The following is a 144179-nucleotide window of genomic DNA, read 5'->3' as shown; positions in this document are numbered from 1 at the left end:
GCCCCTTAGGTCTCTTTTATATCTTTCCCCTCTCACCCTAAACCTATGCCATCTAGTCCTGGACTCCCCCACCCCAGGGAAAAGACTTTGCCTATTTACCCGATCCATGCCCCTCATTATTTGGTAAACCTCCATAAGGTCACTCCTCAGCTTCTGATACTCCAGGGAAAACAGTCCCAGCCTGTTCAGCCTCTCCCTGTAGCTCAAATCCTCCAACCCTGGCAACATCCTTGTAAATCTTTTCTGAACCCTTTCAAGTTTCACAACATCTCCCCGATAGGAAGGAGACCAGAATTGCACACAATATTCCAACAGTGGCCTAATCAATGTCCTGTACAGCCGCAATGTGACCTCCCAACCCCTGTACTCAATACTCTGACCAATAAAGGAAAGCATACCAAATGCCGCCTTCACTATCCTATCTACCTGCAACTCCACTTTCAAGGAGCTATGAACCTGCACTCCAAGGTCTCTTTGTTCAGCAACACTCCCTAGGACCTTACCATTAAGTGTATAAGTCCTGCTAAGATTTGCTTTCCCAAAATGCAGCAGCTCGCATTTATCTGAATTAAACTCCATCTGCCACTTCTCAGCCCATTGGCTCATCTGGTCCAGATCCTGTTGTAATGTGAACACTAAGGGCCTGAATAGGAAACAAAGACCACAGAACTGATTGTTTAGTGTTTTCTACTTTCAATAATAATCTATTTCCCCTATTTGTTTGTATCTGTGTGCGTATATTTAAGGAAATTTTTAAGGGGATTCCAATTTTCAATTGTAGCTTGTATCAATGGTTTCTATGCATTTACTTGTAACAATGGCCTAATTACTTATAATAAAGACTAATTTCTAGTCTTGTGTAGAGATCTAGAGCATGTTTTCTGTTGACCTTGATTTTGAAAGTCAGGTAAATTGGGGCTCTGTGTATGCCTTAAAAAAGAAATACTACCATTTGTTACAACTCTGAGAATAGCAGGGCTTGATTTACAGAGAACAATCCTAGTGGGCTGTAATATCAGTGCTGGATTACTCAGGGGCTAATCACAAAACAAACCACAGTAACTAGCTTTTGGAACAAATTGATCTATGAACCGATCACTTTTTTTTCCCCTCTGAACATGGGCATCGCTGGCTGGGCCAGCATTTATTACCCATCCCTAGTTGCCCCTTGAGAAGGTGGTGGTGAGCTGCCTTCTTAAACCGCTGCAGTCCATGTGCTGTATCTAGACCCATAATGCCCTTAGGGTCCAGGATTTTGACCCTGTGTCAGTGAACGAATGGTGAGTGACTTGCGGGGGGTGATGTTCCCAAGATTTTGCTGCCCTTATCTTTCTAGGTGGAAGTGATTGTGTGTTTGGAAGGTACTGTTCTAGGATTTTTGGTGACTTTTCGCAGTGCGTTGTGTAGATAGTACACAGTGCTGCTATTGAGGGTCATGGTGGATGTTTGAAGGGGTGGATGTTTAGCCAAGAATTTATAATGAGTTAAGATGGGAGGCTGCCTCAGCACCTACATCCTCCAAACTGTCTCCCATCCCCATTTCACAACCATTGAGTGAACCAAGGAGGTTACTGATGGTAGGGTTTTGGTCTGTTCCCCCTCCTCCTCCACCCCCTTTCACATCTCATCCATTCCTATTGGAGCACAGGGTATGAATGAACATAAGTTCAGTTGACCATGATCCACTTTCTTGCTGAATTCCCATCAGGAATTTCCAACTAGTTCTCAAGCTGACCCGACTCTCAGCCCCAACCAACCTATTTGTTTGGCCGCTGGGAGCCCCTGCGGTTTGCACAATGCCACCCTTGGGTCCCAACGCCCACTTCGGATTTTGGCTCCTTGGAGGAATTCAGTCCCAGGGAGAAGGTTCTGAACTCTGCCACATCCTGGAGCAGCATGTTCCCAAAGTTACGTCCAAATCTCAGTCACTGGAGCAGCTCCATTGCGGTTCACAGATTCAATTTCCGAGCCTGTACAAGATTGAATCAAACTTTTCCATCTCAATGAGACAGTTCTTTAACAAAAGAAGATGATCTTGAATGGAAGAGTGGCTCTGGTGCCCCTCCTAGTGGTCGATAGGAAAGTTGCTAAAGCAGATCAGATTAAGTCACTGATCAAAGACTCTAAAGCACAGAGGGAGTTTAGAATCGGGGGTCACAGTCTAATGATACTGGGTAGACCATTACGGACTGAGATGGGGAGGAATGTCTTCACCCAGAGAGTGGGGAACCTGTGGAATTCTCTGCCACAGGACAAAACATCGAACGTTTTTAAGAAGTTGTTAGATATAGTTCTCGAGCATAAAGGGATCAAAGGGTATGGGGACAAAGTAGGATCAGGGGGCTGAGTTTGATAATCAGTGCCTGTTCACTATCACATGCTGTGTAAAAACACTATTCCTTGTTTTACACCGCCCCCCAGTTCTTGTGCTGATGACCCTCAGGCCAATTGCAAACTGTTTCCCTTTAATTGGTCTGTGACTGAATCATTAACTGGTCACAATACAGAAGGGGGCCATTTGGCCTTTCTTGTCTGTGCTGTCTCTCTGTGAAAAACTCCTCAGCTAATTCCACACCTCTGCCCTTTCTCACAGCCTCACAAACCTTTTCCCTTTATATACGTGTCTGATTGCTTTCTGTGTGACTGAATCTCTCATCTGCAACATTCATTTCCTTGATCACTATCGCTTAGTAGCAGCAATGTGCCCCCTCTATGATAAATTCACCAAAGATCTTCAGACATAACCTTCTAAACTCATGACCACTTGCGTCTAAAAGGACAAGGGCAGCAGGTACATGGGAACACCACCCCCTGCAAGTTCCCCTCCAAGCCACTCACCATCCTGACTTGGAAGTGTATTGCAGGGTCACAATCCTGGAATTCCCTCCCTTAAGAGTACAAAGTTAAAAATCACACAACACCAGATTATAGTCCAACAGGTTTAATTGGAAGCACTAACTTTCGGAGTGACGCTCCTTCATCAGGTGATCAAAGTTGTGTGATTTTTAACTTTGCACACCCCAGTCCAACACCAGCATCTCCAAATCATGAGTACTACTGACGCCCTTAAGAGTATTGTGGGTCTACCTACAGTACATGGACCACAGTGGTTCAAGAAGGCAGCTCAGCCCCACCTTCTCAAAGGGCAATAAATATTGGATCTGCCAATGTTGCCAGCCTCTCATGACTGAATTAAAAGTAAAACTGCACCACCACACTCTCAGACAGTCCATTCCAGATTCTAATGATTTGCTACATGAAGGAGTTTTTCCTCATGTTGCCTTTGCAATCTCCTTTTTAAATCAGTGTCTTCACCCCATTGTCAACAGGAAGGGTTTTGCCCAATCTTTTCTATTATGACATCTCGTGGCTTTGACCAACTCTCTTCAATGACCTCCCAACATTCTTCTCTTTTAGGAGGCAGCTCCTTGTGTCTCTCCCAGGTGAGTGCTCACCATCTCTGGAGCTATTCAAATGGCTACCTCCTAAATATAAGGAAGACCTGATGGATCCCACAGGTAGGAAGGCGACATAAAAACATGAGAGCGCCTGAAAATGATCAGGATGTTCCCACCTGAAGACCTGAGTTGCTGAATTGTCAGAAAGGGAGAATTAAATAGTTCAGTCCCTTGGAGTGAGCAGGTGGTTTTATTTGGTGTGTTTTATTTGCAAGACAATTGTTCCGACAGTTAGTTTTTGGATTAGTGGTGCTGGAAGAGCACAATAGTTCAGGCAGCATCCAAGGAGCTGCTCCTCGGATGCTGCCTGAACTGCTGTGCTCTTCCAGCACCACTAATCCAGAATCTGGTTTCCAGCATCTGCAGTCATTGTTTTTACCCTGACAGCTAGTTGTCAGCTGTGGCTCAGTAGCGAACCTTCTGAAGGTGAATGTTGATGGTGAATGTGTATCAAACGCCACCCGGTTTTAAGCACATGTTTCCTGTTCACTGCAGGGGGCATGCTGCTTTGTCAAAGCGGTTAGCTCTCAGACTCAATGTTGAAGGCACGAAGGGCTTGGTCACCGCGGGCCACCTTTAAAGATGAAGACAAACTCTAATAGAGCTTTGAAAAGAGCTTCGTTTATATAGCGCCTTCCGTGGGACAGCAACAAACTTGACAGCAAATGAAGTAGTCACTGTGGCACTGTAGGAATTGTTGCAACCAATATGTGCACAGGAAGCTTCCAAAAATGATCATTTAAACCTGTTGGATTATAATCTGGTGTCATATGACTCCTGACTTTGTCCAACCCAATCCAACACCAGCTCCTCCACATATGACAATGAAGCAGATGACCAGGTAATCTGTTTCCATTGTTCATTGTGAGGTGAACATTGAGCAGGACACCAATGACATCTCTCCTTCTCTTTGAAATAAGCCTCGAGTGATCTCTTGCATTCACTTGAGACGAGTGGACGGGGATTCAGTTTAACATCTCCTCTGAAGGACTGCAGCTGGCCCTCAGTATTGCACTTGGGAGTGTTGGCCAAGATTATGTACAGAATTCTCCAGACTAGGGATTAAAGTCATGGCCTTCTGACTAAAAGACAAGAGAATAACCATCTAAAACTTCAGTTGGTAGGGAGAGTTAATAGGAAGCTCCCTATAAATTGTTGATTGGGACTGGAATGGAATTGTTAGGAGCATTTAGCTTGAAATGTAAAACTTCTGAGATGAAATGGAAAGTTACTGCACAACTATGCAGAATGATAGCCACCTAATCAGTCACAGAGGGAACTGTTTCAGCCCCGATATAAAACCTCTCATTTGGACGTTGCTGCCTGTAGGTTCTATCATTTTCAGTTAAAGCTTTGTAATGTCCAAAAGTCCTTGTTTGCGGCAGGATCTCCATGAAGAAAATTGTGAAGACTGGGGAAGAAATTAAGGTATCCTCCTTTCAAAGGAAATATCTGAGGGGAAACGGAAAGAAGCAATGAAGATGGGAAATCAAGAGTACATTCAGGAGTAACGTCTCGTAGAATGTGGCTGCACTAGGGACTTCACCAGCACAGGGGGCGGTTGAGATGAACAACAGAGAGACAATGAAAGGGATAACATGAACAATAAAGGAATTGAAAGGTAGGTGGATAGACTGAGGTGAAGCAGGAGAAAGTGAACCCTGCAGATGCTGGAGGTCAGAGTCGAGAGTGTGGTGCTGGAAAAACACAGCAGGTCAGGCAGCATCCGAGGAGCAGGAGAGTCAGCATTTTGGGCATAAGCCCTTCTTTCTGTCTGTCACTCTGGAAAGGGCCTGTTTATTCCAACTCTCTGCTTCCTGTCTACCAACCAGTTCTCTATCCATGTCATCCCATTACCTCTGATACTATGAGCTTTGATTTTGCTCTTGTGTGGAAACGTGTTGAAAGCCTTTTGAAAGTCCACATCTACTGAAGCCACGTCTTCCGCTGCCCTCTTGTACAGAGGCAAAAAAGTCAACGGCACCATTTGATGGATGGGAGAAATGCCATCCCCCGTGTCTCAGACTATACTTTGAAATGCAAACAATAAAATCATAGACCAACTGTCTTCCTTGCCTCACGACTGTCTCTGGGATCTTGCTTCCCTGCTTTAGAACTGGGATTGTTCCCCTAACTGCTTTGGGACATACTGGGACGCACCAGGTCCCTTTCATCCATCAGTTTCCGTGCTCTCTCTGACCCACACTGACTCCCAGACCCACAACATCCTCACTTAAACATTCTCATCCCGCGTTCAAATCATTCCACAATCTCTCCCCACCCTTATAGCTGCAACCAACTCCAGCCCTCGGGCCCTACACATTCTCTACATTCCTTCAACTCTTTTATATCCTTCATGTTTTCCACTCCACTGTTGGTGGTTGTACCTTCAGCCACTTCGGCCCTAAGCAATGGAACATCCTTCCTAAACATCCTCAGCACTCTGCTCTTATTCAAAACCCTTTGTTGAACTCACCTGTTTCTTTTTTCTCTCCGTGGTAATTTGTGTGTCAGATTGAACAAATGTACTGACCACTGGGGAAACTCAGTAGGCCTGGCAGCATCTGTGGACAGAGAAACAGAGTTAACGTTTTGAGTCCAGTATGATTGCTGTTCTGTAGAATAGTCAGAGCAGACAATAACTCTGTTTCGTTCTCCATAGACACTGCCAGACTTGCTGAGTTTCCCCAGTGTTGCCTGTGTCTGTTTCAGATTTCCATCATTTTGCCTTTCTACCTCTGAACTGCTTGGGGGTGTTTTAATAGCATAAAGATGCTTTGGAAATGCAAGATTTTTCTTTAAGTTCAATTATCCTGAGTCCTCTTCGGTAGCAGAAATTTGTCAGTTGCCTTTTTGGATTTCTTGCATATCCTGCCCATTCCCTCCACTGAATTTCCCATTTCCATGTTGCCTTAAAATGTGGAACCAACACCCTTTCACTCTTAAATTTTGGAATCTCTCAAAATCTGCATTCTCATGGTTGGTTTGCCCATCAGTGCATCTGGCACCTTCAACATGCACTCATTAAGTACTCCGGCTGGTCAGAGACTAGGAATCCTGCAGCGAGTAACTCACTGACTCCCCAAAGCCTGTCCATCATCTACAAGGCACAAGTCAGGAGTGTGATGGAATACTCCCCACTTGCCTGGATGGGTGCAGCTCCAACAACACTCAAGAAGGTTGACACCATCCAGGACAAAGGTGCCCATCCACTATCTCCAACACTCCCTCCCTCCACCACAACGTCAGCAGTGTGTGCCATCCAGAATAACTCACCAACCCCCCCCTTTAGTGGCACCTTCCAAACCTGTAGCTTCTGTCACCTCAGAGGCAGCAGTTATAAGGGAAGACCATGATAGTGTTGGTCCCCCCTGAGCCACTCCCCCTCCTTTCGTTTCTGTAATTTGTCCAGATGGCGATTAAGAACCTATCCCTGTTGGTATAGGCCAGACAAGTAAGGATGGCAGATTTCCTTCCATTGTAACAACACTCAAAAAGCTCAATTTCATCCAGGACAAGAGAATTGGAACCCCCACCTATCTCCCCTACCCATCTCCCTCACCCCCAAAACAAAGTGTTCATCTATCAGAGCACTGGGATGCAGTATCTGTAGTGACCACCAGACTCCCAGTGGCATCTCCAATTAGTCAGCAGCCCTCCAACCTGATTTGATACATGGCAGTGTAGCAGTGGCTATTCTCCTGGAGGAGCAGTCCATTGATGTTTTAACCAGGAGGGGGTGGGGTGTGTTGAACAAACCTCATCACCCTTATAATACCTAGCCCAATAGGTCCCAATTAGGCAGCACAGTGGTTAGCATTGCTGCCCCATGGCACCAGCGACTGAGGTTTGATTCCAGCCTCAGATGACTGTGTGGCATTTGCTTGTTCTCCCTGTGTCTGTGTGGGTTTCCTACTATGATGTGTAGTTTGGCTGTCACAAAAATTGCCTGTAGTTTGCAGGCTAGGTGGATTAGCCACAGTAAATGTAGGGTCACAGGGATGGGTGGGTGGGATGCTATTTGGAACGGGGAGAGGAGGCATTGTGGGCAGAATGGCCTCTTTATGCTCAGTAAGGATTCTATGCTTTGACTGTGACTCCCACACCAGCATGCATGGCTCTGGGGAAGTTCTGAGAGAAGGACACTGGATCCGAAGTGTTAACTCTTGATCTCTCTCCACAGTTGCTGTCCGACCTGCTGAGCTTTTCCAGCAATTTCTATTTTTGTCTCTTGCATGACGCCGACGTGGGCTCAAGAGCCATTGGGTTATACCAGTGTCTCTCCGGGACAACAGAGAACGAACAAGTACGACCAGTAACACCCAGAGCATGATATTAAATGTGTGAATAAAAATAAACTTGACACAGATTCAGTTCTGAATGCAACAATCCCTGGAGTGAGAAACCATTCAATCCACTAGAGGGCGATCCATACCTAACCATTTGCCATCTGTAATTCCACAACCTTGATTCAGTTGCAAGCGATCAGGATCAGACTTGCAAATTAAAGATTATGACAGGTAAAATGATTTAATGCAAAGAATAATAAAAACATGCTTTACTGTGAGGAGACACAAATCAGGCAAGTTCAGGCCAAAACAAGATGAAAATGGTTCAGTATTTCTTGGACTGAGAACGATATACTTCCACTGCTAATTGTTTTATTCAGATTTCAAATACTTCATCTTTATTCTTCGCTTAGTAAAACTGAGCATTTAATCTGAGCAAAATGCACAATGATCCCAGATACTGAGAACACTTTGACAAGCCCTGAGCTTTGGAAACAGATGATTGCTCGAGGCAAGCTGTTTTAATGCTGTTTTCAAAACATCAAAGATTAAAGGTCTCTGTTACCACAGCAGCCAAAGAACATTTCTGAGCTTCCTTTTATAACTCTTTGTTTTGTGTGGTCTTACAGTGAAACAACAAAGGCAAATGGCACGAATCAATCTTTCTCATCTGCGAATCAAACTATTCATCCATCTCACTTTATCTGGCCATGGCATTATTGCCCTGTGGGAATAATTTGTGCCGCCACTGACCAACCAGCAATCTGACCCAATATAGAATCTTCCTGATTACAATCATCTTCAGAAGGTAATCAGAAGTGGCATGGTGGCACAGTGGTTAGCACTGCTGCCTCACAGTGCCAGGGACCTGGTTTGATTCTACCCTCGGGTGACTGTCTGTTTGCACATTTTCCCCGTGTCTGTGTGGGTTTCCTCCGGGTGCTCCAGTTTCCTCCCATAGTCCAAAGATGTGCAGTTTAGATGGATTGGCCAGACTAAATTTCCCTTTGCATTCAAGGGTGTGTAGGTTAGGTGTGTTTGCCATGGGAAGTACAGGGATAGGATGGGTCAGCATGGGATGGTCAGTGTGGACGTGATGGGACAAATGGCCTGCTTCCACACTGTAGAGATTCGGTGAAACTGTAATCAAATGGATCCCACAGCTTGAGGGAGCAGCTCAATGCGCAGGGGGGTAGTTTTACAAAAATTCCTTCACCAGGGTGTGAATGCTGCTAGCAATTTATTTCCCATCCCTAATTGCCCTTGATCTGACCAGAAAAGGTGGTTGAGAATTAACCGTGTTACTGGGGGTCTGCAGGCCAGACCAGGTAGGAACACTGAATTTCTGGAAAAGCTCAGCAGATCTGGCATCATCTGTGGAGAGAAATCAGAGTTAACGTTCTGGGTCAAGTGACCCTTCCTCAGAATCGAGTTTAATGATAATTAATATCAGCTTTGTGGTCATTTTAAATAATTTTTCCATGGGTTGTGGGCATTGCCATAGGTTAGCATCTATTATTCATCCCTAATTGCCCAGAGGATAGTTAGAAATCAGCCTTGAGGGGTCTGGAGTCATATACAGGGCAGACTACGTAAGGAGGGCAGGTTTCCTTCCCTAAAGGGCATTAGTGAATTGAATGGGGTGTTTATGGCAATCGCCGATGGTTACATAGAGTCATAGAGTCATCTGGCATGGAAACAGACCCTTCGGTCCAACCAGTCCATGCCGACCATAATCCCAAACCAAACTAGTCCCACCTGCCTGCTCCTGGCCCATATCCCTCCAAACCTTTCCTATTCATGTATCCATCCAAATGTCTTTTAAACGTTGTAACTTTACCCACATCCACCACTTCCTCAGGAAGTTCATTCCACACATGAACCACTCTCTGTGTAAAAAAAATTGTCCCTATTAAATCTCTGTCGATGGAAACCATTAGGCCAGTTCTTTATTGGAGATTTTCATTGAATTCAATTTTAACCATCTGCTATGGTGGGACTTGAACCCAGTTCCCAGTGCATTATCCATTGATCTGAATCTATTAGTTTTTCCTCCCTCAGTCTATTTACTCAAACCAAAGCAGCCGACAGGAAGGATGTGATTGCACTGGAGAGGGTGCAGTGGGGATATTGCCCACGACTCAGCATTTCAGCGACAAAGAGAGACTGGATAGACGTAGGGTGTTTTCACTCGAACAGAGGAGGTTGTGGTGTGGGGCATGTTAACCTGATAGAGGGGCTATAAGATCCCGAGAGACGTGGACAGGATGGAGAGAAAGCAGCTGTTCCATTAGTAAAAGAGTCAGGAACAAGGGGGCACATTTCTTAGGTGAAAGACAGGATGTTTAGAGGGGATTTTGGAAAAAAAACCTTTCACTCAGAAGATTGGATGTCTGGAGTGCTCTGCCTCAGAGAGTAGTCAAAGTGGGAAACCTGGTAACCTTTAAAAAGTCAAGATTAGAGTGGCGCTGGAAAAGCACAGCAGGTCAGGCAGCATCTGAGGAGCAGGAAAATCGACGTTTCGTGCAAAAGCCCTTCATCAGGAACCGAAATGTTGATTTTCCTGTTCCTTGGATGCTGCCTGACCTGCCGTGCTTTTCCAGCACCACTCTAATCTTGACTCTGATCTCCAGCATCTGCAGTCCTCACTTTCGCTCGGTTGATTTTAACCTTTAAAAAGTACTGAGACGAGCACATAACATTCAAGACTATGGGCCAAGTTGAGAAAGTCAAACTACTGCAGGTGAGAGCCTCCTTTTGTTGGTATAGATTTGATGGGCCAAGAGGCCTTTGCTGTCCAGTATGATTCTATGAACCTGTCTCTCTATCCACATTTTTATAAATTCATTCACTAGATCTTGCTGACCAGACCTGTACTTATCACCCATCCCTAATTGCCCCAGAGGGCTGTTGTGACTCAACCACATTGCTGTGGGCCTGGAGTCACATGTAGGCCAGACCAGGTAAAGATGACAGATTTCCTTCCCCAAAAGACATCAGTGAACTATTTGGGTGTTTTCTCCCCAGACAATTGGCAACAGTTTCATGGTGACCATTAGACACGTAAACCCAGATTGTTATTGAATTTAAATTTGACTTCTTGCCATATTGGATTTGAACATTGGTCCCCAAGACTTTATGTGAGTCTCTGGATTAATACTCTGGTGATAATTTCACTAGGACATCACCTTATCCACTTGCTATATTTGATTGTAAACCAATTAATTACCACATTATGAGGCTCTGAATCAGAAGTTTAAGTTCCACTCCTGAGACTCAGGTCTATTTCAGCTGACATATGCAATGCTGTACTGAGGGAATGTGCCACTCGCATCGTCCAGATGCAGCATTAAATCAAGGCTTGATTCAGGAGGATGGCAAAGATCCAAAGGGATCAAGATCTGATCCAGGGGAATTTCCCCCGGTGATCTATCCAAATGTTTACCCACACCTCTTCAGCAAAGAGCATTGGGCTAGTTTGTGTTAGAGTAAAGATAATGCAAACTAAAGCAAGGTGAGGCAGATGCTGGAAATCGGAAATAAAACAGGAAGTGCTGGAGAAGCTCAGCAGGTCAGGTAGCGTCTGTGGAGAGAGAGAGAAACAGTTCATGGCATCATCGGAGAAACAGGGTTCATGCAAGGTCCTCAACTTAGGTGGGCCATCGAGAGCATTCTGTCTGGGTGTATCACTACCTGGTATGGCAACTGTACCGTTCCAGATCGGAGACGACTACAGAGAGTGGTGAACTCGGCCTGGACAATCACAAAGGCCAACCTCCCATCTATAGAATCCATCTACCAGGCCTGCTGTCAAGGAAAGGCTGCCAGCATTCTCAAAGATCCATCCCACCCTGGCAACGTTTATCTACAACCTCTACCATCGGGGAGAAGGTACAGAAGCCTGACCACACCCACCAGCCGGTTTGGAAACAGTTTCTACCCTACTGTAGTTAGAATACTGAATGGACTCACAAACTCTTAACATTCACCTGTACCTGTGTTTTTGGTTTTGCTGCTGTTTACCTATTATTTACTATCTATGCTACTTAACTCTGTGATCTGCCTGTATTACTCACAAGACAAAGCTTTTCACTGTGCCTCGGTACATGTGATAATAAATTTAATTCAATTTTTTTCCTGTCGCCTTCTTTTATTTTTATTCTTTCTTTTTTTTGCCGTTTTTGGGGTTACAGAGTTCCTCTTCCTGGAGTGGGGGTGGGGGCAGTTCCCTTCCCGGAGTGGGGGCAATGGAGAGGGGGGTGTTCCTTTACTTAAATATTCAGTTCTAGGAGGGGGCAGTGGTAGCAACATAATCCAGAACAGGGATTATGCACAGTGGGCACAGTGTTGGGTTTGAGCCCAGGGCTGTCTCATTGCGCTGATGATCTCGGTGGAGGCACCATGGTGCTGAGGAATGGTGACGCAGTTCCTGCAGAGACACAGTTCCAGCAGGGACACAGTTCCAACTGAGACAGTTCCAGCAGAGACACAGTTCCAGCAGGGACACAGTTCCATCTGAGACAGTTCCAGCAGAGACACAGTTCCAGCAGAGACACAGTTCCAGCTGAGAACATTCCAGCAGAGACACAGTTCCAGCAGAGACACACTTCCAGCAGAGACACAGTTCCAGTGGAGACAGTTCTAGCAGAGACACAGTTCCAGCAGAGATACAGTTCCAGCAGAGACACGTTTCCAGCAGAGACACACTTCCAGCAGAGACACAGTTCCAGCAGACACACAGTTCCAGCTAAGACAGTTCCAGCAGACACATAGTTCCAGCAGAGACACAGTTCCAGCAGAGACACAGTTCCAACAGAGATATAGTTCCAGCAGAGACACGTTTCCAGCAGAGACACAGTTCCAGCAGAGACACAGTTCCAGCAGACACACAGTTCCAGCTGAGACAGTTCCAGCAGACACACAGTTCCAGTGGAGACAGTTCCAGCAGAGACATAGTTCCAGTGGGGAGACAGTTCTAGCAGAGACACAGTTCCAGCAGAGACATAGTTCCACTGGGGAGACAGTTCCAGTGGAGACACAGTTCCAGCTGAGACAGTTTCAGCAGAGACACTGTTCCAATGGAGACACGGTTCCAGTAGAGACACAGGATCAGTGAAGACACAGTTCCAGTGGAGACACGTTTCCAGCAGAGACACAGTTCCAGTAGAGACACAGTTCCAGTGGATACACTGTTCCAGCAGAAACACAGTTCCAGTGGATACACAGTTCCAGCAGAGACATAGTTCCAGGGGATACACAGCTCCAGCAGAGACACAGTTCCAGACCCTGTCTGTGGCTTGGGTACCTGATGGTGGAAGTAGTAGCGTTCCAGCTGTAGCAGCGTGTGGGGTCACCTGGCACCCGGGTGTTCACGGACTGAGGGATGGAGTTTGGAGCTTGGTTTTTCTGTCTTCGAGGACCCGTGGTGGAAACTGGCGAATGATTTGGGCTTTTCCTTTGCTTTTGGCTGTTTCTTTTAGTTTCATTTCTGTTTTTAATCCTGTTATTTGTAAAGTAAGATGGCGCTGGAGAATGACGTCGTTGTAAACTTTCACTATGTCACTGTACTCGAATACTCTTGACAATAAAATCTAAACCTAAATCTAATGTTTCAATTCCAAAATGAATCTTCCTCAGGACTGAAAATTATGTTTTTTCCAAGCTTTAGGCAGAGGGGGAAAAGGGGAAAGTGGAAGAGGGTCTTGCTGGGACCAGACCAACAGAGCTCAGGACAGGTTTGGTCTCTCCCTACCTGAGAATGGCTGTACTGACTACAAAGGGAAGCTTCATTAAGTTGGATCACCCATGCTCTAGCTCCATCAGCATTCTCCCCCAGCCAAACCTTGCCCCTTCCCCTCCCCAGAGACAGGAAAAAATGGGTCGGAGGTGGGAAGGGCCATGCCGAGGATGGTGTTCGGGAATGGGCGGGGGTAAAGAGAAAGCAGTAGGAAGGCAGGAGGACGGAACAGTTCAGGGAGGGGGAAGACCGGGCTAGGAGAAGGGACTGAGGTGGGTGAAAGAGGGATGGGGAAATGTGGGGGTGGGAATGTGCCATGGAGGGGGGAGACCTGATCCATCTGTTTTGTCTACCACAGCCTCCAATCCCCATGGAACCCCAACCCTGTCCGCATTCTGTTTCCACACTATGTCTGCTGTGTGTACATGTGCCTTATGAGGACATTTTGCATTGCCCAACAACACAGAGGGTCTGGAAATGTGTGCTTGCAAGTGTGTGCATGGTTGTCCCTCAGCGACAGTATCAACAGCTGCTGGTTTCCATATTTCTGCAGTGAGTGTGCCCAGAGCAAAAACCAAAGATAATGATGATGGTGGTAAAGGGAGTGATAGAGATGTAAGAGAGGTGTTAATGTTAGCTGTGAGAAGGAGAAAATGGAATTATTCTGCTGACAGCAAAGCCAACAAAGGAGAGGATGGGCAATATAAGAAAAATGGAGGACAGAGATCATGCGCTGAAGATATATTTTGTTTTTATGTTTTAATGGATCTGTGATCCTCTGTCACTCATCAGGTTCCATTTGTGCAGCAGAACCGACATGTTAAAATATGTTAATTTCCAGCTGTTATTAATAGAAATGATTGCGAATGGATGTCTCTGCAACACCATAATGTAATGGTTTTTCCATTGGCTTTCCAGAACTGAAGGAAAGGAAATGATCTATTTATAAAGAGACATTCCAAAACAATCTGCAGCTGATTGAATGGCTGTAATGTTGGAATTACAGGAGCTGAAATGAGCAAGAGCAAAGTGCAGCAAATAGCAACATGATAATGACAGATAATCTCTTTTAGTGGTCATGGTGTAGAGATTGAGGGATACACGAAATGTAATCACTGGGGAGAACTTTTTTTTAACATGTAGTTTTCTGGGATAGGGTATGGAGTACGATGTGTTTTATCTTGGTGATTTTGGTGTTAATCAAGGGCAAAACTGGCTTGAAACAAGTTCGAAAATGCTTCCTGTTTCCAGCACTGATGAACAACAAAATATAAATCATACAAAAATAGTGGTTCTAATTTAGAGACATAGCGATGCACAGCGTGGAAACAGACCTTTCGGTCCAACTTGTCCATGTCAATCAGACATCCCAATCTGACCCAGTCCCATTTGCCAGCACTTGACCCATATCCCTCTAAACACTTCCTATTCATAGAACATAGAAGAATACAGCGCAGTACAGGCCCTTTGGCCCTTGATGTTGCGCCGATCCAAGCCCACCTAACCTACACTAGCCCACTATCCTCCATATGCCTATCCAATGCCCGTTTAAATGCCCATAAAGAGGGAGAGTCCACCACTGCTACTGGCAGGGCATTCCATGAACTCACGACTCGCTGAGTAAAGAATCTACCCCTAACATCTGTCCTATACCTACCACCTCTTAGTTTAAAGCTATGCCCCCTCGTAATAGCTGACTCCAGATGTGGAAAAAGGTTCTCATGGTCAACCCTATCTAAGCCCCTAAAGATAGGGTGACCATGAGAACCTTTTTCCACGTATGGAGTCAGCTATTACGAGGGGGCATAGCTTTAAATTAAAGGGTGGTAGGTATAGGACAGATGTTAGGGGTAGATTCTTTACTTAGCGAGTCGTGAGTTCATGGAATGCCCTGCCAGTAGCAGTGGTGGACTCTCCCTCTTTATGTACTCATGTACTCACCCAGAGGTCTTTTACATGTTGTATTTGTACCAGTCTCCATTACTTCTTCACAAACCTCTATTTACCATTTATCTTTTGTGGACTATATTAACTTAGAATCTTGGGTTTTCATAGTATTTAATTTGAATGGAGAATTTGTGTGTATTCAGATAAATATAGCATATGCATTATGGTGTGTTTGCAAAATTAACCTTATAGTCATGTATCCAAATGAGTGGATAATGCTTTTATGATTTCTTTTTTCTGAATTGATGGGACCAGGGAACAGATATCTTGCCTGCACCTACCCATAACTACCCCTTTATGTAGTTTGTAATGAGATCACTTCTCATTGTTCAAAACCCTAGAGTATATAGGAGCAGTTTGCCCAATCTCTCTTCATAGGATAAGCTCACCATCCTGGGAAGAAGTCTGGTGAACCTTTGATGTGCCCTGCCAAATGGCAAAGATATCCATACTGAGATAAACTTACTGGCAGCATGGTGCCTCACAGCACCAGGGATCCAGGTTTGATTCCAGCCTCGGGCGACTGTCTGTGTGGAGCTTGCACGTTCTCCCCGTGTCTGCATGGGTTTCCTCTGGGTGCGCCGGTTTCCTCCCACAGTCCAAACATGTGCAGGTTAGAATGGATTGGCCATGCTAAGTGGCCCATTGTGTCCAAGGATGTGTAGGCTATGTGGATAAGGCATGGGGAAGGGTGGGTTTACGAGGTAGAGTGGGGAGGTGGGTCTTGATGGATGCACTTTTGAGGGTTGGTATGGATTCGATGGGCCAAATAGCCTACTTCCACACTGTAGGAATTCTATGATTGTGTGATATGAAGACCAACACTGCATACAGTGCTCCAAATGTAGTCTAAACAAACTCCTATAATTTGAAATTAGACTTCAGTACTCCTGTTCTCAAATCTTCTTGAGATAAAGGCTACCATTCATTATCCTGAGATAAAAGCTAACAGCTTGCTGCACCTGCATCGACTTATTGACAAAGACATCTTAGTCCCTTTGTACATGTTGTACTTCCAACCTCCTACCATTTAAGAAAAACTCTCTATGTCTGTTCCTCCTAGGTAAGTGGATAACCTCACATTTTTCCACATTATATTCCATCTGCCATGTTCTTTCCCAATCACTAAGTCTGTCCAAATCCTCCTTAAACCATTTATCAACTTCCTAAAACTCACACTTGTGCTTTGCCTTGTGTCATCCTCAAATTAAGAAACACCACATTTGTTCCCAAATTCAAATAATTGATGTTTTTTGGTAAACAACTGTGACCAAAGTATTGATTCTTGCATTACCTTCCCATTTTTTCAGACTGATTTCTACTTGATTCGCCAAACCTTCATTCAACCGCTGAATTCACACATATTGCACATTTATCAATCGTCTATCACAGTCCTCCTTTCAAAAACATATGTTGAAGTTAAGGGTTGAAAATTCCTGTGCTACTTTGGGGTTCTGACCCAATATTGTAACACTTTGGTCAGATCACATTTGCAAAATCATGAACAGTTTTGGTCCCCGTATCTAAGGAAGGATGTTCTGGCTTGGAGGGGGTCCGGAGGAGGTTTACAAGAATGCTCCTGGGGATAAGGGCTTGAGCAGTGGTTGAGAACTCTGTACTTGTTGCAGTTTAGAAGGAGGAAGGGGGGATCTGATTGAAACTTACAGAATACTGAGAGGTCTGGATAGAGTGGACACGGAGAAGATGCTTCCACTCAGAGGAGGGACTAAAACGTGAGGGTGCAGCCACAGAGTGGAGGAGTGATCCCTTAGAACTGAGATGAGGAGGAATTTCTTCAGCCAGAGGTTGGTTAATCTGTGGAACTCATGGGCACAGAGGGCTGTGGAGACCAAGACATTGAGTGTACTTAAGACAGAGATAGGTAGGTTCTTGATTAGTAAGGGGTTATGAGGAGAAGGCAGGAAATTGGGTTTGAGAAACAATCAAATGGTGGAGCAGACTTGATGGGCCAAATGGTCTATTCTGCTCATTACTCTTATGATCAATATTGAGTCCCAGAGGCCAAAAAGTACTGATGTGTAAAATGCTGCATTCCAGCTGCATTGAGCTTTGTTGGAACATTGTAGGGGACTCGGGGTGGAAACCTTAGCATGGGAACCAGGGGTTTATTAAAACGGCAAGCAATTGGAAGGTCAGGTCTATTCCTATGGGCTGAGCGGTGATGCTGTATAAATACAAGTTCCTTTCTTTCTTCCTTCCTTAGAACATAGAACATAGAAGAATACAGCACAGAACAGGCCCTTTGGCCCTCGATGTTGTGCCAACCTGTGAACTAATCTAAGCTCATCCCTCTACACTATCCATGTGCTTATCCAAGGACTGTTTAGAAGTCCCTAATGTGGCTGAGTTAACTACATTGGAAGGCAGGGCATTGCACACCCTTACCACTCTCTGAGTAAAGAACCTGCCTCTGACATCTGTCTTAAATTTATCACCCCTCAATTTGCAGCTATGCCCCCTCGTATGAGCCAACATCATCATCTTAGGAAAAAAGACTCTCACTGTCCACCCTATCTAATCCTCTGGTCATCTTGTATGTCTCTATTAAATCCCCTCTTAGCATCCTTCTCTCCAATGACAACAGATCCAAGTCCCTCAGCCTTTCCTCATAAGACCTTCCCTCCAGACCTTCCTTCGTCCCTTTGTTTCTCCCTCTCTCACAACCTCCTTCCCTCCCTCTCTTCATGGGCTGGTGCTGGCAGGTGGGACTAGATTGGGTTGGGATATCTGGTCGGCATGGACGGGTTGGACTGAAGGGTCTGTTTCCATGCTGTACATCTCTATGACTCTATGACTGTATAAGCCTGACTCTCTGGAACCAGATAACACCTCTGTAGGAGTTATAAACCACAGGGAGCACTCCTTTTGTTATAAACCACAGGGAGCACTCCTTTTGTTATAAACCACAGGGAGCACTCCTTTTCCTTGCTATTTTTTGTTTTGCTCCAGCAGACTGATTTATATGTATCAAAAAGTAAATATTTTTTCCATTTATTTCAGAAGATTACAGACTGTGCAATGATTTTACAATCAGGTGGAATGTATTCCTGGATCATTTTCACCATCCATGCTCTGTAATCACATCCCAGACTAAACAAGTTGCAAGAACTTAATTGTGTCTCAAGTCTCAAAGTATCATTCAACTTTCTGTGAAAAATAGATTCTACACCGTCAAAGGTTTCTCACGTTTAATTGAAAATGTTTTCTGGCTGATGACCTTTTTACCTCTTGAATTGCTGAATGAAAATAGGAAACCAAGAGCGAATCATAGAGTAATGCAGCATGGAAACAGACCCTTCAGCCCAACTTGTCCATGCTAACCAAGTTTCTGAAACTGAACTAGTCCCATTTACCAACACTTGGCCCATATTCCTCGAACCTTTCCTATTCATATACCCATCCAGATGCCTTTTAAATGCTGTAATTGTACCAGCCTCCACCACTTCCTCTGGCAGCTCATTCCATACACATACCACCCTCTGTGTGTAAAAGTTGCCCCTCAGGTCCCTTTTAAATATTTTCTCTCTCACACTAAACCTATGCCCTCTAGTTTTAGACTCCCCTACCCTGGGGGAAAAGACCTTGTCTATTTAGCCTATCCATGCTCCTCATGATTTTATAAACCTCTATAAGGTCACCCCTCAGTCTCCGACGCTCCAGGGAAAACAGCCCCATCCAGCGCCTCCTTATAGCTCAAACCCTCCAGTCCCAGTGACATCCTGGTAAACCTTCCCAGTTTTATAATATCCTTGCATGTTAATGATCGTCTTCCAATTTGATCTGTGGCTTAAAGTTTCTCTCTCTTTTTTGGTGGGATGGGAGGATGTATTGAGAGTTTGTGGTGTGGCCAGTCCATCTCACCTGCACATCTTTGGAATGTCAGGGGAAACCCACACAGACACGGGGAGAATATGCAAATTCCACACAGACAGTCACCCAAGGGTAGAATCAAACTTGGCTCCCTGATGCTGTGAGGCAGCAGTGCTAACCACTGAGCCACCGTGCCACCCACAAAGGTGAGATCCTCTCTCATTCTTCTAAACTCAAGTAAATACACTGGCTTTTCAAAACAGCTATCTGATCAGCCCCACGGCCCTCTAAAGTTCCCCCTTTAAAAATTGGATCGATTTTTCTTTGGAATATTCTGATTGGATCTGCATCCACTGGTTCTTCAGATAACACATTCCAGATCACAATAATCTGCTCCCCTCCGGTTATCGACCCCCTGAATAACTCATGGACAAACACTTTGTGATTTTGAAATCGTTGAGCAATCACCTTTTTAAACTTCAAGTAAAAGTGCAAAAGCTGGAGACCTGAAATAAAAACGGCAAAAAGCCACGTGCAGAAGTTCCATGTCATAGAGTCATACAGCAGAGAAACAGACCCTTCTGGACAATCAGCCCATGTCAAACAAAATCTCAAACTAAACTAGTTCTGCCTGCCTGCTCCTGGCCCATATTCCTTTAAATCTTTCCTACTCATGTGCTTATCCAAATGTCTTTAAAACTGTGCATCCACCATTTCCCCTGACAGCTCATTCCACATAGGAACACTTTGTGAAGAGATGGCCCTTCGTGTCTTTTTTAAACCTTTCTCCTCTCATCTTAAAAATATGCCCCTTAGTCTAGAAATACCCCACTCTAGGGAAAAGACACCTACTATTCGCCTTATCTCCAACCCTCATGATTTTATAAATATCGATAAGGTCAGCCCTCAACCTCCCGCGCTCCAGTGAAAACAGTCCCAGTCTCTCCTTATAACTCAAACCTTCCAGTCATAGTAACGTCCTGATAAATCTTTTCTGAATCCTCTCCAATTTGATAATATAACAGGGTGACCAGAGCTGGACACAGTATTCCAGAAGAGGTCTCTCCAACATCCTGTACAACCTCAACACGACGTCTCAACTCCCATACTCAAAGGTCTGAGTAATGAAGCCAAGTGTGCTAAATGCCTTAAACCCTGACCTAGAAAGACTGTGTTCTAATTTTTAAACAGCGCCCTCTCGGTCTGGGTTTACCTCCAAGGGGAAACGTTATTTCCCACGTCCAACTTGTCAAGATTCTTCAGGATCTTGCTCAGTTGAGTCACTCCCCTCATCCTTGTCGACCCATCTTGGAAGCATCTCTCTCCACAGACGCTGCCAAACCTGCTGAGTTTTTCCAGCACTTTCTGCTGTTTTTTTATACTCCCTTGCTTCAAGATGAACAACCCTGAGTGAAACTCGAGAATTTTGCTGCACTTTTTGACAGTGATTGGAGGTTTGATTTTTTAAAATATATTTGTCCATGGAATGTGAGTGTGACTGTGTTCCCTCTAAATTTCCTACTGGATACCACAGTCTGGCAGCAAGTTCCAGACGTCAATGCCAGGATTGGAATACCAATGCTGTTCGCCGTGTGTGGATCAGCTTCAAGGGAACATTGTTGGCTAGGCCAGGATTTATTGCCAATCCCTAGGAGTCATAGAGTCAAATGGCACAGAAACAGGCCCTTCGGCCCAATTCATCCATGCTGACCAGGTTTCCCAATCTGAGCTGGTCCTACTTGTTTGCATTTGGCCCATATCCTTCTAAACCTTCCTGTCCAAATGTCTTTTAAATGTTGCAATTGTACCAGCCTCCACCACTTCCTCTGGCAGCTCATTCCGTACACGTACTACCCTCTGTGTGAAAAAGTTGCCACTCAGACCCCTTTTAAATCTTTCCCCTCTCACATTAAACCTATGCCCTCTAGCTTTGGACTCCCCCACCCCAGGAAAAAGACTTTTGCTATTTACCCTATCCATGCCCTTCATGATTTTATAAACCTCTATAAGATAACACCTTAGCTTCTGACGGCTCCAAGGAAAACAGCCCCAGCCGATTCAGCTTCTCATGATAACTCAAACCCTTCAGTCTCAGTATAATCCTTGTAAATCTTATCTGCACCCTCTCAAGTATAACAACACCCTTCCTATATATCGGTTACCAGAATGGTATGCAGTAATCTAAAAGTGGCCTCAGCAATGTCCTGTACAGCCACAACATGACCTCCCCATTCCTATACTCAATGCATTGAACAATGGATTGGAGGTGCCAGTGTTGAACTGGGGTGCACAAGGTCAAAAGTCACGTGACACCAGGTTGTAGTCCAACTTCTTCAGGTGAAGTGGTTCATCAAGTGACGAAGGGGCAGCGCTTTGAAAGCTTGCAATTTCAAATAAACCTGTTGGACTATAACCTGATGTCATCTGACTTTTGACCTTGGCCAAGGAAAGCAAAAAGCGTGTCAAACACCTTCTTCACCACACAGTCTACCTGCAACTCCACCTTCGAGAAACTTTTTCTCTCTTGTTGCTTCACTTTACTGCTAGCATTGCAGTGCTGTACTGAGGGAATGTTGCACTGTCAAAGATGCCTCTTCTTTTCACGTGAGGCATCTCCATTAGGAAATATATCACCATTAGTGGTTAGCACTGTTGCCTCACAGCGCCAGAGACCCGGGTTCAATTCCCGACTCAAGCGACTGAATGTGTGGAGGTAGCACATTCTCCCAGTGTCTGCGTGGGTTTCCTCAGGGTGCTCCGGTTTCCTCCCACAGTCCAAAAATGTGCAGGTCAGGTGAATTGGCCATACTAAATTGCCCGTAGTGTTAGGTGCAGGGATAAATGTAGGGGAATGGGTCTGGGTGGGTTGCGCTTCGGCGGGTCGGTGTGGACTTGTTGGTCCGAAGGGCCTGTTTCCACACTGTAAGTAATCTAATCTAATCTAATTAAAGCCAGGACCCAACTGCTTTTTCAGGATGGTGCAAAAGGTCCAACGTGATGACTTTGAAGAGCAGGCAAATTATGGCTGGCAGCTCGGCCATCACATATCCTTAAAATCAGATTGGCTGATCATTGCAAGATTGCTACTTGCAAGAGTTTGGTGTGCACAAATTTGCTGCTGTGGTTTCCCTGTTACAACAGCTACTACATTTCAAAATTATTTCGTTCTCTGTGAAGTGCTTTGGGATGCCCTCCGGTCATGAAAGGTGCTTTATAAATGCAAGTTGCTTCTTTTTCTTGAACTACATTCCAGTGTACATATTACAGAGAGCTTTAATTAGTTGATAATAAGTTCTGCAGAATACAACATCTGCGACTACATCATCCCTTTCAGAAGCAGAAATTTAGTATGGAATTGTACAGATTTATAATTAGCACATGCGTTTCTAGAATAACTACTTTAAGTAGTAACATTTATGTAATGAATTAAATGCAATGTGAACGCGCTTTGCAAGAGTGATATCAGTAACAATCTGTCTGAGATATTTGTCACAAAAGACACAGAGGGAGACAGCAAGTCAGATGACCAAAATCCTGTTCTTCTTCTTATCTACTGTTTAATCTCACACACTCTCATGCCTCACTTGTGTTCCATATCTCTCACACTCTCTCTCCATTTCTCCAATGTTCCAGTGAGAAAAACCCCAGCCTATCCAACCTTTCCTTAAAACTCCAGTCCTGGCAGCATCGTGGTAAATGTTTTCTGAACCCTCTCCAATTTAATAATATTATTCCTATCGCAGGGTGGACAGAACTGTACGCAGTACGCCAAAAGTGAGCTCACCAATGTCCTGAACCCCCACAACATGATGTCCCAACTGCTACACTCAGTGGTCTGAGCAATGAAGGCAAGCGTGCTAAACACCTTCTAAACCACCCTGTCTACCTGTGATGCAACTTTCAATGCAACTTGGTCTCTCTGTTCAACGACACTACCCAGGGCCATACCATTAACTGTATAAGTCCTGCCCTTGTTCATGTTACTAAAATGAAATGCCAAAATTCAACTCCATCTGCCATCCTCAGCCCATTGGCCCAATTGATCAAGATCCTGTTGTAATCTTCGATAACCTTGAGAAGAGTTCTCCAATCTATCATTCCATGCAGCCTTTTATTGAATTAATTCATGAAATGTGGACGTCACTACCTAAGCCAGCATTTATTACCCTTTCCTATTGCCCACAAGGCAATTAAGAGTCAACCATGGGTCAAGCAATGGGATATGGGTCAAGTGCTGGTAAATGGGACTGCATCAGATTAGGATGTCTGGATGGCATGGATGAGTTGGACTGAAGGGTCTGTTTCTGTGCTGTATGACTCTATGACTGTGAAAAACATGCTTGACCTCATCCTCACCAATCTGCTTATCAAAGATGCATTTGTCCATGATGATATTGATGGGATTGATCACTTCACAGTCATTGTGGAGACATCTTCACACTGACAATAGCCTACAACATCTCATCCAGCACTATCACCAAGCTAGGTGGGGTGTGGGCCACCAGTAACAGTTGTATCAAACTCCAATACAATCTGCAATCTCATACCCTGGCACATTCGCCCCACATAACCATTACCATCATGCCAGGGGATCAATGGAGAGTGTAGAAGGAAATACCAGGCGCAGCACCAGGCATACCAAAATATGAGGTATCAACCATGAGATGGTGAAGCTAAAACACAGGACTACTTTCAGCATAAGCAGCAAGGGATTTCACAACCAGAGTATCTGATCTAAGCTCTGCAGGCCTGCCACATCCAGTCATGAATGGTGGTGGACAATTAAACAACTCACTGGAGGATAGAGTTTCCATAACCTAAATGATGTGGGAGCCCACTACATCAGCGCAAAAGATAAGGTTGAAGCATTTGCAACAATCTTCAGCCAAAATAACAAATGGAAATCACCAGTATCATAGATGTCAGTCTTAAGCCAATTTAACTCCCTTGATGTGGTATCAAGGCATTGCTGAAGGTACTGGCTGCTACAAAGGCTGTGGGCCCTGACAACATTAGTATTGAAGACCGTGTTCTCTCGCACTTGCCGCTCTCCGAGCCAAGCTGTTCCAGCACAGTCACAACACTGTGGATGTTCCACCGAAAATGTGGAAAATTGTCCTATACATAAAAAGCAGGACAAATCTAACCCGGTCAATCAGTCTATTCTCAATAATCAGTAAAGTGATGGAAGGGATCATTAACAGTGCTATCAAGCAGCACCTGCTCAGCAATAACCTGGTCAGTGACGCCCAGTTTGGGTTCCCCTATGACCACTCAGCTCCTGTTACAGTCTTGGCTCAAACATGGACAAAAGAGCTGAATTCCAGAGGGAAGGGAGAGTGACAGCCCTTGACTTCAAGGCCATATTCAACCAAGAGTGGCATCAAGGAGCCCTGGCAAAACTGGAATTAATGAGTATCAAGGGCAAAGTCTCTGCTGGTTGGAGTCATACCTGGGACATAGGAAGATGGTCGTTGTTGCTGGAGGTCAGTCATCTCAGCTCCAGCACATCTCCGCAGGAGTTCCTCAGGGTAGTGTCCTCGGCCCAACCATCTTCAGCTGCTTCACCAATGACCTTCCCTCCATAATAAAGTCAGAAGTAAGGATGTTTGCTGATGATTGCACAATGTTCAGCACCACTCGTGACTCCTCAGATACTGAAGCAGTCCATGTTCAAATGCAACAAGATCTTGACACTATCTAGGCTTGGGCTGACAAGTGGCAAGTAACATTCAAGTCACACAATGCCAGGCTCTGACTATCAAAAGTGAGAAACAAGCTAACCACCAAATCCTTGAAATTTCATGATGCTACCATCACTGAATCCTCTACTATCGATATTCTGGGGATTAACATTGGCCGGGAACTTACTTGGACTTATCATATAAGTGCTGTCACTACAAGAACATGTCAGAGGCCATGATTTCTGTAGTGAGTAATTCAACTCTTGATTCCCAAATCCTGTTCATCGTCTACAAGACACAAGTCAGGAGTGTGATGGAATGCTCCCCACTTGCCTGGATTGGTGTAGCCCCAACAGTAACATTCAAGAAGCTTGACACCATCCAGGACAAAGCAGCACGCTTGATCAGCATCACATCAACTAGCACCCACTTGCTCCACCACCGACGCTCAATAGCAGCAGCATGCACTATCTACAAGGTGCACTGCAGAAATTCACCAAAGCCTCAAGACAGCATCATGCAAACCCTCAACCTCTGTCATGCCCCCGCCCCCCCCCCCCCCCCCCGACACATTAACATCACAGAGGTGGAACGAGTGGAGAATGTCAAGCTCCTGGGAGTGGTCATCCACAATAAGCTTTCTTGGACTCTTCATGTGGACGCACTGGTTACAAAGGCCCAATGATGTCCCTTCTTCCTCAGGCAGCTGAGAAAATTTGGCATGACGGCGAATACCCTTGCCAACATTTATAGGTGCGCCATCGAGAGCATTTTGTCTGGATGTATCACTACCTGGTATGGTAACTGTACCAGTCATGATCAGAGACGGTTACAGAGAGTGGTAAACTTGGCCCAGACAATCACAAAGTCCAACCTCCCATCTATAGAATCCATCTACCAGGCCCGCTGTCAAGGAAAGGCCACCAGCATTCTCAAAGATCCACCCCACCCTGAATGATTTTCTACAACATCTACCATTGGGGAGAAGGTACAGAAGCCTGAACACACGCACCAGCTGGTTTTGAAACAGTTTCTACCCTACTGTAGTTAGAATACTGAATGGACTCACAAACTCTTAACATTAGCTTGCACCTGTATTTTTGGTTTTGCTGCTGTTTACCTATTATTTACTATCTATGCTACTTAACTCTGTGATCTGCCTGTATTGCTCACAAGACAAAGCTTTTCACTGTGCCTTGGTACACGTGACAATAAAGTCAATTCAATTCAATTCATCATCTTGAAGGGTCGTTCAAAAAATGTAGGGCTTTGTGCTCAGGTCCTGGAGTGGATTTTTGAATCTAGAAGCTAATTGCTTTGAGGTGAGTCTACTACTGGCTGAACCATAGCAGCTACACCGAAATTAGGCTGACTGTTCTCTCAGTTTTAATTCCTCAGTTCACTGGCTAAAGCACCAAAATGACTTACAATTCCTTACTGTCAGACACAAGTGAAAAGCTGTTGTTATACTCCAGCAAGTCAATTGGTGAAGTATAGAATCGGAAATAGTCTTTTTCAAACTAACATTAAGTTCCAGAATGAATCATAACAGGTATACATTTTGTTCCTCAACTCCACCACAGTTTTAATGAATGTTTCTTTGTATCTGTTCAAGGAAAACTCCAATTAATGCCCTCTACCACCATATAATTAAATACAATTAACAATTCATATAACATTATCAATAACATGGTAAAAATTACGGTAGCAACATATTTCTGTCAACCCCCTACACTCTACAATGAAGCTCAATCTTATCTTTCAATTAGGTACTTTACGGTCTTTCAGCCACAGCATTGACTTCAATCAGATCATATATTTTTCAGTCACCATTCGCAGTAGTTTGTTTTTCTAATACTTGTTGAAAACAGAGACCTGTTTCTGATCTTTCATATCTTTCCACCCATCAGGGCAAATTCAAGCATGTTAAATTTCAAATGATCACAGCAATATATATCTAGTTTTTACCTAGTTGATTTTACATAGCAATATATACTCTAGTAGAAAAAGCTGCTGATTGGTTGGGAGATTGACTCTGATTGGCTGAGGTGTTTCCACGGTGGAAGCCAATGGAAACTATCCTCAAATTTATATCTAATGGCATCTGGCATGAGCATATTCCTTTTGTTTGCAAAGAATGGGTCCCTACCTGTGAATATATATCATTTCCAGCAAACGTGAATAAGGATTTTGACTGATTGTGAGTGTTCGAACTTTTGGCATTCTTGTGTTGGTCCTGATGAGGACAGAATGCAAAGCTTTGATGTCATGTTTGTCTTTTTCAGTGAGATGCACACACTTAATACTACACAGTAGCACTTGTGTGTCTGTTTGCAGAAGTGGATTCTTTGTCACACTTTCCCACAACCGCGTCAAAAGCGTATTATTGCCTTTAAGACATCCTAAGGTCAGGAAATATGCTGCATAATACAAGTTTTTCTTTCAGTACCATGTTTTTGTTGTAGTTCCCCAATAAAATCCTTCTCTTCTCACTCGTGGACTATGTTGTGAACCATTTTATCCACCAATTTTGACTTGACAAAATTCCTCTCTTACTTATTCAATACCTTTAACCTATCTAGTGCAACCCCATATGAACACCATGAACAGACTTTTACAATGAAGAAAATGGCACAGAAAAAGAGACAGCAGCCAATGTTCTGGGGTTGTCTGCCTGTTTTTCACTGTTAATCTGTACTTTCACTGTTAAACTGTTCTTTCATTATTGATTTGATTTGATTTGATTTACTATTATCACTAAGTACAATGAAAAGTTTTGTTTTGTGAACAGTCCAGGTAATCATACCACACAAGGACATGTGGGTCATAGAGTGATGGAACAGAGCAAGGAATACAAAGTTATGGCTGCACAGAAGGAGTAGAAAAGCAAGGTCAACATTAGATTTGAAAATAGAGAGACCCATTCAGCAGTTTAATAACAGCTGGTTAAGAAGCTGTTCTTGAACCTGTTGGTACGTGTGATTAAGCTTCTGTATCTTCTGCCTGATGGAAGAGGTTGGAAGAGATTATAACAAGTGGGAGGGGTCTTGGATGATATTGGCAGTGTTTTCGTGGCAGCTAGAAGTGTGTAGATGGAATCCATGGATGGAGGGTTGGTTTGTGTGATGGTCTATGCTGTGTTCACAACTTTCTGTCGTTTGTTTCGGTCCTGGGCAGAGTAGTTGACTGACCAAGCTGTGGTGCATCTGGACAGAAGATTTTCTATGGTGCATCTGTGGAAGTTAGTAAGGGTCCTTATAGACATGCTGAATTTCCTTAGCCTCCTGAGGAAGAAGAGGTGTTGTTGTGCCTCCTTGACGATCGCAACGATGTGGATGGTCCAGGACAGGTTGTTTCTACTGCTGCTGCCAAATAGAATGTTACTATCAGATATTTCAGATACGAAATGCTGACTGATCCTTTCCCTGAGTCCAGAAAGTATAGTGCAAACTTCCACAAGTAACTTCTGAAAATCTCTTACAGATTTTTGTGGGAAAGCAATGGCCTTGTGTGAGGATAGTGAACTGATAATGACTCAGTGAGGACAACGAGGCATCAGGAAGCTTGGTGAACAATGATAGGAGTGTGTTCCAAAATCATACAGTCTCTGACATTGATTTATTATTGTTGTATGCACTGAGATACAGTGAAAAGTACTGGTTTCCATGCTAACCAGATAAATCATACCTTACATAAGTACATCAGGGAAATAGAAAAGAATGCAGAATATAGTGTTACAGCTACAGAGAAGGTGCAGAAAAAGATCAACTCCATTAAATATGAGAGGTCTGTTCATAAATCTGATCACAGCAAGGAAGGAGCTGTTCTTGAATCTGTTGGTACGTGTTTTCAAACTTTTGTATCTTCTGCACGAAGGAAGAGGGTGGAAGAGAGTATAACTGGGGTGGGAGGGGTCTTTGATGATGTTGGCTGCTTTCCTGAGGCAGTGGGACCTGTAGATGGAGTCAATGGATGGAAGATTGGTTTGAATGATGTCCTGGACTGTGTTCACAGCTCTCTGTAGTTTCTTGTAGTCTTGGGCAGAGCAGTTGCCATATCAAGCTGTGATGCATCTGGATAGGATGTTTTCTATGCTGTATCTATAAAAATTGGTAAGAGTCACTGTGGACATGCTGAATTTCCTTAGCCTCCTGACGAATTAGAGGCGTTGGTGTGCTTTCTTGACTGTAGCGACGACAAGGATGTACCGGGACAGATTGTTGGTGATATTTTCGCCTCGGAACTTGAACATTGTTAGTCAAGTATATCGAGACAGAAGGTAACCAATAATGAATTACTTCAATGCCTGATCAGTCGATGTCAGCCTGTGTTGGTTTGTTTTTGATTACAAATAAATCAGATTTAGCTGAAGTGACATTCTTTTCCCAATGGTTGGAGACTTCTGTCTCTGCTTTGTAAATTAACACTGAATGATTCCTTCCTAATACTCTCCCATTATTTCTATGTGACCCGGTCCGATGATAGCTTTTCTGATCATACTTGTTGAAATAGAAGTTTATACTGAGGAGCTAACTTTGCACCAAAATCACAACTTTGAAGCATTTTTTGAGGCACTGGATGGCACAGTGGCTTGATGGTTAGCACTGCTTCCTTACAGCACCAGGGACCTGGGTTTGATTCCACCTCGGGTGATTGTCTGTGTGAAGTTTTTACATTCTCCCTTTGTCTACGTGTGTTTCCTCTGGGTGCTCTGGTTTCTTCCCACAGTCCAAAGATATGCAGGTTAAGTGAATTGGTCATACTAAATTGCCCATAGTGTTCAAGGATTAGATTCCCTACAGCGTGGAAACAGGCCCTTTGGCCCAACAAGTTTGCACCAACCCTCTGAAGAGTAACCCACCCAGTCCCATTTCCCTCTGACTAATGCAGCTAACACTACGGGCAATTTAGCTTGGCCAATTCACCTGACCTGCACATCTTTGGACTGTGGGAGGAAACCAGAGCACCTGGAGACCCATGCAAACACAGGGAGAATGTGCACACTCCACATAGACAGTCACCCTAGGCTGGAATCGAACCTGGGACCCTGGTGCTGTGAGGCAGCAGTGCTAACCACTGAGCCATTGTGCCACCCATCAAGGATGTATAGGTTAGATGCATTATACAGGGGTAAATGTAGAGTAGTAAGGGAATGGGTCTGGGTGGGATACTTTTGATTACTTACAGTGTGGAAACAGGCCCTTCAGCCCAACAAGTCCACACCAACCCGCCGAAGCGCAACCCACCCAGACCCATTCCCCTACATTTACCCCTTCAACTAACCCTATGGGCAATTTAGCATGGCCAGTCCACCCAACCGGCACATTTTTTGGATTGTGGGAGGAAACCACGCAGACACGGGGAGAATGTGCAAACTCCACACAGAGAATCGCCTGAGGCGGGAATTGAACCCAGGTCTCTGGCGCTGTGCGGCAGCAGTGCTAACCACTGTGCCACCGTGCCGCCCCAGAGGTTCGGTGTGGACTTTTTGGGCCGAATGGCCTGTTTTTACACTGTAGGGAATCTATGGGTTTTGTTTGGCTTCAGCTCTATTTCATGACCTTTTGACCTCTTGTTGAAACATTCAGCAGCCTGGAAATTGTGATCTTCCTCACAGGTCAGTGGCTTTCATTCCAGAAATGCAGTCCACAAAAGTTGGTGATGGTCCTTATGGACATGCCAAATTTCCCAGGCAGACTGAGGAAGGAAAGGCATTGTTGTGCCTTCTTGACCATTGCATCTACACAGGAAGTCTAGGACGGGTTGTCAGTTATCGTCACTTCCTGGAACTTGATGCGCTCAACCCTCTCAACCTCAGCACCTTTGGTGTAGGTGGAGGCCTGTTCTCCTCCTTTCTTTCTGAAGTCAAAAATCACAAGGCACAAATCAGCTAGCAACCTGTGGAAGGAGCAAGGGCTCTGAAAGCTTGCCATTTCAAATAAACCTGTTGGACCATGACCTGGCGTCATGTGATTTTTTGACTTTGTCCACCCCAGTCTAATACCGACACCTCCATATCATTTCCTAATGAAGATAATGATCAGTTCTTTTGTTTTTGTTGACATTGAGAGAGAGAGAGAGAGATTTTTTATCATGGTGCCACGTCATCAAGCCCTTTATCTTCTTTCTGCATTCTGAATCTTCATTATTTAATATCTGTCCTACCACGGTGGTGCCACCTGCAAACTTATCGTTGGCATTCATTCAGAATTTGGCTACACAGTCATGAGTGTACAAGGAGTACAGCAGGGGGCTGAGAGCCCACCCTTGTGGGGCTGTATTGGTGGATCATTTTTGATCAGTTGTGATGTTGTGGTTAATTGGCTGTTTTGATTATTTGGGATATTTGGATGATACTTTTTAAGTTAGGTTTGATATTTTGGTGCCTCACTTTTAATGATTGGCAAAGTTTGTGCATTGGAATGTTTGTATGACTCCTTTTTTTAAAATTAATTGGGATGTTTTTGTTAACTGGGTTTTTTTGGGTAATTGAGTGTATTTGGTTAATTGTGGTGTGTTTGGTTAATTGGGCTGTATTTGGTTAATTGGGATGTTTTTGTTAATTGGTATGTGGTCAATCAGGATGTTTTTTGTTAATTGAGATGTCTTTGGTTAATTGAGTTGTTTTGGTTAATTGAGATGTTTTGCTGTAACCGTTCATCTGTTGAATCAGAAACAAAAACAGAAGTTGCTGGACAATCTCAGCAGGTTTGGTAGCAGCCGTAAAGAGAAATCAGAGTTAACATTTTGGGTCCAGTGGCCCTTCCTCAGAACTGGACCTGAAGCGTTAACTCTGATTTCACTTCACAGATGCTAACAAACCTGCTGAGATTTTCCAGTGACTTCGGTTTTTGTTCCTGATTTACAGCATCTGCAGTTCGTTCACTTTTTACCTTTTGAATCAGGCTATTTTGGTGAAGATTGATGCTTTGGTAAACCTTTTTTTGGCATTTTGGCATGTTTTGTGAATTGGGAAGTTTTGATGCATCTGATTGGTGAATAGGACTGCTTTTGGTTTATTGAAACGGTCACTCCAGTTATTAAATGCATAGTCATTGAGATATACAGCACAGAAATAGACCCTTTGGTCCAACTCGTCCATGCCAAACAGATATTCTGAATTAAGCTCATCCCATTTGCAAGCACTTGGTCCAAATCCCTCCCTATTCATATACCCATCTAGATACCTTTTAAATGCTGTATTTGTACCAGCCTCCGCCACTTCCTCTGGCAGCTCATTCCGTACACGCACCACCCTCTGTGTGAAAAAAAGTTGCCTCTTAATCTCTTTTATATCTTTCCCCTCTCACCTTAAACTATGCCTGCTAGTGTTGGACTCCCCCACCCAAGGGAAAAGACCTTGGCTATTTACCTGCCCATGCCCCTCATGATTTTATAAACCTCTATAAGGTCACCCCTCAGCCTCCGACACTCCAGGGAAAACAGCATCAGCCTATTCAACCTCTCCCTATAGCTCAAACCCTCCATCCCTGGCAACATCCTTGTAAATCTTTTGTGCACTCTTTCATATTTCACAACTGGGTTCCTATAGCAGGGAAACCAGAATAGTGTGTCACTGTTTTTATGAGACTGTCTCTCCCTGTGTGTGTCAGGTTATGTGCATGGGAATGTCTCTACCTGTGTGTGTCACTGAGTGTATGTGAGATTGTCTTTCCCTGTGTGTGTCAGAGTGTGTGTGTGTGTGTGTGAGACACTGACTCTCCCTGTGTATGTGTCACTGTGTGTGTGTGACTGTCTCTTCCTGTATGTCAGGGTGTGTGTATGTGAGACTGTCTTTACTTGTGTGTCAGGGTGTGAGTATGTGTGAGACTCTCCCTTTGTGAATCATTGTTTGTGTGTGTGTGTGACTGTTTGTGTGTGACTGTTTCTCCCTCTCTAGGTCAGTGTGTGTGTGAGACTGTCTCCCTTTGCACGTGTGAGGGTGTGTGTGTGAGACTATCTCTCCTACTCTGTGCCATTGTGTGTGAGTCTAGAGTGAATCGACGTTTCGGGATTCTCCTGCTCCTCACGCTACCTGACCTGTTGTACTTTTCCAGCACCACTCTCCCCGACTCTGATCTCCCGCATCTGCAGTCCGTCATTGTGTGTGAGACTGTCATTCCCTTTGTGTGACTGTGTGTGTGTGAAAAAGAGAGACTGTCTGTGTGTGTGTGTGTCTATCTATGTGTGTCTGTGTCACTGTGTTTGTGAGAGACTGTCTCTCCCTGTGTGTTTCAGATCTCTCTCTTTGACCCTCTCCATTGGTCACTTTCTCTCCTCAATCTTCCTCCTGCTGTAAATTGATTTCTCTCGCCAGTGGGTAAGATCCAATAACTGTGTGTCGCTCTCCCTCTCTCTATTACTGTCTCTCCCACCGTCTGTGTGTGTGCGTGAACCTGATCGTCTGATATTGTTTGGGGCGGTTACTGCTTTGCAATTGAATGCAGTGACGTGTGGAAGTGGGCCGGTATCTCAGGACTGACTTTATTATACAGTGTGTTCCAGCTGAAGGAGACATCATAACTCATAACAGGAGTCGAGACCCAGAGAGAGGGGACTGTCAGTGGAGACTTGGTGACAGTCAGCAGTGAGTGATAGAGAGAGGACAGTGAACCCACTTGAAATTCACAGAGAACTGTGTCAAAAGAGACATTGAGAACTTGAAGGGGATATTCAGCCTGAGGAAAAGGAGGGAGAGAACTATTGCCCCCAGCCAGGAGTGAAGAGGGGGGGCTGATAGGAAATGAACTGGGCTCGGTTTGGAGGGAATTGTGTCTGAGTGTACCTGGCAGTTGGCACTGTGTTTCCCAGCCTGAGCTGCTGAAGATGTTGGCACTGTCTGTCTCTCCCTCTGCCATCGCCCTCCTCTCCTTTACCTTCTGTCTACACAGGTAAGCGGAAAATCGCACCGTCCCGGGACCTCCGAGTTCGTTAATCAACGGAGGCTTGGCCCCGTGGGAAACGCTGTGTTAGAATGCCCTGGGATGTAACCTTTAATGTAGTTCATTCAATTTCTCCTTCATTATGAGCTTTCGCTTTTCTTGGATTTCATGAGAATTAAGGGTCTCGTTTTTTTCCCAATTTACTTTTTGAATAAATACTGCAGTTAACAATAGCTCATGTCTGATGATAATTCTCCACTAACTGCAGAATATTTGTAAAATTATTTGGAAAAACTAGCTCCTCAAATTTACGCAAGGAGAAACTCAGGGGCCAGGCAGCATCGAAGTTGGCGTTCGACTCACTCAGACTTTAATTCTCTTATCATAGCGTGGATTCCCCCCAGTAATCCTATTTTGCCCCCAGTTTAGTGTCACTGCTGGGGTGGTCACATTTAATGAAGTAAAGAACTGTGGATGCTGGAAATCTGAAACATATACAGAGAATATTGTAGGAACTCAGGAGGTCTGGCAGCATCCGTGGAGAGAGAGAGAGAGAAACAGAGTTAACGCTTATTCAGTCCAGTTGGGAAGAAGGGTCACTGGACCCGAAATGTTAACTCTGTTTCTCTCTCTCTGCACAGATGCTGCCAGACTTGCTGAGTTCCTCCAGCAATTTCTTGGGTTTTCATACAGATTGGGTTTGATGAGGAAGAGGTTTTTTTTGTTGACTGACAGTTTCCGAGGCTTCAGCTGTGCAGTGAAGACTCAGGTTGGGCGGGCAGGGGTGCAATAACCCGGATCTCAGGGACCCCCAGAGCCCGAGGCTGGATGTTTACTCCACCCTCCCCTCCCCGCCTCTTGGTTTAACAGGAGCACAGACACTTGGTCACCCGGGGGCCCTTCACCAAACACGAGGAACCCCCGACAGTCTGACACTCCCTCTTTGACCATGTGACTGGGGTGTCCTCATTGACCACGTGACTGGGGTGTCCTCCTTTGACCATGTGACCAGAGTGGCCCTCTTTGACCATGTGACTGGGATCTCCCCTTTGACCATGTGACTGGGATCTCCCTCTTTGACCATGTGACCGGAGCGACCCTTTGACTATGTGACTGGGGTGCCCTCCTTTGACCATGTGACCGGAGCGACCCTTTGACCATGTGATTGGGGTGTCCTTTTTTGACCATGTGACCGGAGTGGCCCTCTGACCATGTGACTGGGGTGTCCTCCTTTGACCATGTGACCCTCTTTGACCATGTGACTGGGTTGCCCTCCTTTGACCATGTGACCGGAGTGGCCCTCTTTGACCATGTGACTGGGTTGCCCTCCTTTGACCATGTGACCGGAATGGCCCTCTTTGACCATGTGACTGAGTTGCCCTCCTTTGACCATGTGACCGGAATGGCCCTCTTTGACCATGTGACTGGGATGCCCTCCTTTGACCATGTGACCGGAGTGCCCCTCTTTGACCATGTGGTCCACGCTACGCGTGGATAAACGCAGTCCGCTCGGCCCCTAATGCCTATGCTAGCCAGCCCTTACTGACCCACGTAGAGGTACAATACCTTCAGGCACCAGCTCTGTCTCTCAGGGGTGGGGGTGAGAACCCTTCATATTGACCCTCCCACCTAACCCCCTCACTCTGGGGATACCCTGTTATAAACCTCTCCAGTCCATCCTGCTCTCTGAATTCTACATTGACCAATATCCCGGGTTCTCAGATCCTCACTAAGACATTATGTGACCCAGTTTTGGGTGTGTTAGGTGGAGGGTAAACAGCGGCGCCTCTTAAACTGTGCACCCTTTTACATTGGCTAATTAGCGCGGCTTCTTCCTCTTTCTCCATTCCGCCCGTCTCCGGGTGAACTGAGTGGATGTTTAAGGTGAAGGCATTCCTTTGGAGTTCCCCTCAATTCTTCCGCCCCGCTTTCCTGTTTTACAAACAACCAACGTTGGAAACACGTGAATGAAATCTCAAAAGCAATGTGTCCAAAAACATCTTCAGGGTAATGTTTACCCCTGATTTCCAATCCTCAGCCCAGAGTCCAGCAGAAACACCCTCACCTCCACCTGCCTGCCATATCCCACTGTCATGTAACTTTCCCCAAATTAACCTGTCATTAAAAATTGCAATCTCCCTGCAGTGGAGAATTGCTGCTGGGTTAATGGCTTTCTGAGTTAACCCCTTAGTCACCCGGTTCATCAGCTGTGGGCTGGGCATCAGAGTGATACTCATAAATTCAAAACGTTTGGCAGCATTTCTGCAGTGAAAACGAAAAAGAGTTAACATTTCGAGTCCAGTGACCCTTCTTCAGAATGCAGATGCCCCAAGACCTGCTGAGTTTCTCCAGCAACTTCTGTTTTTTGTTTCAGATTTCCAGTATTTGAAGCTCTTTAGTTTTTTTATTCTGACCTTCTGGTGATCTTTCTCAGAGCTCAGCTCACCAGCTCCCAGCTTCCCATGCTGCAGTCTATCTCCCAGTCCCCCTGCCTGCAGTCTATCCCCCAGTCCCTCTGCCTGCAGTCTCCCCCCCCAGTCCCTCTGCCTGCAGTCCATCCCCCAGTCCCCCTGCCTGCAGTCTCCCCCCCATTCCCCCTGCCTGCAGTGTATCCCCCAGTCCCCCTGCCTGCAGTCTCCCCCCCAGTCCCTCTGCCTGCAGTCTATCCCCCAGTCCTCCTGCCTGCAGTCTCCCCCCAGTCCCCCTGCCTGCAGTCTCCCCCCCAGTCCCCCTGCCTGCATTCTCCCCCCCAGTCCCCCTATCTGCAGTCTCCCCCCCAGTCCCCCTATCTGCAGTCTCCCCCCCAGTCCCCCTGCCTGCAGTCTCCCCCCCAGTCCCCCTGTCTGCAGTCTCTCCCCCCAGTCCCCCTGCCTGCAGTCTCCACCCCAGACCCCCTGCCTGCAGTCTCCCCCCCAGTCCCCCTGCCTGCAGTCTCTCCCCCAGTCCCCCTGCCTGCAGTCTATCCCCCAGTCCCCCTGCCTGCAGTGTACCCCAGTCCCTCTGCCTGCAGTCTATCCCCCAGTCCCCCTGCCTGCAGTCTCCCCCCCAGTCCCCCTGCCTGCAGTGTATCCCCCAGTCCCCCTGCCTGCAGTCTCCCCCCCGTCCCTCTGCCTGCAGTCTATCCCCCAGTCCTCCTGCCTGCAGTCTCCCCCCAGTCCCCCTGCCTGCAGTCTCCCCCCCAGTCCCCCTGCCTGCAGTCTCCCCCCCAGTCCCCCTGCCTGCAGTCTCCTGCCAGTCCTCCTGCCTGCACTCTATCCCCCAGTCCCCCTGCCTGCAGTCTCCCCCGCAGTCCCCCTGCCTGCAGTCTATCCCCCAGTCCTCCTGCCTGCAGTCTACCCTCAGTACCTCTGCCTGCAGTCTCCCCCCAGTCCCCCAGCCTGCAGTCTCCCCCCCCCCCAGTCCTCCTGCCTGCACTCTATCCCCCAGTCCCCCTGCCTGCAGTCTCCCCCCCAGTCCCCCTGCCTGCAGTCTCTCCCCCAGTCCCCCTGCCTGCAGTCTCCCCCCCCCCAGTTCCCCTGCCTGCAGTCTATTCCCTCAGCCCCCCTGTCTGCAGTCTATCCCCAGTACCTCTGCCTGCAGTCTCCCCCCCAGCCCCCCTGCCTGCAGTCTATCCCCAGTACCTCTGCCTGCAGTCTCCTCCCCAGTCCCCCTGCCTGCAGTCTCTCCCCCAGTCCCCCTGCCTGCAGTCTCTCCCCCAGTCCCCCTGCCTGTAGTCTGCCCCCCAGACCCCCTGCCTGCAGTCTCCCCCCCAGTCCCTCTGCCTGCAGTCTATCCCCCAGTCCCCCTGCCTCCAGTCTCCCCCCCAGTCCCCCTGCCTCCAGTCTCCCCCCCAGTCCCCCTGCCTGCAGTGTCTCCCCTAGTCCCCCTGCCTGCAGTCTATTCCCCCAGTCCCCCTGCCTGCAGTGTGCCCCAGTCCCCCTGCCTGCAGTCTATTCCCCCAGTCCCCCTGCCTGCAGTCTATTCCCCAGTCCCACTGCCTGCAGTCTCTCCCCCAGTCCCTCAGCCTGCAGTCTCACCCCCAGTCCCCCTGCCTGCAGTCTATCCCCCAGTCCCCCTGCCTGCAGTCTCCCCCCAGTCCCCCTGCCTGCAGTGTATCCCCCAGTCCCCCTGCCTGTAGTCTCCCCCCCAGTCCCTCTGCCTGCAGTCTATCCCCCAGCCCCCCTGCCTGCAGTCTCTCCCCCAGTCCCCCTGCCTGCAGTCTCTCCCCCAGTCCCCCTGCCTGCAGTCCCCCCCACCAGTCCTCCTGCCTGCAGTCTATTCCCCAGTACCCCTGCCTGCAGTCTATTCCCCCAGTAACCCTGCCTGCAGTCTATCCCCCAGTCCCCCTGCCTGCAGTCTCCCCCCCAGCCCCCCTGCCTGCAGTCTATCCCCAGTACCTCTGCCTGCAATCTCCTCCCCAGTCCCCCTGCCTGCAGTCTCTCCCCCAGTCCCCCTGCCTGCAGTCTCTTCCTCAGTCCCCCTGCCTGCAGTCTCCCCCCCCAGTCCCCCTGCCTGCAGTCTCCCCCCCAGTCCCTCTGCCTGCAGTCTATCCCCCAGTCCCCCTGCCTCCAGTCTCCCCCCCAGTCCCCCTGCCTGTAGTCTCCCCCCCAGTTCCCCTATCTGCAGTCTCCCCCCCAGTCCTCCTACCTGCAGTCTCCCCCCCAGTCTGCCTGCCTGCAGTCTCCCCCCCAGTCCCCCTGCCTGCAGTCTCCCCCCCAGTCCCCCTGCCTGCAATGTCTCCCCGAGTCCCCCTGCCTGCAGTCTATTCCCCCAGTCCCCCTGCCTGCAGTGTGCCCCCCCAGTACCCCTGCCTGCAGTCTATTCCCCCAGTACCGCTGCCTGCAGTCTATTCCCCAGTCCCTTAGCCTGCAGTCTCTCCTCCAGTCCCCCTGCCTGCAGTCTCCCCCCCAGTCCCTCTGCCTGCAGTCTATCCCCCAGTCCCCCTGCCTGCAGTCTCCCCCCCAGTCTCCCTGCCTGCAGTCTCCCCCCCCAGTCCCCCTGCCTGCAGTCTCCCCCCCAGTCCCTCTGCCTGCAGTCTATCCCCCAGTCCCCCTGCCTCCAGTCTCTCCCCCAGTCCACCTGCCTGCAGTCTCTCCCCCAGTCCTCCTGCCTGCAGTCTCCCCCCCAGTCCCCCTGCCTGCCGTGTGCCCCCCCAGTCCCCCTGCCTGCAGTCTATTCCCCCAGTACCGCTGCCTGCAGTCTATTCCCCAGTCCCACTGCCTGCAGTCTCTCCCCCAGTCCCTTAGCCTGCAGTCTCTCCTCCAGTCCACCTGCCTGCAGTCTATCCCCCAGTCCCCCTGCCTGCAGTCTATCCCCCAGTCCCCCTGCCTGCAGTCTCCCCCCCAGTCCCCCTGCCTGCAGTGTATCCCCCAGTCCCCCTGCCTGCAGTCTCCCCCCAGTCCCCCTGCGTGCAGTCTCCCCCCCAGTCCCCCTGCCTGCAGTCACTCCCCCAGTCCCCCTGCCTGCAGTGCATCCCCCAGTCCCCCTGCCTGCAGTCTCCCCCCAGTCCCCCTGCCTGCAGTCTCCCCCCCAGTCCCCCTGCCTGCAGTCACTCCCCTAGTCCCCCTGCCTGCAGTCTATCCCCCAGTACCCCTGCCTGCAGTCTGCCCCCCAGTACCCCTGCCTGCAGTCTCTCCCCCAGTCCCCCTGCCTGCAGTCTTTCCACCAGTTTCCCTGCCTGCAGACTATTCCCCCAGTCCCCCTGCCTGCAGTGTACCCCAGTCCCCCTGCCTGCAGTCTATTCCCCCAGTCCCCCTGCCTGCAGTCTACCCACCAGTCCCCCTGCCAGCAGTGTCTCCCCTCGTACCCCTGCCTGCAGTCTTCTCCACCCCAGTCCCCCTGCCGGCAGTCTCTCCCGCAGTCCCCCTGCCTGCAGTCTATTGCCCCAGTCCCCCTGCCTGCAGTCTTTTCCCCCAGTCCCCCTGCCTGCAGTCTCCCCCACCAGTCCCCTGCCTGCAGTCTCCCCCACCAGTCCCCCTGCCTGGAGTCTATTCCCCCAGTCCCCCTGCCTGCAGTCTATTCCCCAGACCCCCTGCCTGCAGTCTACCCCCAGTCCCCCTGCCTGCAGTCTCCCCCCACAGTCCCCCTGCCTGCATTCTCCCCCCCAGTCCCCCTACCTGCAGTCTCCCCCCCAGTCCCCCTGCCTGCAATCTATCCCCCAGTCCCCCTGCCTGCAGTCTATTCCCCCAGTTCCCCTGCCTGCAGTCTATTCCCCAGTCCCCCTGCCTGCAGTCTAATCCCCCAGTCCCCCTGCCTGCAGTCTAATCCCCCAGTCCCCCTGCCTGCAGTCTATTCCCTCAGCCCCCCTGCCTGCAGTCTATCCCCAGTACCTCTGCCTGCAGTCTCCCCCTCAGTCCCCCTGCCTGCAGTCTCACCCCAGTCCCCCTGCCTGCAGTCTCCACCCCCCAGTCCCCCTGCCTGCAGTCTATTCCCTCAGCCCCCCCTGCCTGCAGTCTATCCCCAGTACCTCTGCCTGCAGTCTCCCCCTCAGTCCCCCTGCCTGCAGTCTCCCCCCAGTCCCCCTGCCTGCAGTCTACCCCCAGTCCCCCTGCCTGCAGTCTACCCCCAGTCCCCCTGCCTGCAGTCTCCCCGCACAGTCCCCCTGCCTGCATTCTCCCCCCCAGTCCCCCTACCTGCAGTCTCCCCCCCAGTCCCCCTGCCTGCAGTCTATCCCCCAGTCCCCCTGCCTGCAGTCTATTCCCCCAGTACCCCTGCCTGCAGTCTATTCCCCAGTACCCCTGCCTGCAGTCTAATCCCCCAGTCCCCCTGCCTGCAGTCTATTCCCTCAGCCCCCCTGCCTGCAGTCTATCCCCAGTACCTCTGCCTGCAGTCTCCCCCTCAGTCCCCCTGCCTGCAGTCTCACCCCAGTCCCCCTGCCTGCAGTCTCCACCCCCCAGTCCCCCTGCCTGCAGTCTATTCCCTCAGCCCCCCTGCCTGCAGTCTATCCCCAGTACCTCTGCCTGCAGTCTCCCCCTCAGTCCCCCTGCCTGCAGTCCCCCCCCCAGTCCCCCTGCCTGCAGTCTACCCCCAGTCCCCCTGCCTGCAGTCTACCCCCAGTCCCCCTGCCTGCACTGTCTCCCCTAGTCCCCCTGCCTGCAGTCTCCCCCCCAGTCCTCCTGCCTGCAGTCACCCCCCCCCAGTCCCCCTGCATGCAGTCTTCCCCACCAGTCCCCCTGCCTGCAGTCTCCCCCCAAGTCCCCCTGCCTGCTGTGTCTACCCCAGTCCCCCTGGCTGCAGTCTATCTCCCAGTCCCCCTGCCTGCAGTCTATCCTCTAGTCCCCCTGCCTGCAGTCTAACCCAGTCCCCCTGCCTGCAGTCTCCCCCCAAGTCCCCCTGCCTGCAGTCTCCCCCCAATCCCCCTGCCTGCAGTCTCCCCCCCGTCCCCCTGCCTGCACTCTATCCCCCCAGTCCCCCCTGCTTGCAGTCTATTCCCCCTGTTCCTCTTCCACAGTCTATCCCCCCAGTCCCCCTGCCTGCAGTATCTCCCCCAGTCCCCCTGCCTGCAGTCTACCCCCCCAGTCCCCCTGCTTGCAGTCTATTCCCCCGTCCGACTTCCACAGTCTATTCCCCCCAGCCTCCCTGCCTGCAGTCTATCCCCCCAGTCTCTCCCCCAGTCCCCCTGCCTGCAGTATATTCCCCCTGTCCCCCTTCCACAGTCTATCCCCCAGGGGATAATAAGGAGGGCATCTGGAGGGTAAAGAGGTTGGTGTTGGGGAATGTAGTAATAAGAAGGGTTTCCTGGTTAGACCCCGGTAAAATGATTCCACCCACCTCGATAAGGCAATTGGACGATGTTATTTTATTTAATTCAATAGATCCAAGAACTGTAGATCCTGCAAATCTGAAACTAAAGCGGAAATTGCTGTAGAAACTCAGTAGGTCTGGCAGCATCTGAAGAAGGATCACTGGACTCAAAACTCTCTTTCGCCATAGATGCTGCGCGACCTGCTGAGTTCCTCCAGCAACTTTCGTTTGTTATTCATGCTATTTTACTTTCGTTGTGGCATTGACTGAGTGAGAGAGGACCTTGGTCTGAATTATACATGGATTTAAACTGTTGTTAGATTATTATGACAGTCAATGGCATTATGTTAAGATGGTGTATTATATCATCAATGATTACATGGTAATTTTAATGTGTTTAATCATCTGCTCCATAACCCATGTTATTAGAATTCTGGGATTAAAGATCCCAATAGTCGGATCCAAACAATTAGCAACCCTTTTCCATCTGAAGCAAGGTCACTAGGATTAGAACTGTTTTAATTCTGACGATGCTCTGATCTGTTTAACTCTCTTGTGCTTTCTCTCTCTGCCTCTGTCCGTCTCCATTTACACTTTCTCTAGTCCGTGTCTTGTGTATTGTCAGGGCTGCAGAGATATCCTGGCAGAATGTGTCAAACACTGTAATTTATTGAAGGCGAGTTTGAGGTGATTTCCCCCAATATTTGGGAGACAGAGCTCCCCGTTGCGTCTTCCTTCTACATGAAAGCTGCAAACCCAGTGGAGATGCCGAAGTGTAAGTTAGTATCTAGTTAGTAGTTTTCATCACCTCACAAAAATGACCAACAATCGGCCACCAAAAGGAAACACTATCAGGAATTCAAGGCTGCAGTCCAGAAGGGCACCCGAAACCGGAAAAACCAGTGGTGGAGGAAGCAAGCACAGGAAATTCAACAACCAGTGGATGCCAATGACCCTCGAGGCTTCTTCAATGCACTTAACACTATTTTTGGCCCATCCACTCACAGTCATGCCCCTCTCAAAAGCAAAGATGGTCCAATCATCCTGAAGAACAATGCTGACATCAATCCCAGATGGTGGGGTCACTTTGACGATCCTCGAAATGAAACCACCCCATTTGACAGGAATGTGATCAACAATGTTCCAAAAAGCCCATTGATGACTCCCTCAGCAAAGTACCAACACTTGAAGCAGTCAAGGAAGCCATCAAAACCTTGAAAAACAGCAAGGCCGCTGGACTCAATGGAATACCAACCGAGGTCATAGAGTCACAGAGCCATAGAGATGTACAGCACGGAAAGAGACCCTTCGGTCCAACCTATCCATGCTGACCAGACATCCCAACCCAATCTAGTCCCACCGCCAGCACTTGGTCCATATCCCTCTAACTCCTTCCTATTCATATACCCATCCAGATGCCTTTTAAATGTTGTAATTGTACCGGCCTCCACCACTTCCTCTGGCAGCCCATTCCACACATGCACCACCCTCTGCGTGAAAAAGTTGCCCCTCAGGTCTCTTTTATATCTCACCCTAAACCTATGTCCTCTAGTTCTGGACTTCCCCACTCCAGGGAAAAAAGACATTGTCTATTTACCCTATCCAAGCCCCTCATGATTTTATAAACCTCTATAAGGTCACCCTCAGCCTCCGACGCTCCAGGGAAAACAGCCCCAGCCTGTTCAGCCTCTCCCTACAGCTCAGATCCTCCAATCCTGACAATATTCTTGTAGATCTTTTCTGAACCCTTTCAAGTTTCACAACAGCCTTCCGATAGGAAAGAGACCACAATTGCATGCAATATTTCAAAAGTGTCCTAACCAATGTCCTGTACAGACGCAACATGACCTCCTAACTCTTACTTAATACTCTGACCAATAAAGGAAAGCATACCAAACGTCTTCACTATCCTATCTACCTGTGACTCTACTTTCAAGGAGCTATGAACCTGCACTCCAAGGTCTCTTTGTTTAACAACACTCCCTAGGACCTTACCATTAAGTGTATAATTCCTGCTATGATTTGCTTTCCCAAAATGCAGCACCTCGCATTTATCTAAATTAAACTGCATCTGCCACTTCTCAGCCCATTGGCTCATCTCATCAAGATCCTGTTGTAATCCGAGGTAACCTTCTTCGCTGTTCACTACACCTCCAATTTTAGTGTCATCTGCAAACTTACTAACTGTACCTTTTATGCTCACATCCAAATCATTTATATAAAAGATGAAAAGTAGTGGTCCCAACACTAATCCTTGTGGCACTCCACTGGTCACAGGCCTCCAGTCTGAAAAACAACCCTCCTCCACCACCCTCTGTCTTCTACCTTTGAGCCAGTTCTGTATCCAAATGGCTAGTTCTCCCTGTATTCCATGAGATCTAATCTCGCTAATCAGTCTCCCACGGGGAACCTTGTTGAATGCCTTACTGAAGTCCATATAGATCATGTCAACCACTCTGCCCTCATCAATCCTCTTTGTTACTTCTTCAGAAAGCATAATCAAGTTTGTGAGACATGATTTCCCACACACAAAGCCATGTTGAAGTCCCTAATTAGACTTTGCCTTTTCAAATACATGTACGTCCTGTTCCTCAGGATTCCCTCCAATAACTTGCCCACCACCAACACCAGGCTCACTGGTCAAAATTGGAGGTAACCTGCTTCCTTACTAACTGCATCCACTTCTCATCAAGATCTGGATAAATGGAAATGTACCAGCAGACTTTAGAGACTCAGCAATCGTTACCATCTACAAAAGGAAAGGAGATTGATCTGAATGCGGAAACTATCCTGGAATTTCCCTGTTAGGAACAGCAGGAAAGATCCTCACCCACGTCATGAACAATGGGCTCAAGCCTTTAGCCAAGAAGATCCTTCCGGAGACACAAGCCGGTGTTAGATCATCACAGGGGAACAATCAACCATGATCTTCACTATGCGACCAACTCCAAGAAAAATATCGTGAACAACTTCAACCTTTGCATATCACATTCATCGACCTCACCAAAGCCTTTGATGGGATCAAGGGAACTCCTATGGGATGTCCTATCTACCTATGGATGCCCTGAAAAGTATATTCAAATCCTGAGACTCCTCCACGGTGGCATACTTGCCACAGTTATGGTCAGCAACAGGAACTGTGAGCCTTTTCAAGTCAGATCAGGTGTAAAACAGGGATGCGTGATTGCCCCAACTTTGTTCACTGTCATTACTGGGACATTCATCCACATCATCATTGATGACCTACCCCCAGGAATCAAAATTGTCTATATAACAGATGGCAGACTTTTCAATCTTTCCCACCTTAAGTCCAAAAACAAGACATCGATGAGTTCCCTGATTGAGTTCCAATACACAGATGACAACAGTGTTGCAGTTCTCTCAGAAAACCACTTACAACAGATTCTGACTGTCTTCAACCATGCTTACACGAAACTTGGACTTACCATCACTTCCAAGGAGATTCCAATCATCTATCAACCGTCACCAACTGATACATGTCGGATAGAACCATCGATTCAACTTGGCGAAACCATTCTGAAAACATGGATCATTTTCTGTATCTTGGAAGTCACCTGTCCTCCAAAGTCGACCTTGGTGACAAGATCCAACATCATCTTAAATGCACTGGAACAGCTTTTGGACATCTCCAAACAAGAGTCTTTCATGATCGTGACATCCAGACAGCAAAATGTTAGTGTACAAAGCAATGGTGATCCCAACACTCCTGTACGCATCAGAAACTTGGACAACATACTGATGACATCTGAAGGCACTTGAAAAGCTCCATTCATTGTCTTTGAAATATCTTGAATATTAGCTGGGAAGATAAAAGAACCAACGTCAGCGTGCTGAATGAAGCAAAAACAACAAACATTGAAGCCTACGTCATCAAAAACCAACTAAGATGGAGTCGTCATGTTGTTCAGACGAAAGACAAACATCTGCCGAAACAAATCTTTTACTCCCAGCTTAAAGAAGGCAAACGTAAAAGAGAAGGGATTCAAAGATATTTTAAAAGTCAACATAAAGAAATATAACATCAGCATCAACAATTGGGAAACCAATGCCAAGGACAGGAAACTCTGGCAAACCATCAACTGAGAAGGAACAGCATCTTTCGAAGCCAACAGATGGGCAGAACCAGAAGAGAAGAAAACGGAAAGCGAGACAGCAACAACCAAAGCCTGATCTGCCATCTAGAATTGTTTGTCCTGAATGTGGACGAACTTTCAAAGCCAAGATTCGACTCATAAGCCACCTGAGAGCCCATAAATAGATCAACAGAATGAGAACCGTCATCCTCAACCTCGAGGGATGGCTACAACGATGACGAATAGCTATCTGATTTCTCTGAGTCAGTGTTTGCTTGTATGTGTGTGTGCGCGCATATGTGTACATCTGTGTGCATGCATGAGTGTGCATGTGTGCGTGTGTATTTGCACGTATGTGTACATCTGTGTGCATGTGCACATGTATATGTGTGTTTATGTATGTGTGTGTTTGTGCGCATGCATAGGTATGTGCACATCTGTGTGCATGTACATGTTTATGTGAATGTGTTTGCATGTGTGTATATGTGTATGTTTGTGCGTGTTTGTGTGAATGGGTGTGCACGCATGTATACATGTGTATTTGTGTGTGCATTTGTATGTGCACATGTGCATTTACATAGATGTATATGTGTGTTTGTGCGTGCTTGTGTATATGTGTGTGTTTGTGTGCAAGTGTGTGTATATATGTGAGTAGGTGTGTGTTCATGTATATGCGTGTGTTTAAGTATGTGTGTACATGGTGGGTGGAGGCCATAGCATTGCTTCTAAGAATGGGGGTGGGGGATGGTCTCACTCATGCTCAGGATGGTATTTAATCCCTAATCAACATCACGAAAACTGGTGATCTGGTCATTATCACATTGCTGTTTGTGGGATCTTCCTGTGAACAGCCTGTGTATAGTGATTGCACTTTGAAACTACATCACTGGCTGGACAGCACTTTGAGACATTCACTGGTTGTGAACAATGCAAGCCCTGTCTTTCTGTGGTTCATTCCACATTTGTGGGATCTTGCTCTGTACCAATCAGTTGCTTTTTGACTCTACCTTACAGCAGTGGTGTCTGTTAGCTGGGTGGCTGGTTGCAGTGCAGACTAAGGCTAAAAACGTGGGGTTCAATTCTTGCACCAGCTGAGGTTACTGTGAAGAACTCTCCTTCTCAATCTCTCCCCTTGCCTGAGACATGGTGATGCTCAGGATAAACCAGTACCAGCCGTCTCTCTCTCTCTCTAATGAGAGAGCGGCCGTATGGCATGGTACAACAATGGCAATTTAACCTTTACTCTTCTGCCAAGTACAAAATACTTTATTATAAAGCATTTCAGGGTTATTCTAGGGTGCTGTATAAAGGCCAGTTTTATTTTAAAAACTAATTCCTTATACTCCATTTCTGTCTTTTCTTTAAGGATTACAATATGCAGTGAGATAATGTAATGATTTGAAAGTGTTGGAATCCTCTCAACTTGAGTCCTGAATGCTCCTGGGCTCGATGTTCACTTGGACGGTGAAATGATCAGGTCAACAATACTAACTGTGATTCGCCACTCTACCAACAGGGTTTGGTCCAATGAGATCCTCGGCCTGAAGATCCCAGTAGATCCCGTCCTGACTGCGAACACCGTGTGCCTCACGCTCTCGAGCCTGACCCGCCGTCAGCTGGAAGTCTGCATGAGGAATCCCGATGTGACAGCTTCCGCCATCCAGGGAATCCAAATTGCCATCCATGAGTGCCAGCACCAGTTTCAGGATCACAGGTGGAACTGCTCCAGCTTGGAGACCAAGAACAAGATCCCTTATGACAGTGTGATCTTCAGCCGAGGTACACAGTCATACGGCCGCGTTCGAGTCTTCACGGATCCCGTCTCCCGTTTATGAGAATCCTTTCATGGGTGTGGGGATGAGCTGCATTTAGTGCCCATCCCTAATTGCCCTCGAACTGAATGTGTTTCCTCCGCTGTTTCCTAAGGGTTAAGAGTTAACCACTTTGCTCAGGGTCCGGTGAATGCATGGGAGTGGAGAGGTCAGTTAGCTCACTTGTTTGGATGGCAGCGTGGGTTCAGTTCCTGGCTGAGGTTGCTATGAAAGATTCTCCTTATTGACTCTCCCTTGCCTGGGGTGTGGTGACCCTCAGGTTAAACCACCACCAGTCAGCTCTCTCTCTAATGACAGAGCTGCCCTTTGTTGTGGTAAGATGCTGGTAATTTATCTGAATGAATTGATCTAGTGTCAACTGCTGGTTAGCCCACGTGAATGTTACTGCAATGATCTCAATTGAATAATACAGCACTGACAGAGGCCATTTGGCCCATCAAGTTTAACCTAGCTCTTTCAAGGCCATTTTGACCCAAAACCTCACTTTTCATTATCATCTTTTCTCCCTGTGAAAGTTACCACTGTATCTGTGTCCACCACAGTCTCAAGTATTGCATTCTAGATCCTAATCACTCTTTGAGAAAGAAGGATTTTTGCTTGTGCTATGATCCAACCTAATGAAATGCTAGATTCCAGAATGAAACTTGTCTTTCTAGATCATATTGAGTTTTTAAGAGATAGAAAACCTTCAGATGCTTTTCCACAGCTGTGGCACAGTGACTCAGTGGTTAGCACTGCTGCCTCACAGTGCCAGGGACCCAGATTCGATTCCACCCTCTGGCAACTGTCTGCGTGGAGTTTGCACATTCTCCCCGTGTATGCGTGGGTTTCTTTGGGTGCTCTGGTTTCATCCCACAGTCCAAAGGTGGGGTTTAGGTGAATTGGCTGTGCTAAATTGCCCATAGTGTTCAGGCATGTGTAGGTTAGGTGCATTAGTCAGGGGTAAATGTAGACTAATGGGTTTGGGTGGATTACTTTTCGGAGGGTTGGTGTGGACTTGTTAGGCTGAAGGGCTTGTTCCCACACCGTAGGGATTCTATATATTCAAAAGAATGCTGGAATCCAAAGCAGATAAAAGGAGGCTGGAAGAATACAGCAAGCCAGGCAGTGTCAGGAGGTGGAGAAGTCAATATTTCAGGTATTAAAGCTGAAAATGTGTTGCTGGAAAAGCGCAACAGGTCAGGCAGCATCCAAGGAGCAGGAGAATCGACGTTTCGGGCATGAGCCCTTCTTCAGGATTAGATGTGGAGGTAGGGGGAGCTACGGAGGAGTTTTGTATTGGTTTAGCTACGTAATGTGGTCGTTAGTCAGTGAGACATATTCAATCGAGACTGTGGATTTTCTTTTGACACAAAAGAATTAAGAATACAAATAAACCAAACCTGTCTAAACACTGAAGATAGTTAACAGGATCCAAAACATACAACAAAACAAAGTGTCAACTTGTTTTCTGACCGCATTTATCATTGAGAAGTTGAACCCTATATTGCGACTCTTAAGGGGTTTAATTGACTCCTGACAATGCCTAACTGTGGACCCAATTCAATTAATCTTCACTAGATCTACAGTTGTGAGCTTATTCACAAAACTAACAGCCTAAACTTTATCAGTTTTAATAATCTAATTTCTAAGTAAAACCTCCTGGTTTGGAAGTTTCATAATTTAAATCCTTCTTCTGAGATAACTTATTCTCTGAACAGAAATGAATCGCTCTTCTAAGGGAGAAGTTAAACTGACATCCAAACTCTACACCACTGTCTTCTGAACTGGACTGAAAGACTTGCTTCTGAACTGAATTAAAATAAAAATCTTGGCCATCTCAGACCTTTCTAAACTGAAAACAAATCGATTGGCCTTACATGTTTACTCTACCTGTTGCAAACCCAACAGTATAAATGTCCATTCATTAACGTCATAGAAATTTGCAGTCGCTTAGTCTCTGACAATCACATTCCAAAAGGTTTCTCTGACCTACTTTGTTAAAAAGAAAACTTTCACAAAAGTAGCCAATGTCCACATGCCACCGTTTTGAAATTCAAATTCCGAAAGTGAAATTCCATGAATGTTGCTGAGAAACGACACATTGTATAGAAACTTTTCATCTTGTACTCTGTACAGCTTCAACAGAATGTGTTGTTTTTTTTTAGCTCAAGTTCTGTATTGCTAAATGATGTTAAATATGAAGTATTCATCTTTCACCTGAGTATCACAACCAATCACTTTAACTCTATACCCTCTGCATGACCATACAAATTAGGAGTAAGATCAGGCTATTTGGCCCTCAAGCCTGCTTGTCATTCAGGAAAGTAGTACCAATCAACTCCATATTCCCACCTACTCCAAATAACCTTTTGACTCAAGAATGTATCTACTTTTGCCTTTAATCTATTCAGTGACCCTACCTCCACTGCTGCCTGGGGAAGTTAATCAGTCAGTCTGTTTAGTACAGGCTTAAACATTGACTCAAATAGCAGGAGAATTCCCCAACATGGAATGTTTGGGTCCATCTGAAACAGCAGTCAGGGCCCTGCTTTTCTGTCTGATAAATGGCTCCCTCCGTACAACAATGCAATGGCAGTCTCGACTCCCAGTGTGTGGGGAGCTCAAATCCTGGAGTGGGACTTGAACACAGATACAGAGCTGAGAGCACACTGACAGCTACAGCAACCGTTCTGTTCTTAAACTGTGTGCTGCTGCACAGACAAGTTATGCCTTGACTTGAAAATCTTTAGTTCCTGATCACAAGGTCCTATCAGAGCAGGCATATCAGCATTCACAAATTAATTAGGATTAAGGTCTGACAGTGATTTCAAAGGCCTGAGAGCAAGAAGGCGGAGGATTAGTTATTAGGCAAGCTTGAATTTAGTTTATCTTGTTGGAATGCCAATTTTCTCTCTCTCCCTCCTGGCATTGAGTTTGTACAGGGCAAGAATTCCACACTAACCTGGCACCAATTGGCAAGTCTACTCAGCAAAGTCTACCCTTTGAGTTAGCATTTTTTTTAAAGACCGATGCTTCCTTAGCAACATATAAGTGCCACGGGCAAAACCAGCATTCATTTCCCTTCCCTAATTACCCTTCGAGACATGTGTTGGAATTGATCTCATTGCTGTGGGTCTGGAGTCACCAGTAAGACAGTAGATGTTCTTCCTGTGGACTCCCCAACCCCACTCCCAAAATGGGAGTCGCAAACCGAACCACACCAGTTAAAAACTAAAAAAAAAACCATAAAAACTCGGAGCTGGAGTAGCTCATTCTGCCCCTCGAGCCTGCTCCAGTTTACTATCATGGCTGATCTTATCTCGGCCTCAACTCCACTTTCCTGCTCGCTCCCCATAACCCTTCAACCTGTTACTAATTACAAAGCTGTCTATTTCCTCTTTAAACTTATTCAGTGTCCCAGCATCTACCCCACTCTGGATCGTGAATTCCACAGATTCACAAGCCTCTGAGAGAAATCACTCTTTTTCATTTCTGTTTTAAATCTGCTACGTTTTATCCTAAGGCTGTGACCTTTCAAAGATTGTCCCACAAGGAGAAACATCTACTCCATGCCTCCATGCCCTTTTAGCTTCCTGTATACCTCCATTAGACCTCCTCTCATTGTTCTAAATCTCGTGTGTATAGACCGAAACTGCTCAAACTCTCTTCGTAAGAGGAACTGCTCAACTTTTGAATTGGTAACTGTATAGTCACCATTAAAGAAATGAGCTTTGTAAGCCAAAATTACAGCAGACAGAATGGAATCTATATCCCCAGACTGTGAGCCTTGGCTAGCAGATTACTGTGCGCTCCAAGCAGAGAGGGAGACAACTACTGTCTTCAAGACCAGAGAATAGATGCTCACTTTAAATGGCACTTTACTCTGCAGTGAGCTGACAAGAAAACCAGCTTTCCTTTCTGGAACCACCGCTGCTCGCCCTAATGAGCATGAAATATTAATCAGAAAATGTGTTGAATGAAAGAGTAAGTGTGTGCAGTGGAAGAGAAGATCTACAAGCACTTCAGGTGCATTTGCCCACGACGCGTTCAGTGAGCATATTTTATCAACACAGTGTCATGGATAAGTAGCAGAAACTAAACAAGATAATGATGAAAGGCAGTGGCTGAAGTAGTTTACACACTCACCTATACCACTGGATTGTGAGATTACTGCTGCCGTCTGTGCTGGCTTGATACGTTATCTTATAGCAACTGGCCTGTGATATTAGTCTACATTTGAATTGCATTTACAAATACTCTATTTCCATTTTACCCACAACAGGGGAAACATTTTTTTTCCAATTTAGAATGAATAACAAAGTTATGGAATAAGTTAATCCCCTTTACTTACACTTTCAGGGTAAATCACAGGCAAGGCCAACCTCTATGGACTGTCCCTAATTGCCCTTGAGCAGAGTGGCTTGTAGGGCCATTTCAGAGGGCACCTACCTATGTTGCTGTGGCTCTGGAGTCACATGTAGAACAGAGCAAGTAAGGACATAAACTTTCTTCCTCAAAGACACTCATGAACCAAAGACAAAAGCTGAAATTGCTGGAAAAGCTCAGCAGGTCTGGCAGCATTTGTGGAGAGAAATCAGAGCTAACCTTTCAGGTCCAGTGACCCTTCATTCAGACATAGAATCATAGAGATGTACAGCACGGAAACAGACCATTTGGTCCAACTCATTCATGCCGATCAGATATCCTAAATTAATCTAATCCCATTTGCCAGCATTTGGCCCATATCCCTCTAAACCCTTCCTATTCATATACCCACCCAGATGCCTTTTAAATGTTGTAATTGTACCAGCCTCCACCACTTCCTCTGGCAGCTCATTCCATACATGCACCACCCTCTGTGTGAAAAAGTTGCCCCTTAGGTCTCCTTTAAATCTTTCCCCTCTCACCTTAAACCTATGCCTTCAAGTGCTTGCCTTTCCTCAGAATTCAATGAACCATGTGGATTTGGATGATAGTTTTAGGGTCTCCATTATTCAAGCTGTCAGTATCTGATTTTGTCTTCGATGAATTGACTATAAACCCCAGCAGCTGCCAATAGTCAGATTTAGGCCCTAATCCCCATGACAATAACCTGGATCTCTAGATTATGGGTTGAGCAATATTACATTAAATTAACACTTTCAGAGATGTTACGACACCACCTCTGAAGCAGGGGGACCTGAATCCAAACCTCCTTACCCAGAGGCTGGGATACTATCACTGCACCATAGTAGCTAAAACGGGATTAAGACTTTGTGCTATATTCAAATGATTGCAAACAGGGGCAGGCGCAGTTCATTTGGTCTCTTGCTTCTGCTCTGCTATTTAGCATGATCATGGCTCATTTGATAGCTGCTGTATACAACTTTATTGATAGTCCCCCATAACCCCCCACCTCTAAGGTGAATGGCAGGTGTCTTTTCCCCACAGTGTGGGGGTTAAAATCTAGGGGCATATTTTTAAGGGGAGAGGAGAAAGATTTAAAAAATGAAGGACAACCTTTTTACCCAGAGAGTGGTTCGTGTGGAAGGAACGTCCAGAGGACATGGGAGTGCAGGTGCAGTAAGGGGACGTGATTGCCTAGTGGTATTATCACTGGGCTGTTAATCCAGAGACCCAGGTAAGGTTTTAGGGACCTGGCTTCAGACCATGCCATGGCAGATAGTGGCATCTGAATATAATAAAAATCTGGAATTAAGAATCTAATCATGACCATGAACCCATTGTTGATTGTCAGAAAAACCCATCGAATTCACTAATGTCCTTTAGGGAAGGAAACTGCCATCCTTACTTGGTCTAGCCTACATGTGACTCCAGACCCGCAGCAATGTGTTTGACTCTTAACTGCCTTCTGGGTAATTAGGGATGGGCAGTAAATGCTGGCCTGGCCAGCGATGCCCACATCCCATGAATGAATTAAGAAAAGGCTACAGCATTTAAAATACATTTGGATAAAGCATGTGAATAGGAAAGGTTTGGAGGGATATGGGCCAGGAGCAGGCAGCTGGGACGAGTTTAATTTGGGAATATGTTTAGCATGTACTGGTCAGAACGAAGGGTCTGTTTCCGTGCAATGTAACTGTATTATAACTCTTGAACAATGATCCAACCTACAGTGCTCACTGGTGTCTTTCCCCTCCAGTCTGTCTTAAATGGGAGTCCCCTTATCTTTCAATTGTAAGGCAGCTGAAAGTGAATTAGCAGCTTGTTACACCTTTCTCTCCAATTTCATTTCTGTTGAAATGCCTTCGGACGTTTTACTGTGTTAATGGACCGACAGAACACCAGCTTGTTAGCTGGTGAAGAGCTCCCCCTGCACCTCTCTGAATGGGGCCAGGGCATTGTTTACATCTGTCTGAGAGAGAGAGAGAGGACAAGGTCTCGGGTTAACTGCTCCATTTGAAAGCTCCTAGCTCCAATGGTGTCACATTTCTCCAGCGTTGGAGGCTGAGGGGTGATCTTATAGAGGTTTACAAACTTATGAGGGACATGGATAGGATAAACAGACCAAAGTCTTTTCCCTGGGTTGGGGGAGTTCAGAACTAGAGGGCATAGGTTTAGGGTGAGAGGGGAAAGATTTAAAAGAGACCTGAGGGGCAACTTTTTCACGCAGAAGGTGATACTCGTATGGAATGAACTGCCAGAGGAAGTGGTGGAGGCTGGTACAATTGTGACATTTAAGATGCATTTGGATGAATAGGAAGGGTTTGGAGGGATATGGGCCAGATGCTGACCCAGGTAGGTGGGACTAGATTTGATTGGGATAACTGGTCGGCATGGACGGGTTGGACCAAAGGGTCTGTTTCCGTGCTGTAGGTTTCTATCACTCTATCTGCAGGACGTTGTCAGCCTCGATTTGCTATCATGACTCTGAGCTCGGTCTTCAATTCACCATTTTATGATTCTGAGGTGAAGGGATGAGGCTGAGACAGATCCTTGATCTATTTGGGAATTGGGGGTTACAGGGAAGGGCAAGAAAGCAAGTACTATCAGATCCTCCATGATTCTACTGAATGGTGGAGCAGGCTCAAGGGGCTGAATAGCCTTTTCCTGTTCCTATTTGTAATGGCTTTGTGGAGATTGCTACCAATGACCTTAAAGCTACAAGGGGAGGTGATAGTCTAATGGTACTACCACTGGACTGTTAACCTAGAGATCGAGAGTGTGGTGCTGGAAAACCACAGTTGGTCAGTCAGCATCCGAGGAGCAGGAGAATCGACGTTTTGGGCAAAAGGCCCAGGTAATGTTCTGGGGACCTCTGTTTGAATCTTACCATGGCAGGCGATAGAATTTGAATTCAAGAAAAATCTGGAATTAAGAGTCTAATGACCATGAATCCATTGTCAATCGCCAGAGGAAAATCTCACCTGGTTTGTTAATCTACCTGGTTCGATAACCTACCTGGGCCATTAACCTACCTGGCTCACTAACCTACCTGGTTCACTAACGGTTCGTTAACCTACCGGGGTCACTAACCTTCCTGGTTCATTAACCTACCTGGTTCACTAACCTACCTGGTTACTAGCCTACCTGGTTCCCTCATGGGAAGGAATCCATTATCCTTACCCGGTCTGGCCTCCATGTGACTCCAGACCCAATGTGGTTGACTCTTAACTGCCCTGTGGGAAATTAGGGATGGGCAATAAATACTGGCCTCGTCAGCAATGTGCTCATCTTGTGAATGAATAAATAAAAAGCTAACATGTATGTGTAGAATAGTTAGATAGTTGGGCAGATTTGATGGGTCTTTTGTGAGGTGTAGGCCTGTATGTACACCAGTCTGAGTGTACACCAGTTAGGATCATAATGAAATGCTCGGCACTTGCCCAGATATGTGCAGCTCACAAAGCAGCCCATCCTCCCAGGTCCCGGTCTCATGATGTGCAATTGTACATTACCAAATGTAAATGCAAATATGTATTCTCTGATACTTGTCCTTGTGTGATGCCTTATGTCTCACAACACGCACCATCTTCTTTCTTCATTCACAAAATGTGGGCATCACAGGTAAAGCCAGCGTTTGTTTCCAATTCCTAACTACGGGAATTGTTTTATTGTGAGGAGAATTGAACGTTAGAGCATAAAGGAGGTTATGCTTCAGTTATGCAGAGCATCTGGAGTACTGTGTACAGTTCTGGTCAGTGTATGTGCACAAGGATGTTAAGGCATTGGAGACAGGTTTACTGGACTAATATCCGAAATGTGGGGATTGCCTTATGAGGAAAGGGTGGACAGGCTGGGCCTGTTTCCACTGGGGTTTAGAAGAGCCAGGGTCACTTAATTGAAACATAAAAGATCCTGAGTGGACTTGATTTGGTGGATGTGGAAAAGATGTTTCCTCTTGAGGAAGAATCTAGAATGAGGGGTCATAGTTGAAAAATGAGGTGTTGCCAGTTGAGGACATAGATGAGGAAACATTTTTTCTCTGAGTCTTTGGAATTCTCTTCCTCAAAAGACAATGGATGAGGAACCTTTGAACATTTTTAAGGTGGAGATAGGTTTGTGATGACCAAGAGGGATGAAAGATTATCAGGGATATGCAGGAAGCCGAGTTGAGGATAAAATTAGATCTGTCATGAATTTATGGAATGGTGGAGCAGGCTTGACGGGCCAAGTGGTCTTCTCTTGTTTTTTGTTGGTGTGTTCATAACTGTTAGGAGAAAGTAGGACTGCAGATGCTGGAGAGTCAGAGACAAAAACTGTGGTATTGGAAAAGCACAACCGGTCAGGCAGTATCCAGGGAGCAGGAGAGTCAACGTTTTGGGCATAAGGCCTTCAAAAGAAGGGCTTATGCCCGAAACATCGACTCTCCTGCTCCTTGGATGCCGCCCGACCTGCTGTGCTTTTCCAGCACCACACTTTTCAACTCAGTTTGTAACTGTTGTTGAGACAATGTTAATTGTCTGCAATCTACATAGTGATGGTGCACCCACAGTGCAGGGAGGGAGGGAGCTCCAGGATTCTGACCCAGCTGCAGTGAAGGAACGGCGATATATATTTCCAAGTCAGGGTGGTGAGTCATTCAGAAGGGAACTTGCGAGAGTATCTGCTGCCATGTATCTGCTGCCCTTGTCCTTTTAGATAGTAGAGGTTGTGAGTTTGGAAGGTGCTGCCAAATGTATTGAGAATAAAAGATGGGGAGGATTAGCAAGGGAGTTCAACAGTTTCGGGCTGGAGACATAGTTGGAGTTAGTGGGTGATGGAAGTGAGGGATTTATGAGATGCCAGAATCACACACTGGTGGATACCTGCTTCTGGTGCAAAGGGACAATGAACTCAATACCATTCCAACTCAATCTGGTGGGGAACCCATGTTAATATGTAACACACTGCAATTCTTTCTGCTACGCCCAACCCACAGCCAATATAAACATGTTTATTTTCACTTCAGGTAAACTTTGGGGTTGGCATCTTTTACACAGATCCAAGTCAAATCAACACTTTTTGATACACTTCATATTTTCCACCCAGCTTCCGCCTGAGTATGTATTTCACTCTTCCATTTTTCAGTTGTGCCCACTCTCTCTCAAACATTCCTTCCCTCCCCATCCCTCCTTGTCTGTGTTTGGTATCGTAGAGTGGGAACACTGTGTCTGCTTCATTCCCATTTAGCACTAAGTGAATCTGCTCCCCTTGGTGCACATGTTGCCTGCTCTTCTTAACCAGAAGTGACAGATTCCTTAAATGTTTAATTCATTTTCCCACTTTCTGCTGTCATCAGTGCATCCATGCATGTGTGCTCCTTTGAATTATTTGTTAGTCTACGTGCTGAACTAGTTCAGGTGACTGAAAGCTTGGTTTGATAAAGTTGGTTGTAAGGAACATCTTAAAGAGAGAGAGAGAGGGACAGAGAGATTCAATTTAATCAAACTACCTCCCTCAATAGTGCAAAAAGCACACACCCAGTGACTGACTCCATCCTGATTTCCCCTGATTTAAATCTGAAATACTTCCAGCAGTGTCCTGATTGCCATGTTATTTGTTATTTTCAAAAGGGGGAATCACGCACTGTTGGATTTATTTGTTAAATTTCCCTTCTAGCTGAGCTGGGCAAGTTCATATTTGAAGTTATTTGGAGTGCTCCCTGCTGCTGGGGAAACACAAGGTTGACTGCTACACTGTGAACTCCAAACAGAAGTGTCGGGATTTGTCGGCATTGGTTATGCTCGGGCCTGGGGTGGGTGGGGGAGGTGGGGTGGTGGGGGTTTGAGAGAGGTGGGGGTGGATTTGGAGCTGTTGAGATTGGTTTGGGGGTTCCTGTCTCCCCTCAACTGTGAACCCCATCTTCACATAGCCATCAGATTCACAACAATCTGTACTTATAAAACAGCTTTAACATGGTAAAATTATCCATTTGGCTTCACAAGACTAATGATCACACAAAGGCGATATGCCCAACAATGAGCAGAAGCAGACTATTCCTTCTTATGCCTCTGAGAATTCCGTCACAGTGCAGAAAGAGGCCATTTGACCCATCGAGTCTGCATTGACCCTCTGAAGAGCATCCCACCCAGACCCAGCCCTCTACCCTATCCTTGTAACCCTGCATTTCCCAGTGACTAACCCACCTACCCTGCACATCCCTGGACACTATGGGCAATTTCCCATGGCCAGGTCATCTAACCTGCACATCTTTGGACTGTGGGAGGAAACCGGAGCACTCAGAGGAAACCTATCCAGACATGGGGAGACTGTGTAAACTCCACTCAGACAGTCACTCTGAGGGTGGAATTGAACCTGGGTTCCTGGCACTGTGGGGCAGTGGTGCTAACCAAACAGAAACAAGACAGATGACCAAAAACCTTGGCAAAGGAAGTGAGACATTGATCAATAGGAAATAGGTGCGGGAATAGGTCATTCGGTATAGTGAGCCTAATGTCCCACTCATTAAGATCATGGCTGATCATCAACCTCAAGTCCTTCCTTTAGATCAGAATCCCATAAGATATAGGAGCAGACGTAGGCCATTCAGCCCATCCATTCATTGAGATCTCCCCTGCTGTCCCTGATGTCATTGGTATCCAGAAATCTATTGACTTCTGTCTCACTGCCTCCACAGTGGAGAACTCCAGAGATTCACCATGTTCTGAGTCAAGAAATTCCTCCATATCGTAAACTTGAATGGCTTGTCCCTTATTGTTAGATTTTATCACTAGTTCTAGACTCAATAGCCACATCCGTGCCCTGCAACAATTTTGTAAGTTTAACTGTAAGTTTCACTATTCACTCTGGGGCAGTTAATAGCTAATCTAGAGGGTCTAGGCTAACACTCTGGAGATATGAGTTCAAATCGTGTTGTGGCAGGTGGGAAATTTAAATTCACTGAATGCGTTCTCAATTTTAGTGCCATGGAACTACCTTCAATTGTCATAAAGACCCATCCTCATTCACTAATATCCTTCAGGGAGGGACATTTGTCATCCGAACCTGAGCTGCCAATCTCTGATCAGATCTAAACTTTGTACGCCTGCTCCCTTCCAGTTGTGAATGGTGGTGGGGGATGCGGGGATACGATTAAACACCCAATAGGAGTAGAGGGCTCCACAATATCCTAATCCTCAATGCTGGGGAAAGTTCATAATATCAGTGCAAATGATGTGGAGGTGCCGGTGTTGGACTGGGGTGGTTAAAGCTCAGAAGTCACACAACACCTTACTTCACCTGACAAAGGAGCAGCGCTTCGAAAGCTCGTGATTTCAAATAAACCTGTCGGACTGTAACCCAGTGTCGTGTGACTTCTGAATGACTGACAACGATGAGGCTGAAATATGTGGATCCATCTTCAGCCAAAAATGACAAGCGGATGAACCATCTCGACCTCCTTCAATGGTCCCCAGCATCACACACACCAGTCTTCAACCAATTCAGTTCAGTCCAGATGATGCCGAGAAACAGTTGGAGACACTGGATACTGCAAAGGCCCTGACCACATTCAGGCAATAGTAATGAAGACTTGTGCTCCAGAACCTGATGTTCCCCTAACCAAGCTGTTCCAGTACAGCAACAACACTGGCATTTACCCGACAATGCGGAAAACTGCCCAGGTATGTCCTTGCACGAAAAGCAGGAGAAATCCAACCCGGCCAATTACCATCAGTCTACTCTCAATCATCAGCATAACAACAGATGGGGTTATCGATAGTGTTCTCAAGTGGCACTCAGCTTCAGAGCTTAAACATTGTAGCCCCAATTTCTTTGCATGTACACACCCAACAAACAGCCATCTGTGTATTTTTATTCCTGCAATCGTTCTCCTCAAACAGCTTTCATTGTTATTTATCTGAATGTACCTCTCTCTTCCTATAGACATCTTTTTATCTATGTCCTGTCTATGTTTTAACCTTGTACACGTCCATCTCCACTTATCTTTTTATTTTTCTACTTCTCTTTATGTATCTATCATTTTCCCTTCATATGCTTGTGTAACGTATGGGGCTGTGTCTATCGGATTGCTCACTTCTCTCGAACGTCACCTCATATTTCTAGCTCGATAGGAACTTAGCTCTCTGAGACAGAATGAATAAAAGATGAAACTGCCAGAAATCTAAATTTAATGGTAGAAAGTGCCGGAAGCAGGCATCGGATGCATGGAAAATATGAGTCAGATTATTACTTTAAATGTGGACTCTTCCCCAAGAGTGGAACAGTGGAAAGCCAATGAATTCATTAACAAAACTACTTTCATAGAATCCCTCCAGTATGGAAGTAGGCCATTCAGTCTATCAAGTCCACACTGACCCTCCAAAGAGCATGCCATCCAGACCTACCCTATCCCTGTAATTCCCATGCCTAGTCCACATTTTTGAACTTTGGGAGGAAACCCATGCAGACAAGAGAAGAATGTGCAAACTCCACACAGACGGTTGCCCAAGGCTGGAATAGAACGCGGGTCCTTGGCGCTGTGAGGCAGCAGTGCTAACCACTGAGCCACCGTGCCAACCTAGTAAAGTACAGGCCATTGGATCAGTACTGTCTCTCTAATAGACCAACCTAAAATAGGTGTAATGGTTGCATTTGGTGAAGTCACTGGGCTAGTGAATCACCAGGCCAGGCTAAGCTTTTGTGAACGTGGATTCAAATCCCTCCAAACAGTTGATAAAGTTTATTGATAATTTATAAAACTGGTCTCTGTAATGGCAACTGTGAAATTGTGATTAAAAGCACATCTGCTTTAATTTGTTAAAAATCACACCACACCAGGTTATAGTCCAACAGGTTTAATTGGAAGCACACTAGCTTTCGGAGTGACACTCCTTCACCAGTTAATAGTGGAGGGCTCAATGCTAACACAGAATTTATAGCAAAAATTTACAGTGTGATGTAAATTTTTGCTATAAATTCTGTGTGTTAAGATTGAGCCCTCCACTATCACCTGATGAAGGAGCATCGCTCCGAAAGCTAGTGTGCTTCCAATTAAACCTGTTGGACTATAACCTGGTGTTGTGGGATTTTTAACTTTGTACACCCCAGTCCAACACCGGCATCTCCAAATCATGACTGCTTTAATTAATAATTCTGGTATTGAAAGCCACTTTCAGTTATAATGACCATTGGCACAATTGTTTCACTATTCTCCCTTAGGGAGGGAAATCTGTCAACTTTGTCTGGCCCGGCCGACATGTAATTCCAGACAGACAGCAATGTCACTGACTGCTAATTGCCTCTCAGTTAAATGACAGGGTGGGAGGTGCAACATGATACCAAAATTGGAGGTGTAGTGGACAGCGAAGAAGGTTACCTCAGATTACAACGGGATTTTGACCAGATGGGCCAATGGGCTGAGAAGTGGCAGATGGAGTTTAATTTAGATAAATGCGAGGTGATGCATTTTGGGAAAGCAAATCTTAGCAGGACTTAGACACTTAACGGTAAGGTCCTTGGGAGTGTTGCTGAACAAAGAGACCTTGGAGTGCAGGTTCATAGCTCCTTGAAAGTGGAGTCACAGGTAGATAGGATAGTGAAGAAGGCGTTTGGTATGCTTTCCTTTATTGGTCAGAGTATTGAGTACAGGTGTCGGGAGGTCATGTTGCGGACATTGGTTAGGCCACTGTTGGAATATTGCATGCAATTCTGGTCTCCTTCCTATCAGAAAGATGTTGTGAAACTTGAAAGGGTTCAGAAAAGATTTACAAGGATGTTGCCAGGGTTGGAGGATTTGAGCTATGGGGAGAGGTTGAACAAGCTGCGGCTGTTTTCCCTGGAGGCTGAGGGGTGACCTTATAGAGGTTTACAAAATTATGAGGGGCATGGATAGGATAAATAAACAAAGTATTTTCCCTGGGATCGGACAGTCCAGAACTAGAGGGCATTGGCGTAGGGTGAGAGGGGAAGGATAACAAAGAGACCTAAGAGGCAACTTTTTCATGCAGAGGGTGGTACGTGTATGGAATGACCTGCCAGAGGAAGTGGTGGAGGCTGGTACAATTGCAACATTTAAGAGGCATCTGAATGGGTATATGAATAGGATGTGGGCCGGATGCTGACAGGTGGGACTAGATTGGGTTGGGATATCTGGTCGGCATGGACAGGTTGGAGTGAAGGGTCTGTTTCCATGCTGTACATCTCTTATGACTCTATGACTCTAAATGCTGGCCTTGTCAATGACACCTAAAGAAGAGAAAAATATCCCACAGCTTGATGCTGTCTGTGTTGCCCTGGGACTCCTTCACTTTTCATCACTTTTTATGGTGTTGTATAAATGATCCCTCAACATTTAAGGAGATGTCTTCATCATTCTCATGACTTCTGAAAATACTTCCCAGGAGATTGTACAGGATGTTGGTGAAGCCTTTTCTGGACTGCTGTGTCCAGTTCTGGCCGTCCAGTTATAGGAAGGATATTATTAAACTGGGGAGGGTTCAGACGAGTTTTACCAGGATGTTGCAGGGTATGGAAGGTTTGCGTTATAAAGAAAGCTGGATAGGCTGGACTTTTTTCACTGGAACGTCGGAGGTTGAGAGATGACTCAATGAAAGTTTACAAAAAGGGGTATAGATAAGGTTAATGTTAGTTGGCTTTTCCCTAAGATGCGGAATTTCAAGACTAGGGGGGCACATTTTTAAGGTGAGAGGAGAGAGATTTAAAAAAGACATAAGAAGCAATTTTTTTAAAAAGAGGGTGGTTCGTGTGTGGAATGAATTTCCTGAGGAAGTGGTGGATGTGGGTTCAATTGCAATGTTTAAAAGACATTTGGATGGATACATGATTAGAAAAGGTTTGGAGGGATATGGGCCAGGAGCAGGCAGGGGTACTAATTTAGTTTGGGATTATGGTCAGCATGGACTGGTTGGGCTGAAGGGTCTGTTTCTGTGCTGTCTGACTCTATGACTATGACTCTGTGAGTACTTTACCTAACCTTTTAGAATCTTGTTGCGATCCACTTGCCATTATCTAACCCTGGCATTATATCTTTCTATTCTTTTATGAATATATGAATCAGGACCAGAAGAAGGCTATTCAGCCCCTCATGCCTGCGCTGCCATTCAAGATGATCATTGCTGATCATAATGCAACCTCAAATCCAATCCCCGCCCACCCCGATAACCTTTCAACTCCTCGCTTAACAAGAAGCCTTGTACCTGTGCCCTAAAAGTATTAACGGGCCTTGATTCCAACAACCCTTCAGGAAGAAACTTCCAAACAGGTACGACCCTCTGAGAGAAATACATTCATCTAATCTCAGTTTTAAATGGGCGACCGCTGATTTTTAAGCAGTGACTCCTAGTTCTAGGAGTCTTTGCCTCTAATGAATTGACATCTGTCCTTAAATGAGGTGACCACAATTGTGCATTGCACTCCAGCTGTGTTCTCACCAGAGTCCTGTATAAATGAAGCATAACCTCAAATCTTTTATATTCAATTCTTCTTGAAGTAATGATAACATTTTATTTACTTTCCTGATGATTTACTGTACCTGAATACCAACATTGTGTAATTTTTTTTCACAAGGACCCTGATCTCTCTGCAGCTCTGAGCTCTATTACCTCTCACCATTTAGATAATAGACTTTTTTATTCCTACTGCAAAATGGACAACTTCACATAGTATTCCATTTGCCACACCTTGGCCCCCTCACGTGACCAATCAATATATTTTTGTAACCTCCTTGTGTCTCTTCACAATTCACTTTCCTGTCTAGAAAATTTGACAATAATACATTTCCATCCCTTCATCTAAGTCATTTATCTAAATTACAAACAGTTGAGGTCCTCGCACTGATCCCTATTACCATGCATTGCATGTTGCCAACATGGAAAAGACCCACTTACAACTATTCTGTACTTCCTGTTTGCCAGTATGTCTTCTATCCATGCCAATGTGCTCCCTACTACACCTGGAGACTGTTTTAAAAATACCCACATCAACATTTGATGTTGCAGCTTCTGAAATCTTAGTAGAATCTACACATTCCTTTTATTCAAAGCATATAATACCTCCTTAAGAAACTCCAGTAGATTGGTCAAACATGATTTCCCTTTCATAAAACCATGACGACTCTGCTCAATTACCTTGAACTTATCCAAATGCCCTGTTATGTTTTCTCGCATTTTCCCCATGATGATATTAAGCTAACTGGCCTGTATTTTGCTGCTTTCTCTCTCTATCCCTTTTTGAATAAGGTGGATACATTTGTGGGTGGCACGGTGGCACAGTGGTTAGCACTGCTGCCTCCCAGCGCCAGAGACCCAGGTTCAATTCCCGACTCAGGCGACTGACTGTGTGGAGTTTGCACATTCTCCCCGTGTCTGCGTGGGTTTCCTCCGGGTGCTCCGGTTTCCTCCCACAGTCAAAAAGATGTGCGGGTTAGGTGAATTGGCCATGCTAAATTGCCCGTAGTGTTAGGTTAAAAGGGGTAAATGTAGGGGTATGGGTGGGTTGCGCTTCGGCGGGTCGGTGTGGACTTGTTGGGCCAAAGGGCCTGTTTCCACGCTGTAAGTAATCTAATCTAATCTAATCATTGATTATCTGCAATCTTATGGGGCTATCCCCGGAATAAAGGAATTTGGAAAATTAACAGCAATGTATCAACTGTCACACTAACCACTTATTTTACAAACCTAGGATAAAACCCATCAGGACCCAAGCACTTCTCAACCTGCATCTCCAAGTCTCAGTACCACTTCTCTGGTTATTGTGATTTTCCCGTGTTACTCCCTCTCTTCCATCTCCTGGTTTATTGCTGCTTTTGGCTGTGAATTTTATCCTCTTTGGTGAAAACTGATATAAAATATCTGTTCAATTCATTTGCCATTTCTGTAGTTTCCATTATTAATTCTTCAGACACACTTTCTTTAGGATCGACACTCACTTTGTTAACTCTTTCAACTTCAAACATTTACAAAAACTCTGTTTTTATATTTCTGGCTAGCTCTCTTTTCAAACTAATTTTTCTCCCTTTATTAATATCTTTCTCATTCTTTTGATGTTCTGGCTAACGTTCTGAACTGCCGTCTGTCGTTACACAACTAAATGCTTTTTATTTAGTTTGATACAATCTTTAATTCTCTAATTAGCAACAGAGGGTAGGTCTGGCCTGTGGATATTTTCTTCCTGTTGTAATGTGTTCATTCATCTATTTGGAAGTATCTCCCTGAAATCTCTGCCAGTGTATCTCTATTGACTTATCCTTGAGCCAAGTTTGCCAATTTACTTCAGCCCACTCTGCTGTCACACCCTCACTGGTTCTCCTGCATCGACGTCACATCTAAATCATTTACTGCAGCCATACCCTCTATTATTAATTGTTTTTATTCATTCATGGGATGAGGCCATTGCTAACTAGTTCAGCATTTATTGCCAATCCCAGGAGGCAGAAAAGAGTTAACCAATGGGTCTGGAATGAAATGTAGACTAGACCAGGTAAGAATCTCCCTAAAGGACATTCATGAACCAGGTGGGTTTTTCCATCAATTAGACACTTAATTGCAGATTTTCTTTTGTTATTGAATTCAAATTGCAGCATTTGCTATGGAAAGGATTTGAGCCCAGGATGTTACCTGGGCATCTAGATTAACAGTCCAATGATAATGCCACTAGGCTATCACTTCCCCATGAATTGTTTATCTATCCAGGTGCCTCTGAACATTTGCTGTTCACATAGACCAATGAAGAAGGGCTTATGCCCGAAACGTCGATTCTCCTGTTCCCTGGATGCCGCCTGACCTGCTGCGCTTTTCCAGCAACACATTTTCAGCTCTGATCTCCAGCGCCTGCAGACCTCACTTTCTCCTCAATGACACATTGGTTTAGTGACTGTTCAGGGGGATTTTATCAGCGGCTAAGATGGATTGATGAAGGAAGAGGAGAAGAAAAATCATGGGTGCCGGGTTATTTGCATGACTGGGTTGCTCTGAATGGCCAATCTCTCTTTTTGCAACCTGTGTGTGTCATTTCCCTGGAAGGCTCATTTTGCATACCACACAGGCAGTTATTGTAATGACTATTTACTTTCATTAAGCAACCTCTGCAAAAGGACCACATCTCATTGTGAGCACACCACCAAGGTTCAAGAAAACAAAATTAAAGAGACAGTGGGAAACTATAATTAAAAAGCATAGCATGGGAACTGTCCCAACTACAGTGCAGAAGGCAAAAGAATAGATTTAATAGAGGGTTATGAAATAATGATGGGTTTTCATCAAATGTTTAAGAAAAAGACTATATCCTCTGTTGGAGGAGACAATGATGGGAGGGTGATGGTGGGTTTATTAATTTAGAATCCCATAAAACATTGACATTACATTTATTGCACAGAAACAGACCATTTGGCCTGATGATGTGTTCACGCTTCTTCTCGTGCTCCGCACCTGACCCTACTGTCATATTTTACTATTCCTTTCTCCCCTATGTATTTATCAACTTTCTCCTAAAATATGCCCATGCTCTTCTCATACTATCCTTATTGAGTTACATATTGAATCCATGGGGGATAATAGCCACCAGCTTTGTTCTGTGGCATACCAGTGAAGGCTTTTCTCTTCATTTAGCTTGGCAGACCCTCTCATAATCTGAAGGATTATGTTACCACGCCCATGCACTCTCTACAGGTGCTGCTGGAATTCAAATACTTTGCCATAGGGAGTGGTCAAAGGAGAAACCATTGCAACTCTAAGGTGAAATATATTATCACTAAATAGCTAGGAACACATGAGATAGGCCAAATGGACTGCTGTGCTGTGAGCCTTCACGTTTCATGGTGATTCACAGTGGCTCAGTGGTCAGCACTGCTGCCTCACAGCACCAGGGTCCTACGTTCAATTCCATCCTCGGGCGACTATCTGTGTGGAGTTTGCACATTCTCCCCGTGTCTGTGTGGGTTTGCTCTGGTATCCTCCCACAGTCCAAAGATGTGCAGGTTCGGTGAATTGGCCATGCTAAATTGCCCATAGTGTTAGGTGCATTAGTCAGAGAGGGGGTGGGTTGCTCTTCAGAGGGTCGGTGTGGACTGGTTGGGCCGAAGGGCCTGTTTCCACACTGTAGGGAATCTAAGTGGGAAGGTAAGATCAAGGGGACTGCCACTATGCTAGTGTCACTGGCTTAGTCATCCTGATTTTAATGCTCTCGGGATACGTTTTCCAAACCAATTATAGTAGCTGCTGGAATTTTGAAACAAAACACCTTCAGGGGCAACTGGGGATGGACAATAAACGCTGGCCAGCCAGTGATGCCCACATCCCACAAATTATTTTAAAAAACACATTAGTGACCAGCATAAACATCATGGATTGATGTAAAAAAGTCTGTCTGGTTTACTCCAGCAAAGGATTTGAGAATATAACCTTTTGACCTTGTCTTGTCAACATGTGACTCCAGATTGACAATAAAGTCACCATAGTCGTCTTCTCTCAATAGGGGAGGAAGTGAGGACTGCAGATGCCAGGCAGTCAGAGTCGAAAATTGTGGTGCTGTAAAAAGCAGAGCAAGTCAGGCAGCATCCAAGGAGCAGGAGAGTCGACCTTTTGGGCATAAGCTCTTCATCACACATTCCTGATGCAGGGTTTATACCCAAAATATTGGCTCTCCTGCTCCCTTATCTCACCAGAGGTAGACAAATTGGGTGAGGGGGAAGAGGATAAGAAGGCAGGACCTTCATGATAGCCTCAGCTGGTGTGAGAATTGAACTCACACCATTTGTAATACCCTACATTGTAAACCAGCTATCCAGACAACTGAGCTAACACACCACTGTCATTGATGCTGGACTGCCCTCTGAAATAACCCAGTCAGCCATTCAGTTAGGAATGGGCAACCAATGCTGGTCTGGCCAGCATTACCAACATTCCATGAGAGAATTAAAAAAAAGGAAAGCTCAAGACTTAAGTGGTAGTTGAAGTTACGTTTCTAAGAACATAGGGACATGGCAAGATGAGGATTTTGGGGGTCCTGGGGAAGTATGAGTCAGAGTAAGAAGATAATAATAAAACAGGATTTTAACCTGGAGGAGGACCTGAAGGTTTAGTGGTTGGTAGTACCTGTGGGAATTACTCTGATATGATAATGTCTCCATTTTGACCAAACACTAGCAAGTTCAGGTGATTAGGCGAAAGTGGGTACTGCAGATGCTGGAGATGAGAGTCTAGATTAGAGTGGTGCTGGAAAAGCACAGCAGGCCAGACAGCATCCGAGGAGCAGGAAAATCGATGTTTCGGACAAAAGCTCTTCATCAGCAAGTTCAGGTGATTATTTAGTGTTGCTTCCCCACTCATTTGCGCCATCTTCCCATAAATTATTGTTTCAGGTGGACTGTCAATTCATCAAGGCTGAATATTGTTCAAAACAAAAATAGAAGTTGCTGGAAAAGCTCAGCAGGTCTGGCAGCATTTGTGAAGAGAACTCAGAGTTAACGTTTCAGGTCCAGTGACCCTTCCTCAGAATTGTTCTGTTTGAGTTCTGAGGAAGGGTCACCCGAAACGTTAACTCTGATTTCTCCTCACAGATGCTGTCAGACCGTCTGAGCTTTTCCAGCAACTTCCGTTTTAGTTTCTGAATTACAGCATCCGCTGTTCTTTCATCAACTATAGCTCAACACCTTTTACTTCAGCACAGGCTGACACCATACCTGGAATGAAGACAGAAAATGCTGGGAATTCCCAGCAGGTTAAGCAGCTTCTGTGAAGACAGAGAGACAGAGGTCACTTTTCAGTTGGTTGAGAATTGTGCTTCATGGTTCAGTCTTTCAGTAAATTCACTGAATGTGATGTAACCAACTTACAATTGCAGATGCCATTTATGCCAATTTTGGAATATTGCATACAATTTGTCCTGCTATAGGAAGAACGTTGTTAAACAAGAAAGGATGCAGAAAACATTTTCAAGGATGTTGCTGGGACTGGAGGGTTTGAGTATTAGGGAGAGACTGGGGCAATTTTCCCTGGAGCGTTGGAGGATGAGGGGTGAATTTATAGAGGTCAAGAGGGGCATTGTTAAGGTGAGTGTCTAAGGTCTTTCCCCCAGGGTAGGGGAGTCCAAAACTAGAGGGAATAAGTTGAAGGTGAGAGGGGAAAGATTTAAAAGGGACCTGAAGGATAAATTTTTTTATCCAGAGGATGGTGCACGTATGGAACAAGCTCTCAAAGGAAGAGGCAGATACAGTTACAATGTTTAAAAGACATTTGGACACGTACATGGATAGGAAGCATTTAGAGAGGTATGGGTCAAACACAGTCAAATTGGACTAGTTAAGTTTGGGAAACTTGGTTAGCATGGACGAGTTGGACTGAAGGGTCTGTTTCCATGCTGTATGACTCTATGATACATTTCAATGCAACTTACAACAAAGAATTGCATGGTAATGACCCTATTTTAGAAGATTTGTCAAACTCATTCCCAATTTGTCGACCCCTTTAGATGAAGTATTTATCAAAAGGAAGACCTTTATGCCTTTTCTGGATGACACAGAAAATTAACTCAAGATACTGTGCATGCAACAAATTAATTTGAAGATTTATTAATATGGGCTAAGAAAACAAGAGTAAAAGGGGTTGTGTTGAACTTGTATAAGACAGTAATCTGCCTCCAGCTCTGCATGCTGTGTTTTAGGAAGGATGTGAAGACATTAGACAGAGCGCTGAAAAGATTCATGAGGTGAATCAAGGGTATGGGGTTTCAGATATTTAGATAGATTGGAAAAGCTGGGGCTGCTTTCCCTGAAGAAGTGAAGGCTGACAGGAGATTGATTGATGTTTTCAAGTCATGAGAGGTTCAGGTAGGGAGAAAGTGCCCCAGCTTGTGAAAGGGTCAGCAATGAGAGGACACAGATTTAAATTAACAAGAGTGACATGAGGGGAAACATTTTCACGGATCAAGTGGTTAGGGTCTGGAACACGCTGCCGGAGAGTGTGGTGGAGTCAGGCTCAATCGAGATGTTCAAAAGGGAATTAGATGTTTATGAGAAAGTAGAAAATGTACAGGGTGACGTGAAAAACGCATGGGAATGGCGCGAGATCCACTTGGAGAGCCAGCACAGACAATGTGGGCAGGATGGCCTCCTTTGGCCGTATAACAATGCTGTGATCTTGCTTAATTTGCTCAGAGCAAAGACACTACCACTTTTTTTGTGTGGCAGGATCACAAAAAAATGGATGAAGCAATTTATGTTGCTGATATTTTACAACCTCTTACTCCTGCCATGAGGCACCAAATGCACAGATGAGGCCTTACTGTAATCTCTCATGACAGTATAATTGGTAGAAGACTTGGATCTGAAAACCCTTTACTGCTGACATTTGGGATATTTGATTTCCATGACAATTCCTTTTTGGTACTTTTGGCATTTTCACTCCGAGGGAGTTTTATCAATGCAGGTGCTTGTACTGCTGATTCTGAGACCCTGAGCAGTGGAATTGTCACTTTAATCTTCATTCAATCTCTCTCCCTCTCTCCTGCTTCTTTAAAAGCCTGCACTAATATCTTTCAATAAATACTACAGACACTGGAAAGCTGAAACAGAAACAGAAAGTGCTGCAGAAACCCAGAGAGAGAGGAGCAAGAGTTACAGCAGGGTGGCTCAGTGGTAAACATTGCTACTTCATAGCGCCAGGGACACAGGTTCGATTCCAGCCTCGGGTGACTGTCTGTGTGGAGTTTGTATGTTCTCCCCGTGTCTGCATGAGTTTCCTCCCACAGTCCAAAGATGTGCAGGTTAGATGAATTGGCCATGCTTAATTGCCCAGAGCGTTCAGGGATGTGTAGGTAGGTGCATTAGTCAGGGGTAAATGTAAGGGTGGGTTACTCTCTGGAGAATGGATGTGGACTTGTTGAGCCAACTGGCCTGTTTCCACACTGTAGGAATTCTAAGATAAACAGAGTCAGAATTGAAGGGTGGTAGAAATGTTGTTGTATTTCCCTGTTGAAAAGGTCGAGGAAATGGTTGGTCAAAGGGGAGGTTCTGGGGGCGGAGGTGATCACTGGATTATTAATCCAGAGACCAGTTAATGTTCTGGGGACCTGGGTTCGAATGTCACCATGACAGATGGTGGAATTTCAATTCAATGAAGGCTGGAATTAAGAATTTAATGATGACCATGAATCCATTATCAATTGTCGGAAAAACCCATCTGGGTCACTAATGTCCTTTAGGGAAGGAAACTGCCATCCTTACCTGGTCTGGCCTACATGTGACTCCATACCCACGCAATGGGGCTTTGTCTTAACTGCCCTCTGGGTAATTAGGGATGGGCAATAAATACTGGTCCAGACAGTTACACTCTCATTCTGGGAATGAATAAAACAAACTATGATGCATTCAATGCTGGATAAAAGTTTATAAAATAATGAGGGGTATAGATAGAGTTGATGGTAGTTGTCTTTTCCCTAGGATGGGGAATTTCAAGACTGGGGGGGGCACATTTTTAAGGTGAGAGGAGAGAGTTTTAAAAAAGACATGGGTCAAATTTTTTACACAGAGGGTGGTTCACATGCGGAATGAACTTCCTGAGGAAGTGGGGCATGTGGGTACAATTACAATGTTTAAAAGACATGAATAGATTAGATTAGATTAGATTAGATTAGATTACAGTGTGGAAACAGGCCCTTCGGCCCAACATGAATAGGAAAGGTTTGGAGGGATATGGGCCAGGAGCAGGCAGGTGGGACTAGTTTAGTTTGGGATTATGGTCAACATGGACTGTGTGGACCGAAGGGCCTGTTTCCGTGTATAACTCTATGATTCTATAACTGTTACTGTTCACTTTGACTTTTGTATCACAGCATTTTTGTCATTTCTTGTCTCTGACCATCGACCCTGTGATGTGATCGAACCATGTCAAGAGCGTGGCGCTGGAAAAGCACAGTTGGTCAGGTAGCGTCCAAGGAGCAGGAGAGTCGACGTTTCGGGCATAAGCCCTTCATCAGAAAAGCTTATGCTCGAAACATCGATTCTCCTGCTCCTCGGATGCTGCCTGACCGGCTGTGCTTTTCCAGCACTACACTCTCGACTCTGGTCTCCAACATCTGCAGTCCTCACTTTCTCCTGTGCAATAGAACCGTAACATCTTGAGGGTCTTGACAAGGTGGATGTGGGAAGGATGCTTCCTCTGATGGGAGAATGCGTAATTTGAGGTCCCTTGATAAATCATCCATTTAAAACAGAGCTGAGGTGAATATATTTTTTTCTCAGAGTGTTGTACACAAAATACTGAAGGGAATTGACAAAGTGGCCGTAGAGAGGACCTTTCCCCATGTGGGGTAATCTAGAATGAGAGGTCATAGTTTTAGGACAAGGGGTGACAGACTTAAAACAGAGATGAGGAGCAAGGACTTCTCTCAAAGAGTCGTGGATCTGTAGATTTTTCACCTCAAAGTGTGGTGGATGTTGGGACATCGAATAAATTTAAGGAGGAAATAGATTTTTGATTAGTAATGTGTTGAAGGGTTATGGGGAGTGAGGCCGAAATGAGATCTGCCATGATAGTATTAAATGGGATGAATGGCCTACTGCTCCTAGTCCATATGTGAGTTTTTGGAACTGTCTTCCTGAAAGATGGAAGCAGAGTCCTTGAATATTTTAAGGCAGAGGTGCAGAGATTCTGGTTGAGAAAGAGAGTGAAGAATTATTTGGATTTGAACTTACAGTCAGATCAGCCATGGGTCTTATTAAATGATGGAGCAGGCCTGAGGTCACTGATTACAGCTATTTTCTCATATTTTAATTTGAGTATTTCCTGCACTTTGTGTTTTCATCACTAATATCTCTTTCTGTGGTTATTGCATACTGCACAGGAGTGGCATATACATTGACATACTGAGTTACTGTGTCACATTTGTGAATGCTACATCTTGTAATTCACACAGCAGCTTACTGTAACCTCGGCTTTCGATTGTCCGAATTTCGGATTGTATGGCAAGAATGCAAGGTCCCAATGCTTGGCTAAACTGTGTTATCCAGCATTCGAGCATCCAAACGTTCAATTGTCCGAGCGAAACACTCCCTGTCCGTGCCCTTCGGCTAATTGAGGTTCCTTTGTAATATGCAGCAGTGTCATACCCAGTCACATACTGTGTTCCTGATAGAAATCCTCAGATATGTCAGATCCAGGTAAAGCAACAAAGGATTGCATTTACATGGCACCATGAATAATTGAATCCTTTTATTAATTTGTGGGATGAGGGTGTGACTGGCCAGGCCAGCGTTTATTGCCCAGAGAGCAGTTAAAAGTCAATGGCAGTGCTGTGGGTCTGGAGTCACATGTAGGCCAGACCAGGTAAGGATGGCAGTTTCCTTCCCTAAAGGACATGAGTGAACTAGATGGGTGACTGTTCCTGATGATGGGTTCATGGTCATCATACAACTCCAAATTACAGATACTTCTTCCCCATCCCTCCATTGAATTCAAATGCTACCATCTGCCGTGGCAGGATTTGAACCCAGTAAGAGTCCAGTGATAATACCACAAGGCCATTGCCACCCCTGGATTCATGGATCAAAATATTTTAAAGTACTTTACCTCATCAAGATTAATTAGCCTAATTTTCTTTTAATATCCTTTCATGGGATGTGGGTGTTGCTGGCTGGGCCTGGGAATGGGCAGGTTCAACTGAGACATTCAAGAGGATTACTTGGATAGAGACAGTGTGCAGGGAAAGGGCAGGGGACTGGCAGTGGGATTGGAGAAGGCCACAATGGGCTGAACGGCCACCTTTGCATCACTCTGATGCTGGGATTCTATTCTACATTGACCTGTGTTGTCTCGGTCTCTGTGCAGGTTTTAAGGAGAGTGCATATGCCTACGCCATCGCAGCAGCGGGGGTCGTTCACGCCGTCTCCAACGCCTGCAGCCTGGGCAAGCTGAAAGCCTGCAGCTGTGACGACAAGAGGCGCGGCGATGAGGAGGCCTTCCGTCTCAAACTCAACCGGCTCCAGCTGGAGGCGCTGAACCGGGGCAAAGGCATGGTACATGGGGTCCTCGAACCCCTTCCCACTGACCTGCCAGGACCCCAGGACTCCTGGGAATGGGGAGGATGCAGCCCCGACGTGGAGTATGGTGACAAGTTTTCCAGGGACTTTCTGGATTCCCGGGAAACCTACAAGGACATCCACTCACGCATGAGGCTCCACAACAACAGGGTGGGTCGGCAGGTGAGTGACTCTCTCTCTCGCTGTCTGCTTATGTCTCTCTCTCTCTCTCTGTCTCTCTCTCTCTCTCTGTCTCTCCCTGTCTCTGTCTCTGTCTCTATCTCAGTCTCGCTCCCTGTCTATGTCTCTGTCTCTCTCTTTTTCTTTCTCTCTCTCTGTCTGTCTCTGTCTCTGTCTCAGTCTTTCTCCCTGTCTTTGTCTCTCTCTTTCTCTCTGTGTCTCTCTCTCTTTCTCTCTGTCTCTCTCTTTCGTTCTCTCTCTTTCTCTGTCTCTGTCTCTTTCTCCCTGTGTCTCTGTCTGTCTGTCTGTCTGTCTCTCTCTCGCTCTGTCTCTTTCTGCTCAGAACAAAAACAAAAATCCACACATCGTGAAAACAGAAAAGGACAAGTGAGTGATAGCAGTTAGGCACTTGGTCTGTCAAGTGATCAGTGAATGTTAGGGGCTACTGTGGTAATGTCCCTACCTCAGAGCCAGGAGGCCTGGGTTTAAGTCCCATCTGTCCTAAATGTGTGTAACTTTAAAATTTTCATTCATGGAGATGAGGTAATTGCTGGCTCGGCAGCATTTATGGCCTACACCAGAGTTCAGCTCCATTGGAGTCATATGTAGGCCAGACCAGGTAAGGACGGCAGCTTCCTTCCCTAGGAATGACATTAGGGAACCAGATGGATTATTCCTGACTATCGTTTCATGGGCGTCATTAGACTTTTTGAACTCCAGGTTTTTATTGAATTCAAATTTCAATATCGGCCATGGTGAGATTCAAACCTGGGACCCTAGAACATGACCTGGGTTTCTGAGTTAACAGTCCAATAATAATACCACAAGACTATCGCCTCCCCCATAATGAAAGTTGCGGTAAGAATATCCCTGAACAGGTTGATTTAAAAAAATATACTCATTTAGCATTGAGGGTGCTTGTGTTATAGTGGTAATGTCCCTACCTCAGAGCCAGGAGGGCTAGTTTCAAATCCCTCCTGTCCCAGAAGTATGTGATAGCAAATTGATAGCTGCAATTAATATTCTTGTTGAGTAACGCTGGGGCTCCTGTGACAGAGTGGTAGTGCCACTACCTCTCGGCTCAGGAGGTTTGTGTTCTGGTCTGACTGGCTCTAATAGTGTGTAATAATATCACTGACCAGCTTGATTGATCGATATTTAGTAATTTTGATCCGATATTAACGGTGTCTGCATGGCCCAATCAATAAGGTGCCTGACTACAGTGTGATTTGTGGTGTTAGCAGAATAGTAGGTTCTTTGCACAGAGGGTGATGGGTGTGTGGAATGCACTGCCAGCAGTGGGAGTACAGTCAGATACATTAGGGGCATTTAAGCAACTCTTGGATAGGCATGTGGATGATAGAAAAATGTAGGATATGTAGATTAGTTTGATCTTAGCATAGGGTAAAAGGTCACTATAGTTTTGGGGTGGCACAGTGGCTAGCACTGCAGCCTCACAGTGCCAGGAACCCGGGTTCGATCCCAACCTTAGGTGACCGTCTGTGTGGAGTTTGCACATTCTCCCTGTGTCTGTGTGGGTTTCCTCCGGGTGCTCTGGTTTCCTCCCACAGTGTGCAGGTCAGGTGCATTGGCCATGCTAAATTGCCCATAATGTTAGGGTTTGGTGGGTTATTCTTCAGAGGATTGGTGTGGACTTGTTGGGCCAAAGGACTTGTTTCCATACTGTAGGGAATCTAATAAATAAAAACAACATCAAGGGCTGAAGGACACATACTCTGCTGTACTGTTCTATGTTCTAATTCAATTCTTGCTGTGAATTGCTTTGGCCTCTTACTGCACAGTGGTAGCGTCCCAAGGAGGATTGGGTTCATGCTTCAAGGGTGTGTCATTATGTCTCAGAATAGACTGATTCTTTTTCTTGGTGAATAGCCAACGTTTTTTTTCCCTGTGTTGGGGGATTCCAAAACTCGAGGGTATAGATTTAGGGTGAGATTACTATTAATATTCATCTGTCACCTATCCCTCCACCATCCCTGTCCCATTCTGAAATGTTTAATTAGTCAATATTTACCATATGCATCAGCCTACACATGCTTTCAATCTAATGATACACCGTCTGCTGCCTGTCCCTTCAGTTGTTGAAGCCTAAGCTCTGGAATTTTCTCCTTAAACCCCCTTGCCTCTCTTTGCTCATTTAAAACACTACTTAACATCTATCTCTTTGACTTTTGACCACCAATCCTGATATCTCCTTAAGTGTCTCTCTGTCAGGCCTTCTCTGATAATAGTCTGGTGAAGCACGTTGGGAATTTACAGTAATAAAGGTTCTTTACAAACTTGTTCATGGGAATGTGGACATTGTTGGATGGGCTGGCATTTATTACCCACCCTTAACGATCCTCAGAAGGTGATAGTGAGTTACCTCAGAAACATAGAAGAAAAGGAGCAGGAGTAGGCCATTCGGCCCTTTGAGTCTGCTTCACTATTCAATATGGTCACTGCTGATCATCCAACTCAGTCCCCTGTTCCCACTGTCTCCCCACATCCTTTGATCCCTTTAGCCCTAAGAACTATATCCGACACTTTAGAGTCATACAGCACAGATACAGGCCCTTTGGTGGAAACCCCGCGCTGGCCTATTACCTGCCCTCGACCTCTTCATTTCCAACTGCTGCTGGGACATTAACCGCCTCAACCTGTCTACCCACCTCCCCCACTCCAACCTCTCACCCTCACAACGCGCAGCCCTCCAATCCCTCTGCTCCAATCCTGACCTCACCATTAAGCCAGCGGATAAAGGGGGTGCAGTGGTAGTCTGGCGCACTGACCTCTACACCGCTGAAGCCAAACGCCAACTTGAGGACACCTCTTCCTACCACCCCCTCAACCATGACCCCACCCCCCATCACCAAACCAGTATCTCCCAGACCATACAGATCCTCATCACCTCAGGAGATCTCCCACCCACAGCTTCCAACCTCATAGTCCGGGAACCCCGCACTGCCCGGTTCTACCTCCTTCCCAAGATCCACAAGCCTGACCACCCTGGCCGACACATTGTCTCAGCATGCTCCTGTCCCACTGAACTCATTTCTACCTACCTCGACACTGTCCTATCCCCCCTAGTCCAGGAACTCCCCACATACGTTCGAGACACCACCCACGCCCTGCACCTCCTCCAAGACTTCCGTTTCCCTGGCCCCCAACGCCTCATCTTCACCATGGATATCCAATCCCTCTACACCTCCATCCACCATATCCAGGGCCTCCAAGCCCTCCGTTTTTTCCTCTCCAGACGTCCCCAACAGTACCCTTCCACCGACACTCTCATTCGTTTGGCCGAACTGGTCCTCACCCTTAACACTTTCTCCTTCGAATCCTCCCACTTCCTCCAGACCAAAGGGGTAGCCATGGGCACACGTATGGGCCCCAGCTATGCCTGTCTCTTTGTTGGCTACGTAGAACAGTCAATCTTCCGTAATTACACCGGCACCACTCCCCACCTCTTCCTCCGCTACATTGATGACTGCATTGGCGCCACCTCGTGCTCCCGCGAGGAGGTCGAGCAGTTCATCAACTTCACCAACACATTCAACCCTGACCTTAAATTTACCTGGACCATCTCTGACACCTCCCTCCCCTTCCTGGACCTCTCCATCTCCATTAATGACGACCGACTTGACATTGACATTTTTTACAAACCCACCGACTCCCACAACTACCTGGATTACACCTCTTCCCACCCTACCTCCTGCAAAAATGCCAAGCCGTATTCCCAATTCCTCCGCCTCCGCCGTATCTGCTCCCAGGAGGACCAGTTCCACCATAGAACACACCAGATGGCCTCCTTCTTTAGAGACCGCAATTTCCCTTCCCACGTGGTTAAAGATGCCCTCCAACACATCTCGTCCACATCCCGCACCTCCGCCCTCAGACCCCACCCCTCCAACCGTAACAAGGACAGAAGGCCCCTGGTGCTCACCTTCCACCCTACCAACCTTCGCATAAACCAAATCATCCGCCGACATTTCCGCCACCTCCAAAAAGACCCCACCACCAGGGATATATTTCCCTCCCCACCCCTTTCTGCCTTCCGCAAAGACCGTTCCCTCTGTGACTACCTGTTCAGGTCCAGGCCCCCCTACAACCCACCCTCCCATCCTGGCACCTTCCCCTGCCACCGCAGGAATTGCAAAACTGCGCCCACACCCCCTCTCTCACCTCCATCCAAGGCCCCAAAGGAGCCTTTCACATCCATCAAAGTTTTACCTGCACATCCACCAGTATCATTTATTGTATCCGTTGCTCCCGATGCAGTCTCCTCTACATTGGGGAGTCTGGAGCGCTTTAGGGAACATCTCCGGGACACCTGCACCAATCAAACACACCGCCCCGGGGCCCAACATTTCAACTCCCCCTCCCATTCTGCCGAGGACATGGAGGTTCTGGGCCTCCTTCACCGCTGCTCCCTCACCACCAGACACCTGGAGGAAGAACGCTTCATCTTCCGCCTCGGAACTCTTCAACCCCAGGGCATCAATGTGGACTTCAACAGTTTCCTCATTTCCCCTTCCCCCACCTCACCCTTGTTCCAAACTTCCAGCTCAGCACTGTCCCCATGACTTGTCCTACCTGCCTATCTTCTTTTCCACCTATCCACTCCACCCTCCTCCCTGACCTATCACCTTCATCCCCTCCCCCACTCACCTATTGTACTCTATGCTACTTTCTCCCCACCCCCACCCTCCTTTAGCTTATCTCTCCACCCTTCAGGCTCTCTGCCTTTATTCCTGATGAAGGGCTTTTGCCTGAAACGTCGATTTCGCTGCTCCTTGGATGCTGCCTGAACTGCTGTGCTCTTCCAGCACCACTAATCCAGAATCTGGTTCCCAGCATCTGCAGTCATTGTTTTTACCTTGTTTTTACCTTTGGTCCAACCAGCCCATGCCAAACATAATCCCAAACTAAATTATTTCCACCTGCCTGCTCCTCGCCCACATCCCTCCAAATCTTTCCTATTCATGTTTCCATCCAAATGTCTTTTAAACATTGTAATTGCACGCACATCCACCAATTCCTGACCTGAACCTGTGTGAAAAATTTACCTCTTATGTCTTTTTTAAATCTCTCTTAAAAACATTCAATATTTTGACCTCAACCTCCTTCCTGAGGCAGACAATTCCCCAGGCTCCCCACTCTTTGGGTGGAGACATTTCTCCTCATCTCAGTCCGAAATGGCCTCCCCCACATCCTCAGCCCTTGGTTTTGGACCCCTGGGTCATTGGGAACATTCTTCCTGTCTTTACCTTGTCTTGTCCTGTTCGAATTTTCTAGGCTTCTATGAGATCCTCCTTCGTTCGTCTAAACTCCAGGGAATATAGTCCTAGCCAATCCAATCTCTCCTTGTGTGCTGCAGTCCATGTGCCGTAGGTCGACACACAATGCCCTTCGGGAGGGAATCCCAGGATTTTGACCCAGCAACAGCGAAGGAGCGGGCTGATACCTTTCCAAGTCAGGATGATGAGTGGCTTGGAGGGGAACTTGCAGGGGGTGGTGTTCCATACATCTGCAGCCCTTGCCCTTCTCAATGGTAGAGCTGGTTAGTCATGCACAATGCTTGCAATCTGTTTCTCCTTTGAAGTAACGATGCTGACAGGATTGATGTACCTCTGTGTAAACAGAAATGTTCTGCCTTTTGGAAATTCACATGCTGCAACTGGCCTTTGTTTGCATCTACACTTTGGCCAGTGCACTGGATTTCACAATAGCACCATGTCGCCTCTAGCAACATAAGGGGAATAAATCACTTCTTTATTCCTGTCGTTATGTTTTGTGCTTTCTAATGGCTCTACCCAATAGGATACCAGTTTATGTACCCTGTCCTCACAATTTAACACATTGCTAGTGTCTTGCTAGCATTCCAGTGAAGCATATCTGTATCCTATCCAAGGCCAGTATGTCCTTCCCAAGGTATGGTGCCCAGTACTGACTGCAATGATATAAAAGCAAACTCCTGGATGCTGGAAATCAGAAACCAAAGCAGAAATTGCTGGAAAAGCTCACCAGGTCTGGCAGCATCTGTGGAGAGAGAAACAGAGTGAACGTTTCGAGTTGAGTACGACTCTTCTGACATCTCGAGGCAGACGAACCAAACTTGTTTCAGAGTTAAGAGAAAGTGAGGACTGCAGATGCTGGAGATCAGAGTCGAGAGTGTGGTGCTGGAAAAGCGCAGCAGGTCAGGCGGCATCCGAGGAGCAGGAGAGTTGACATTTTGGGCATAAGGAATCCTTCCTGAATTATTGATTATGCCTGAAACATCTATTCTCCTGCTCTTCGGATGCTGCCTGACCTGCTGTGCTTTTCCAGCACCACACTGTTCGACTTGTTTCAGAGTTAACTCTGTTTTTCTCTCTTCCCTCAGATGCTGCCAGACTTGCTGAGCTTTTCCAGCAATTTCTGTTTTTGTTTCTGATCCGGAGATCCGGAGATCTGTAGATTTTTTGTTTTAGGATACATCAAAGGATCTGTACAACTGAAAGTTAATATACAGTCCTTTGTATTCCAAGCCCCTTGACATCAACGCACTTATTTAGAAAGAACTTTCCGCGTCGCTTTTAAAATAACATACAGAGCATGCCACCAAAATATAATACGTTTGTATCTGATAATGTTCTTCCTGCCCACCACGCTCTATAGACTTGTGTAGAATAGCTAGCAGAAACAATTTCCACACAAACAGCGAATCTGAATTAATGATTGAAGCAAATTTGGACCTTATCAGTCCAATGACTGTTTAGCTTCTCGATTCAATAAATTCTGCCAGCCTCCATCATTGCTGCTCAGACCAGTCAGTCTCAGTCCAGCATTGCCACCTGCGACACCCTCTTCTGCGGATTTTTGTTTCTCATTTTATGTTTTAAAGGTTTCTGCCATCGACCTCAGTCCCACCCTTTGGTTCTCACGCTGCCCAGCCCTGTTAAAAGCAGTAATTAGTTGCTGTCTGCTTCTCGGTAACAGATGTTGAGTATGCAAGCCATTAGGAACTTCAAACAGACGGGAAGCTGAGAACTGCTCAGCCCCTTCCTTCCAATCCCAGCTCACAGGCAGTTTCACAAGGCTGGAAAAGGGTGCATAAACACTGACGCTCGCGCGCGTGCGCAGACACACACACACACACACACACACACGTGGGCACAGCCTCTCTCTCTCTCTCTCTCACACACACACACACACACACAGGCACAGTCTCTCTCTCTCTCACACACACACACGGGCACAGCCTCTCTCTCACATATACACACATGGGCACAGCCTCTTTCTCTCTCTCTCTCACACACACACACACGGGCACAGCCTCTCTCTCACACACACACACGTGGGCACAGCCTCTCTCTCTCTCACACACACACACACACACACACACGTGGGCACAGCCTCTTTCACACATACACACACACACGCACACACACACACACGTGGGCACAGCCTCTCACACACACGTGGGCACAGCCTCTCTCTCACACACACACACGTGGGCACAGCCTCTTTCGCGCGCACACACACACACACTCACACACGTGGGCACAGCCTCTCTCTCACACACACACACACCGGCACAGCCTCTCTCTCATACACACACACACACACGTGGGCACAGCCTCTCTCTCTCACACACACACACACACATACACACGTTGGCACAGTCTCTTTCTCACACACACATACACACACACTTGGGCACAGCTTCTCTCTCTCACACACACACACACACACACACACACATGTGGGCACAGCCTCTTTCACACTCACACACGTGGGCACAGCCTTTCTCTCACACACACACACACACGTGGGCACAGCCTCTCTCTCTCTCACACAAACACACACACACACACACGAGGGCACAGCCACTCTCTCTATCTCTCTCTCACACACACACATGCACACACTCACATGTGGGCACAGCCTCACATACACACACGCACACACAGATAGACAGACATACGGACACACAAACAGACAAACAAAAGACAGACACACAGATACACACAAACAGAGACATATACCGACACACGTATGCATGCAGATGTAGATGCATTCACACATACATACACATACACAAAACACAGAAATGTTTGTGCATGCTGATGTAAATGCATTGACACAGACACACACACAAACCTACATACTCAAATACTCTCACACACAGACACACAAATAGAAACAGACACACACTTATTCATGCAGATATAGATATGTTCGCACATGGACACACAAAACACACACACACTGACACTAAGGTTTATTAAACACATTAATTATAGTAATTGTGCAGTACATAAATATTGATTGCAATGACGTGATTTTGTTGACAACCTTCACATTCACCTGTAATGAATTAGTCTGTGTCATTTAGGAATTTGAAGGACTCGTTCCATTTCTATGCCTTTTCTTACTTCTGTGGTTCCCAATCAGTCTCTTTTATTAACTCTTTTTTTGTATGGAAGCTTCTTACGGGTGTCAAAGCCACGTTTTGAGGACAGTTCCACACCACGAAGGTACGCTGACATTTCAGGGGGTATCTTGGAGGTAGTGCTCCAAAGAAGTGATGCCAGCTGCCCCATTACCAGAGGGCTCTGTAGTACTCGGCCACGTTTCACAGCAATACCTAGAAGACTTCCACAGTTGCTTCAGAATAGTCAGTCTGACTTTGAAGTCAGTGGAAGGAGAAAATCAGACAGTGTCTGCAATGAGCTGCCAATAGAACATCGTTCATTGACGTTCGTGTTGAAATTAACATCTACCTTTGAATTTGAACAATGTTGATATTGCTAGCACTGACCACAATTGCCCATTCCCAGGGAGAAGGTTGTAATGTTTGCATACCTTCTTACAATCCAGCTGAACAGCTCACTGGGGCACCTCAGAAGGCAATGAGGAGCCAACCTCCCTGACTCGAGTTTGGAGTCATGTATAAACGGCGGCACGATGGCACAGTGGTTAGCACTGCTGCCTCACATCGCCAGAGACCCAGGTTCGATTCCCGCCTCAGGCGACTCTCTGTGTGGCGTTTGCACATTTTCCCTGCGACTGTGTGGGTTTGCTCCGGTTTCCTCCCACAATCTAAAAACGTGCAGGTTAGGTGGATTGGCCATGCTAAATTGCCCGTAGTGTTAGGTGTAGGGGAATGGGTCTGGGTGGGTTGTGCTTCAGTGGGTCAGTGTGGACTTGTTGGGCCGAAGGGCCTGTTTCCACCCTGTAAGTTATCTAATCTAAATATCCATGAAAAAACCCAGACTGGGCAAGGATGCCAGGGTACCGTCCTCTGAGAGTTTTGGCAAATCATTAACCTCCCAATCCACACATCAAAATGGTGATTGGATCTTGTTTTGCATTACTGGGATCTTGCTGTGTGCAACTTAGCAAATACATTCAATGTTTCACCCATCCAGGACAAAGCAGCCCTCTTGATAGGCACCACATCCATAAACATCCGTGCCCTCCACTGTTGACGCTCAGTAGCAGCAGTGTGCGCTGCAGAAGTTCACCAAAGATTGTTAGACAGAACTTTCCAAATCCATGACCATTTCCATAGAACATAGAACAATACAGCGCAGAACAGGCCCTTCGGCCCTCGATGTTGCGCTGACCTGTGAACTGTTCTCAGCTCGTCCCCATACACTATCCCAAAGTCATCCATGAATTCTGTGTTCTGGTACAGTTTTGCTTTTTTGAGCCTATCGTGGGTTAGCAAACCTTTTCCCACAACTTCACACTTTTCCATTTTGGCCTCCATCTGCCACTCCTCAGCCCAGCTCCGCATTCTGTCATTATCTAGTTTCAAACCACAACACACCTCCGCATTGTACACAACTCTAACAAATTTCATGTCATCAGCAAACTTACTAACCCACCCTTCCATTACCTTATCCAAATCATTTGTAAATATCACAAAGAGCAGATGTCCCAGAACAGATCACTGCGGAACACAAATGATCACCAAGCTCCAGGTTGAATACTTGCCATCTCTAACCAACCTCTGCCTTCTATGAAGGTTCCCGATGCTGCAGAACTCTGCCAATTTCTGTATGTATCTCAAAGGACAAGGGCAGCAGATACATAGGAACACCATTCCCCTCCAAGCCACTCACCATCCTGATTTAGGATTATATCGCCACTCCTTCAGTGCAAGCAACCATTCCCCCCCATTCCCACTCCTGTCCCATCTATCTCTCAGCCCCCTTGGGCGTCCCCCACACATTCCTGATAAAGGTCTCATGCCTGAAACATCAACTCTCCTGCTCCTCAGATGCTGCCTGACCTGCGATGCTTTTCCAGCGCCACATGTTTTGGCTCCCTCTGTGTTGTTGGGTCAAAATCCTGGAATTCTCTCCTGATGTACATTGTTGAAGAAGGCAGCTACCATCTTCTCAAGCACAACTGGAGGTGGACAATAAACACTGGCCCCAACAGTGACACCTACATTTTTTGAGTGAATTAAATGTTTATAATTGGGAGCACTCACAAGCTCCTCTTCATAAAATGCCAAGTGTATCCTAATGCTCACCTGAGCAGGTGACCTTGTTCAAAGGCTCATCCAAAATATGACTTTGCTGACAGTGCAATGTTCTGTCAGTACAGCACTGAAGTGCTAGTTTAGTTTATATGCTGAAGTGTATGGGCAGCATGGTAGCTCAGTGGTTAGTACTGCAGTTTCATAGCTCCAGGGACCCGGGTTCGATTCTAGCCTCAGGTGACTGTCTGTGTGGAGTTTGCACGTTCTCCCTGTGTATGTGCGGATTTTCTCTGGGTGCTCCACTTTCCTCCCACAATCCAAAGATGTGCAGGTTAGGGTGGATTGGCCATGCTAAATTGTTCAGGGATATGCAGGTGGGTTGGGGTTGGGGTTGGGGTTGGGGATGGGGATGGGGATGGGGATGGGTGGGATACTCTTTGGGGGAGGTGTTGTCATTTGATGGGCTGAATGGCCTGCTCCAACACTGTAGGGATTTTATGCATGGAGCAGGCCTTGACTAGCTGACTTTGAGGTCAACACTGTTTCACCCTTAATCTCTCATGAGAATGGTCTCAGGATGAGAGACTTCAGTTACCTGGATAAATTGTGAAGAGAAGGTTCAAAGGGGTAACACCAGAGAGTGTTGGAGAAACTCAGCAGGCCTGGCATCATCTGTGGGAAGAGGAGAGATAGCGATTGCTATCACTTTTTGTTTGGATCTATGAGTTGTTAGAATGGGAGGCCAAAGCGTGTGGCAGAATCAATGGTGGCTTTTCAACAGGGAATTGGTTTATCTACCTGAGGAGGAAATATTTGCAGAGTCACATCAAAAAGGTGGGGCAGTGGGGGGAACTGAGTTGGTTTTACACAGGGCCAGGCACAGACACAACAAACCGAATGGTCTCCTCGCTCCCTTCCTGCTAGCGTTCTGTTTGTCTCTCCCTTCCTTCACTGGCTCTGCATATGACCAAAGGTCGAAACACAATAATGAAACCACAAGGATTGCTGGAACAGCAACCAACTAGTCTGTCAGCACCTAAAAGGGAACAGGTGCTACAGTCATTCGGGTGTAGCTTTTTGGGTGAATCTAAAGTTTTGCAACGATTGGCCGAGTGAATGAGATTGCTAATTTACTGCAGATGTGTGCCAAGTTTGTAGCAGTTTAGTTCAGGGGCAGATTTTCACAGGAGCTGGGTATAGAATGTCCCAAACTTGTTTTACTTTGACCTCTTGTCCTCAGTAGAGATTTTATTGCAGATGTCCAGAAGCCAGGTATTAGGTTTGAAAAAGATTCACCATGTACAATGGCCTTCCACAACCCCTCTACCATCCTCAGAGAGCGTTATAATTAATTCAGATAAATACGCCCAGTAAATGTATTCTAGAGTGCATAATACACAGTTTAACCAAGAGTATGGAGTGCAATATACATTATAAACACACAACTGGAGTGGGATATACACCAGATAACACACAGACTGGAGTCGATTATATACAAGATAATACAGACAGGAGCAGGTTACACAGAGGATGGTGGTCATGGATTTGGTAGGTGCTATCTTAAGGGGCTTTGTTGAATTTCTCTGCAGTGTATTGTGAATAGTATTTGTTCATTAGTCTCAGTATTTAATTCTCTATTATTTATTTCAGTATTTATTACATTGCACTGTCAGACTTTCAGAATCAAGAACCATTTGCATGGTGGGATGAGTTTTCATCTCTGCCCATGTATTCCAATGAAGAAAGGATCTCTGTATCTCAGCCAAGGGAGAATAAGATATTCCTGCTCTCAACAATTAATGATAGCAACAACTAACATTATATAATGCTTTTTACATCATAAAACACCCCAAAACTCTTCACAGAAATGGTATAAATCATAATTTGATATTAGCTCTAAGCTCAGAATGCAGACTCATATCTTTAAACTTATGTTTTTTAAAACTTAAACTTTTAAACTTGTAGAATATAGAGACCATTTGCTCCTTTGTGCTTGTACTAGAACTCTGAAACAGCTATCCACTTACACTTTCCCAATTCACTTGTGAATCTACTTCTCCCACTCTCTTAGCTCAGTTGGCTGGACAGCTGGTTTGTCATGTATAGTTATGTGAACAGCATGTGAACACCAGTTGAGGTTACCATGAAAGACTCTCCTTCCAAACTCTCCCCTCGTGTGGTGATCTTCCAGGTTATACTAACCACCAGTCACCTCTCTCTCTCTTTAATGAGACAGCATCCCTCTGGTCCTTTGAGACTATGACGACTTTATCTTTTATATTTTTGATATTTCACTTGATAAAGAAATTTGTCCTAATTTCCTAAATTAGCTTAAATCTGCGTCCTCTGGTTAATGGCCCATTTTCCTTCGTATTGCATCTTTCTCAACCTCAGGATATTGAAACTCTCAATGGAGTTATTTACAGCTGTTCTTGCTGTCCAGGTGTTGGAAAGAAAATGACTAGTGCACAGTAAGATCCCACAAGCAGCAATGTGATGATGAGCAGTCCATTTGCTTTCAGTGGCCTCCATGCTCTGTGTCAAATGATCCTCAAATGGATTAGAGAAGCTGGGACTTGCACATTGTGGAGGAAAGGGATGTCTTGTTGAAACTTTTCAACCTCCTGCATCAAAACAATTTGCAAGAATATAAATTATTCTTGAGAACATGTGTCTTTCATCGGTAAGATACACAAGTTGGAAGTGTTTCCAAGGAACAAAAGAATAAAAGAGAAACACAGCGCAGTAACACGCCCTTCGGCCCTCCAAGCCCATCCCGATCATCATCATGTCCGAATTAAACTAAACAACAAACCTTCTGCCCTTATTCGGTCTGTATCCCTCTATTCCTTCCCTGCCCATGTAACCATCCAGATGCCCCCTAAATGTCACCAATGTGCCTGTCTCCTCCAACTCTTCCGGCAGTGGGTTCCAGTCTCCTCCCACTCTCTGAGGTGATAAACCTCCCTCGCCCACCACCCTTAAACATTCCCTCTCTCACCTCGAACCTCTGTCCCCTTGTAATTAAAACTTCAATCTTGGGAATAAGCCTCTGACTATACACCCCTTTCATAATGTTGTAGCCCTCTATCAGGTCTCCTCTTGGCCACCGTCTTTCCAATGAAAACAATCCTAGTCTTTTTAACCTTTCCTCACAGCCAGTGCCTTGGAAACCTCCGAGTGAACCTTCTCTGCATTCTCTCCAAAGCTTCCACGTCCTTCTGCTAGTGTGGCAACCAAAACTGCACACAAAACTCCAAATGCGGCCTACTAATGGTTTTATATAGCTGCAACATGGTTTGCCAACTCTTGTACTCCATGCCCCAGCTGATGAAGGCAACTATGCCATATGCCGCTTTAACCACCTTGGGCACCTGTGTTGCCACTTCCAGGTAACTGCGGACCTGTATGCCCAGATCCATCTGCATGTTCATGTTCCTAAAGGTTCTGCCATTTCCAGTATAATTCACACCTAGATTTGATCCTCCAAAATACATCACCTCACATTTGTCTGCTTCCCTTGACGAAGAGAAGGCTGAGGGAACATTTGGCAGAGGTGTTCAAAACCAGGTGAGGTCTAGGCAAAATAAATTGGGAGAAACTGTTCCCATCGGTGGAAGGATTGAAACGAGGCAAGATTCACTGTATTTAGCAAAAGAAGCGATGGAGACATGAGGAATACGTTACTGAAACAGGGAAAGTTTAGAACTGGAATATTCTAGTGTTGAACATGGCTGAGTCAAATTCAATCAAAGCATTCAACGGGGTTTGGCAACTTATTTCAAAAGGAACAATTACAGGGTTACAGGAAGAAGGCAGAAGGATGCTCATCATGTATTTAAGACTGAGTTGAGGAGGAATCTTTTCTCTCAAAGGGTTGAGAATCTTTAGAACTCCTTGCCACAGAGAGTTGTGGGGGGCAGAGTCCTTGTGTATATTTAAGGCGGAGATAGATTCTTGATCAGTTGGGGAGTTGAGGGTTACAGGGAATGGGCAGGAGAATGCATGTGAGGAATGTCAGTTCAGCCACAAACTTATTGAATGGCACAGTAGGAGCAGATGGTCTACTGCTGTTCATATTTCCGATGGTTTTATGGTCTTAATTAATATGGAGAAAAAAAGAAAGGTAAAGGTAAAGGGTATAGACCAGCTGTAGTCTTGTGAAATATCAGAATAGGCACAAGAGAATGACTTTCTCAATAAAAAAGTCATCTAGAAAAAGTTGCCCACAGGGCAGTTAAGAGTCAACTGCTTTATTGTGGGTCTGGAGTCACGTGTAGGCCTGACCTGGTAAGGATACCAGTTTCCTTCTGAAATAAGGGTGGCACGGTGGCACAGTGGTTAGCAATGCTGCCTCACAGCGCCAGAGATCCGGGTTCAATTCCCGCCTCAGGTCACTAACTGTGTGGAGTTTGCACATTCTCCTCGTGGGTGTGCTCCGGTTTACTCCGCAATCCAAAAATGTGCAGGTTAGATGAATTGGCCATGCCAAATTGCCCATAGTGTTAGGTGATGGGATAAGTGTAGGAGAATGGGTCTGGGTGGGTGGCGGGTCAGTGTGGGCTTGTTGGGCTGAAGGGCCTGTTTCCACACTGTAAGTAATCTAATAACTCCACAGAGACCAGTATCCTGTCACCAATCATCCCTTTATTTACACAAGCAACAGTCCATGATTTCTTCGGAGCCAGATCTCAGAGTGAACAGGGGGTCTGATCCTCCTGTTTCTATTTGTCAGCTAAGGCTCCCTGATTGCAATGGATTAACAGCCCCTTTTAGGGAATTCATATTCTATGATGTCTAGCTGACTGACCTCATGATAATCCCTACACCTTCCGTAAAGGACATTGGTGACCCAGATTTATGGCTGCATTTACATGGCTGCATTAGGCCATGTTATTATTTTCTTAAACTAAATTCAAATTTCACCAAGTGCCATGGCAGGGTTTGAACCCTTGTTTCCTGTAGTCATTGCCATGGTGCCAATATCTGGCAGCTAGAATCATTGCCTCTGCCTCAAATTGTGGTGAACAAACACAAATAGGCCATTCAGCCCTTCGAGTCTGCTCTGTCAGTTAAGAAGCCCATGATCTGACTGTGGCCTCAATTTCATAACTCGACTAACTCCCCGGTAACATTTGGCTTCTGTGTTAGTGAAGGATCTCAGCCTTAAAGGTATCCCCCTGCCTGGGGAAGAGAGATCCATTTGCCTCCATGGAATGTAGGCTGTCATACCATTGTGGGACTGAGAGGGGGCTAGACTGTGTGACAGACTGGGAGTCAAGAGGTGAGACCTTCAGCAATACATCCATCCAGACTAAAGATGCTCAGTTCAAAGGTAGGGAGGTTATGCAGAATCCTCTGGTTGGGCAATAGTTGGGCTAGGTATTCCCATTTAAAGAAGGAAGAAAGGGTTCTTGAACGTAAGAATTTAGTGTATAGAAGCAGGAGTAGGCCATTCAGCCCCTCAAGCCTGCTCCACCATTCAATAAGATCATGACTTGTCGAATCACGCAACAATCCCACCTATACTCCCCATAACCTTTTACCACCAAGAATCTATCTACCTTAAAAATATTCAAAAACTCTGCTTCCACTTCTTCAAATTTATTCATTTCTGGCGTTGCCAGCATTTATTGCCCATCCCTAATTGCCCAGAGGGCAGTTAAGAGTCAACCACATTGCTGTGGGTCTGGAGTCACATGTAGGCCAGACCAGGTAAGGATGGCAGTTTCCTTCTTTCTAGGACATTAGTGACCCAGATGGGTTTTTCCCCAACAATTGACAGTGGATTTATGATCATCATTAGACTTTTAATTCCAGATATTTGTTGAATTCAAATTCTTCCATCTACCATGGCAGGATTTGAAACTGGTTTCCCCCAAACATTACGTGGGACTCTGATTAACAGCCTAGCGATAATACCATTGACTCGCTCTTTCTTTAGAGGAAAAGAGTTCCAAAGAGTCGTCACCCTCCATGAAAAAATATTTCTCCTCATATCTGTTTTAAAAGAAGGGGGAGCTCTTAATTTCAGTGGGTGACTTGATGGAAATAAAGTTGCAGGGACTACGGGAACAGATTGGCAGGGAATGGACGAGATTGCTGACGGAGGACCAGCATTCACTCAATGGGCTGAATGGCCTTCTCTCGTACTGCATTATCCCTATGTTTAGGGTAAATAGACAAGGCCTTTTCCCTGGGGTGGGGGAGTCCAGAATTAGAGGGTATAGGTTTAGGATGAGAGGGGAAAGATTTAAAGGGACCTAAGGGGCAACTTTTTCATGCAGAGGGTGATGCGTGTATGGAATGAGCTGCCAGAGGATGTGATGGAGGCTGGTACAATTACAACGGTTACAACACAGGGTAACCCGCACCCCCCCCCCAACCCCCGGGAATTTAAACCTGTAACTGAAAAGATTTACCCTGTGTGCTAATCTCTGAAAATTCGAGAGGCCAAGAACTAATCCAAAAGTCACTATTTAAAATAACAATTAACATAGAACATAGAACAATACAGCACAGAACAGGCCCTTCGGCCCACGATGTTGTGCCGAACATTTGTCCTAGCTTAAGCGAACACCTTTATTTTTTAAAGTCTAACAGAGAATAATTAACTCACAACTATTGACAACTCTTTTCTCTAACTTATCTTTTAACTTCCCCTTCTATAATACTAGCCCGATAAAACCCCCGATTAAGATTTACCAAAAAATTCAAATTTCAAAACCAGCCAGCGGTCGACTCTTCTCTTTATATCTTCCTCGGTAGATTTGTTCTCCAAGTCGGTGTTGATGTTTCTCTCTGTGCAGATTCCTTCTCTAGACAGGTACCTCTCAGAGATTAGAGTGGTGGCTTTTGCCCGAAATGTCGATTTTCCTGCTCCTCAGATGCTGGCCAGACCTGCTATGCTTTTCCAGCACCACTGTAATCCAGGCCTCTCAGAGATTTCTTACTAGCAGGCTACATCTGTTGGTTTTTTTTGGCAGTTCTCCCTCAACTGTTCAATTTATTTCAGTTTTATGCCCCCAAAACATCGAATCATTTTGTTGGCGTTAATGTTGTCAAAATACCAAATTCAAACTTGATTGGAGTTTGGTATTTTGAGGCCTAATTTAAACTGATTGGCCGAATTCGAATTTGTTTTTTTTGTCTCCAGGCAACCCAGCTAATCTAGCTGTTTGACCAAATATTACATTTTAAATTTTCCAGTCGTCTGTGTGCTTCTCTAAGTCCTTGCTAGCTTTCAACTCTCTTAAAGGTACAGTACCCCTTGCACCTTCATAACACAACATTGAAAAGGCATCTGAATGGGTACATGAATAGGAAGAGTTTAGAGGGATATGGGCTAATTGCTGGCAAATGGGATTAGACTAATTTAAGATATCTGGTCAGCATGGACAAGTTGGACCAAAGGGTCCATTTCTGTGCTGTACATCTCTATGACTCTAAGATTCACTTGTCCAGTCACAGGCCAAGACTATATAAAGAAGGTGCAAGAAGGGGTAATTTTCCAGCCTCAGGAAAGGACGCCCACTCAACAGAATTGTAGAATTTTCCCTTTGGGCAGACATGTCTAAGATGAAACTTTATTGCTGGAACAGCACAGCAGGTCAGGCAGCATCCAGGGAACAGGAGATTCAACGTTTCGGGCACAGAACCTTCTTCAGGAATTCCTGAAGAAGGGCCTGTGCCCGAAACGTCGAATCTGCTGTTCCCTGGATGCTGCCTGACCTGCTGTGCTGTTCCAGCAATAAAGTTTCAACTTTGATCTCCAGCATCTGCAGACCTCACTTTCTCCTCGAAGACATGTCTAAGACCAAAGCACTTAAGTTTAAGTTCAGGAGGAAGTGATTGAGAGGAAATCTGTTTTCTCCCAGAGGGTGGAACATACTGCTTGAGAGGGTGGTAGAGGCCGGTACTCTCCCAACAATTAACAAGCATTTGGATGGGCACTTAAAATGCCAGGGCATTGTGGGCTATGGAGCAAGCACAGGTCGATAGGATTTGGTGTCTGTTGGTCAACATAGACATGATGGGCCGAAGGAAACTGTTTCTATTATGTGAGACTCTCTGATTCTAATGGTAATTGATATTTAATCTCCTGCTATACCAGCCCTAGTGTTTGAGATATTCTGTCTGGACCATGATGTTAACGCAATTCCAGCCCAGTTGGTGAAGTTTGAAACTAGGCAGTAGCCTTTAATAATGGGTTCAGTGACAGGATGCAGCAGTCACAAACTACTCCAGGTGATCCGCCAACCCACCTCCCAGTCAACTCTCTTCATAATGTTTCTGCCCAATTTTGAACTGGGTATCTTGTATTAAGCAAATCTGAATGCCAGTACACAGACACTAGAAGCAGGAGTAGGCCACTCGGCCTTTTAACTCTGCTTTACCATTCAATACTATCATGGTTGAGCCTCTATCTCAATGTCATATTCCACGTTCTCCTCCTACTCTTTTAACATTTGCATTCTTGAATATGTCGACAGATTAACACCCTCTGAGTGAAGAAATGATTACTGATCTCACTCCCAAAGGGTCTACATTGCTGAAGTTTGATGCTAAACCTCATCTTATTTGTGCTATTTCTCAATTCAGCCTGTTCAGAAACATAGAACAGTACAGCACAGGAACAGGCCGTTCAGCCCACAATGTTGTGCTGTACATGATGGCAAATTAATCTAATCCCTTCTGCCTTCCCTTGCTCCATATCCCTCCATTCCTTGCATATTCATGTGCTTATCTAAAAGTCCCTTAAATGTCCCTGTCCTATCTGCCTTCACCCCCACCCCTGGCAGCGCGTTCCAGACTCATACCTCACTCTGTGTAAAAATCTTGCTCCTCACATCTCCTTTGAACTTTCCCCCTTTCCCCTTAAATGCCCCCTAGCATTAGACATTTCACCTCTAGGGAAAGGTTCTGATCGTCAAACCTATCTATGTATCTCATAATTTTGTACACCCCAATTAAGTCTGCCCTCATGCCTGTGGTGCTCAAGAGAAAACAACCCAAGTTTTCTAGCCCCCCCCCCCGTATAGCTCATACCCTCTAATCCAGAAAGCATCCTGGTAAACATCTTCTGCAACCTCTTCAAAGCCTCCACATTCGTCCTTTAATGTCGTGACCAGAATTGAATGCAATACTCTAAGTGTGGCCTAACCAAAATCTAATAAAGCTACAACATGACATCCTGACTCTTGTACTCAGTTCCCCAACCAGTAATGACAAGCATACCCTAGGCCTTCTCTACTATCACTTCTACTTGTTATGACACCCTGAAGGAGCAGGTGGGAATTGAACCCAGGCTTGCTGGCTCAGGTAGAGGGACACTACCACTGCACCACAAGAGCCCCTCAAGTCTTGTGTGATAATATTTTTGTAAAGCAATTGTGGGAGGCACAGTGGTTAGCACTGCTGCCTAACAGCGCCAGAGACCCGGGTTCAACTCTCGCCTCAGGCGACTCTCTGTGTGGAGTTTGCACACTCGTCGCATGGGTGTGCTCTGGTTTCCTCCCACAATCCAAAAATGTGCAGGTTAGGTGAATTGGCCGGGCTAAATTGCCCATAGTGTTAGGTGAAGGGGTGAATATAGGGGATTGGGTCTGGGTGGGCTGTGCTTTGGCGGGTCGGTGTGGACTCGTTGGGCCGCAGGGCCTGTTTCCACACTAAGTAATCTAATCTAAATACAAACCCAAGTAAAAGAGCAATAATCTCTTAAAGGGGATACTACAACTGAGGTCAAAATCAGAAAGAAACTTCACATTGCTTCAATTAAAATTGGAGTTCAACATCAGCTCCTTGTTCCTGTTCTCTGTATCCATATTAATGAAGCTGAGATCACAGTGTGCTTTATCTCTCCACCGATCCTGCTACCTTAAATCTTTCTGTGCACATGTACCCCCAGGTCCATTTCTTTGAAGGTATTTGCAGTGTGCACCATCCACATTTCTCACTGCCTTGGAAAGGCAGCCAACATCCTCAAAAACCCTTCCCACCCCAGTTTTAATCTCTTCCAACCTCTTTCGTCGGGCAGAAGGCACAAAAGTTTAAACTCGCACCAACAGATTGAAGAACAACGTCTTCCCCGCTATTATCAGACTTCTGAATGGACCTCTCAGGTTTTAAACTTAATGTTGATCTTGCTGTCTGTGCACCTTCTCTGCAGCCGTGACGTTGTATTCCTCACTCTGTTCTATTACCCAGATGCACTTTGTATGGTATGATCTGCCTGTACTGCACACAAAGCAAATCCTTTCACTGTACCGAGGTACATGTGACAATCATAAGTCAAATCAAATCGAATGAAAAAATCCATTCTGATTTTAGAAAACTGAATGGCCTGGACGGAGTAGATGTTGGGAAGATGTTTCCATCGGTAGGAGAGACTAGGACCCGAGGGCACAGCCTGAGAGTAAAGGGAAGACTCTTAGAACTGAGGATGAGGAGAAACTTTTACAGCCAGAGGATGGTGAATTCATGCAATTCACTACCACAGAAGGCTGTGGAGGCCCGGTCATTGAGTATATTTAAAACTGAAATAGATAGGTTCCTGAGTATCAAGGGGATCAAGGATTATGGGGAGAAAGCAGAAGAATGGGATGGCGAAACCTTTCAGCCATGATTGAATGGTGGAGCAGACTTGATGGGCTGAATGGCCTAATTTCTGCACCTATGTCTTATAGATATCATTTAGATAAATAAAGTAAGCCAAATGAAACCAAATGAAAACCAGTTTGGACAAATTAAACAGATTGCAGACCCTTAAATGGGCTTTTTGAAACAAAAAAGATTTACAGCAGCTGCTATGGTAGGATTTGAATCTGAACTCCCAGAGCATTAGGCTGGGCACCTAGAATTATAGCCCAATGGTAGCACCAATCTAAATCTTGGGTACCAAAACAACGTATCCAACTTATGGTTCGCACATGATACTGGAAAAATGCCTTGTACCTCGCTAAAAACTTTCAAAATGAGGAATTAGATGTCCACTTGACAAGAGTTGCAGGAGAAGAATAAGAGGGGTGGGATTAATCAATTTTCAAAGATCCAACACAGCACAATGTGCTGAAGGGTATACTGTATTAGTCAATAATTACAGGGTTCTCTTTAGAGCAATTTTTTTGCCGTGGTCCCAGTGGAAGGTTCATTAATGTCAGCTGAGCTCCATCCTCTGATAAGATGGGCTAATTGCCAATTCTCATGAGTTTGTGGTAATAACATTTGACTTGAAGGGGTCACGAGAAGTGGGGGAGGTGATTGATCTGTAGTAAGGCCTCTCGAAGTGGTGATGTTCATTTGTGTAGCTATGGGATAAGTGTGGTACTGGGGATTGGGGGCAGGGAGAAAAGGATCAGGGAGTCACAATTGAAGGTTCCCAGGCAGATGTGAAACCACTGATTTTCATGGGAGACCTGACTCTGGCAGAAACTAGTGAAATCCAAGTCCCTTTTTCCTTTTTTGGTTTTATTTTCTCTTGCCTCCCTCTCTCTCACTCTCTCTTTTCCTCTCTCCCACCCCTCTCTCTCTCTTCCTCTCTCCCTCTCTCTCTTCCTCTCTCCCACCCCTTTCTCTCTCTCTCTCTCTCTTTTCCTCTCTCCCACCCCTTTCTCTCTCTTCCTCTCTCCCTCTCTCTCTTTTCCTCTCTCCCACCCCTCTCTCTCTCTTCCTCTCTCCCACCCCTCTGTTTCTCTCCATTCATATTTTGACCACAGTAGTTTAACAAAAAAGGCCAAAGCTCCTACCATTTCCTTCAAACAGGGACCATTTCCTACCTCTTTCACTGCATCACACATCGACACGGTGTCACTCACAGGGTGTACTGAACAACATATCAACGTGGTATGTTTGTATTACTTTCTTGTCGGTTAATATAGGATCATGTTCTTCTTGTAATCGGAAGGAAGATTGTAGTAATTGTGTTCCATTCCTGTTTTTGTACAGCAACTCCATTTCAAAAGCACTTCATTATCTGTCAAACGCTTTGGTATGTTCTGAGGTCAGGGAAGATGCAATGTAAATGTAAGTTTTTTAGTGTGTAATTTTACATTTGACAAACAATGAGCATATTATGCTCCATTTAAGTGCTTATTTGAAGGATCCATATCTTTTCAATTATTACCACCTTGCCTGATTATATTCCCTCCTGCCACATCTATTGGTCCAGTTAGCTCTTAGCATGTAATTGGACTAATCACAGTTGACGATTACTCCACAGCTATCTGCATTGAACAATGAATGATAATGGCAGGTTTAAAGGGGTAATTTCTCTGCAAGATGCTCTCTTTCTCATTCCCTCCCTCATTCCCTTCCCCTCCCTATAAAACATCCAGTTTGTAGGCAGTTGCACTCTCGTCTCTTTGAAGTCACCCGGTCTGTAATTATATCTGCAGCTTGTTACAGATCACAGTGTCGAGAACATGACTTTTTGAACTGGTGCTGACCATTAGTGCACCATTTTACCATCAATTAAGGCAGGCTGAGTCAGTCAAGCCATGACCCTTTGATTTGAAACAATCCCCTCACCATTCAAAGCACTAACGGAGCATAAGAAGCTGTTAGAACTCGCTTGGCTCCAATGAATTCATAATTCAGGCCCACTTTTACCAGGCTGGGTTAACAACAGGCATACTTCAATCTGAATCACTAACCTGGTCCTTTTGAGTCCAATTCCAAGAAAGTAGTTCTTTGGGCTAAAGAAATCGAAGGGTATAGGTAAAATGTGGTTTCAAGGTCCTGAGTAGAACAATCAATCCTGATCATAACGAACAATGGACCAGGCCTGAAGGACTGAGTGGCTTCCTCCTGTTCCTATGTCTGAAAATGGAGTTACAGGTAGACAGGATAGTGAAGACGGCGTTTGGTACACTTGCCTTCATTGGTCAGTGCATTGAGTATAGGGGTTGGGACATCATCTTGCAGCTGTACTCGACATTGGTGAGGCCACTTTTGGAAAACTGCGTTCAATTCTGTTTGCTCTGCGACAGGAAGGATGTTGTTAAACTTAAGCAGAAAAGACTTACAGAGAATTTGCTGAGACCGAAAGGTTTGAGCTATAGGGAAAGATGGAAGTAGGAGAAAATGAGGACTGCAGATGCTGGAGACCAGAGTTGAAAAATGTGATGCTGGAAAAACACAGCAGGCCAGGCAGCATCCGAGGAGCAGGAGAATCGACGTTTCAGGAATGGCCTGAAGAAGGACTTATGCCGAAACGGCTATAGGGAAAGGCTCAATAGGCTGGGGATTTTTTTTCCCTGGAGCATCAGAGGCTGAGGGGTGACCTTACGGAGTTTTATAAAATCATGAGGGCATGGATAGGATAAGTAGACAGGTCTTTTTCCCAAGGTAGGGGAAGCCAAAACTAAAGGGTATAGGTTTAAGATGAGAGGGGAAAGATATAAAAGAGACGTAAGGAGCAACCTTTTCACACAGAGGGTGCTGTGTGAATGGAATGAGCTGCTAGAGGAAGTGGAGGCTGGTACAATAATAGCATTTAAAAGGCATCTGGATGGGTATATAAATAGGAAGGGATCTGGACCAAATGTTGGAAAATGAGACTAGATTTAGGTTGGGATGTATGGTCAGCATGGACGAGTTGGACCAAAGGGTCTGTTTCCGTGCTGTGTGACTCTATAACGCTATCTCTGTGTAGCACATTATTCTAGTCTGGCTTTGCAGGACAACATCAAGGGAGGGGGGTGCTGCACTGTTGAGGGGTTGCCCATCTGGTGAGATTTTTAAGTCATCCTTGATCTCGCGGTCCAGATTGAACCTATTTGTCAGCCCTCACTGGTCGGAAATAAAATGTGATCGTTTCAATCTTAACGTGGGCCTGAAAAATGTTATGACTGATTGAGTGCCTTGTGAATGTCCCAAAGTGCTTTTTACAGTCAATGGTCATAGAAATGGTCATAGAAATGAGGCAGCCAATTTGAACATCACAAGGTCTCCGTAACATCAAACTAGCAAGATAACCTGAGATTGGCCGAATGATAAATTATTGCCAGGACAACACAGTGAAGTGAATTGTCTTTTTTGGATGGTGATGTGGAGGTACCAGTGTTGGACTGGGGTGGACAAAGCCAGCAGTCACACGACACCAGATTACAGTCCAACAGGTTTATTTGAAATCACGAGCTTTTAGACCACTGCTCTTTCATCGGGAAATAAAGGGACAGCACTACGAAAGCTTGTGATTTCAAATAAATAAACCTGTTGGCCTATAAACTGGTGTCATGTGACCTCTGTCTTTTTGGATGGTGATGAGGGATCTTTTATACTCAGCTGAGAGAGCAGACAGGACTTTGGCTTAATGTCTAACGCTACAATCTGACAGTGCAACACTCCCTCAACACTGCACTGAAGAACCTGCCTGGAGTTTGTGCTGATGTTACTGCATTGGGATTTGAACTCACAACCTTCTGACTAGGAGTGCTCCCCACTGAGTCACTGGTAACAACTTGAAGTCATAACCCTGTGATGGCAATGGGAACATTTTAGCCAAAGGGAGTGTGAGTCAAGGAGAGTGATTGAATGCTCTTGTTCCCAGATATTCTGATCTGTATCCTTCACAATGCAAGACCCCACTGACAGTGAAATGTGCAAACCCCTGACCATTGTGATCAACACACAGCTTGGTAACTGTGAAGGCTAGGGGATGAATATATAGTGCATGGTTGCTTAGAAGCCATTTATGAGTGGAATTTTCTAATCACCTTAGACATTTTGCATGTGCCTTAGTAATTAATTGCACTAAGCAAGATATCTGTTCAAGTCCAGCATTCCATGAGCTTGCCTGATAAATTGGATTCTGAGCTGGTAATGCTCAATTTAAAAATTTTCATCCTCAGGTGATGAAATGCCTCCAGATTTTCAGATCCCTGCATTAGCTTTGGAACCTCTCAATCTTGAGAAGCTCCTCAATTTGTTGAGGTCTGTTTGTTTTTCATTTCTGAACGAATGTTGGCTAGCCCCGGCATTTATGTCCATCCTTAGATGTCCAAGAGGGGAGTTAAGGGTCAACCACATTGCAGTGGGTCTGGAGTCACATGTAGGCCAGACCAAATAAGAATGACAGTTTCCTTTTATAGAGTCATAGAGATGTACAGCGTGGAAACAAACCCTTCAATCCAACTTGTCCATGCCAACCAGATATTCTAACCTAATCTAGTCCCACTTGCCAGCACTTGGCCCTTATCCCTCTAACCCCTTCCTATTCAAATACCCATCCAGATTCCTTTTTAATGTTGTAATTCTACCAGTCTCCACCACTTCCTCTGGTAGCTCACTCCATACATGCAGCACCCTCTACATGAAAAAGCTGCCCCTTAGGTCCCTTTTATATCTTTCCCCTCTCACACTAAACCTATGCCCTCTAGTTCTGGATTACCCCACCCCAGGGAAAATACCTTGTTTATTTACCCTATCCATGCCCCTCATGATTTTATAAGACTCTTATAAGGTCACTCCTCAGCCTCCAACGGTCCAAGGGAAAACAGCCCCAGCCTATTCAACCTCTCCCTATAGCTCAAACCCTCTAATCCTGGTAAAATCCTTGTGAATCTTTTCTGAACACTTTCAAGTTTCACAACAGCCTTCCTATAGGAGAGAGACCAGAATTATGCACAATATTCCAAACGTGGCCGAACCAATGTCCTGTACAGCCGCAACATGACCTCCCAACTCCTATACTCAATGCAATGACCAGTAAGGGCAGGTGTGCGAAACATCTTCTTCACTATCCTATCTACCTGTGACTCCACTTTCAAGGAATTATGAAACTGCACTCCAAAGTCTCTTTTGTTCAGTAACCCTCCTATAGGGCATTAGTGAAGCAGATGGGTTTTTCCCAACAATGATCTCATGGTCATTATTAGACTGTTAAAGCCAGACTTTTATTTTAACAACATCCTTCCTGTAGAAGGGCAACCAGAAGAGTACACAGTCTTCCAAAAGTGGCTTCAACAATGTCCTGTACAACCGCAACCTGATCTCCCAACTCCTGTGCTCAATGTCATGACCAATAAAGGCAAGCATACCTAACACCTTCTTCAACACACTGTCATAACAGGATTTGAACTCAGGTCTCCAGAACATTACCTAGCGATAATACCATTCAGCCATTGCCTCCCTGCTTCACCATTTTCCATTAAGATGCTCCTTATAATTCATGATTTGGAGATGCCGGTGTTGGACTGGGGTGTACCAAGTTAAAAATCACACAACACCAGGTTATAGTCCCACAGGTTTAATTGGAAGCACACTAGCTTTCAGAGCGACACTCCTTCATCAGGTGGTCAACCATCTGATGAAGGAGCGTCGCTCCGAAAGCTAGTGTGCTTCCAATTAAACCTGTGAGACTACAACCTGGTGTTGTGTGATTTTTAAACTTATAATTCAGTTCTACAACCAAGCTTCAGTCACCTGTTCAATAAACACACCTTTATCTGGGTATTAATTTTTTTTTCCTGAGGCTCATTGGAAACAAAGTGTTTACTCAACTAGGTTAATGCAAACTGTTCTTGCCTAGATTGCTGGATAGGTCATTAGTCTTCTAAAGGCTGCCGTTGCTCTTGCTCCCAACCACCAGTCCTTCTGCGTGTTGTTTGTTCCTGTACAGTAATTGGTTGCAAAGTGTTTGTTTAGTTGCTGACAGATGCTTGTGATCACAGGGGCCGTGAGGACAGGGCTTGGACCCAGGAGCCACTGAGTGATGGAACGGAGTTGCGAGACAGGTTGTGGCCCTGGGGAAGCTGCTGTGTCAACCCCTGCAGTTTGCAGAGTCAGCACATCTTTGCTGCAGACAGGGATCAGAATGGGGACTGAGCTCCGGGGAAAAGCACAGGATGCAGTCAAAGAGAAGCTAATAAGCAGTAAAAAGAGGAGAAAGTGAAGCTGCTAGATAAAGAGGAGTTGGAGGTGGCATCTCTGGATCAAAAACATCAGACTACACCATTTGGGCTGAATGGCCTATTTCCTGTACTGTAAAGACATTATTAAAATTGACTGTTTCATGGAATATGGGTGTGCCAGGCAAACCCAGCATTTGTCACCCATCTCTAATTGCCCTTGAACTGACTCTTATAGAGTAACAGCATGGAAACAGGCCCTTCGATCCAACTCACCCTCTATGCCCAGACATCTCAATCTAATCTAGTCACATTTACCAAAGTTTGGTCCATATCCCTCTAAATGCTTCCTATTCATATAGCCATCCAGATGCCTTTTAAATGTTGTAATTGCACCCACCTGCTCCACTTCCTTCAGCAGTTTATTCCATACACACACCACCCTCTGCATGAAAGAGTTACCCCTCAGATCCTGTCTAAGTCAGGCAGCATGGTTAGCACTACTGCCTCACAGTGGCAGGGACAGGTGACTGTCTGTGTGGAGTTTGTGCATACTCCTTGTGTCTGTGTAGGTTTTCTCCCACAAACCAAAGATGTGGAGTTAGGTGAATTGGCCATGCTAATAGTGTTCAGGGATGTGTAGGTTAGTTGCATTAGTTAGGGCTAAATATAGGATAGTAGGGGAATGGGTCTGGGTGGGTCACTCTTCAGAGGGTCAGTGTGGACTTGTTGGGCTGAAGGACCTGTTTCCACACTGTAGCAATTCTATTAAAAAAATCTTTTCCCTCTCACTTTAAACCTATGCCCTCTTGTTTGAACTCTCCCACCCCAGGAGTAAGACCTTATTTATTTACCCTATACATGCCCCTCATGATTTTATAAACCTGTATATGGTCACCTCTCTGCCTCCGATGCTCCAGAGAAAATAGCCCCAGGCCATTCTCCTGAAAGCTCAAACACTCAAGTCCCAGCAACATCCTTATAAATCTTCTCTGCACCTTCTCTAGTTTAACAACATCCTTCCTGTAGAAGGGCAACCAGAAGAGTACACAGTCTTCCAAAAGTGGCTTCAACAATGTCCTGTACAACTGCAACCTGATCTCCCAACTCCTGTGCTTAATGTCATGACCAATAAAGGCAAGCATACCAAACACCTTCTTCAACACACTGTCTATGTGCGCCTCCACTTTCAAGGAACCGTGTACCTGTTATGCTAGGACACATCAGAGAGTAGTTAAGAGTCAGCAACATTGCTGTGAGCCTGGAGTCACAGGTACCAGGCCAGGTAAAGATGGCGGACATTAGAGTCAGAGAGATATAGATATATACATCACGGAAACAGACCCCTCAGCCCAACTCATCCATGCCAAACAGACATCCGAACCCAATCTAGTCCCTCCTGCCAGCACCCGGCCCATATCCCTCCAAACCCTTCCTATTCACATACCCATCCAGATGCCTTTTAAATGTTGCAATTGTACCAGCCTCCACCACTTCCTCTGGCAGCTCATTCCATACACATACCACCCTCTGCGTGAAAAAGTTGCCTGTTTTATATCTTTCTCCTCTCACCCTAAACCTATGCCCTCTATTTCTGGACTCCCCCACCCCAGGGAAAAGACTTTGTCTACAGTGACCATAATTCGGTTACGTTTACAATAGCAATGGGCTGGGATAGATATATACCGCAGGGAAAGAGGGATAACTGGGGGAAAGGCAATTATGATGTGATTATATAAGATTTAGGATGCATAGGATGAGGAAGGAAACTGCAGGGGATGGACACAGTTGATATGTGGAGCTTATTCAAGGAACAGCTGCTACTGGTCCTTAATAAGTATATACCTATCAGGCAGGGAGGTCGTTGTCGAGAGAGGGAGCCATGGTTTACTAAAAAGTTGAGTAACACATTTTCTTGTCAAAAGGAAGAAGAAGGCTTGTGTGAGGATGAGGCATGAAGGCTTGAGATCTATGGGTTAGCCAGAAAAGATCTAAAGAGAGGGCTAAGAAGAGCCAGGGGGGGACATGAGAAGCTGTTGACTGATAGGATCAAGGAAAACCCTAAGGCCTTCTTCCTGATGAAGGGCTCCGGCCCAAAACGTCGATTTTCCTGCTCCTCGGACCTGCCTGACCTGCTGTGCTTTTCCAGCAACACAGTCTCAACTCTGATCTCCAGCATCTGCAGACCTCATCTGGAAAAGAATAATTTGATTAGGGATAGTCAACATGGTTTTGTGAAGGGTAGGTCATGCTTTCGAGAAGGTGACGAAACTCACCCTCTATGCCCAGACATCTCAATCTAATCTAGTCACATTTACCAAAGTTTGGTGGATGAAGGTAAATCGATTGATGTAGTGTATATGGACTTCAGTAAGGCATTTGATAAGGTTCCTCACAGTAGGCTATTGCACAAAATACGGAGTTTCGGGATTGAAAGTGATTTAGCAGTTTGGATCAGAAATTGGGTAGCTGAAAGAAGACAGAGGGTGGTAACTGATGGGAAATGTTCATCCTGGAGCTCCGTTACCAGTGGTATGCTGCAATGATCTGTTTTGGGGCCACTGCTATTTGTCATTTTTATAAATGATTTAGATGTGGGTGTAGAGGATGGTTTGATAAATTTGTGGATGTCACTAAGATAGGCAGAGTTGTGGATAGTGCCGAAGGATATTGTGGGTTACAGAGGGACATAGATAAGAAGGGCTCATGCCCGAAACGTCAATTCTCCTGCTCCTTGGATGCTGCCTGACCTGCTGCGCTTTTCCAGCAACACATTTTCAGCTCTGATCTCCAGCATCTGCAGTCCTCACTTTCTCCGACATAGATAAGATGCAGAGCTGGGAGGAGAAGTGGCAAATGAGGAAACTAAGGCCGTTTTCGTTGGAAAGAAGTAGGTTGGGAGGTGACTTAGTTGAGATTTGTAAGATAATCAGAGGACTATATAGGGTGGACAGTGAGACCCTTTTTCCTCAGAAGCCTAACATGAAGAGACACAGCTTTAAATTGAGGGGTGATTGATTTCGGACCGATATCAGGGGAGTTTCTCCACTCAGAGAGTAGTCGGGGTGTGGAACGGCCTGCATGCAACAGTAGTAGACTCGTTGACTTCAAGGGCATTTAAATGGGCATTGGACATACATATGGATAATAATGGAATGGTGTGGGTTAGATGGCCATCAGGTTAGTTTTGCAGGTTGGCGCCACATCGAGGGCTGAACAGCCTGTACTGCGCCGTAACGTTCTATGTTCTATGTTCTATTTATCCTATCCAATGCCCCTCATGATTTTATAAACCTGTATGAGGTCACCCCTCAGCCTCCGATGTTCCAGGGAAAGCAGCCCCAGCCTATTCAACCTCTCCCTAGAGCTCCAACCCTGGCAACATCCTTGTAAATCTTTTCTTTTAGTGAACCTGATGGGTTTTCACAGCAATCGCTGGTGGTTATCATGGTCACCATTATGGAGGATAGCTTGCAATTCTGGATTTTATTCATTAGACCTTAATTCCAGTGGTAGTGTCCTCAGTGGGGTTTGGCCTCATACTCCTTGGGTGGCACGGTGGCACAGTGGTTAGCACTGTTGCCTCACAGCGCCAGAGACCCGGGTTCAATTCCCGCCTCAGGCGACTGACTGTGGGGAGTTTGCACATTCTCCCCGTGTCTGCGTGGGTTTCCTCCGGGTGCTCCGGTTTCCTCCCACAGTCCAAATTGTGCAGGTTAGGTGAATTGGCCATGTTAAATTGCCTGTAATGTTAGGTGTAGTGGAATGGGTCTGGGTGGGTTGTGCTTCAGCGGGTCGGTGTGACTTGTTAGGCTGAAGGGCCTGTTACCACACTGTAAGTAATCTAATCCTTACAGCATCTGCCTAGGTTACTATCCAAGTGATGTTGGACAGCATGGTTGTTCAGTGGTTAACACTGCTGCCTCACAGTGCCAGGGAGCTGGGTTTGATTCTAGTTTCGGGTGACTGTCTGTGTGGAGTTTGCACAATCTCCCCGTGTCTACGTGGATTTCCTCTGGGTGCTCTGGTTTCCTCCCACAATCCAAAGATGTGCAGGTTAGGGTGAATTGGCCATGCTAAATTGCCCATTGTGTTAGGTGCATTAGTCAGGGGTAAATATAGGGTAGGGGAATGGGTCTGGATGGGTTGCGCTTCAGCGTGTCGGTGTGACTTGTTGGGCCAAATGGCCTGTTTCCACACTGGAGGGCATCTAATCTAATTACCAATACACCATAATCACTCACTGTTTCATTTTTGGTTCAATGTCTTTTACTTGTTTGTAACTTTTGACAATAAATTTTGAAACAGTTTTAAAGAATAACGGGGGGAAGGGGCAGATAGGAATTCCTTCTGGTGTTCTTGCCCCATCAACAATTATTTCTCAACCAATCTCAGTAAAAAACATGATGATCCGGCCATATATCTTTTGGCTTTGATGGGATCTTGCTGTGCACAACAGTAGCTGCTGTGGCTTTCCACAACAGTGAGTACACTTCAAAAACAAGCACCACAATCCGAAAACCCTCCTCAAATGCGCAAATTAAAAACCTTTTTCTCCGTTATATTTTGACTAAATATTTTGCTATTTCCCCTTTCCTTTTTATCACAGTGGGCTTGCCCTTTGAGAGATACCTCTGAGTTATTTGGGTTATCGTCAGGAACTAGATATTTAGTTAGGATAACATGTGGGGAGCAAAGGTGACAGAATAAAAGGGTGTAGGGTAAAGGGTACACGGGAGTGAAGACAAGATTCCCTTTGACTTTAGGAATGCAGGAAACATAGGAGGAGACCATTCAGCCCATCAAACCTACTCTGTCATTCTAAGTCATGGCTGATTATCTACTCAACACAATATTTCCATATCCCCTGGTGTCACAGGTAACTAGGAATCTATTATTTTCTGTCTTGAACTTATTTAATGACTGAGCACCCACAGCCCTCTGGGGAAGAGAATTCCATAAGACCCACCTGCCTCTTTCTTTCCCCTGGGTTGGGTATGAATGTCTTAAATGTCTAATGATTGAGGGCCAGACATGAAGAGAGCAAGAAGCACAGGGTGTGAGATAGGTCTTGTGGTGCATGAGGACAGGAATATAACACGATAGTTTAATCAATGTTCAGGGGCATGTAATCAGAATGCCACCAGTCCTGTGGTGCCTCTCTGTCAAAAGGACCATAGAACCCTAACAGTGTGGAAAGAGACCATTCAGCACGTCAAGTCTGCACCACCACCCCTCCAAGGAGTACCCCACCCATCATCCTGCATTTATCATAGCTAACCCACCTTGTCCGCACACCTCAGGTCAATCTGGCATGGCCAATCACCCAACATGGACAACTTTGGATTGTGGGAGGAAATATAAGGACCCAGTGTAAACCCAAACAGACACAGGGAGAACACGCAAACTCCACACAGACAGTCACCTGAGGCTGGAATCGAACCCAGGTCCCGTGAGGCAGTAGTGCTAACCACTGAGCCACCCACATTCCTCCTCAGTCTGTGGCAGTCAAGAGAAGTGTGTTCATGGTATGTCCAAGTGGGCTGATTACTGGCCTGCAAATTGTTGCAACGTGCAACAATGGCAAGCAGTAACAGCAGCAAAGAGCATTGCTGAGCCATGTGTTGGAATGACAGTGCCCCTCCCATCACTAGCCATGGGTCCAGACTGTAACATGCAGGGAACTCTCTGAGAGGTCCGTCACACTAACAAACACCAGGTTGTAATCACAGTGGCTCGCACCGCTGAAGTTGATTTTCCAGTGATGGTCTACAGTTTCAGAAGGGGGTGGAACAAAGGGAAAGTCACCCATTGCAGCAACAAGAACAGAATGTTCACTTTCACCTTTTAATAGACTAAATCAACGTATAATCTCACAATGCGCCAGAAGCCCTATCTCACACTCCGTGCCTCTTGCACAGAGGTAAACAAGAGTAGTGACAAAATCAAACTATTTTAAGCTCTTTGCTTTGTCTGTTTTTAGCCAGATGTGTTAACCCTTCATTAAGCATGCATTTAAAAAAGTAAGACTCTACTCAAACAGTACTGTCAGTAATAGCCATTTCAAACTTCCTTTAAGCCAAATATTGAAGCCATTATAAAGCAATTGATTCTGGGTGGATCAGTGGTTAGCACTTCTGCCTCACAGGGCCAGGGACCCCGGGTACAATCCCAGCCTCAGGCGACTGTCCGTGTGGAGTTTTACATATTCTTCCCGTGTCTGTGTGGGTTTCTTCTGGGTGCTCTGGTTTCTTCCTATAGTCCAGAGACATGCAAGTTAGGTGGATTGGCCACAAATGCAGGAAATAGGGTAGGAGAGTGGGTTTTAGTGGGGTGCCATTTGTAGGGTTGGTCTGACCCCTCTTCAGTCACTTCAGTACCTTGCACGAGGTCTTCAGTGGTGCAGTGTCCCTCCCTCCGAACCAGGAGCCCATGTTTAAGTGTGTTGTAACAGGTTGATCAGAAAATGTAAACAAATAATCGCAGGTGATTATGAGACTTGCTTTTCTGAAACTGTCCTCAGTTACAGCCTCTTTCATTCCACTCTATTGCTTCATGAAGACATTTGGAATTAACTAGACAAGTGAAAGCAGTCAAATTGACACAAGGACGCTTCCTAGCGGAGCGCTTTAGGGAACATCTCTGGGGCACCCGCACCAATCAACCAAACCGCCCTGTGGCCCAACATTTCAACTCCCCCTCTCACTCTGCCGAGGACATGGAGGTCCTGGGCCTCCTTCACCGCTGCTCCCTCACCACCAGACGCCTGCAGGAAGAATGCCTCATCTTCCGCCTCAGAACACTTCAACCCCATGGCATCAATGTGGACTTCACCAGTTTCCTCATTTCCCATTCACCCACCTCACCCCAGTTCCAAACTTCCAGCTCAGCACTGTCCCAATGACCTGTCCTACCTGCCTATCTTCCTTTCCACCTATCCACTCCACCCTCCTCTCTGACCTATCACCTTCATCCCCACCCCCATTCACCCATTGTACTCTTTGCTACCTTCCCCCACCCTCCTCCCTGACTTATCACCTACATCCCCACCCCCACTCACCTATTGTACTCTACGCTACTTTCTCCCCACCCCCATCCTCCTCTCATTTATCTCTCCACCCTGCAGACACCCTGCCTCTATTCCTGATGAAGGGCTTTTGCCCGAAACGTCAATTTTCCTGCTCCTTGGATGCTGCCTGAACTGCTGTGCTTTCCCAGCACCATTCTAATCTAGAACAAGGTATATTGAGCATTAAAATTTATATTTGCAAACAATTGGGCAAACTTTGTGCGAGTTTTGCAATCCTCCTTTCACTCCGGCGTGTGTGCCCCAGTGTCCAATGGGACTCTGCTCTTGCTCAGTACTTAATATTAAGTATTTGTACTCAGCATTTTGTCAGCAGGGAGAAAGTCAGGACTGCAGATACTGGTGATCAGAGTCCAAATGTGTGGTGCTAGAAAAGCACAGTAGGTCAGACAGCATCCAAGGAGCAGGAGAGTTGATGTTTCAGGCATAAACCCTTCATCAGGAATCAGATGCTGCCTGACAATCGTCAAAAGGCTTTATTTGGATGACATCCTTTACGTAAAAAAATGGTGAGTGCACTTCACGTGTACCTGATGAATTAAAAGGTGTGAAATCCTGAGATTGCAAAAAACTTTGCACAAAATGCAAACTCGGTCTTGAATAACATTTTAAGGCAATTTCAGGTCATTTTTGCCATTCACATGCCAGATTGGCCTCCCAATAAGCTTGATTTGTCAGGTTATTTCTCAATAGATTTGCTTAATAAGGTTAGAGCATTAACAATTGTTTGTTTCTGTGTGTCAAAAAGGTTTGGGGGAGTGTTGCAGATTCTTTGAAATGAGGACAAAGCACAGAAGCTTGGAATTGTTACAGTCTGCATTGTGGTCATTTGGGCGAAAGTGAGGACTGCAGATGCTGGAGATCAGAGTCAAGGTCAGAGTGGTGCTGGAAAAGCACAGCAGGTCAGGCAGCATCCGAGGAGCAGGAGAGTCGATGTTTCGGGCAGGTGCCATTCATCAGGAGAGCATGATTCCTGATGAAGGGCTCCTGCCTGAAATGTTGATTTTCCTGCTCCTTGGATGCTGCCTGACCTGCTGTGCTTTTCCAGCATCACTCTAATCTTGATTGTGGTCATGTGGCCCATCATGCCTGGACTGGCTCCCCACATGAAGAATTCACTCATTGCCATTCTCCACTTTCTCCCTTGAACCCTCAATGTTGGCCTTTCTCAAGTAGCAATTCCCTTTTGAATACCTTGATTGAAGCTGCCTCCACCACACTTTCAGGCAGTACCTTCCAGTCAGTGCGTGAAGACAGTTTTAATCATATCACTTTTACTTACTTTGCCAATTAGCTAGCGCCTGTGCCCTCTTGTTTTCGACCCTTTCCCATGTGGGAGCAGCTCCTCCCTGTCCACTCTATCGAAACCACTCATGGTTTTGAACATCTCAATCAGATCTCCAGTCAGCATTATCTTCATCAACTTCTCAATCTCTACAACTTGAAGCCCCTTGTCCCTAGAATTGTGTTCAATCCTGGTCGCCACATTACAGGAAGGATGTGGACACTTTGGAGAGGGGGCAGAAGAGGTTCGCCTGGATTAGAGCGTATGAACTGTAAGGAGTGGCTGGAAAAACTTGGGTTGTTTTCTCTGGAGCGACGGAGGCTGAGGGGAGACCTGGTACAAGTTTATAAAATTGTGAGAGTTAGGGTTGACAGTGAGAATGTTTTTCCCAGAATTAAAATGTCTAATACCAGAGAGCATGCATTTAAGGTGGGAAAGTTCAAAGGAGCTGTGAAGGGTAAGTTTTTTACACAGAGTTGGGTAGGAGTCTGGAACGTTGCTGCCAGGGGTGGGGGTGAAGGCAGCTATGATAGGGGCTTTTAAGGGACTTTCAGATAAGCACATGAATATACAAGGAATGGAGGGATATGGACCAAGGGAAGGTAGAAGGGATTAGTTTAATTTGTTCTTGTGCTGTACTTTTCTATGTTCTAATGGGAATGAATCCAGTGAATCTAAGGGTTGTGTCTCACAGCCAGGATCGCACTCCCTCACCTTAGAATGGAGCAGTTGCTTAAAGGAAGCCTTATACAGAAGATTCTCCTTGACATGTGGTTTCCAAACAAAGCCAATGCTCACAACTCTCTCAGAAAGGATTCCATTTTGTCTGGAGCTCTCATTTTTTTTTGCCAAACCATTTCAGGATGACGACCGTGGTGTGAATTCGGGTTGGGATGGGATAGGGAACTTTTGTGAATTAGAGCATGGATAAGATGAAGAGAAGTGGTTTTCTTTAGGACGGTGTAAATTTGTGTTCTTTATGACAGAGGGCTGTTGAGGCTGGGTTATCATATATATATCAAAGGCCGAGATAAACAGGTTTGTAATCAGTAAGGGAATCAAGGATAATGGGGATAAAGCAGGAAGGGGGAGTTGAGGACTATCAGATCAGACATGAATGGTGGAGCTATCTCAAAGTACCGAATTCTGCTCCTCCAACTTATGATTTGGAGGTGCTGGTGTTGGACTGGGGTGGACAAAGTTAAAGATCACACAACACCAGGTTTTAGTCCAACAGGTTTAGTTGGAAGCACTAGCTTTCGGAGCACCGCTCCTTCATCCTGTCAACCACCTGTTGTAGGGGCAGCGCTCCAAAAGCTAGTGCTTCCAGATAAACCCCCTGTTGGACTATAACCTGGTATTGTGTGATCTTTAACTTCCTCCATCTTATGGTTCTGGTCTCAGGAGGCAATAATCAGTGCTGTGAAAATGGAGAGTGTGCATGAGCTGGCTGTAAATAGATGTTGGAGATGAAGGAGGATTATAAACATCTTTCTGGGAGGGAGGAAGTAACTTAAAGCAAGTACAATTAAGTGTAACAGCCTGGAACTTTCAGATACAAAGGAAGACAAACAAAGACTCAATTATGATCACCAGCACTGAATTCCCACAGGGGTTTGTTGGAAAAGAAAATGGTACTGAAGGGATAAATGTTTATGTTACATTGGCTCCATCCTTTCTACTGATGTCACACACAGTCTGAGGGTGGAGATGAGGAGTTTTACTCTATATTAAGGAGGGGGACATTGTATTTGTACCAACTCCTTCAGGCCCAACTGTGTATGACTGACCAAAAGTAGCTGTACTTATTACTAACATGGAATAATCTTTCTTGTTATCTATAGCAATGTCACTTTTATAGATACTCTATGGTGCTGTTTCGTCCCCAATAATCACTGAGACCCAGAAAAGACTAAGGAGGATTAGTAACAGTAAACAAAGTCAAACAATCCTTACCCACTATTACGTCCTGGTAGAGGTGACAAATGCAGTAAGGTACACCTGAGAAAATGCCAACAGGTTCTGCACCAATTAGTTTTATTTTGAGGGATGTGGGTATCTTTGGCAAGTCGGCCATTTGTTGCCCATCCCCAGCTTCCTTTGACCTGAGGCCCTTTCTGGGCATTTGCAGTGAGCAGTTAAGAGTCAACCTTATTGGGTCTGGAATTACATGTAGGCAAGACTGGCAAGGATGGCAGATTTCCTTCCTTAAAGGGCATTGCAGAACTGGGTGGGTTTTTCCAACAAGAGATGATAGTTTTATGCTCACTATCACTGAGGATAGGTTAATTATATTGATTAGATTAGGTTAGATTAACTATTGTTACATGTACCTAGGTACAGTGAAAAGTTTTGTTTTGCGAGCAGTACAGGCAGCTCAAAGTGCGTAAGGGTAATGGAACAGAGCAAGGAATACAATGGCATGGCTGCAGAGAAGGTGCACAAAGGGTGAGCTCAACATTAAATTTGAAATTTGAGAGGGCTAATAACAGCGGGGAAGGAGAGTTGTTTTTGAATCTGTTGATACATGTGTTTAAGTTTTTGTATCTTCTCTCTGATGGAAGAGATTATAATCGGGTTGGGAGGGGTCTTTAATGATGTGGGCTGCGTTGCAGCAAGAAGTGTAGATGGAGTCAACAGATGGAAGGTTGGCTTCCGTGGTGGACTGGGCTGTGTTCACAACTCTGTAATCTCTTGTGGTCGTGAGTGGATCTGTTGCCATGCATCTGATACATCCAGATAGGATGCTTTCTATGGTGCATCTATACAAATTGATCAGAGTCTTTATGGACATGCCGAATTCCCAGATTTGTTAAATGAATTGAAATTCCATCCGTTGGATTTGAAACATGTTCTTGGAGCATTACCACGGACTCTGGATTACTAATCTGGTGGCACTATCCACATGATTTATCTGCTCTTTTTAAATTTGATAATCTCTTAAGAAATACTATCAGTGGCTACATTGGTCTACTCTCCTGATTTCCACAGGTAATGCTTTACAGAATTATACCAGAACATTAAAAAATCTCCACCACTATCAGATCCTGCATGTCTCAATTCCCAACACAGATGTGATTGCACTGGAGGGGATGCAGAGGTGATTCACCACAGTGTTGCCCGAGATGGAGTATTCCTGCTCCGAATACAGACTAGATAGGCTGGGGTTGTTTTCTTTAGAACAAGGAAGCTGAGGGAGTTTCAGATTGAGGTGTACAAAGTTCTGATGGGTATAAACACGGTGGATGGGGAGAAACATTTCTCCTTAATAGAGATGACAATCTCTATTGGAGTTGCTGGTGATGGACTGGGGTGGTAAAGGTTAGAGTCAGGGTTAGCCACCTGATGAAGGGGCAGTGCTCCGAAAGCTAGTACTTCCAAATAAACCTGTTGGATTATAGAACAAAGAACAGGCATGAACAGGCCCTTCGGCCCTCCAAGTGTAACCTGGTGTTGTGTGATTTTAACAATAACCTTGAGGCACAATGTTAAGGAGCAGGATTTTTTACATGGTCACCATAACATATTATGACCCCAGTTTCTTAATACAAATTTAATTAAGTGAATTTCATTGACCCATTCATTGTGACGTTTGGCCTTGTGTATTGAAATTATTAAGGAGGAGAAAGTGAGGGCTGCAGATGCTGGAGATCAGAGCTGAAAATGTGTTGCTGGAAAAGTGCAGCAGGTCAGGCAGCATCCAAGGAACAAGAGAATTGACGTTTCGGGCATAAGCCCTTCTTCAGGAATTCCTGAAGAAGGGCTTATGCCCGAAATGTCGATTCTCCTGTTCCTTGCATGCTGCCTGACCTGCTGCGCTTTTCCAGCAACACATTTGCAGCTATTGAAATTATTAGTCTTGTGAATTATCATCAGAGTGCTCCCATTTTATAGAAATGTATAAAATTATGAAGGGAGCAGGTAAGACAGAAGCAGGGACGTTGTTTCCACTGACAGGTGAGACTAGAACCCGGGGGGCATAGCCTCAAAATAAGGGGGAGCAGGTTTAGGACTGAACTGAGGAGGAACGTCTTCACCCAAAGGGTTGTGAATCTGTGGAATTCCCTGCCCAGGGAAGCAGTCGAGGTTACCGCGCTGAATGTTTTTAAGGCGAAGATAGATTTTTGAACAGTCAAGGAATTTAGGGTGACTGTGAGCGGGCGGATAAGTGGAGCAGAGTCTGTGAAAAGATCAGCCATGATCTTATGCCCAGCCTAGGGACACTTTGAAGTGTTTGATAATATTAAAGACATTGTGCAGCTGCATTGCTGTTGGCTTTATATTGTTATGTAAACCAGTGCGTGTGGCACATTGCTCGCCATAACTTATTTAGTAAGAGTCTAAGATTAAATCAGAGAGAGGTATTCCATATGTTAAATTCTTCAGTTCTGGTCACCAGACTCAAAACATTAACTTCTTATATTTCTTGATTCATCATTTTAGAGTCATAGACCTTTTATAGCATAGTGAAAGCCCACTGTCTCTACACTGGTCATCACGCATCTATCCATTCTTATCCCATTCTCCAGCACTGGGCCTATAGTCCTGTATGCTATGAAATTGTTTGATAGATTGATGGTTACCAATGGTGTATAAGGTTATGGGGATAGTGTTTATGGAAAAAAAAAGAGGCATGAGTAGTCCATTTGGCCCTTCAAGCCTGCTCTGTCATTTAATATGATCCTGGCTGATCAGCCAATTCAGTCCCCTGTTCCAGCTTTTGCTCCACATCCTTTGACCCCTTTAATCCTAAGAACTTTATCCAACTCGAAAACTTAAATTGGAGTTTTTGGTCAATTGTGATTGCATTGAAGGGCAGAGAAACTCAACTCGACTCACACAGTTGCTACAGGAGCAGGTCAACGGCTAGGACTCCTGCAGCGAGTAACTCACCTCCTGACTCCCCAAAGCCTGTCCACCATCTACATTTCCCAAGTCAGGAGTGTGATGGAATACTCCCCACTTGCCTGGATGGGGGTAGCTCCAACAACATTCAAGAAGCTGGACACCATCCAGGACAAAGCAGCCACTTGATTGGCACCACATTCACAAGCATCCACTCCTTCGACCACCGACGCTCAGTGGCAGCAGTGTGTAAGATTCACTGCAGAAATTCATCAAAGATTCACCAGCACTTACCAAACCCATGACCTTTATCATCTAGAAGGTCAAAGGCAGCAGATACATGGGAACACAACCACCCGCGAGTTCCCCTCAAGCCCCTTCATGTTCCACTCACCATCCTGACTTGGAAATATATCGCCATCCCTTCAATCAAAATCCTGGAATTCTCTCCCTAAGAACCTACAGCACATGGACTGCAGTGATTCAAAAAGGCAGCTCACCAAGGGCAACCTCTTAAGGACATCTAGGGACGGGCAATAAATGCTGGCCCAGCCAGCAATGTCCACATCTTACCAGCAAATAGCAAAAAAAAGCAGACTCATTGTCCTGTATGGTATGCTCCTACTCCTCAGTCTTATACTCTAATGGTCTGACATGTTTGATGACCAGTGATTGTATTAAATGGAGGAGCAGGCTGAATGACTTACTTCTGCTCCTATGCTCCTTGTTGTCCCTAGATTGATTGATTGTCACGTCTGCCGACGTATAGTGAAAAGCTTTGTTTGCCAGCAGTCCTGGTAGATCACAGTAAGCAGGGATGTACAGATCAAAAAGACTTAGACAGAGGCATACAGGTATCCTCTGTTATCTGAGGGCTCCTATGAAACCTTTTGTAAACCGAAATGGCATAAAGTGAAGAAACATTAATTGAAATGGGAAAAATCTCGCCTTTTATCGTAAAAGCGAAAATCCACTTGGGATTTATTTCAATTAGCGAAAACAGGTACTAATGTAGGTCTTTCGTAAAAGTGAAGTTGCATAAAGTAAACTTTCGAAAAGCAAAGGGATACCTCTACAGCCTACATTGCACAGGGTGCACTCTAAGAGAGAGCAGCGTTAACAAGATCTGCATTATTTGAGACGAGAGAGTCCATTCATGTTGCCTGACCTGAATCCCTGTACCTTTTGTCTCTCTATGTTTTTGTTTTATTTTTTACCCCAGATGATCGCGGACAACATGAAGAGGAAATGCAAGTGCCACGGCACGTCTGGGAGCTGCCAGCTGAAAACGTGCTGGCAGGTGACCCCCGACTTCAGGACGGTGGGCACCCTGCTGAAGCGCAAGTTCTACAACGCCACACTGATCAAAGCCCACAACCGCAACACCGGGCAGGTGGAGCAAAGCCACCCGCACCCCTACCACTCTCACAGCCACCCCCAACCACACCACCATCCGCACCGAAGGAAATCCAACGCCGGAGAGCTGGTCTTCTTCGAGGAATCCCCCAACTTCTGCGAGAGCGAGCCCGGCCTGGACTCAGCGGGTACGCGGGGCCGGATCTGCAACAAGACCAGCCCCGGTCTGGACAACTGCGAGAGCCTGTGCTGCGGCCGGGGCCACAACATCCTGCGGCAGACGCGCAGAGAGAGGTGCAACTGCAAGTTCCACTGGTGCTGCTATGTGGCGTGTGAAGAATGCCGAGTGACAGAGTGGGTCAGTGTGTGTAAATAAAGGACCGCACTCTTGTCACAGGAGATAGGAACTCCAGAGAGAGAGAGAGAGAGAGAGAGAGATAATAAAACAAACAACAGAACTGGGAACGTTTCGACTCAAAAAGGGAGGGCACAGTTCAGCCAAAGAAGCTATTGGCACCGACATTTCTGCACTGCTTTGGAAGTTTGCCATCCTTTTACAAGGGCAAACCTCCTTCCCTCCCTCCTTCCCCACCTCCACCCCTTCCCCATCCCGTCTTCCACTGAGGCAGAGTCACTTCCTTTGGAATTTCCTGGGATTTCCTGCCCAAGTGCACCGTGCCCTGCGTTCTATTCCCTCTCAAGGTGACTTGAACCCTAGTCAGACTCAGAGGATGCTTGTGACATCAACAGGCTCAGGAACGTCTTCAAAGACTTTGCCAACTGAAGTTGTTGGTCGGGGTGAGGTGGGGTGGGGTGGATGTGTGGGGGGTGGGTATGTGGGGTGGGTGGGTGGGGGAGCGTGGGTGGGGGAGGGTGAACAACTGCAATGAAAAGGCAGGGAATAAGATAGCTAATGAACAAATGTGTAATTATTTGTAATAGTGTGTTCATTGTTTAATTTCCTATTGCTGTTGTCTAATGTATTATAAGTTATTTTAATATAACAGATAATTGTGTTCATGTTCAGTGCTAATATTAAACTTAAATTCAAAGCAACAAGCTCTTGTAAACCGTCATGAGTTTGTGTCGGGAGCTGAATAGAACCCCAAAGGGGACTGACTTCACCGAATCACAGTTCGAAACATTGATTTTCCTGTTCCTCGAATGCTGCCTGACCTGCTGTGCTTTTCCTGCACCACTCTAACCTTGACTCTGATCTCCAGCATCTACAGTACCCACTTCCGCCTTCACAGAATAGTTTTAGCTCAGAAAGCGTGCATTCAGCACCATCATGCCTGCAGAGGTCTATTACCCAGTGCCAATCTCCTATCTTCTCCCCTTTACCCCGTACACCCTTTCTGTACAAACACTCTTCCAATACTCTCTTGAATACCTCAACTGGATCATAGAATAGAATTCCTACAGTGTGGGAATAGGCCATTTGGCCCAACAAGTCCACACCAACCCTTCGAAGAGGAGCCTACGCAGACCCATTTCCCTACCCTCTTACTCTACATTTACCCCTGACTAAATGCACCTAACCTACACATCCCTGAACACAATGGGCAATTTAGCATGGCCAATTCACCTAACCTGCACATCTTTGGATTGTTGGAGGAAACCAGAGCACCCAGAGGAAACCCACGCAGACACAGGGAGAATGTGCAAACTCCACACAGACAGTCCCCTGAGGCTGGAATCAAACTCGGGTCCCTGGCACTGTGATGCAGCAGTGCTAACCACTGAGCCAATTGGACCTGCCTCCTTCACATTTCTATGCATTCCAGACCCTAACTACCCACTGTGTGAAAATTGTTTCCTCTCACATCATCCTTGCTTCACACTTTAAGTCGATGCTGTCTCATTCTCCTTATTTATTTGTTCACAGGATGTAGTGTCACCATTTAAACCTACATCTACTGCCTGTCCCTATTTGCCCCAGAGGGCAGTTAAGAGTCAGCCACATTGCTGTGGGTCTGGAGTCACATGTAGGCCAGACCAGGTAAGGATGGCAGTGTCCTTCCCTGAAGGATATCGGTGAACCACATGGGTTTCCCCTGACAATCAGCAACAGTTTCACGGTCATCAGTTGACTATTGAATTCAAATTCTGCCATTGCAGGATTTGAATCCAAGTTCCCATAACAATACCTGGATCACCACATTTCTGATGAAGAACCTATGCTCAAAACGTCAACTCTCCTGCCCCTCAGATGCTGCCTGACCGGCTGTGCTTTTCCAGCATCACACTTTTGACTCTGATCTCCAGCATTCACTTCTTCCAGGTTAATAGTCCAGCGATAACACCACTAGGCCATCACTTCCCCTTATGTGTGGGAGCAGCTCCTCTATCTAGTTCTGTCTTCTTTCTAGCTCACTTATGATTTTGAAGCCATCTATCAGATCTCCGATCAGCCTTTTTCTCCCACAATTTATAACTGATTTATTCTGGTAAATTGTCACTGACTCAGCAATGATTTCTCCCTATTTCCTTTTAGATATCCTCCCATTCACCAGAGGGGTGGCAGCATTGACTTATATCCAATACATTTGTTGTAGCGATCAGTCCCCTGAACTTCATCAGAAGCTGGATGATAATCAGATATCTGGGCGGTGGGAGGCAGATGTTCAGGAGAGTCTTAGAGGAGGAAAAGGAGAGGTGGAAATTTTGGGTGGGAGTTCCAGAGCCTATCGGCAGCTGGAGCCAGTAAATTGGAATCATACAGTGAATTGCCATAGACCTGCCTTCTCATTAAAGAGACAGAACTGGTGGTAGTTTAACTGAAAGGCCACCAAACCTCAGGCAACAGTTGAACCTGCATGGTAGCCCCAGCCCGATAGTGAATTGAACCCAAACTGTTGGCATCTTTGATTTGATTTATTATTGTCACTTGTACCGAGATACAGTGAAAAAATTGTTTGGTATACAAACCAGACAATTCATACCTTATATAAGTACATCAGGATAATAGAACAGAATGCAGAATCTAGTGTTACAGCCACAAGAAGGTGCAGAGAAAGAGCAACTCTAATATACGAGCGTTCCTTTCATGAGTCTGATAACAGTGGGGAAGAAGCAGTTCTTAAACCTGTTTGCTCGTGTTTTCATACTTTAAGAACGTCAACATTGTTTGCCTGCTGTCCAGCCAACTGAGCCAACCACTTGAATTGCTGTGGGGTTACAGCACGGAAAGCCAACATTTGGCCTGTCAAGCTAACACTGACTCTCTAAAAGAGTAATCTCATTCTTTCCACTTCCAACCCTTTCCCTGTGACCTTACAACTTGTCTTTCCTCTTCAAGTGCTCATTGAATTGGGGGAGTTAATTTGAAAGCCGTGACTAAATCTGCTTCCAGGCCTCTCAGACTACACATGCAAACTTATCAATTAGGAACAGAGGTAGGCCATTCGGCCCCTTGAACCTGTTCTGCCATTCAATAAAATTATGGCTGATCTGTTTGTGTTCTGAGTCCCATCTTCTTGTCTATCCACCGTGATCTAGTCAACACCATTCTGGTTCTTTCATATTTTAATCAAATCACTGCTCACTCAACAGAAATAAGCCCAGCCTGTCCAATCTTTCCTCAAAAGTCAATTTGCTCATATATGATCACTGCTACCTAGATGTGCCTTCAATCTGAGGTAATTCATTAGTCCTATCGCGTTACGCAATACCAAATCTGGCATAACTAGCTACCTGAATGCATTGTTCTCAGAATTTATCTTGAAAGCATCCTATGAATTCCTCATGAGACTACTATTGCCCATTTAATAGGTAATTAAAATCATTCATGATTATTGCCATCTCTTTATCACAAGCACCCAATCTTCTTCTTGTGTTCTTCTCTCTGTTAATGTTCAGGGCCCTGTCCACTCCAAAAAGAGATTCCTTTCCTTGGCTATTCCTCATCTCCAACCAAACCAATCCTACCTCCTGACCCCCTACATCACAGTCATCTCAAGCTATTGCACCAATACCATAATTAATCAGGAGTTACCGAGCTTCCTGTTCTTTTTAAATGTCATATCCCCCTTAATATTAATAAACCTTGTAATCTTCAGGCCAATGGCCATCAGATCACATTCATTCACTTCAATGTATCTTTCAGTTCATTTACTGTGTATTCAGAAACAGGCCTTTGGATTTATATGCAATATCTTTGTAGCATCTGGTCTTGACTATTGGTATATTCTTTTCTTTTTCGCTTTCTCTATTTTCCTGGCATTTCTGATCTTTGTTTTGCACATCATTATTTTGCTGTCCTGCCTCAACTCTCTTCCTCAATTTGTTATATTTACCTCACCCCACATGTCTACTTCAAAGCTCTCTCCACTCCCCAGCCACGGAACTTGCATGTATATCAGTCCCAGCACAGGTCAAGTGTAGACAATCCCAAAGGTACAGACCCCATTTTTGTCCCATCCTAGACCCATTGCCCCACCAACTGGAACCCAAATCAGCCTCACCAATCTTTGAACCATGTACTCACCTGTGGCACCTTGATGGATATTTGAGTGGGAAGGGTTTAGATGGGCTAAATGCTAGCAAATAGGAATGGTTTAATTGAGGTATGAACGAGTTGGATTGAAGAGTCTGTTTCCATCCTGTACAACTCTATGACTCTATGCTCATTGTTAATTTGCACAGAGATGATTACTTCTGAGATTCTTTTAGTTTAGCGCCTCTCATAACGCTTCAGCAGGATCTCTTTCCTCGTTCTGCATTGTCATTGTGGATCATGATGGTTGGATCCTCCCTTTCTTACTGTAAGTTCTACTCCAGCCTAGAGCAGTTATCCTGAACTCTCACACTAGCAAGACTGCGGTCACCTGGATTGTCATTTGGTGCAGAGAACAATGCCAATCCCTCTGACTGTATCACATTCTTTCTTACTGCTCCTTCTCGAATGTTTTCGTGTGTGATGGTGCCATGCCTGGCGATCTCACCCAGCATGCAAACCCTCTCATCCAAACAGTCTGGAAAAAAAAATCAAACCTTTGGGTAATTGCAAAAGATAGAGCTCCACTTCTCCGGTCCACATACCTTTCCCATTTACAGTCTAGGCCCTGACCAAATTGGAAGACCAGATGCAAAAGATGAGACTTCCTCCTGTCCAGGTAATTTAGTCCCTATGCTGATGTGCCTCCGTGTCTGCAGCTTGCCCTCCAGTTCAGTAAATCCGAGCCAAAATCCCTGAAGCCATAAGTCCTCACTATAGCTTTGTTTGCCCTGCTAGCATCCAGAGATTTCTATATTCTGCACCAGAGCTCATCATCTGCCCTGCTATCCCTAAAACATCTTGATAAAATGATAATTGCGAATGAATAATTTTGTATTTAAAATAACCCATGTGTCCCAAAAGATTTTCGTCACTAGTTGATAATACTGATAAAACTGAAACAAATACAATGGTTACAATGATACTTACAATACTTCATCAGGTGATCAGGAGTGTCGCTCCGAAAGCTGGTGTGCTTCCAATTAAACCTGTTGGACTATAACCTGGTGTTGTGGGATTTTTAACTTTGTACACCCCAGTCCAACACCGGCATCTCCAAATCATGACAAAATCAGAAGTTGCATGACACCAGGTTATAGTCCAACAGGTTTATTTGGAGAAGGAGCAGCACTCTGAAAGTTTGTGATTTCAAATAAATCTGTTGGACTGTAACCTAGTATCCTGTGACATTGACTTTGTCCACTCAGTCCTCCACATCAATACTGATAAAACTTAAATGTGTCTCATAATTTGAGTTACCTTTTGCTCCTTCTCCTGCACAAAATTGAAAAGCAAATGCTGGAAACTGAAAAAAATGAATTGGAAAATATTATAGAATCCTTACAATGTAGAAGTAGGCCATTCAGCCCACTGAGTTCACACAGCCCCTCTGCAGAGCATTCCACCCAGACCCACTTTATAACCCTGTATTTTCCATGGCTAACCTGCACATGTGGTCAATTTAGCGTGTCCAATCCACCTAACCTGCACATCTTTGGACTGTGGGATGAAACTGGAGCACCTGGGGAAAACCTATACAGACACAGGGAAAATGGGCAAACTCCACACAGACAGTTACCTGAGGCTGGAATTGTACCCAGGTCCCTGGCGCTGTGAGGTAGCAGTGCTAACCACTGAGCAAACATGCCATCCAGAAACACCTCAACACCTTTCCTAAAACTATCCACTCTGCATCACACCTTACTTCTCGCAGTAACCATCTCTGAAATCACGTTTTTCCTACTACACATCAAATTTCAATTTTGAAATAAATTCCCAAATATTCTCACTTGGTCTTTGTTTTAATCAGACCACGTGCCCTTACTAACCAGGCTCGAAAATCCCTTTCTTATCCAGAGCTGTGGGGAGTTTCAGATTGTAGCTTAGCCTACTGCTGAGTAACAAAATTTTTTTTTCTTATATTGTCTTTGGTTTGTTTTTCATTCACTGTTAATTGGTGACTTCTGGTTTTGATCCTACCTTTTATGGTAAACAGTTTCACCTTATTTACTCTGTCCGGATCCTCTAGTAGTTTTAAGCACCTCTATCAAAGTTAGAAACGTAGGAACATAGAAGTTAGGAGCAAGAGGAGGCCATTCAGCACTTCGAGCCTACTCCACCATTCATCACAAATGCGTCTGATCATCCAACTCAATACTTAATCCCGCTTTCTCCCCATAACCTTCAATCCCATCAGCCCCAAGTGCTATATCTTGCTGTCTCTTGAATACATTCAATGTATTGGCATCAACTCCTTCCTGTGGTAAAGAATTCCACAGACTCACCACTCTTTGGGTGAAGAAATGTCTCCTCATCTCCATCCAAATTGGTCCACCCCAAATCCTCAGACTGTGCTCTCAACCTTTTCTTCAATAAAGAGAGGAAAAACAAACTATCCCTGTAATTAAATGAACTGATTGACAAGCGAAGCACACATGCCCAAATATCTTTTGGAGTTTAGAAATAACATTTAAGTCACACAAGTGCCAGACAATGATCATCTCCAAAAAGAGAGAATTCAACCAATGCCCTTGACCTTCAATGGCACTGATCCACTATCAACATCCTGGAAGGTTATTATTGACATGGATTCAACTGGACTTGGTATATGAATAGGAGAAGGTGAGGACTGCAGATGCTGAAGATCAGAGACAAGTGTGTGTTGCTGGAAAAGCACAGCAGCTCAGGCAGCATCCGAGGAGCAGGTGGACAATGTTTCAGGCATAAGCCTGATGAAGGGCTAAAGCCCAAAACGTCGACTTTCTTGCTCCTCGGATGCTGCCTGACCTGCTGTGCTTTTCCAGCACCACACTCTCGACCCTAGATATATGAATATCGTGGCTACAAGTGCAGGTCAGAGGCTGCAAATTCAGCAAGAATAATTCAGCTCCCAACTCCCCCAAAGACTGTTCACCATCAAAAGATTTAAGTCAGGAGATGATTTGGAAATGCTGGTGTTGGACTGGGATGTACAAAGTTAAAAATCACACAACACCAGGTTATAGTCCAACTGGTTTATTTGGAAGCACTAGCTTTCAGAGCACTGCTCCTTCATCAGGTGGACTCCACAACCACCTGATGAAGGAGCAGCACTCCGATAGCTAGTGCTTCCAAATAAACCTGTTGGACTATAACCAAGTGTTTCGTGATTTTTAACTAAATCAGGAGAGTGATGGAATACACTCCACTTCCCTGAATGCATCATCATCATCATCATCATCATTATCGGTCCTCCCTCACAGATAAAGATGACTCTCTCCCACACTCTCAGGGTGAGTCTGTAGGTGGCTGTACAGACTGATGGGGCTACCACAAGCTGTGTTGTTACACTGGGGGCAGAAGGTGGTCATGGGAAGGGGGTGGGTGGGGCATTGTTGAGGTAGCATGCTCCTACAGCTTCCACTTCTGTTTTTTCCCAACAGCAAGTCTCCAGGCACTCGGCGCCTTCCCAGATGGTCCCGGACCAATAATTCCCAGGTGTCTGTGGGAATGCCACACTTCCTCAGAGAGGCCTTGTGTGTATTCCTGAAGCACTTCCTCTGTCCCCAGCTGGGGCTTGCCTGCCGTTTCGGAGGTGGGACTACAGCATCCTGCTTGGGGAGTCTCATGTCAGTGGGGGGGATGGTAGGGGTGGTCAGTGCCTTGATGCTGGGGATGTTGGCCTGGTCAAGGGCACTGGGGTTGGTGTGTCTGTCTTTTCCCAGAATGACAGATGTTCCAACAACATTCAAACAACCTGACACCATGGCAGACAAAGCAGTTTTCCTGATTGACCCCCCCCATATGGCATCTGCAAACTTTATTGCTTCTGCATGTTAGACACGAGCAGCAGTGGGTACCCTGTACAAGACATACTGCAGAAATTTGTCGAATAGTGTGGTGCTGGAAAAGCACAGCTGGTCAGGCAGCATCTGAGGAGCAGGAGAGTCGACGTTTCGAGCATAAGCCCTTCATCATACCTCGAAACGCCAACTCTCCTGCTCCTCGGATGCTGCCTGACCAGCTGTGATTGCCCATCGCCACACATTTTGACTCTGATCTCCAGCCTCTCACTTTCTCCGTACTGCAGAAATTTCCCAAGGCTCCTTAGATAGCACCTTCCAAACCAGCAACCTCTCCCATCAGGAAGGACAAGGTCAGCAGATACATTCCAACCCACCACCTGCAACTTGCCCTTCAAGTCACACACCACCCTGAATTGGAACCATTATCGCTAGTCCTTCAGTATTGTTTGGTCAGAATCCTGGAAGACCCTCCATTACAGCAGCATGAGTATATCCACACCACAAGCGGTTCAAGAAGATAGCTCCGCACCAACTGCTCCAGGGCAATTCTGGATGGATAAACTAAAATAGATAAACCATGTCCTTCCTATTCACAGTAAACAAAGCAAGAACATACTTGCATTTATAGCCTGGATTTATAGGTTGAGACTCTACTCACTGGAGTCTTGAAGAATGAGAGGTGATCTCTTTGAAACATAGACGATTCTTAAGGGGTTTAAAGGGTAAATGCTGAGAGGATGTTTCCCCTCCATGGGAGAGTCGAGGATCAGAGGGCATAGTCTCAGAAAAAAGGGGGGGCCCAATTTAAGACTGAGATGAGGAGGAATTTCTTCTCTCAGAAGTTTGTGAGTCTTTGGAATTCTGACCCACAGAGAGCAGTGAGGACAGAATCCTTGTGTATATTTAAGGCTGAGGTAGATAGATTTATGGGGTTATGGGGAAAGGGCAGGAAAGTGGACTTGGGGCGGCCTGGTGGCTCAGTGATTAGCACTGCTGCCTCACAGCACCGGGCTCCCAGGTTCGATTCCAGCTTTGGGCGCCTGTCTGTGTGGAGTTTCACATTTTCCCCGTGTCTGCATGTGTTTCCTTCGGGTGCTCCGGTTTCCTCCCACAGTCCAAAGATGTGTAGGTCAGGTGAATTGGCCATGCTAAATTGCCCATAGTGTTAGGTGCAGTAGTCAGAGGGAAATGAGTCGGGGTGGGTTACTCTTCGGAGGGTCGGTGTGGACTGGTTGGGCCAAAGGACCTGTTTCCACACTGTAGGGAATCTAATCTAATGTTGGATCAGCCATGATCCTATTGAATAGTGGGGCAAGCTGTGTGGGGCTGAATGGCCTACTCCTGTTCCTATTTCTTATGATCTTATAGCCCCTTTCACACATCTCAAGATATTTCAAAGCACATCACTGCCAATAAGTTGCCTTGATTGTGCAGTTACTGTTGTGCATTAACTTATGAGAATTCTCTGCAAGTTCTAGTGCATGAATAATTATGACCCACCAAACTCAGCTAAAGTTATTATACCAAATGTTCACAAAACTTCCTCAGATCAGCATGAGCACAGCTTTTAAAATGCTGGATATTTAATTGTTCCACTACCTTTGGCTACTCAATAAACTTCAAAGAGCACACACGCTTTAGGAACTCACCTCCTAACTCCCCAAAGTCTGTCCACGAGGTACAAGTCAGGGGGAAACTCTGGTGTAAGTGGCAATATCATTGTATACTAATCCAGAGACCCGGGCGTTCGGGAACTGGGCTGAAATCTACCCCATGCAATGTTCAATCAAAGGAATATCGGCAACTATCAGCCTGTCCTCCTGGACACAATAGTTTGATGCAATCACTCACTTAGATTAATATATGGGGAAGGAACCAGCCACAAGCTGCTCTGCTACTTATTAAGATTACGGCTGATCTTGCCATCAGGTTCTCATTCTACCTTGAATTATCCAGTTTAAGTCATTGCTCTCTCTCAGCTCACTGTCTTTCTGTTCTCAATGTTGTTCACTACCTAACGCCTCCTTTTAAGAGCTGAAATACTCAGCTTTCCCAGTTATTCCCTTCTCCACCTGGTGCCAAGGATCATCTCCCAGTGAACTCCAGCAATCTTCACCCGTCCTTCCCTGCGGCGCAATCAGAACATTATCGAGCACAGAAGTGACTTCCTGTTACTTGTACTTGATTGCTTTGGCTAAAAGGCTGAGACTTGAATAATTTAACTTAATAAAGCTGTGTTCCAGGCAGTCCAGAGGAAGATCACTGGATCAATTCCAGAGATGAAAGGTTTGCCTGGTGGAAAGAGATTGAACAATTTCAGCTAATACTGTCTAGAGTTTAGAAAAATGAGAGGAGATCTAATTGAGGAGTATCCAATCCAGACACAGCTTCCTCCATAACTCTTCATTCCCCATGGCTGACCCATCTAGCCTGCACACCATGGGCAATTTCCCATGGCCAATCCACCCTCACTTGCAAATCTTTGGACATGGTGAGAATGCAAACTCTACACAGTCACCTGAGGCTGGAATCAAAGCGGGACCCCTGGTGCTGTGAGGTAGCAGTGATATCTCACTGATCCACCTCAACAACCTTTCATGTCTGAATCGACCAATCATCTATTTGTAGAGAGGCTAAAGCACTTCCAATTGTCTACCAGAGACATGCAGCTAAACATTGGTACTAGAGACATGCAGCTAAACATTCTGATGGCACAAAAACACAGAGAGAAGTGAGTTGTGAAGAACACATAAGGAAGCAAAACATTGATATAGTTAGATTAAGGGAATGGGCAAAAGTTAACGAATGGAGTATCAGATGGGAAAATGTGCAACTGCCCAGGTTCAAGGAAGAAAGAAAGCAAGGTATATCATCAAAATGTTGCAAGATTACAGAACTCCGAGAGACAGAGGGGTCTGATTGTCCTCCTGATGAATCACAATATGCAGATACAGCAAGTCATTAGGAAAGGTTATTGAATATTATTGTTTCTTGTGAGGGGAATTGAACACAATGGTAGAGAGTGAAAGTTATCCTCCTGCTATATAGAGCAGTGGTGAGACCAACTTGGAGTACTGTTTTTGGACATCCTTATTTAAGAATGGATGTGATCATGTTAGAAATAGTTCAGAGAAAGTTTGCAAGGCTTACACCTGGAAGGGTAGAGGGGAGGTTGAAAGTTTATTGGGGACAAGCAGGATTGTGGAGTTAAGGTTGTAATCAAATCAGCCTTGATTGTATTAAAGGATGAATAATCCAGATAGCTTACTCCTGTTCCTGATTTGCATGCTGCATTAGCATATTTTTGACAGTACAGAGTGTTGCCTCTCTTCTGATGAGACTGTTCTGCTTATGCCATGCTTGAACTATCAGTTGAATCACTGATTGAATTTACATGGATCCCTTACTCCCCAGGAATTAAGGACTCTTTATATACTCTGTCCATTCCCGTGATTTGGAATGCACTAATAGGTAAGTAGGATTTCTCATCTTTAGGTAAAAACAATGACTGCAGATGCTGGAAACCAGATTCTGGATCAGTGGTGCTGGAAGAGCACAGCAGTTCAGGCAGCATCCAAGGAGCTTCGAAATCGACGTTTCGGGCAAAAGCCCTTCATCAGGAATAAAGGCAGTGAGCCTGAAGCGTGAAGAGATAAGCTAGAGGAGGGTGGGGGTGGGGAGAGAGTAGCATAGAGTACAATGGGTGAGTGGGGGAAGAGATGAAGGTGATAGGTCAGGGAGGAGAGGGTGGAGTGAATAGGTGGAAAAGGAGATAGGCAGCTCGGACAAGTCCGGACAAGTCATGGGGACAGTGCTGAGCTGGAAGTTTGAAACTAGGATGAGGTGGGGGAAGGGGAAATGAAGAAGCTGTTGAAGTCCACGTTGATGCCCTGGGGTTGAAGTGTTCCGAGGCGGAAGATGAGGCGTTCTGTCTCCAGGTGTCTGGTGGTGAGGGAGCAGCGGTGAAGGAGGCCCAGGACCTCCATGTCCTCGGCAGAGTGGGAGGGGGAGTTGAAATGTTGGGCCACGGGGTGGTGTGGTTGATTGGTGCGGGTGTCCCAGAGTTATTCCCTAAAGCACTCTGCTAGGAGGCGCCCAGTCTCCCCAATGTAGAGGAGACCGCATCGGGAGCAACGTATACAATAAATTATTTTAGTGGATGTGCAAGTAAAACTTTGATGAATGTGGAAGGCTCCTTTAGGGCCTTGGATAGAGGTGAGGGAGGAGGTGTGGGCGCAGGTTTTGCAGTTCCTGTGGTGACAGGGGAAGCTGCCAGGAAGGGAGGGTGGGTTGTAGGGGGGCATGGACCTGACCAGGTAGTCACGGAGGGAACGGTCTTTGCAGAAGGTGGAAAGGGGTGGGGAGGGAAATATATCCCTGGTGGTGGGGTCTTTTTGGAGGTGGCGGAAATGTCGGCGGATGATTTGGTTTATGTGAAGGTTGGTAGGGTGGAAGGTGAGCACCAGGGGCGTTCTGTCCTTATTTCTGTTTCTCATCTTTAACCCATTGCTGTTTACAAATGATTGCTCATTCCAAAACACTTTAGAAGCTCTTTAGCTTGCAGAAGGCAAAAATGTAAATGCACATTTTTCTTTATTTTGCCTGAAGTGGCAGGTTTAGCGGCAAATTCCAAAAAGGAATTGGATGGATATTTGAAGATGAAAATTTCCAAGGCAGAGAACAAAAATTGGCTTAGTTTCTTTGCTCTACCAAAGAACCACCATAGCCTCAATGAGCCAACTGTCTTCCTCAATATCGTTTCATTCTGCATTTCCATGAAGTATCACTGTAGTGCCTGCTAGCTTCAGATTGTTCAGGGTTTGTTTTCCTTTGTTCATTGATGAAGGAACGGCGATATATTTCCAAGTCAGGATGGTGAGTGGCTTGGAGGGGAACTTGAAGGTGGTGACGTTCTCATGTATCTGCAGCCCTTGTCCTTCCAAATGGATGTGGTTGTGGGTTTGGAAGGTGCTGTCTCAGGATCTTTGGTGTATTTCCATTCCATTCCCTTCCCTACAGTATGGAAACAGGTCTTTCGGCTCAACAAGTCCACACCGACTCTCTGAAGACTAACCCACTCAGACCCATTAGGTAAAAGCAATGACTGCAGATGCTGGAAACCAGATTCTGGATTAGAGGTGCTGGAAAAACACAGCAGTTCAGGCAGCATCCGAGGAGCAATAAAATCGCGTTTCAAACAAAAAGCCCTTCATCAGGAATCCAGACCCATTTCCAAATCTTATATTTTTTAATTTTTTTTTTTAGATTCCCTACTCTAAGGAAACAGGCCCTTCAGCCCAACAAGTCTAGACCAACTCTCCAAAGAGCAACCCATCCTGACTAACGCAACTAACACTACGGGCAATTTTAGCATGGCCAATTCACCTGATCTGCACATTTTTGGATTGTGGGAGGAAACTGGAGCACCCGGAGTAAACCCACATTGACACGGGGAGAATACGCAAACTCCAAACAGACAGTTGCCAGAGGCAGGAATTAAACCAGGCTCCCTGGCACTGTGAGGCAGTAGTGCTAACCACTGAGCCACTGCGCCACCCCAAACTATTGTCTGCACCGATTTCTGCAGTGCACATGGTAGATAGTACACACTACTACTGAGCGTCGGTGGTAGAGCGAGTGGATGCTTGTGGATGTGATGCCATTCAAGCGGGCTGCTTTGTCTTGGATGGCGTCAAGCGTCTTGAGTGTTATTGGGGCTGGACACATCCAGGAAAATAAGTACAGCCAACGAACTAAGCACTGAGTACCTCAGCAGGTCTGGCAGCATCTATGAGGAGAGAAACAGAGGTAATATTTTGAGTCCACTGACCCTTCTTCAGAATAAAATTTCTAAAGGATATTGACAGGCAAGGTGAATTCGGAAAACTGTGGAAGATGATGCTCATTGTAAGCAAACGTGAGGTGATCCATTTATAACTGATAAAGGATAGATCAGGGTACTTTCATGTTGGTCCGAATTTATGAATAGAAAGGGTTTAGAGGGATATGGACGAAATGCTGATAAATAGGATTAGATTTACATAGGATATCTGGTCAGCATGGACAAGTTGGACCGAAGGGTCTGTTTCCATGCTGGACAGCTCTATGACTCTGTGACTGTAAACACAGTGGATTTTCAAAGATTGGGGGTTTGGGTGCATGGATCTATAAAACGTGCAGAAAATAGTCAAGAGGGATAACGGACTGCTGGCCTTTCTATCAAGAGGACTGGAGGACAGGAATGCAGACGTTATGCTGCAGTTATACAAAACCCTGGCTAGACCCCACTTGCAGTACTATGAGCAGATCCAGGCAGATCCAAGGTAGGATTTATTGGCTTTGGAGGGAGTACAATGTAGGTTTACAGGAATGGTATCTCGACTTCAGAGATTAAGTTATGAGGATGGATTGTATAAATTAGGCCTATTTTCTCTAGAATGTAGAAGGTTAAGGGGTTTTCTGATTGAAGTCATTGCCATAGTCATTGAGGTATAGAGTCATACAGCTCAGAAAAGGCCCTTCAGCCCATCAAGTCTGCACGCACAATAACTGCCATGAAAGGCACACCAACCCGAATTTCCTTCACTTATCCCATAAACTAGAACATTATGATGTTTCAAGTGCTCATCCAAATATTTTTTAAAGATTGTAAGGTTTCTGGCCTCCACCGACATCCCAGACAGTTTGTTCCAGATTCCCATCAACTGCTGAGTGAATTTTTATTTAATCCAATCCCCTCTGAATCTCAAACTCCTTACCCTAAAACTGTGCCCCTCTCGTGATTGACCCCTCAACCAAGGGGAACAGCTATTCATACCCTGTCCATACCCTTCAATCTGATACACCTTAATCATACCTTCAAGATATTACCAGGGAAAGACAGGGAAGATAAAGAGAAAATATTTCCACTGGTTGGAGATTCTAGGACTAGGGAATAAAGTCTGAGCATTGTTGCCAGACCATTTAGGAGAGATGTTAGGAAGCACTTCTACACAAGGACTCAAATGTGAAGAATGTCGAATGAATATTTGGGGAGCATTTTGATGTTTGGAACTCTCTTCCACAAACAGCAGCTGATGCTGGATCAGGTGTTAATTTTAAATCTGAGATTGTAAACCATTAGATGATAGATCAGCCCCAGATCTCACTGAGTGGTGGGATAGGTTCAAATTTCAGTCCTAATTTCAGTTCTGAAGCTGTGTCACTGGATTTGAAATGTTAACTCTGTTTCTCTCTCCACAGATGCTGCCAAACCTGCTGACTTACATCCGCACAGCTCTTTGTTTTATTGAAGTGAGTACAGGTCTCTGCTGGTCATATGTCTAACACTAAAAAATATTTGGACGAGCACTTGAAACATCATAATATTCTAGGATATGGGACAAGTGCAGGAAATTGTGGTTGGCATGCCTTTCGTGGTAGTTATTGCTGGTGCAGACTTGATGGGCTGAGGCTCTGTCAGACTTGCAAGAAACAAGAGAAAGATGAGCATTTATGTTGCACCTTTCAGGACCTCTGGTTGCTTCCATTGGATGTCTTAACATTGAAAGGAGAATTCATTTAGAGTCATCGAGATGTACAGCATGGAAACAGACCCTTTGGTCCAAATTGTCCATACTAACCAGATATCTTAAATTAATCTAGACGCATTTACCTGCGTTTGGCTCATATCCCTCTAACCCTTCCCATTCATATACCCATCCAGATGCTTTTTAAATGTTTTTATTGTACCCGCCTCTACTACCTCTTCTGGCAGCTCATTCCATACACGCACCACCCTCTGTGTGAAAAAGTTACCCCTTAGGTCCCTTTTAAATCTTTCCCCTCTCACCCTAAACTTATGCCCTCTGGCTTTGGACTCCCCCACCCCAGGGAAAAGGCTCTTCACCCTGTCTATGTCCCCCATGATTGTATAAATCTCTATAATGCTATCCCTCAGCCTCCAATGCTCCAGGGAAAACAGACCCAGCCTATTTAACCTCTCCCTATAGCTCAAACCCTCCAACCCTGGCAAAATCCTTGTAAATCTTTTCTGAACCCTTTCAAGTTTATCAACATCATTCCCATAGCAGGAGACCAGAATTACACGTAATATTCCAAAACTGGCCTAACCAATGTTCTGTACAGCCACAACATGACCTCCCAACTCCTGTACTCAATATTCTGACCAATAAAGGAAAGCATACCAAATGCCTTCTTCACTATCCTATCTACCTGCGACTCTACTTTCAAGGAGCTATGAACCTGCACTCCAAGGTCTCTTTGTTCAGCAACACTCCCCAGGATCTTACCATTAAGTGTCTAAGTCCTGCCCTGATTGCGTTTCCAAAATGTAGCACCTTGCATTTATCTAAATTAAACTCCATCTGCCACTTCTTGGCCCATTTGCCCATCTGATCAAGGGCAAGAAAATGAACAAGATTGTCTTTATGCAAGTCAATGATTTCAATGAGATAGGTTATAAAGATCAGAAATTATGCTTGCTCGATCAGAAATAGGTTGAACATTAGGTGGGTCCACCTTTCCCAGGCCTGTAGAACAGGTTACTGACTTTGTGCAGTCATTGCTAATTCGCTTCAAGCGGGAGGTGACTGTTTCTAACTTGTACAAGAGGTTTCTAACCTGCAACGTCAATAGAACCTGGGACATATCCTGGACTAGTTTCAATTGCCTAAGGAGGTGAGAAAGGTGTGCTTTTTGGCTTTATTTCCCTCCCTTAACTTTCTCTTTTCCCAGGAGATTTGTGTAGGTGGGAAATGCAAATGCAGCATGGTGTGAATTAGCCGGATCTGCTGGAGAAATGGGAGGAAAATAGGTGGTGCTGGGCACAGCTGAATGGAAGACCAAGGAACAGCTCCTTTTACCACCGTGGGCGGCACGGTGGCACAGTGGTTAGCACTGCTGCCTCACAGCGCCTGAGACCTGAGTTCAATTCCCGCCTCAGGCGACTGACTGTGTGGAGTTTGCACGTTCTCCCCGTGTCTGCGTGGGTTTCCTCCGGGTGCTCCGGTTTCCTCCCACAGTCCAAAGATGTGCAGGTCAGGTGAATTGGCCATGCTAAATTGCCCGTAGTGTTAGGTAAGGGGTAAATGTAGGGGTATGAGTAGGTTGCGCGTCGGTGTGGACTTGTTGGGCCGAAGCGTCTGTTTCCACACTGTAATGTAATCTAATCTAATTCACCAGGAACATAAGAACCAGGAGTAGGTTTTTTTTATTCATTCATTCATGGGATGAGGGCATCACAAGATAAGCCACGCCCCCTAACAAGTCACCCTCCCATCCTGGCACCTTCCCCTGCCAGCGCAGGAATTGCAAAATCCGCGCCCACACCTCCGCCCTCACCTCCATCCAAGGCCCCAAAGGAGTCTTCCACATCCACCAGACTTTCACCTGCCCTTCCATACGTCATTTATTGTATCCGTTGCTCCTGATGCGGTCTCCTTTACATTGGAGAGATTAGACGACTTCTCGCAGAATGTTTTAGAGAACATCTCCAGGACACCTGCATCAATCAACCCCACTGTCCCATGGCCGAACATTTCAACTCCCCTCTCCCACTCTGCCGAGGACATGCAAGTGCTGGGCCTCCCCCACCGCCGCTCCCTCCCCCACCGCCGCTCCCCCCCCACCGCCGCTCCCTCACCACCTGACGCTTGCAGGAAGAACACCTCATCTTCCACCTCGGGATGCTTCAGCCCCAGGGCATCAATGTGGACTTCACCAGTTTCCTCATTTCCCCCTCCCCTCACCTTACCCTAGTTCCAACCTGCCAGCTCAGCACTGTCCTCTAGACCTGTCCCACCTGCCAGTTTTCCTTCCCACCTATATCTGCTCCACCCTCTTCTCCGACCTATCACCTTCATCCCCACTTCCAACCACCTATTGCACTCTTAGCTGCCTTCTCCCCAACCCCACTCCCCTCCCATTTATCTCTTCACCTCCAAGGCTCCCAGCCTCATTCCTGATGAAGGGCTCTGGCTCAAAAAGTTGATTTTCCTGCTCCTCGGATGTTGCCTGACCTGCTGTGCTTTTCCAGCACCTCACTCTCAGCTCTGATCTCCAGCATCTGCAGACCTCACATTCTCCCAGTATTTATTACCCATCCCTATTTACCTAGAGAGCAGTTAAGAGTCAACCACATTGCTGTGGGTATGGACTCACATGTAGGGCAGACCAGGTAAGGATGGCACTTTCCTTCCCTGAAGGACATTAGAACCAGATTGGTTTTCTCCCCCCAACAATCTACAATGGATTCAGGGTTGTCAGTAGGTTCTTGATTCCAGATATTTTATTGAATTCAATTTCCAGCGTCTGTCGTGGTGGGATTTGAACCTGGGACGCCAGAACATTACCTGGGTCTCTGGATTAACAGTCCAGCAATAATACTGGGTCATTGCCTCTCCTTGAGTCCCTTAAGCCTACAGCGCCATTTAAAATGATCATGGCTGATCATCTCAGTCTCAACTCTGGTTTCATGCCTGTTATTAATTAAAACTCTGTCTACCTCCTCCTTAAATTCATTCAATGTCCCAGCATCCACGTACTCTTGGGTAGTGAATTCCACAGCTTTACCACTCTTTGAGAGAAGTAATGTTGCCTCATGTCTGTTTTAAATCTGCTACCCCTTATCCTAAAACTATGACCTCTTGTTCTAGGTTGTCCCTGTTATGGACCAGGCCAGACCCCCCTCATTACATTTCAAGAAAGTAGCCCAGACCCTAACTTTGCTAGTTGTCTTAAGCAGGTGTACAGTGGATATTTCGGGAGTAATGCAGCTGACCCAACCACTTAGTTTTAAACAAAACAGAATTTATTTGCAAGATTACTGAATGAAACACGAACAAAAGAGTACAGAATACAGAATAACATAACCTATCTGAAAACCCAACAGATTATCTCAACTTAATGATGCTGTTCTATATACATGCAACAATCCCCATAAACACAAAAGGTGAAATCAACACAGATTCTTACAGGAGAGCTGTCAGAGAGAGGGAGGATCAGCATGGACCTGTTCCTATGGGTCCAGCAGCTTCACAACTGACTGACTGCTTTTAGTGAACAGATCAAACCAAACCAAACCAGAGGAAGCTGAGCTGGGAGAACAGACCATGCCCCTTTCATTGTACAAGTGCTTTTTTTTAAACTTGAAAGTGTTCTCAAGTAGTTAAACCCAGACCTTTTGGAATTGCTGCTTTTACGACTTCTCTGAAGAAAAAGTCAAGAAGAGCGTAACCTTGTTAAAGGAGCAGCATCGTCACTCACCACAAGGGAAACATTCTCTCTACATCTACTTTGTCGATCCCCTTTAGCATCTTATAGACCTCAATTAAATCTCCTCTCATTCTTCTAAACTCCAGAGAGTATCGGCCTAAGCTGCTCAATCTCTCTTCATAAGACAAACCCCTCATTTCTAGAATCTATCAGTGAACCTCCTCTGAGCTGCTTCCATTGTAACCTCATCTCTCCTCAAAGAAAGGGACTAAAACTGGACCCAATGTTCCAGGTAGGGTCTCACTAATACCTTGTACAGTTGCATTACTACTCCCCTCCTTTTATACTCTATTCCATTTGCAATAAATATCAAATACGTGACGGAGGGTTATGCAGCCTATTGCTCACACACACGCTTGCACACCACCCTCATTGCTTCCAGAACTGATCATGTTTGATGGCTGCTTAAATGGCCTCTAACAAACTACAATGTAATAGTGACTGGATGGTCAGATCTCAGGGATGTTGATTGGAGGATCAACCCAATTGTGCTTCTTGATCTTTTAATCCACTTGAAAATGCAGACAGGATTCAACATTGCAAATAAATAATGGTGCCTTTGGCAGTGAGACAGGCTACTGCATTGCACAATGTGTCTCTACATTGGGGAAATTAGCACAAAACTGGGTGACCACTTTGTGGAACATCTCCACTCACAACCCTGACCTTCTAGTCATTTGCGGTTTTCACATACTACCTTGCTCCCGATTGTTGAAAAACTCATCTAGTTCACTTACATCCTTTCAGGAAAGAAACTGCCGTCCTTACCTGGTCTTGAGTATATGTGACTCCATACCCACAGCAATGTGGTTGGCTCATGGCAGCCCTCTGGATGGGCTGTAAGGGCTGGCTTAGCCAGCCGTGCCCTCATCCTGTGAATGAATAGAATAAAAAATCTATAATCAGTATATCAAATTCTGTTTGTTGTTACATTTTAAGGCATTTGTATGGAGTGATGAGAATTATACTTTACGATTGACTCTCAAGCCCTCATGACTAAAAGACGCACAAGGAAAGAACATCTGCGTTCAGTCTGCCATAACACTCTATGTCATTTGGGGTGGTACGGTGGCTCAGTGGTTAGCACTGCTGCCTCACAATGCCAGCGACCCAGTTCAATTCTACCCTTGGGTGACTGCCTGTGAGGAGTTTGCACATTCTCCCCACGTCTGCGTGGGTTTGCTCTGGTTTTCTCCCATAGTCCAAAGATATGCAGGTTAGGGTGGGCTGGCCAAGCTAAATTGCCCATAGTGTTCAGACATGTGTAGGTGAGGTGCATTAGTGAGGAGAAATATAGAGTGATAGGGTAGGGTAATGGGTCTGGGTGGGATAGTCTTCAGAGCATCGGTTTGGACCTGTTGGGCCAAAGGGCCTGTAGGAATTCTTCAAAAAATATCTTCTTTTCTATCAAGATTGGTGAATAGAATCACCTTCTGGATCAGTCATCATCAAAGAGAATGGGGAAACTCACTCCACAGTTATAGAGTCATACAGCTGGACACAGACCCTTCAGTCCAATCAGTCCATGTCGACCATAATCTCAAACTAAACTAGTCCCACCTGCCTGCACTTGGCCCATATCCCCCCAAACCTTTCCTATTCATGAACTTATCCAAACGTATTTTAAATGTTGTAATTGTTCCTGCATCTGCCATTTCTTCTGGACGTTCGTTGCACACACAAACCAATCTCTGGCTAAAAAAAAGGTTGCTCCTCATTTCCTTTTTAAATCTTTCTCTTCTCACCTTAAAAATATACCCCCTAGTATTGAACTCCCCCGCCCTAGGGAAAAGATACCTGCCATTCATCCTTATCTCTACCCCTCATGATTTTAAAAACCTCTATAAGGTCACTCCTCAACTTCCTACGCTCCAGTGAAAAATGTCTCAGTCAATCCAGCCTCTCCTTACCTTTCATCCCTGGCAACATCCTGGTAAATCTTTTCTGAACCCTCTCCTGGGCGATCATAGCTGGATGCAGTATTCCAGAAGAGGCCTCAGCAATGTCCTGTAAGACCTCGACATGACGTCCCGATCCTATTCCTAAACATACAATGAATACAGATGATTGACGCATCACAAAGCAGTAAGGTGCGAGGTTGCCAGAGGAACAACCAAATAATTGACATGTTTTCCCCTGATTTTAAAACCCACACATAACAACAGTCTTATGACTACTTTAACAGCCCGTTGCAGAATGATGTTACCGACAGAGAGCTCCTGTTATGTATATTCGATTGAATAGCTCGTGTGAAGCCCTGGTAGTGTCCCGATGACATAAGGCTCAGGTCAAGTCCCATCTGTCCTGAGGTGCTTGTTATATCATGTCCAAACAGGTTTATCATAAATATTTTTCTTTCGCTACATTCAGCTGGGAACAAATTGTAAAATCATACTGAAACATTAGCCTGGGAACAAGAGAAAGAACAAAAATAAAAAGCTGTCTTGTCCTTCAACATAACCAAAACCTGGTTGACCCAGCATTTTAATTCCTATAGGCCTGAGGGATAAACCATTGCAATGTAAGTGTGTCAGTAAACCAATTTCTCAGTCTGAATATGAATGAACTTAAAAGTTGTGCTGAAATCCCTTAGTTTTACATAACCCACAAATCTCGGCCTAATGATCTCAGATGCATAAATAAGTGTGCGAATGTGTTGTTCTCTGTTCACTCCCTCCACCACTGATGCTCAGCAGCAGCAGTGTATACTATCTACAAGACACAAATTGACCAAGGATCCTAAAACAACAGTATCCAAACCCATTGCCATTTCCATCTAGAAGGATAAGGCAGAAGATACACGAGAACACCACATTTGATTTGATTTGATTTGATTTGATATGATTTATTGTTGTCACATGTACCCAGGTACAGTGAAAAGTTTTGTTTTGTGTGCGAGACAGGCAAATCATACCATACAAGGATCTATAGATCATAGAGTGCTTAGACAGAGCAAGGCATACAAAGGTATAACTCCACAGGAGGTGTACAAAAGCAAGATCAACATTAGATTTGGAACTTGTGAGGTCCTTTCAGCTGTCTGTTAACAGTGGGGAGGAAGCACCTGTCAGTGCGTGTGTTCAAGCTTCTGCATCTTCTGCCTGATGGAAGAGATTATAACCGGGGTGGGAGGGGTCTTTGATGGTGTTGGTTGCCTTCTCAAGGCAGCAGGAAGTGTAGGTTTAATCAACAGATAGAAGGCTGGCTCTTGTGATGGACTGGGCTGTGTTCACAGCTCTCCGTAGTTTCTCACAGTCCGAGGTAGAGCAGTTGCCATAACAAACCGTGATGCATCCAAATAGAATGCTTTCTATGGGGCATCTGTAAAAGTTAGTGAGGGCCTTTAGGGACATGCTGAATTTCCTTAGCCTCCTGAGGAAGAAGATGCATTGTTATACATTCTTGAACATTGTCTCCAGGAGAGATTAGTGGTGATTGTCACTCCTTGGAACTTGATGCTCTCGATCATCTCCATCTCAGCTCAGTTGATGTAGATGGGGCATGTCTTCCTCCTTTCTTCCTAAAATCGATGACCCGCTCTTTCGTTTTGCTTACATTGAGGGTGAGATTGTTATCTTTGCACCACGACAGCAAGCATTCTATCTCCTTCCTGCAAGTTCCCCTCCAGCACACTCACCATCCTGATTTGACAATAGACAATAGGTGCAGGAGTATGCCATTCGGTCCTTTGAGCCGGTACCACCATTCATCAGGGTAAAAACAATGACTGCAGATGCTGGAAACCAGATTCTGGATTAGTGGTGCTGGAAGAGCACAGCAATTCAGGCAGCATCCAAGGAGCAGTGAAATTGACATTTCGGGCAAAAGCCCTTCATCAGGAATAAAGGCAGTGAGCCTGGAGTGTGGAGAGATAAGCTAGAGGAGGGTGGGGGTGGGGAGAAAGTAGCATAGAGTACAATAGGTGAGTGGGGGAGGGGATGAAGGTGATAGGACAGGGAGGAGAGGGTGGAGTGGATAGATGGAAAAGGAGATAGGCAGGTAGGACAAGTCCGGACAAGTCATGGGGACAGTGCTGAGCTGGAAGTTTGGAACTAGGGTGATGTGGGGGAAGGGGAAATGAGGAAACTGTTGAAGTCCACATTGATGCCCTGGGGTTGAAGTGTTCCGAAATGGAAGATGAGGCGTTCTTCCTCCAGACGTCTGGTGGTGAGGGAGCGGCGGTGAAGGAGGCTCAGGACCTCCATGTCCTCGGCAGAGTGGGAGGGGGAGTTGAAATGTTGGGCCACGGGGTGGTGTGGTTGATTGGTGCGGGTGTCCCGGAGATGTTCCCTAAAGCACTCAGCTAGGAGGCACACATGTCTCCACAATGTAGAGGAGACCGCATCGGGAGCAATGGATACAATAAATGATATTGGTGGATGTGCAGGTAAAACTTTGATGGATGTGGAAGGCTCCTTTAGGGCCTTTGATAGAGGTGAGGGAGGAGGTGTGGGCACAGGTTTTACAGTTCCTGCGATGGCAGGGAAAGGTGCCAGGATGGGAGGGTGGGTTGTAGAGGGGCGTGGACCTGACCAAGTAGTCATGGAGGGAACGGTCTTTGCGGAAGGCGGAAAGGGGTGGGGAGGGAAATATATCCCTGGTGGTGGGGTCTTTTTGAAGGTGGCGGAAATTTTGGTGGATGATTTGGTTTATGCGAAAGTTGGTAGGGTAGAAGGTGAGCACCAGGGGTGTTCTGTCCTTGTTACGGTTGGAGGGGTGGGGTCTGAGGGCGGAGGTGCGGGATGTGGACGAGATGCGTTGGAGGGCATCTTTAATCACGTGGGAAGGGAAATTGCGGTTTCTAAAGAAGGAGGCCATCTGGTGTGTTCTGTGGTGGAACTGCTCCTCCTGGGAGCAGATACGACGGAGGCAGAGGAATTGGGAATACGGGATGGCATTTTTTGCAAGAGGTAGGGTGGGAAGAGGTGAAATCCAGGTAGCTCTGGGAGTCGGTAGGTTTGTAAAAAATGTCAGTGTCAAGTCGGTCATCATTAATGGAGATGGAGAGGTCCAGGAAGGAGAGGGAGGTATCAGAGATGGTCCAGGTAAATTTAAGATCAGGGTGGAATGTGTTGGTGAAGTTGATGAATTGCTCAACCTCCTCGCGGGAGCACGAGGTGGCGCCAATGCAGTCATCAATGTAGCGGAGGAAGAGGTGGGGAGTGGTGCCAGTGTAATTACGGAAGATCGACTGTTCTACGTAGCCAACAACGAGACAGTCATAGCTGGGGCCCATACGTGTGCCCATGGCTACCCCTTTGGTGTGGAGGAAGTGGGAGGATTCGAAGGAGAAATTGTTAAGGGTGAGGACCAGTTCGGCCAAACGAATGAGAGTGTCGGTGGAAGGGTACTGTTGGGGATGTTGGGAGAGGAAAAAACGGAGGGCTTGGAGGCCCTGGTCTTGGCGGATGGGGGTGTAGGGGGATTGGATATCCATGGTGAAGATGAGGCATTAGGGGCCAGGGAAACTGAGGTCTTGGAGGAGGTGGAGGGCGTGGGTGGTATCTTGAACGTATGTGGGGAGTTCCTGGACTAGGGGGGATAGGACAGTGTCGAGATAGGTAGAAATGAGTTCAGTGGGGCAGGAGTATGCTGAGACAATGGGTTGGCCAGGGTGGTCAGGCTTGTGGATCTTGGGAAGGAGGTAGAACCGGGCAGTGCGGGGTTCCTAGACTAGAAAGAGGTGTCCTCGAGTTGGCGTTTGGCTTCAGCAGAGGACTTACCTTCATCCCCCTCCATCCATGCATCAATTAATTTAATACACGCCGTGACGTCGAACACTTCTTCCGTCGCCTCCGCCTCCGAGCTTACTTTCACAATCAGGATTCCCGTTCACCTTCCGAGGACCGCTTTGCCCACCTCCAACACACTGCATCCACCTGGACACCCCGCGCTGGCCTATTACCTGCCCTCGACCTCTTCCTACCGCACCCCCATACCATGACCCCACCCCCCCATCACCAAACCATCATCTCCCAGACCATACAGAACCTCATCGCCTCAGGAGATCTCCCACCCACAGCTTCCAACCTCATAGTCCGGGAACCCCGCACTGTCTGGTTCTACCTCCTTCCCAAGGTCCACAAGCCTGACCACCCCGGCCGACCCATTGTCTCAGCTTGCTCCTGCCCCACTGAACTCATCTCTACCTACCTCGACACTATCCTATCACCCCTAGTCCAGGAACTTCCCCACATACGTTCGAGACACCACCCACGCCCTCCACCTCCTCCAAGACTTCTGTTTCCCCAGCCCCCAATGCCTCATCTTCACTATGGATATCCAATCCCTCGACATCTTCATCCGCCATGACCAGGGCCTCCAAGCCCTCCATTTTTTCCTCTCCAGACGTTCCCAACAGTACCCTTCCACCGACACTCTCATTCGTTTGGCCGAACTGGTCCTCACCCTTAACAATTTCTCCTTCGAATCGTCTCACTTCCTCCACACCAAAGGGGTAGCCATGGGCACACGTATGGGCCCTAGCTATGCCTGTCTCTTTGTTGGCTACGTAGAGCAGTTGATCTTCCGTAATTACACCGGCACCACTCCCCACCTCTTCCTCCGCTATATTGATGACTGCATTGGCGCCACCTCGTGCTCCCGTGAGGAGGTTGAGCAATTCATCAACTTCACCAATACATTCCACCCTGACCTTAAATTTATCTGGACCATCTCTGACACCTCCCTCTCCTTCCTGGACCTCTCCATCTCCATTAATGATGACCGACTTGACACTGACATTTTTTACAAACCTACCGACTCCCAGAGCTACCTGGATTACACCTCTTCCCACCCTACCTCTTGCAAAAATGCCATCCCGTATTCCCAATTCCTCCGCCTCCGCCGTACCTGCTCCCAGGAGGACCAGTTCCACCACAGAACACACCAGGTGGCCTCCTTCTTTAGAAACCGCAATTTCGCTTCCCACGTGGTTAAAGATGCCCTCTAACACATCTCTTCCACATCCTGCACCTCCGTCCTCAGACCCCACCCCTCCAACCGTAACAAGGACAGAACACCCCTGGTGCTGACCTTCCACCCTACCAACCTTTGCATAAACCAAATCATCCGTTAACATTTCCGCCACCTCCAAACAGACCCCACCACCAGGGATATATTTCCCACCCCTCCCCTTTCCACCTCCCGCAAAGACCGTTCCCTCCGTGACTACCTGGTCAGGTCCACGCTCCCCCTACAACCCACCCTCCCATCCTGGCACCTTCCCCTGTCACCGCAGGAACCGTAAAACCTGCGTCCACACCTCCTCCCTCACCTCTATCCAAGGCCCTAAATGAGTCTTCCACATCCATCAAAGTTTTACTTGCACATCCACCAATATCATTTATTGTATCCGTTGCTCCCGATGCGGTCTCCACTACATTGGGGAGAATGGGCGCCTCCCAGCAGAGCGCTTTAGGGAACATCTCCGGGACACCCGCACCAATCAACCACACCGCCCCGTGGCCCAACATTTCTTCTCCCCCTCCCACTCTGCCGAGGAGATGGAGGTCCTGAGCCTCCTTCACCGCCGCTCCCTCACCACCAGACGCCTGGAGGAAGAACGCCTCATCTTCCGCCTCGGACCACTTCAACCCCAGGGCATCAATGGGAACTTCAACAGTTTCCTCATTTCCCCTTCCCCCACCTCACCCTAGTTCCAAACTTCCAGCTCAGCACTATCCCCATGACTTGTCCGGACTTGTCCTACCTGCCTAGGTCCTTTTCCACCTATCCACTCCACCCTCTCCTCCCTGACCTATCACCTTCATCCCCTCCCCCACTCACCTATTGTACTCTATGCTACTTTCTCCCCTCCTCTAGCTTATCTCTCCACCCTTTAGGCTCACTGCCCTTATTCCTGATGAAGGGTTTTTGCCCGAAACGTCAATTTCGCTGCTCCTTGGATGCTGCCTGAACTGCTGTGCTCTTCCAGCACCACTAATCCAGAACCACCATTCATTATGATCATCCACAATCAGTAGCCTGTTCCTGCCTTATCCCTATAATCCTTGATTTCACTATCTCTAAGGGCTCTGTCCATTTCTTTCTTGAAAGTGTCCAGAGACCTGGCCTCCACAGCCTTCTGGGGCAGAGCATTCCATATATACACCACTCTCTGGGTGAAAAAGTTTCTCCTCAACTCTGTTCTAAATGGCCTATCCCTTAATTTTAAACTGTGTCCTCTGGTTCTGGGCTCACCCATCAGCTGAAACATGCTGCCTGCCTCCAGAGTGTCCAATCCATTAATAATTTTATACGTCTCAATCAGATCCCCTCTCATCCTTCTCAAATCAAGTGTATACAAGTCCAGTTGCTCCAATCTTTCAACATATGATCGTCCCGCCAGGAATTGACTTCATGAACCTACGCTGCACTCCTGCAATAGCCAGAATGTCCTTCCTCATAATTGGAAATAAATGCTGCACACAATACTCCAGGTGCGGTCTCACCAGGGCTCTGTACAGCTGCAGAAGGACCTCTTTGCTCCTGTACTCAATTTGGAAATATATGCTGCTCCTTTAACAATGTTATTCTGTCCTTGTTTTTTCTTTCAGAGGGGTGGTAAAGGCAGAGGTTCTGAGATGTCTGGAAATATCTACTTGAAAAAGCTTGTAAGTGTTTTTTTGAAAACACTTGTACAATAAACGTGGAGTGGCCAGAACTCCCAACTCACGGTTCGGTTTGGTTTGGT

General features: G+C 45.8%; 1 protein-coding gene across 1 annotated transcript; it reads left to right on the top strand.

Moving 5' to 3' along the window:
* The first annotated feature begins 33479 nt into the window (after positions 1-33479).
* On the top strand, positions 33480-116727 carry wnt10a (wingless-type MMTV integration site family, member 10a). Its single transcript, XM_043694598.2, has 4 exons — positions 33480-33837; positions 47161-47423; positions 73660-74033; positions 115794-116727. The coding sequence occupies exons 1-4, from the start codon at positions 33773-33775 to the stop codon at positions 116301-116303; spliced, it is 1212 nt and encodes a 403-aa protein (XP_043550533.1). The 5' UTR covers positions 33480-33772; the 3' UTR covers positions 116304-116727.
* Positions 116728-144179: the final 27452 nt, after the last annotated feature.

The sequence above is a fragment of the Chiloscyllium plagiosum genome, unplaced genomic scaffold (assembly GCF_037043375.1).
Source record: "Chiloscyllium plagiosum isolate Xiang-an unplaced genomic scaffold, Cpla_swu_hap1 HiC_scaffold_7, whole genome shotgun sequence".
Lineage (NCBI taxonomy): Eukaryota > Metazoa > Chordata > Chondrichthyes > Orectolobiformes > Hemiscylliidae > Chiloscyllium > Chiloscyllium plagiosum.
This window is presented reverse-complemented; position numbering and strand designations above follow the sequence as displayed.

What these genes read in the sequence shown, in the direction of transcription:
- wnt10a (XM_043694598.2), top strand. Translation starts at nt 33,773, where the DNA reads ATGTTGGCACTGTCTGTCTCTCCCTCTGCCATCGCCCTCCTCTCCTTT. An exon ending in TTTACCTTCTGTCTACACAG is followed by an intron (nt 33,838 to 47,160) that starts GTAAGCGGAAAA and finishes CTCTACCAACAG; the next exon opens with GGTTTGGTCCAATGAGATCC. An exon ending in CAGTGTGATCTTCAGCCGAG is followed by an intron (nt 47,424 to 73,659) that starts GTACACAGTCAT and finishes GTCTCTGTGCAG; the next exon opens with GTTTTAAGGAGAGTGCATAT.